The sequence below is a fragment of the Clinocottus analis genome, unplaced genomic scaffold, assembly GCF_023055335.1.
Source record: "Clinocottus analis isolate CAN_PGR_092001 unplaced genomic scaffold, fCliAna1.0.p SCAF_7, whole genome shotgun sequence".
Lineage (NCBI taxonomy): Eukaryota > Metazoa > Chordata > Actinopteri > Perciformes > Cottidae > Clinocottus > Clinocottus analis.
This window is the reverse complement of record NW_027176229.1, coordinates 8,293,150-8,437,328: the sequence shown is the minus strand read 5'-3', so window position 1 is coordinate 8,437,328 and position 144,179 is coordinate 8,293,150. Positions and strand designations below refer to the sequence as shown.

General features: G+C 42.4%; 1 protein-coding gene across 2 annotated transcripts; it reads left to right on the top strand.

Annotated features, from left to right (window-relative positions):
• The first annotated feature begins 58,650 nt into the window (after positions 1-58,650).
• Positions 58,651-142,950, top strand: sema4c (sema domain, immunoglobulin domain (Ig), transmembrane domain (TM) and short cytoplasmic domain, (semaphorin) 4C). 2 transcript variants are annotated; one of them, XM_068566273.1, is made up of 17 exons: positions 58,651-59,188; positions 86,619-86,743; positions 101,984-102,192; positions 116,227-116,381; positions 120,634-120,696; positions 122,738-122,836; positions 123,270-123,366; positions 124,432-124,551; positions 126,975-127,126; positions 129,156-129,331; positions 131,197-131,341; positions 131,893-132,106; positions 134,669-134,784; positions 136,654-136,811; positions 137,444-137,535; positions 137,769-140,312; positions 141,833-142,950. In XM_068566273.1, exons 3-16 carry the CDS (start codon positions 102,069-102,071, stop codon positions 138,662-138,664), a joined length of 2,607 nt encoding a protein of 868 aa, XP_068422374.1. In that variant the 5' UTR covers positions 58,651-59,188; positions 86,619-86,743; positions 101,984-102,068; the 3' UTR covers positions 138,665-140,312; positions 141,833-142,950. The 2 variants fall into 2 exon arrangements, with proteins under 2 accessions (XP_068422374.1, XP_068422375.1); XM_068566274.1 differs by lacking the exon at positions 86,619-86,743.
• The last annotated feature ends 1,229 nt before the right edge of the window (positions 142,951-144,179 follow it).

The window sequence follows — 144,179 nt, the reverse complement described above, 5'->3', positions numbered from 1 at the left end:
AGCCTTCTAGTCCACCTCCACTGTTGACTTTTCAATGTGTGTATTTATGTGAGGTTGAAGCGTCAGACAGATAATTCACTACTAAAGGGGAGCAATTTTTAGCTTATGCTTCTGTTTAGATTCCAGGTTAAATGAGGATTACACTGCGGTTATAAGAAGAAAGAAACTAATCTGTAACACTGACGGTGTTTACAGCAGACATGAGTTTACTCTGTTTTGCTTTTTTACTCTGATTTATGAAAGTTTCACTTGCATTTCTGATAAAAAAAACCTCCTATTTTATTCTGAAATTCCCCAAAGCGGAGACATAAAGCACTTGCTTTACAAATGTGCATGCTCTGGTCATATGCATGTGTGTCTGTGTTTGCATGTAAGTGTCTCGTGTATATCTCTTTATGACATGCATGTTCTGAAAGCTTCTCATATGAACTATGTAGCTGCAAGAAGTTCCATCTTGGTGCAAACTTGCAGGCTGTTTACGATCCAGACTGACGAGATATCTCCCATGCATTGCCCAGATTTCCAACATGAAGGCAGTCTATGTAAAATATTTACTTGCTGCCAGGAAGTAAACAAGTGCCCCTTGCTTGTTGGGACCAATCAAAAGTTTGGGCAAAGGACATGAAAGGCTGAGACAGCATGTGGCGTGTGGGGGTGGGTGGGATGTCAGTCTGTATGTTTGCATGCGTATATGAGTAGATGTGTATGCTCATTTTTTTTCTTGTGTGAATGTTTCGGCAGAAAATCGCCGTATCTCCTCTCCGAGTATTAAAGGGGTATCAGAAGAGCCACGCATGGCACCCGGCAGATCCCAGGAGCCACGGGGCTCTGCTGCTGCGTTTGTTTCTGTGCAATGAAGAAAACATGCCAATGTCAAGTAGAATTGCGACTCTGCAAGTACAAACATGAAAACATGCCCTTGTTGAATGTTTAATTCCCGGCCTTGGTTTGAAAAAAAAAAGTGCATGCTTATATCACCCTTGAATGAGAAGCCCCACAAAGAAAATCATTGTGTTTAAGATATAGGTTGTTGTTTATTTAATTTGCTTGCGTCGCTATTTATGTTACCAGGGGAACACTCAGTTAAATGGGTTACAGTTTTATCCTGTGGGTTTGGTTAGTGTGTTATCACTGGAGTGCTAGTCTTATCTCAGCATCTCCGGCCTGATTAGCATATTCCATCATGTTAAACAAATAGAAGACAATGAAGGCCTCGGGGACGAGGGGCAAACATGTGCGTAGCATACAAAGAGATCAATCTGCTTCAGTGGCACACGAGGGCCTGTTGTTGGAGTCCCTCATTGGCTATGCATTAGAGATAGATGGAGTTCCTCTGTTGTCAGACTGACTTTAACATCCACAGTGTACTCACTAATACTGTGTTAGCGGTGGTGTGTCGGAGGATTGCGGCGCTCCTTCACTTCTTAATAGAAAAAGTAATTTTGCTGTTTGTGATTCAGAAGAAAATCCAAATTGCCAACAGAAAATAAAAGAATTGAAAAAAAATATTTGAAATATTCCTTGCGTGGAGGACCCTTTAATGTGTGTTAGTCTTTGATTATCTACATGCGGAGATGCTCCCCCCTCACTCCCCCCCCCACCCCCACCCCCCCCCCGCCCATCTCCACATACAAGCTCTCTGAGAGAAGCTTGCATCTCTCTTTGGCGACCGGATGCCCTTTGTACATACGTGCATGAGCCAGGGATAATTGGCTGACAGCCATGCCTGCTGATGCGGCAGGCAGTTATTATCCTCCTCGATCTGAAGAGCAGAGTTGTATATCCCGATGCTAATTTTAGGGCTCATCTGCTCAGTCTGTATCAAAAAACATGTTCTTAATAAATAAGAAGCTCCTTATCACGCTGCCTATTAAAAACTGCAATCGCCACTGTGGGAGCTCACGTGGCATTGGCAATAGTCAAAGGGTGCGGTGGATGTAATGCATGCTAAGTGAACATGGTTTCTTTCCCTGCCTTGCTACTTTACTCCATGGATCTCGAGATCATTGTTGCTCTGTGTTTTTCTTCTTATCTTCTCCTTAGAGTGATAAAACAGGTCACGCATTGTGTTGTTTGTTTCCATGGAGACGTAATAAATTACAATAGATGCCGAAATAGCAATTACAAATAGTTTTAATCTTCTGCATCACCTGCATCACCCTCTCGAGCACATAGGTGTCTACAGAAGATGGAATCGCACCATCTCTTTATTGTGACTAAACAGTCTTATGCAGCATTGTTAACCTCACCAAATAAGGTGCAACCATGGTTAGTTTGAAGGAAATGCACGGGACAATACTAAATCAGAAACATTGAATTGAATTATTAAAGAAAATGTTCTTGCGTGCCCACACGGCAAAGCGAGGGTTAAAAAAAGGCTGTCTTCAACCTCACACAAAGGTGTTTTCAGTTATTCTGACTGATCAGACCTTGAAGGTGGGCAAAGCTTTGGTCTAAATGTCTAAGGTCACAGATCTTCATCTGCCAATAAGAATGATAAAGGTGTAAATTGTCCCATCTGAATGCTCAAAGAGACAAACTCATGGGAATACTGCCCTGACTCTGCACTTCTACTCAGCTGTGCGGAGCTGCTGGCTCAACGCCAATCGCCACAGTCACGGACTCACGGACCTCGAGGGACACTCCCGTAAAGTCCCGTGAAGGGCTGCCCTCTGTCAAATCATCCAGTGTTCGAGGGCTCTCTCTAAGCCATTCTGAGCCCTTCATGAACCCTTTCTGAAAGACCGCATTTCTGCAGCCCAAGTGAATTACCCACAATTCATAGCCATGCCAGTGGAAGCGTGCAGCGACGTAAAAAGGTTGACAAAGAGAATGCACATGGGTGTTTAGCATGGTAAATGATATTTACTCAGAAACAATAAGGATTAAAGATGGAATATAAAAACACACCAGAGGAATGGAAGCAGAGACAGATCTATTCATCGGACATTTCTTTTTGTTATTGAAGCTGTTGAACAAAAACGACTAAATAGATTATTCAAAGTGACCTCTCATCTTGTGTTGAAAGAGTCTGCGAGACGTTCAAAAGTAAAAAATATGAAATAAATGTCCACACATATGGTGAAGTTCTGTCCCATTCGTATTTACACCATTTCAAGCTCTGGCAGTCTCTCACACTCAACAATTTACCAGGCGATGTCAGTGAGTCCCGAATGATTCATGGTTTAAGGCTGTAAGGAGGACATTGATAGAGCTTTGATGGCACTTATAGTTAGGCCGGCGCTGACCTTTTATTCAGGAAGCTTTTTTTTACAAGGGGAGAGTCAGACAACTCTCCCCTTGCAATTCACGAGGGCAACTCACACCGTGATTTCGTCACAGAGATCCCCCGTCCATGAATTTCCAGAAGTGCTGCTGTAGGCTTAGACTGCTCGCTCTCTCTCTCTCTCTCTCTCTCTCTCTCTCTCTCTCTCTCTCTCAGGAGCGCAGCACCTGATATAAATGAGGCATCAGGGAGAAAAAGGAGGAGGAGGAAAGACACACTCACCCTAACTTTTACTTCTATACATTTTTTTTATTGTGGTTTTGTTATTTTACTTCAGTAAAGAATAAACAATAATCACAAAGTATTTCACACAAAGGAAATACAAATTATGTCTGCTGTGGATTTCGGAGCTGTGCGTGACAGTCCACTTACGTTTTGCTGACTTATGTGTCTTTGCAGAAGCACAATTCAGCCTGCACTCCCGTCCTCTCTCCAGGGAACCGGATGCAGGTTGTAATGCACCGCCTAGTGTGTGAGGAAAGGGAAGATTACACAAATGATACTCTCCTTTTCTCTCTCTTTCTCTTGTTTTCTAAACGTCTGAGTAAACAGGGAAATAATTTAAGGTGTAGAGTTTTCCTAAACACGTTTATAAATAATTAAAATATGCATACTCACATTCAGAACAAGACATGCACGAAGGTGCAGCTCATACACTTGCCTGCTCTTATGTGCACACAAACACCGGCGATAATCCATGGAAACATTAAAACACCACTGCCCTTGTGAGGCTTACAAAACCAAGTATTGAATGGAGGAAAGCCTGGAAGAACAATTGATGTCCTTCAGTGCATTTTTTTTTTGTGTGTGTTGTTATAATCCTGTGTGCTTCGTCCGTTGCACATTTTTACTTTGCACCCTGCGAGCATACAAGAAAACCACAAAGAAAATGTAACAATAATAATACATGCATGCCCATATTGTAGCACAGACCCTCTGCAGTTGGCACGGGCACGCCCAGTTTGAATGCAACACAAACACACAGTTGCTGCAGTTGGAGATGCCAGGGATGGTTGGCGGGGCAGAACTTGTCCTGACCCGGTGTTTCCACTGGTTGCATCATTGCATGTCTTTGTTCCTCGATCAGAAACCCAGAAACATGCAAACATACACAAAGCCTGCCAGACTGATGCCTCTGTAGCACGAAGAAGACAGTGAACAAAACAATCTTCCTAATGACGCTCTCGGGTGCTTTTTAAATGTTCCATAATTGCTGTCATTTGTACACACTTTGTCCGTTGGTGCCTTTATTTCCACTCTTTGAATTCAGGAAAGCCTGTTTTTTCATTCGTGGCACATCATCAAGATATAATTCATATTCATATTGTCATGCAGAGATCTGAGCAAATTGGAGCAAAAGATGGAAGTTTGTTTGAGTAATAAATAACAGTGATATAAACATTTCCTATTTCACAGAGGAAGAGACATGGAGGAATATCACATTTAAATGCTGTACTCCACGGGCAAGAGCAAAAGAAAATAAGGAGCAAAAGAGAAGCAAACAGAAAGAGAGGAGGATGGAGAAAGAAAAGACGAGGAAGATCTAAAGCAGGAGAGAATACAAACTAGATACAAACAGTACTGATGAAGGGTAGGGGTTGATTTCTAGGGCTGTGCTTCCCTTGCAGTTGAGACGGGGTGGAGACAAATAGACACGGAGGCGTTTGAAGTCATGACAGGCTTTTCTTCGCTGAGCTCCCCTATCTGATGACAGAGAGGAGGGAGGGGTGGGGGAGGGGTGGAGGTGTTTAGATGGGCAGGCATACTGGCGAACAAGAGAGTAACAAGATTGTACATATTAAATGGGGAAAATGAGAAATTGAGGGGGAGAGAAGGAGAGCGGAGGAAAAACAAGGTGGTAACAAAGAGTGACTGGAAAGAAAAAGAGAAAGGGAGATGAGGCGAGAAGATGAGGATTTCTCTGAAAGAAATTACAGAGTGAACAATCTGGCGGTGAGGAGCGAGAGACGGAGACAGCTATTCATACTCCAGAATGCATTTAGCACCCCTCTGCCTCAACCTGATTGAATTTTAAATTCCGTCACAAAGCATGTTTTATTAGCATGCCAATATGTATAAGAGCATTATACTTGCTGCCTGCCTGCAGAGATTTTAGCTTAGCACTTTATGGAATAACATTTAGCGCGATTGCCAAGCAATCATGGGTAGGAGCTTCAGGGCTGTTGCAAATAGTTACAATTAAACATATTAATAGGGCTCAGATTACACTACTATATCCACATAATCACATTGCTTACAGTGCTTATCTGGTGTGATGGCTTTCTGTGAAGCTGTTCTCCACCTCAGCTGTTATTATCCAGGCTCGCACGAGGAGCTAATCTTTTGTCATTACACTATCACACAATATCTGTTGCTGCCGCTAAAGTCAATAAAAACCAATTAAGCATCCTTTAGAGAGAGGCTTTTTCTTCTATATGCTTTCACTGTGTGTGTTTGTGTGTATGAGGTGCAGACGGTTTCCGCAGTCTCTCTCCAGTAGAGATATGAGATGAGTGGCAGCGGGAAGCGTTGAGGGAAAGTGAAGAGCTGTAGAGGAAACTGATTTCTCCTTCACTTCAACGTTGAAGAGTTGAGGCATATCTCATGGTCGACACAACACATCAAGCCCCTTTTATAAAACTACTGTAACAATCGTAAGGTACAACGTGATTAATACCATTAAATCAATATATTGTCATTATTTTAATACAATATAATAATGCAATATTACTGTTGATCAATTGAATTATTTCCTATGCTGTGCAATATATACTTGGCTATGGAATAATACACATATACTATACAATACTATGCTATAATATATGTTAACTTTCTTTAGGGTGTTCTACACTGTATACTGTTCTATACTGTGCCATATTCTATGACTTGTTTTACGATTCACTATCATAAACATATTATAAGCATAAACATATTATACTGTGCTCTTTGCTATCCTGCTCTATTTTACACTGATTCACTCTCCTGCATACTATACTGTTGTATGCTATACTGTTGTATGCTATACTGTTGTATGCTATACTGTTGTATGCTATACTGTTGTATGCTATACTGTTGTATGTTATACTGTTGTATGCTATACTGTTGTATGCTATACTGTTGTATGCTATACTGTTGTATGCTATACTGTTGTATGCTATACTGTTGTATGTTATACTGTTGTATGCTATACTGCGCTCCATAATGCACTGTACTGCACTAAGTGGTGTGCTTTGCATTGCTGAACTGTGTTTTATATTCTCCTAAGTGCTGCACTGTGTTTACATACTCCACACTAGATTGTCCTCTACTCAGCCACAGCGTGCACTGCTACACTGTGATACGTACGTCTGTTTTGTGTTATATGTGCTTTACACTGTGCTTAACCGGTATTAAACTATGATCCTGACATTTTGTGTTCGGATGACTGTACTGTTCTGCATAGCATAGCGTATTAGACGAATGTGTCATGATTCTGCAGCAGCGCCTCAGTATGACTGTCTCTGGCTTCAGTGCTGCTGTCTCTTTGTCTGTCTGGAGGCAAGTCACACAATCTATTCATTAGCCCCCTTCCTGCTGCCTGATAGGCCAATTGTTTCTCACTGATGCACTGTGGGAGGGATCCACACCAGGGGCAGGCTGTTTTTGATACACCAGGGACAAGCAGATAGCAGACATGTTGAGAACAGCATCCCCGCAGTTTTTTATAAAGAGGCAAATCTGTCAGATAAAAAAGTACAAGTCCGTGTAGGGCTTTGAAGGCCAAAGGCAGTCAGCTCCAAAGTTATTAGGCTGGTGCTGACAGTAGCAACAAGCTAATGGGCTCATCTGTGAGCCATATTGACAGCACAGCGCGCTTCCCTTTTGTGCCAGACTAGTCAAAGGCAGCATTGTGCTTTATTAGAGGTGAGATCTGACAGTTTGAGAACTGTAGTCTTACAATCCCATGTTTCCCTATTCATCTAAAGACCAGGCAAAAAAAGTAAACTTTGGCGTTCACAGAATTATTTTGCACCGTTACGTTGTTGTGAAAGAGCTTTTTTTCCGCCTCAGATCAGAATTGTACATGTTGTTGGGATGGATCTTTGGTTTGCCTTTCAAAAGAAAAAACAGACACAGGATCTGGCTGGTTTGCAATTTTAAACAACACTCTATAATTGTCAAACTGTCTCTGAAGCAACTTGGCGAGACTGACATTTGTGATACAACTATGCCAAACAAACTCACATTACTTTTGTTGTGGGAAACAAACTCATGCCGGCAACCATGTTTTATTATTATTTAGGAGTTAAATGGTTATGTACTGTACTGGTTGTGCCCTCGGGCCACAGAAAACATTATTTTCCTGCTTTCAGACTTTGTTTAGTTTAATTATTTAACAACAGTATTTTTTGCTACGGCTTTAAAACCTCAAAGGTTAGCGACTACCAGACGGCTTCCGACTGCTTTAACGACCAGCACATGACGGAGGTCCTGACATTTGGGGGAACAAAACTAAATTTCACTTATCAAATTAAAAAAAAGCGCACCAAATTTCATTAGGCGCTCCTTGAATACTGGTGTTGTTTTTGTACCAGTTATGGATTTAGCAAACCAACAGGGATCATCAGGATTACGTGACAAGACGGCTCAAATCATTAATAATCTTCTGAGTCTTATTTGAAGATGACAGAAAAAAAAAGAAATTATGAATCATGGTCACGAGCTGCAACTGTTTTCCTCCGTGTGCCCAAGGTCGCATTACCAATTATTGTTTGCAAAGCGGTGGGTGTGATCTCTGCGGGGAAGACCAGCCGCTGTCATCTCCTGTGCTCTTCCATTAACTGCGTCAATCACTTGTCCACTGTTGGCTCGTGGAGTTTTTCTTCCCTGCTAATGCAAATATGATGCTGGCTCGGAGTTTTGTCTGGTGCTTAAAGATGCCGTCAATCAACTGGAAGTCCAAGGTTGTGAAAAACAAAAGTGCTCAAATCTTTAGTAAGTTTTCTGTTGTTCTCCTGTCAGATGGAATTGATTATTTATAAATTCAGATTCAAAATGAGCAAATTTTACTCTCGCAAATCTAATGTGTGGGAATTTTCATTTGTTTTCAATTTGCAATTACGGTGTTTCTTTGTAATTGGCAGAGGCTGTTTATTGATGTTTCCGCCATAATGAAACAAAAATCCCGAGTCCTCTTTGAAACAGGACCGACTAAAGACCAGGACTGATCCTGATGACTGTAACCTCATGACAGGCTGCGATCTATGATCCGTCTGATGCTAGCTGTTGTGTAACTGCCTGCACTATTTGGACATGAGGTTGATGAGAGAAGAGAATAAAGGAAAACACAGACGTCTGTAAAACTGAGCTGAAATGGGGTAAAGGGCCCTGTAGAGGGAACTGCAGAGTAAGGCGATTATTCCTCACGGGATTATTACTATGATTTACTGCTTTCACATCTTTTATTTAATTGTTTTTTTTTTATTTAACTCTTATTTAGCCAGGATAATCCCATTGATATTTTTGAATCTTATTTACAAAGCATGTCCTTAAAATGGCGGTTTAAACGATTCACACAACTGCCACATAAAAACACAGATTAATAGGCGAGGGACAATTAACATAAGAACATAAAAGCATTTGTATAAAAGAGACGACAACAAACCAGCAAACTCCATCAACCACTAGTCATTCCATGCCAGGAGAAGAACATACAGTGCTCCTTAATCCTGCTTATAAAATAATATAGTTTACAATGTTTTTGGAGCTTACACAAAGATAATTGTGCCAAATGTTTGAAAGCACCAACAAACAATTTGTTTTAATGGAATAACGTACAAAATTTGTCCGCATGATCGGAGAGTGTAGCTACTGAACAAAAATAAGGAGACAGTTTGTGTAATATGACCGTATGAAGACAAATGTACCAATGTTCCCTTCTACAAGTGAATAAGAAAAACAAACAACTTTCCATTAAAAACTGCACTAATGTGTGCGGATAGCGGTCTTCCTTGGCCTTGATAAGCGCATCACTTTGGTTTTGTCAACGTTAAAGTCTCAAGTGACAGCTTCTTGTGAACATTACAAGCAGAATCCAGCTCCTCAGTCACACAAGTAGTAAGTTCATCCATAGTTAATTTAGAATTATTATTTAGCGTCGTCATTACAATCTTCTTCATGGTGTGTTAATAGTGTAGCCAAGCATGTAATCAGCCTTTTACTTTCCGTCTGTGACGAGTTAGTTCCAGCTTTTGTAGCTGTTGAATTAATCTTAGTCTTTAACTTGAATGACTGCAGGACTCCTGAATCCAAGCGAGCTGCAAACAGCAGCCCTACTGAAGAGTCTTTGAGGCAATAGATCTGTACCTCGTCCTCACGAGACGTTCTGGCTGCTCGAGTCCTCAGAGCTCCCTGTGGACGCTGCCAAGAGACCAAAGAAAGTCTTTATGGTCTGTGTAAACTCAAGTCGGTACAAATCACACGAGCATTTATGCCTGCAGAATTTCAGGGAATTAGCTACCATTTCCATCAATAAAACGTCAGTGGATTAGTGGTCAATGTGTTTTATTGACAAATATTTAAGGCTAATCGAAATGCACTCACAGGGAAACCATACCTACTCAGTTTAATGACTCACTTCGATTTCTTTCTCTGTTTCTCACTTTCACTGGTATTTCTTTTTTTTTCCTCTCATTTCAGGCAGCCAGATGCACTCCTATACAGAGTAATGTAACCACTTCATTTTACATGGGACTCATTTCCGTCCGCCCTCTGGCAGAAGACGAACAGCTCAGTGACGGTATAAAGACGTGAAGTTGGTGTACAATTTGCTCAATGTGGCGAGTACATTCAACTTCCTGTTGACTCACATGCGGGAGGGAAGAGAAGAGGGTCCTGCACTCTAGAAGTGCGGGAAAAGATGTTGGGATGACTCAAAGGTTGATCACTCGATACATTCATACTTCCGTTGGCATTGACGTTGCTCTTGGTCAGCTTTTTACTCTGATTAAACTTCTTTTATTTGACCTTTTTCAGCAAAGCCAGAAAAATGTTTACAAGAGAAAAACAATAAACTGTTTTTCTTCTTCTTCTCCTTCCTCCTTGCTAAACAACAAGCCTGTTCTTGTTGGACCAGCAGAGATCAGATGCCAGAAAAATATTATTTTTTTCTGAACGCTGTGGAAGTTACGGCTCTTGTGTCCCATTTCCCCCATGTGAACTGAATGCACCACGAGACAGCAGAGGGAGTCGAAAGGCGAGTCTTTGCTTCTTCCTCCTTTCCTGGGCGTGGCAGCAGCAACACCTCAGGGCTCTTTTCCCCTTCCCTTTGACTTCCTGCTCCCGCCCCCGCCTCCCCTCCCCGCTCTGCTCCGTCCCCCTCCTCCCTGGCCCTCCCTGGATTTTGCTGCTTGATCGCCCTTACACGAGCTGCAACTCCCAACTTTTTTTTTTGTATAGATGGGGGGGTGTCGTGATGAATTTACAAGGCAGCCATACAGACAGTGGGCAGGGTAGAGACACACTTATATACATAGAGAATTACTGTGTGAGAGAGAGAAGGGGGGAGAGCAAGCGCCTGTGAAGTTAATTAGAACATCCTGCGTCTCTCTCTTTCTCTCTCTCTCTCTCTCTTTCGCTCTCTCTCTCCCTCTAACCTCCCCTCCCCCCATCCCACTCCTCTCTCCCCTCTCCTCTATCTCTGAGAGGCTTTGATGTGGCTTAGAGCCTGGAAACTTAATGAAAAATGTATAATAGCCTTTCCTTTCAATGTCTCTACCCGCTTTTCTTTCCTATCCCTCCCCCTACTCTCTCCAGCGACGTAGGGTCCTGCCTCCATGACACAGTGCTTTTTATGCTACATGGGGCACATTTCTTCAAGCTATTGAGAGTAGCTGTTAAGCTTAGACTAGGTCCATGCATACTAAGGTTGTTTTGTTGAAGTCTCTGGCCACAGTTCCACGAAACACATGGCTGCGATCATGTGTTTCGTCTTGGTGACTTGAAGCTCAGTGTCTACAATAATAATGTTTTTCTCCCAAACGTTTATGTAGTAAAAGTTACTGGAAGGAACTGGCTACGAAAAAGTCTCAGTTTGATGCTGATGCCTGCAACCGGAAACTACCAGCCCCAATGTGGACAGACGCAGAACCGGCCTCACGCTAACAGTAAAGGTCTGCTTATAAGACTGTGTATCGTGTTGTCAGACCCTGTCTGAAGCCTAAAGACTTTACAGCACTGCAATGTTGACCGACTTACTGTTTCAAGATTGCAAACTTGTATGACAGAATATAAAATGGGATTAACTACAGTACTGTAGACTGGCAAATGGCACTTTTTTTGTCACAGAGGCTCTATGTTTCCACCTCCTCTCTCAGTTTGAATCTCCTGTTTTGACCCTCCCGATTCCCCCTTGTTCCCTCCCTTCCCTTCTTCCCTCGGCGGTCCATTTCTGCCAGTCAGCACATCCCCAGGCGGGGAGGGGGTGTTTGATCCAAGACTCTTCAACTCTCCCTCTCTCCTTTCTCTCTTCCGCTCTCAGTCTGTTTCCTTTCAGCTGTTCGCTCTCTGTCGATTCGCCTCTCTCACACTGAAACGGTCTCCATTACTTACCGTCAAGTCCAAGTTCAAAGATGACATGACTTTTTCTGACTTTACTAAGGCCTGTAAACTCGACACAGTGGAGTCGCGGCCGTGGGAAAATGAAAAGGAATAAAACAAGTTCTGGTGTCATGTCTCAAATGTAATCCATCACCAGCAATCAGCATCATGTGGCTATTAACATGCTTGGACCACGCTGGGCATCAAACGGGCTGTGATGAGTAATCATCCGTCCTCGAGTTTTTCGCTTCTCACGTTTCACTGGATGGTTGATTTATTTTTCCTTCACCTGCTCATCCTCCCCCATTTGCGGTTGAAGCTTCCCCACTGTACCCGTCACCTCTCATTCAAATCAGCATATCTCATAGTGTCTCGTCATTTCATTCCAGCTTGTTCATAAAGATGAGACTCAGCCTCTCTTCACCGCTGCTTCATTATATTTTCGAACGTATTTCCAGCTTCTAGGTACATGTCATGATAAGCAATCGCCAAACGCATTTCATAAGCACCTTCCCCCCCCCCTATGTCCCACTCTCTCTCACTCCCCCTCCTTTTCTCCCAGGTCGGGTGAGCTATATTTGTTAGCAGATTTGTTTTCAGATTCATCTCCCCTCTTTGGGGCTTGTCTCGGTTTGTTAACGACCGCTTCATCTCGCTGCCTCTCGCAAAGAAGTGGAGAGAACATTCCGTTTCCAGATATTTCCCTTAGCTTCAAACAGCAACCTGAGCTCCCTTAATCCCCATCCCCATATGAAAACTGCACAACTCTCTCTTTCTTTCAATACAGGTAGCAGCAAATAGTAGCATTTGTGCAGAATCAGTCTAACTTGTTAGCTAATGGATGTGACTTATGGAACATTACCTCACCGACACAGACAGCTTAATTTGTATGGGTGGAAAGAACATCTTTTTCTCTCATTCGCTTTTTTATTCCCCTCTCACATCCCCGCTTGCTTCTCAATGGAGCCTTCCGTGCTCTCTCCGTCTTTTTCCTCCTCTCCTGGGACCTTTCCTCCATCATACTTAACTCCTCTTCAAAGCCTTCCACTCTCGTTCATCCCCCCTGCCTTGCGTCTCTCTCTCATCACTATTTTGGTTTTATGAGTTGAATGTCCTCTGTCTCCTTTATGCACCCATCCTCCATTTCAAAAGTAAAGTCAAACCCCCCCCCCGCTCCATCCCCCACCCACTGTCCTCGTTGGGTTGAGCAGAAGGTCGTTGTCATCAGCAGTCCATGAGGGCACAATGGCAGGAATTGTGCTGCTGCTCTGACAGAGTGCAATGTGCTGTTGTGGAGGAAGCGGGAGAGCACAGAGAGGTAGTGCTGGGCTGACAGAAGCGAGCTCCCCAGCAGACACACAGTTAGGATCTTTCCACTCATGTTGTGCCGCTGAATGCGGTGCCTCTGTGTCGTCTGCCAGTGGAACGATGTGTCTCATGCCTCCATGTCTCAGTTCATTGGCACTTAAAGATAGGAAAGTATAACTTCAAAATCTCAGAAAAATGTTGTGCGTTCACATTACGTGGCTGGTTTGACGTTTCCATTGCGTTCCAAGCACAACGAGGTAAAAACAGCTTCACAAGCACTCATCTTTCAATCTGTGAATTTCTCGTTGAGCCTATTTTTTTTTTTACTACTGTCCAATAGCGATGATGAGATGTATCTGTAATGTGTGTTTCTGTCATTGCTTTCCTCACAGATTTAAATCTAATGTTGGATGGATTGCGAGTGTGATTTGTACAAAGATTCATAGTCTCCAGAGGATGAATCTAATTGACTTTCATAACACCCTGACTTTTTCTATTGCTGCATTTTTTTTTTGTAAAATGTGAAATGTCATTCATGTTAATTTAATTTGTCCGTACAAAAATACCTGCAAAACTATGCCATGATCCTCAGCTGTGTTTTCTGTTTCATGCTAATTAGTAGCTAATGTGCTAAACCTAGATGGTGCACATGTTAGCGTTCTCATGCCGTGCTTAGTGAATGCAGGCCCAGAGCAGCATGGCTGGATCTCTTATGCTGTGTCCACACCAAAAGTCAATTCTCATCTCACATTATTTGCACGTGTTTGACTGGGCTCACAAGTGTCTATTCGCCGTGGAGAACACTATTTCTGTATTTTACACACTGTGGAAGTCTTGGATACGTCGGGAAACTAAACGCCATCCTCTCGATACAGTGAATACAGCTCGGTGAATTAACAAAGCTGTAGTCACAACTGCTGACATGCAATGAGCCCGCGTGGTGATTCCTGTAAGCATTGCAGTGATAAGATAGGGCTGCAAGGCAGGCTAAATTACTATAGGAAGACAGTGAAAAAGGCTCGGTGAAATACACAAAGCTGTATTCAGTCTACTGTCGCAAGTCACACGTCGCTAAATTAGTCGGTCCTAATATGTACAGATTATGCTGTGATTTAATTGTAATTGATGGATTAAAGGATGCTGAAGTAACTGTGTAATGATGGAGATTCTTAAAAGGTTTGTCCACGAGCTGACAAATGCCTGCCCGAGTTCAAATATTTCAACTGGCACGAATTTGCTTCCATCCACATCTTTGCATGACGTTTGCACGTATGTAACTGAAAGGTTTGTGTCACAGTTGGTGTGAACACACCGCTGGTCATGTTGCGTGTTAAACTAAATATGTTTATGTGACGCTGATTTAATTATAAGCATTAAAGTTACAGAAAAATGGAAAATGGTTCAGTGACTTAAACAGCATCAAATGCAGGTAGCATGAAGGAGTAATTAAACAAATCATGGTAATCTTCATGCTGCACCTGTGGAGGAGCATGTGAATGCACAGAGCAGAGAGATGGAGTCCATCGTCAACACGTTATCCACAGACAGACGCACTGCTCACACTACTGGATGGCAGCTGCAGCCACAGGAGTCATGAGGTCCTTCGTTAAAAAGCTGGTCGTGGTCATCGAACGCTCCAAACCATTTCACGTCATTGCTGCTGATGTTTTTTTTTAATGTCAAAAGCAGTTTTCTACTATTGAAGTACAGAACAGGATGGGACACCTCCCGCTCTGATGATGTGGTGCACGCCCTTTCATAAGCTCAGAATGTTTAGGGACATTTGTTGTTTAAATTATTTTCCCCCAAAGAATCCCTCATTAATAAATTACTTCATCTCATGGTACCCAGAGAAGGGTGTGAGAGTTGTGTTTAAGAATTAGACATATTTGGAAGGTCAGCCTGCAACAATTGTGATTATATAATCACAAGTGTACATACATACAAGTGAATTTGGAGTAAAGTCCTCCTTTCAGGCATCACCTTGGTTCAGCTACAAACATTTCCACGACATTGAACTCGATGACACACAATGGTTGAGCTTTTCCTCCAGCAGCAGTGCACTGTGGAACAATTTTAAACCGATTCTCTTTTCACTATATCCTTTACATTAATTTTCATAAATTCAGACTTGGATTTATTTGTGACTTTGTCAGACACATTTTTGTTTATAGTGACATTCCCGCTATTCTATTCTATTTATCAGTTTACGTGGTATAGTCAGAAATACACATCTGAGACACCAAATATCTTCTGCCAGAGTAGCCTCCGAACGAAAGCGCTAACTTCAATATCAGACACACAGGTCACAGATGGTCACAGATGATAGGCTCTTTAACGCTTGTTATTGTTCTGGCTTTATCGCCACATCCCTCACCCTTTTCCCCACAGCATGTGTCAACAACATGGCAGTCTGGCTTCAATCAGCACGACGCATACTGACAGGCGACAGACTCAGGAAACCAAAAAGAACCCCAGCTTGCTCATCAAGCATTAGTTTAGACAACGAGACCGTCCCATTCCAGTGATGAAACATCAACAACAACAAATTAACTGTGTAAAAAAAAATGACATTATACATTTTAGAGAAGATCCTCAGAAACATTTTTAAATTGTGTGGCAATGTTTTCCAAACGTCACGGTGAACAGATGAGCAGCACACCAGATGCTGCCTGGAAATGAATGCAGTTATGTTACAATCACAATTAACTCCTGGCACCTGTGACAGGTGCTAGTGTTACCTGCTGTTTGAGTTCGACAATAGACACACGCTTTGTATTTCCTTTTTCTCTTCAAATACCCTAAAACGTGTGTGTGCGAGCGTCTGCCACATTGAAGCTGTTGTTTGTGCATAATGCGTGTCAGACAAAAACACAGAGCGCTGCAAAGAGGAGAGAATGTGTCTGATGGTGTATGCCGCTGCTTCCCTCGTCACATCGCTCATATAAGTGTGTACTTTCGAGTTCGCTGCTGACTTGGAATTTCTTTTTCATTCCAGTGTCAGTGCCTCGCAGACTGCGCTAACCTTTCGAAATGGCACCGGCTGTCCGTTTCCCTGGCAAGAACTCCAAAAGAATGGAGTGTGCCGCCAATAAGGTTGGCTTGGCTCCCCTCTGTCTGAATTACTCTGTTTTGGTCAATCACTCTGTCCCTGTTTACGCAGCACTCGATGTGCCGCGATTGATTCTGCACCGACTGCACACACAATTCAGTACAAGACGTTGGAAATTGTCAGCCATCGATTCTCGATTCTCCCACTCCCTCTCCCGACGGTAAAAATTTGTCTTCACATTCTCGCCATGGGGTTGCAGCTTAATTAGTTTTAAGATTTGTTCCAATTGGACACAAATGACAGCTAATGGTTCTTGTGGGACTTTGCACGCAGTCTGTCGTGCTATCGGAATGGCATGCAGCCCAGCTGTGAATGCAAGATGTCTTCGTTTTTACAATGAATTGATTAAGTTGCCAGAAGGCTCCAATTGAAGGAAACCTCTTATTTTATTCCCGACAAAACATTCAACAAGCTACGCCTCGGGCTGACTAAAACACACCCCATTTTACCTTTTGCAACACACATTTAAATTGTATTCATTTGGTGAAAGTGATTGCCTCATCTGGATATTGATGAAAATGCAACAGAACTTGAAATGCTATATTTGCCAAACTTGAGGACACATACTAAGGAAGCACATACATATTTAATAGTTTATTGGAATGGATGGTACTGGGAATATCTTATACTTTTGTACCATACTTTTTCAAATAACAGACCCTAATTTTTGCACCAGAATCCATGGCCGGCCGCCCAAACCCCTCGAGCCTGTCCTCAGACCAGACCTACAGTTGACCCCCTGCTGACAAAATGACAGATGGGATGTAGAGAGTTTGCGACCTCAACAAGCCTTGAAAACCAGGCCACAATCACTCTTTTTCCTCCTTTACAGTTATATTTCTGGAGGACGTATTGGCGAGAGAGGAAAGTGTGTCGGAAAGGTGACCGCAGCGCCGGGTGTTTGGCGAGAAAAAAGTGAATAAAAGAACCAATGGAAGCTCTCTTCCTTTCTTTGACCTTGACACCTCGATCCGTCTCCTTCTCTCTCCTGTTTATTCTCGTCTTCTGCGCTGGCCTCTTTTGTTGTCCTTCATCCTCAGTTGTTATGGTTTCTGTCATCAACTCTCTCCTCTCTCTCTCTCCCTCTCGATCTCTCTCACTTACCCCAGATATTTTTCCAGGCCCCTCGTCCCCGTGCTGGTCTTGTGAATCCTGCTCCTCCTTTCTCATTCCCTACTTTTCCTCGCTCATCTCCCTTCCAATGTCTCTCTCTCTCTGCCTTGCTTCATGTCTTTTTGGCACAGTCCCATTTCCCCAATTGGCTTAGTGGCAGTCTAATCATTCTCCGACACCCCTGCTGTCGTCTCCTCTATCGCTGCGCCTGCCGCCGCCCTAATCCTCTGATCAGTAAATACCCTTCTTCAGCACACACTGCTTCTCAGCAGCCCACTGCCTTCCCAGTGTACTCCTCCACCGAGCATACTGATGGTCCTTCCACTTCCTCCAGGCCAGCACAGCACACGATGACATTGAGGGCAGCACAAGTGAAAGATCTAACGAGAAAACTCCTCCGGCAGTCTGATGGACCGAAAACTTCCAGAATGTGTTTGGCTGTCCACGCGGGCATCACTTCATCAGTTTGGTGGTGAAATGTTTTCATTAAGCAATGGCTGCTGACAGGAATTATGTACTTCCACTAAAAAAGTGTGTTCTGCTTCTACTTCATTTTAAGGCGGTATCGAATGGTAATCTTGCTCTTCAACTTGTGGCTTTCAGGTCATTTAGTTTTATGTAACCAAAGTCTTGCCAAACACAACCTCCACACTGTAAAAATATGTCCACCCTAAAAACTTGAGAAATCCGTGAGTCAGCCGGGTCAGATGAATCCACTTGTTTCTAATGCAATTCAGTCAACTTCTTTTAAGAGTTTTCTTGTTGATCTTTGTGCCTTGTTTAAGAAAACTGAATGTTTTTTTAAATTCTTACTTTTTTTTCCCCAATATCTGCACATTGTCAGTTACAATATGGTTAAAGGGGCGGGGGGTGTTACATAACCATAGGTTTGAGGTTATCGTATAGTGTTCACTTGTCCAAACGAAGCCTTGCTCTTCTAGTATCTAAATTATAATATTAAAATTCTCATTCTCAGAAATGTATGTATCGTCGTATTAAGACAAGTAAACAGACAAACGTGAATATAATGAGTAAAACGGATTATTACTGTATCCTAAATGCATAGCTAGTGCCAACAGCTAACTGCTAGCATGCAACAGGACATTAAAAGCACATATTACTCCATAACCGTAGCCTCCGCATCCTGAGTGAAACACAACTCAAAGGGCTTCCAAATTACGACCAGGCATTGGTATGTAGTTGACATTATCAGGTAAGGGTTGAAAATTCCTTTGGTTTAGATGTCCAAACAGCTAAAGATCGAGCATTTTATTGAATCTTGGCGTTAGATTAATTGTGAGGAATGAAAGATTTGCCGGCAACATCCAGTACGCTCAAAGGTAGTATCAACATTATTATTACTACACTAATTACTATTAGGATGATAATTAGTGCAGAAATGAAAGAAAGTCACCTAGATTTTTAAATTTCATCAACGACAAGTTCAAGAGGCAGCTCCCTCTTGGTTCACATAATCCACTCAAGTAATCCTAGAACTCCTCTTTCTTACCCGCTAAGGAGCTAATCGCTAATCAGTGTGATCCTTGTTAACCTGTGGAGCTGCACCTGTAGCACTGTGCCTTCAGATCCTGATACAGACGGCCGCATAGCCAGCGGCAGCATTAAGCCTCCATTCAGAGGCAGCGTGATGGCGGCCAAGCTGAGGGGCAAAGGATTATAGTGTTCATCCTTATAATCGGGCATCAACCCCCAAGGATGTAATGCCAAAAGTCTAATCCATGTTTTATCAGCAGTGCTTTATATCTGGAAGTCTCTTCTTGTTAAGATTACATCAACGTGTGGTTACTGTAAATTGTATGAACGTTTTAATTAAGATTTTATGTCAGTTATGTATTGTAAAAATGTCATTGTAGAGGGTACAGCCCGGGGTGCTTCAAGGTATGCTGGGAAAGGATCCAACCAGCTCATAGTATGCTGAAGAGGTAGAGAAAATTAATGGGGGAATTCATTCATGAAATTGAAGGCTAAATTAATAAATAAATAAAGTTCTGTCTGCAATTATGTGCTTTATTGTGCGGGACAAACTCCCTGAAAACTTTGCTCCAAAGCTCAATGTTAAATTAAAGCTTAAAACGTCTGTTTGCCACAGCATTGTATTAATTTAAATGTGGGACAGTTATATCTTGCACAGCACTTTAGCTGCACTGTAATTCATATTCTCCTGTGCAATTTGCTTTTTTCATTTTTCATTGGTATTTTATTTGACATATCATATTCATTGCGATGTTTTTTACTTCATGACGCGTGAAATAGTTTGTAAGAAAATACTATTTCTGCACAGTAATTAAATGTATCTATCAAACTTAATTTCACATTTCAACAGAGAGTACAGTCCTATTGATATCTGGATGGTTTGAAACTCCTTGACATATGATTTTCATTCAGTTAAAAAAACTATAATGGTCCCAAATGTTAGACCCTGAAAAGACGGATGCTGGAGATGTTGTTCTGATTTATCTTTGGAAGTCGCTAGAGATTCTCTAGCGAGAGATGTTATGTTGGTGTACCATGAAGGAGATCGTCTACACTTTGCAGTTTGTTCTGCAGTCACAGGAGTTTGTGACTTCTTGCCTGTTCACAACCAGCTGTGTACACAAAGCAACCTGCAAACTGTTTGCGGAGGCGCGTGCCAAAAGAAAAAACGACATTTCTGGTTGGAAGTCGAATCAGAATTATAATCAGATTTTCATTGCCAGGTACGTTGAACATATGAGGAATTGGACTCAGTGAAAGGTGCATAACAATAAATACAGAATAAAACTATCAAAATAAAAACAAAAAACATATTCGATAATTATGGTAAATAACAAACCGATAACAGTACCAACACTTTTGGATACTTTTTCAAGACAAGGGTTGAATGAATCAAACTGCTGTGTCTTCCGCCCCATTGTCACTTTAATTGCATTATACACGTCTGCGTTTCAACAGGAATACAGGTGGAATATTCATTTTCATGAGCCATGAAAACAGCTTTGTTGAAGCATTGTTATTTTTTGTTGGAAAAAGGGCTTAACCACTACATTTTGAGAATGTAAACATAATCACTTATCAGGCTCTGGATGTCGGAAGAGGCGGGGTTGAAGTGCGGGGCCGAAGAGTTTATGTATTGCAGGTGTGTGGTTTGGTTTCGGTGAAACAGTTTGGCAGCAATCAGGGAACCAGAAGCTGGAACATCGACTGGAGGAGTCACAAAAACAGTTTTATTCCTACACTATTGTTTTCCTGATTATACTGTATGTGAACCACCCCTGACAATTTAACCATCCCTGGTACTGCTGCCATATTCAGCCTTTGATTTTTTATTCTGTTGCTTTCTTGTTACATATTAAATGTATCTCCGAGCATAAAAGTCCTTGAAGCTACATGCAACACTAGAATACTGAAAGCAACAACATACAAAAGGAAGACCTCATTAATTCTTTATCACCTAACATTTAAGTCTCAGGGTTATTTTATTTTAATTGAATTGTTTGTGTATTCTTGTTTGATCTCACTGGTCAGTGGTTCGCCTCGATGTTTCAACAAAGTTAGACATATAACGTAATAATGCATGAAACTGATTTAGAACAATGGTGAAACTGATTGTACATGTATGTACCTTCTCCTGTGTGTTAACTAATTCAGTTAAAGTCTCATATTTACTTTATTTAATCAGTGGTGTGTGTTTTCGACTTAGGCCTTCAGTGAGTGCCGTATAGTCCACATCACAGGCGGACTGGGGGAAAAAAGTGTCCCAGGAGTTCCTGGCACAGACCGACCCACGCAATAGGAGGCGCGTTCATACAGTCCATGTGTGGACAGAAGACACCCAGTCCGCCACACAGCACACCACGAGCATGGAGGGAGGTCACACGGGGTGTGTGGACCGACCCGCGGAGCCACTCCACCACTATGACGCTCCCGTCGAAGCCACTTTTACCACCGGCGGACTCCCCCGCCGAGCAACGCACAATTACGCAGCGCGGACGCCTCTCGGATGGAGGCGTCCCTACACGTTTTCTCCACACATGAAAATACAGGAAGCGCCAAGCATGTTATCCAAATCAACATTCAGTCACATTAAGTTATAACAAAACAATCCAACAAAACCGCAGCACTGAAACTCTGCGCAAACAAGACATCGCAGCGCAGCTGCGCACCTTGGAATGGGGAGAGGTGCAAAACCAGCAGCTCCAGTCCAGCAGCAACAACATCGCTGTGGCTTGTTTATGATTAAATACGACTGCAAATGAAAAAACAGTAACACAACCAGCATTTCACTCACCAGGCGCCATTAACCCTGAGTAACCCTCTGTGGGAAAAGGGCCATCAGTGAATCCAGTAAATCCTGAGATTCTAGGTTTGAGATTCTAGCTTCATAACAGTGCATGTTAATGGTCACGCGGGACCCTCCAGAAGGCTCTTCCATGTGTTTCAACCAGGCTGCTTTTACATAGATAAAGAGAGTTAAAATGTGATTGTATAAAAATGCTGTTAAATAGGTCCAAAGACGCTATAGCAGAAGCCTGAAGGAGCAGAAGACAGTTGTGACATGAGAGAAAAAGTTAATAGGGAAACATTATAATACATGTTGTGTCTCTGTGAAAAACAATGACATTATAAAATAGATATAACTTTGTGATTTTGTTTAGGCCAGCAGAGAACGTTTAGGAGTCTCTGAGGGCCCACCACTGAATTTAATAATAGTGATCATTTCTTTAATCTAATCCTGTCCACCAGTACTGTTGTTTTTCTAGTAATACCTATGATGCAGTAAAAAAAATGAGCTTGCCCCAAAAAACAAAGCAAAAAAACGTGTTTATAGTTCTTAGTAAAAATTTAAATATACCATCTTTCCTTAAAATATATATATATATATATATATATATATATATATATATATATATATATATATATATATATATATATATATATATATATATATCTACATAGATGTATATGCAAATTAATAATTTCTTCAGCTGTCTGCTCCGATTCAAGAAACATTTCAAAAGAAGAAATAATTGAAGCGGCAGAGGCCGATCTCGGCGTCCCCACTCGGGGGACTTTTAGTCCACTTTCGGCGGGTAGACCTGCAAAAATACTGGATCTGAAAATTCCCATAATGCAACTCAACCACATCACAATCTCCCAAAAACCCCAAACCAAGATAATCCTGATGACCTCACTGGGGTTATTTTGGCTTTGGAACAATTTTACAAAGATTATACAACATCTAAATTGTGTAAAATTGCTAAACTGCAATAATTGCTGACAGGGAATGAGTTATTCCTAAAAAGAAATCTGTCTAGTCCACTGCATCAGTTTGGGGGTGGTAATTACAGGGCAGCATCGAGTGATTATAGTGCACTTCATCCTGCTCCAGAACCAACCCTCACACTGCATACAAAATGTCCACCCTTGAAAGTCATTACATTTTTTTTGGAAATCAGGGAGTGAAATTGTTAGCATGGGGTCATCATCTCACTCGTTTCTGATGCAACTGTTACAAAAGTTTTCTCACTGATATGTTTTTCATTCAATCATTTGAAAATGCTGACAGAGCACTTAAATGGATATCACTACTGGCATACCAAGTTCCTATAAACACAGTCAGAGTTTCTAGTTTCTGCATGAAGTGGAGGAGAGCTGACAGACTGTGTGGTGCATCAGGATCCCTTGAGGGACAGACTCAGTATCAACTTACCCTCCCCAAATCCGAGTCTTGATGGCCAACGCTGAAATGCACAACTGACTTCTGATCAGTCATTCTCTGGGGGCCACTTATGACGATACTCCCCGTGCTTTTCCATCAAACTGACGGCCAGTGTTTGGGAAGTGGACCCAACGGACCTGCCTGCGAGTCCCAAGGAGGGCCTGGAACTCCTCGCGGAGTCCCCGTTACATTTGCGTATTTACTCCTCGTGTTATTCATAGAAGCATTCGTCATATGAGCACTCCATCAGTTAAGTGCATCTATCATTTGTCAGTGTGCGGCTGCCATGGCAGCAGTTGCGGGGGCGGCAGAGAGTTGAGCCATGCAGACGCTTCACTGGTTTCTTTTATATTAATCAGCTGTGTCAATGTGCACCTCTCCACACTCCTCCACTCACTTCCAGGGCAATGATTAATAGATCCATAAATGCAAAAAACACAATTCCATGTCTCATGATCAATGATATGTTATGAGAAGCTTTTTTTGCGCCATAGACTTTTTTTTTTACGTACATGCTGCTCGTGTTTAACAGATGGAATACATAAACAAAAGGTGTCTCTGTGGTACGTACTAAGTCTTGTTTTCTGACTAAACGATATCAAAAGATGTTTACTGCTGTTATTCAAGAGCTAGATGAGATTGATACCACTCAAATTTCTGTATAGGATGGAATAGCATTATTCTAGTATCTCTAATAAATGTCAAACATATTTATTTAACATTTGAGAACTTTAGCTTTTTTTTTCTGGAAAAAATAATGAAAACAAAGTCTAATAACTATATAACGAGGTGCAGGTGCTACATTATCGAAGTTATTGTAAAAGTTTGAGACTAGGAAGAAGAATAAGTCTGTCATGACTGCTGCTGAACCTCACACTTGTTTCATCACACATGGAGGCTAAACAGGCTATGCCAGCGGTAGGTCATGTGCTGCAGTGTGGACATCTGCCTCATAACGTTTGGTGTGTGTCAACCGCCTCTTTTACAATTTTGTCAACCGTATGACCCAAGGGAATGCCTTCAACAGACTTTCTGTCTGCTTACATATTTAAAGGTACACCAGATGAGATCATCTGCCCAAGACTCAAATGGAAATTTCAAATATATGTTGAACAATGCAAGAAATGTCTTCAGACACACACACACACACACACACACACACACACACACACACACACACACACAGACACACGCACGCACGCAATATTCAGCCTTTGAATGTTTGGTAAAATCCCCGGAGTGAAACCGTCAATCATCATTATGAGCAGTTTCCTCATGATGGATGGCAATGCCTTAGAAGTGGTTGTGTCTCTATGTGCTACAGGCAGGGCAGGGTCAATTTCACACACTGACTTGTCTGTGGAGGGTGACAACATGACTCTGCTTCTCGGCACAAGGGCCAAAAATAGGATGCTGGCATCGAAACCCCCAACAGTCATCACGGCGCTTATGGAGCTTTTTCCCCCTTTCTATGTTTCTATTTCTGTTTTGCATTTTCCAGTTATCTAAGCCTTTCTCTCTTCCTCGATTTCTCCCTCAAATTGAATCCAGTTCATTTGACTTCCGTAATCAGTTTAATTACGTTCATTTAGAAGAATCAATTTGGCGCGGGTTCAACAATAAAGTTGATGTTTCCAAATGCACACAAGCGAGGAGATAAAGACAATAATCCGAGCTGCGACAATACACAATATAGGAAGCTGTATTTGGAGGGGAAGAGATACATGAATGAAACAAAATATTAAATACAAAAGTGGCAGCTTCTGTTCCCCTCTAGGTCTCATAGGAGACACAGAGGTATTTCTCTCCAGTGATTTTACAATTTGGCATTTCATCTCGTGAATCCAGCCGCATTCTCATTATTTCTTTTCATTTCATTATTTGCTTTTTTCCTTTGTGTGTGTGTGTGTGTGTGTGTGTGTGTGTGTGTGTGTGTGTGTGTGTGTGTGTGTGTGTGTGTGTGTGTGTGTGTGTGTGTGTCTTTCTAAAGTTTTCTAGAGTGCACAAAGTACACTATTATATTAAACTCAGCTGTGGTTTTGTGTACCACCTTGATATATTTTATATTGACATTTACAATTTCTTAAAATAAAACAAATAGTCATTTTTAGATGCTGCCGCTGTGGTGTATTTTGAAAATAGACTCATTAAATGCAGACACATTCACAGATATACTACAGGAATCTTTTATCCATTTTTCAACATTTTTATTTCACGACCGTAAATGCGCTCTGAAAGTAGCCTGAGGGTTGATCTACATAGTTTTAGTTGAGGTGCAGGTGCTATAAATCTTGCCATCCTCTGAACAAAGAGCTTCTCGGCTAATCAGACACCTTGAGATTGATATGCATTAGGCTCCACGCTGAAAATAGATTAGGAGTTCATCCAAGGCAATTTACGTTGAGTCAGTGATTAAGTCGACACTTATTCTGGGGTTATATTCGACATAACAGTGGAGATCAATTACAAAGAATTGTAGGTTCCAGCATCATAAAAGAGTTCAGCGAGCAGCCATACTGCAAACATCTAGATTATTTGAGAGCAGATGTTGATCAAAACAGGCGGCTAAAGTGATGTTGAAAACCTGTGATCACCAAAATGTGCTCTGATTTATTGTTTAGCATCAGCTACCACCTGCAGCGATATCGAGTAGAAACTAATGTTAAGCCTGACTTGTTTCAGTGGAGAATGTCAATTCTGAGTGTTTTGTCAGAATTACATTACTTTTTTTTTTACCAATTTGCTGGCCTTTCATTACTTCTAACTCGCCAAATGCAGCAGCTTCAGTGGCCCTGTGTGTGTGAAGTAATGACGCTCTATGTGGCCTTAATTATGCCGGGAGTAGAGGAGGAGGTCAGGTTGCAAAGAGCGATAAAGTCTGCGTAAGGAGGAGGTCTGGGCGGAAGATGGATGGTAAACTACTGTTTAGGTAACGTAGCTTACTTATAACGAGCCTACCTGGCTACATAACAAAAGTACTTCTTCAAACCCAAACCCAAAGTTGTTTTGTTACCTAAACTTAACCAAGATGTTTCCTGTGAAAAAGAAGATGTCGTATTGCGGACATTGAAAAACTGACACTAGAGGGGTTCCTCTTGGAGTGAAGGGCAACAGACCAAGCTGCCATATTTGATGAGTTACGATTGAGAACATGTTCGGCTTGTAGCACACCGTGAAAACAGTGTCAATTATTGGCATGTGCGGATTCTTACGGACACATGGCGCTGCTGATTGGATGTGCTCCTACTGTGTGGAATTTACAAGCAAATTACACAGTAGGTGCAAATGGAAATCGGCATATGTCCGTGAAACAAATTATTTTATGTTGACCCCCATTTTCCAATGGCAAAAAAAAACAAAACACTTACAACCACTAATATCTGGCTTTTGTCTTCAGCAGGAAAGGTGACCATCGGCAGTCATTCACCGGAAAAATTCTGCAGTACTCACAAGTATTTATTGGTTCCATCTCCGATCAGCAGTGCTAGAAACATGACACCTGGGTGGACACGTTAATTTCATCCCCTGTTCTTGTGAGGTGCGACAACTCTGTTTTGGCCGATTTAAATAGTGTCAGTGAATCGCTCCCTGCCCCTGGGCCACTTTGCCTTGGGGGACCCTACCAGGGACCATTTCCCCACGTTGAGGTGAAGAGTAATCGAAGAGGAGTATTTTGTTCCAAATAAGTCAAGCTCGAGTTTGAAGTGAGACAGAATAAGTAACAGAACATTTTCACTGGCCTCGTCTCATTGCCTTTTTTTAGGGGGACATTGTTTGTCTATTACAGGTCAGGTTGTAATGCTTTTCATCCTCTTGTCCAGGCAGTAAGAAAAGTTATTTCATGTGAGTTGAACAGTTTCTGTGTCGATGAGTCCTTGACTTTTTGCCCAAATGACTGTATTTCCCACTCCCACTTCATGTCCAAATTCGCCGATGACACTCCAGTAGTGTGTTTAATCTCAAACAACGATGAATGTGCTTACAGGACAGAGGCGTTATCCATGGTGGTGGACTGGTGTCACGACTTAGAACGTTTCCAAAACCAGGGAATGAGTTATGAAACTGTTGGGATCACCTACTTTTTGTCATCACAAACCAAACATTTGAGTGATAATATCCTCCACCACTGCTATTCTCAAAAAAACACAAAAGATCTTTTTTTATTTTTAACGAGGGATGGTTTGGTGCAGTTTTATAGAGCAGCGGTGGAGCGCATCCTTACACAACAACAGTGTGGTATTGCAACATGTCAGCTGAGGACTGCATCCAGAACTATAAAAAAACTAAATTAAATTAAATTGATCCCCACCTCTTCACAAAAGAATTAAAACCTGAAATAAAGAGTCCAGAAAAGTGCACATCCCAAAGCTGTCCCCTTTTCTCGATGCTCCAAACATGGCGCTGTGAGCCACTAACAGAGGATAAACAACAGAGCAGGTGTTTTTAATGCACTTTATCTAGTGGGTCGTTTGATGTTGCTGTTAATTTCCCTAAAGGTGCTGGTGTTTTATCTATGGTGTTCTTATGTGTTGGATTTAATTTCACCCATTTGTTTGATGTTTTTATGATTATTTTATTGGTATGGATATTATCTATGTTTTTATTGCCTCCTCTTATTTATTATGTGCTTTATGATTGACTGGCTTTACTATTCACGTCTTTCTCTGTCTTTGTTTAAGTGAGGTCACTAAGACAAATTCTTATCAATCACGATGATGGCAAACTAAGATATTTGGCATGGTTTATTCATCGAGAAACCGTGAGTCAGCATTATCAGAGAAAGAGTTGACTGGAAATGTTCATGATAATAATGTTGCAGGAAGCTGTATGAGTGATGGTTTGAGGAATGATTTCATTTAGAGCAGCGCTTGTATCTCACAGCAGGAATCAAGCGTCTTCCTCTGATATTTGCACAGAGTGCACTGTAGACTTCACTGGGCTCTCACTTTGCAGCTGTTGTCGTGAGCCTTTCATGATTTCAAGTGCAGATAGCTGGAGAACGACCTAAACACCGATAGAGAAGAGGAAGAATCCTGAACAATTCAATGATTTAATAATAATGAATGGCTTATAGGCGTGGAGTCCAGAAAGCAGTCTGTTACTGACTAATGAGCAAGTGGTAACAGGTAAGCAGATCTGGTGAGCTGCAGCTAATTACAATTGTCTGGGAAAAGGCCCACTGATTTCACAAGAAAAGCACCAGCGCTCCAATTAATTAAAAAGATAGGGGAAGTACAATGACGCACTTAAGGTGAATGAATTCCAAGAAAAGAAAAAGAATGAACAGGCACTTGCTCGATAGCACGCCCCTGTGCTAATACAGCTATTACAGGTTACAATTGGTAAGTGCGAACAGCGCCTTTGTGTTAGTGGTCAAAATACAAATCTAAATGATGTCAATAATCTAAAAGAAACCAAATAGTTTTTAATGATTGTATATTAAACAATGCTAATTAAAAGCTGTCTGAAAGAACAAACACTGAGGGCTAAATGCAATAAAGAGTATAATAGACCTGAAATACTAACTAATAAAATGTTAAAAGGCATACTGTAGCTGAGCGGAGTCTGCAGGCAAAAAAGGTATAATCAAGATAAAGCAGTAACAATTTAGCAAGTAAGCCAAAATTGGCAAAGCGGCTCTTTCCTAAAGGGATATTTGAACATTTGTCAGAAGTTTAGTAATACATATATAGGCATTAGGCCAATCAATAACCTCCTGCCTGAAACACTCCCACAGTCAGTTTGGCAGCGAATATCTCAAGCTGGAAACCTCAAAGCCTGATGACCCCACCTTGGGGTGCACTTGCTCCATAAGCCTCGTGATGCGGAGGATTGCTGGAAGGGATAATTTGATCTGAGTTGTAGAACCAAAATAGCACAATAGTCACCTAAAGAAATTGAGTGGCCTTGCATGTGCAAAGACGCCCGGCAATGCCTGCGCTGCAATGCTGCACAGGGCACGTCGTGCCAAGAAAAGCATTGGGATTCATAATCACGTGTAGCAGAAGAACAAGACCATAGCTTCCCTGAAGTATATATTTCCTGTCTGCCAAATAATTGAATCAGTCGCATTGCGCAAGTGGGAGTGTGTATTTAACCGACCTGGTACAGTGAGAAAGGGTTTGAGGGAATTTCGAAAGTTTATTTTTTATTTTTCCCTTGTAAACTCTCTCACTCACTACGGTAAAGATATCAATAACAACACCCAACGGGATTCAAACAGTTTATTTTTGTTATGTTGTCTTTTGTAAAAAAAAATTAACAAGATACTTAAATTTTGTCACCATCAAAAAACATTTTCTTGGCCTTGATGATCGACTGGAGCAGGACATCCACTACATATTGCATCTCACCACTGCTGCACGCAGGCAAACACACATCTAATAATTCTCTGCTTTCTTTTACTTCCACTGATCCATGATAGTTTCCATGATCACTACTTTCACAACCACTAGTTCTATTTCGGGGCATTGTGTATGTGTAAACAACAGGATGTTAACTCCAGGAGATTGGAGGTAAATTATATGTGGACAAAGAAGTGTCGCTGTCACTTAGGCGAACATTGTATTGACTTACACTCATTCCCTGCAGACTTAACTGCACCCTAACCTTCTCCAGAGATATCACATTCCTTACCTCAGGAAAACTATTGCCAGTATTCTGAACCCGCAGCTGCTCAGCATGTGGTTATTATTTAGTGTGCATATAACATTCAAAAGGTATTTATGTATGAAAATACACTGAAATCTATAAGATGTATTTGTGCATGTAAATATTTCAAATGGTTAATGCATGGCTTGATAATTCAATCATTCAATGAGATTTCCAGTTTACACAAATGGTATATATTTCCGCAAGAAGATATGGGTTAATGATCAATATGACCTCATCAATTGGCCCGCAGTGAGAAAATCTATCACAAACACAAGGTCGTCCAATAACGGCAAATGAAATGCAATGTAGTGTTTGACCATGAGACAAATGAGCAGAGGAGAGCAACACCTGTATCCTCAGCAGGATTGTCACTGCAACAGGTGCAGCAGAAGCTGAACTCAATGAAAGGCTCAGATTAGTTTATGGAGTTTCTGAGGTCACCAACAAAGCTCCGCTAATTTAGTGATACATCAATTTTTCTATCAAATCGTCCCCACACATTTTGTTCTGTTAAAGATTTTATTTTGATGCAGCAAAATTAGACTTGTAAATGGGAAGGGGAAGTGATTTTGGATAAAACTATTATTCAAGGAAACAAGTCTGAAGGGATGAATAATAAGCAGCAAAAATTATAAAAGACGACAAAGGTTTATAGGAAATTGAACGTCTTTGTCCGCCGCTTTACAGCCGCTCGGTGAAGTTTCGACACCCTGAGTTTTGATCAGGCTTAACAGAAGTCTGATTAAAAAGAAAATATGTAACCATTGGATTCGGCTTCAGGCCCCGGCAACCTTCTGATGATAAGCAGGTCTAGCTAATGGATGGATGAATGGATGTATTTTAACATAACAGGAAGGGATTTCCAGGTTGTTGTTTATTTGTTATTCTCCTGAGTTGAAAGAAGACCATACAAAGTTAATTAGGAATTAAATAAATTGATATATTGTGCAGAGAAAGTCGAAGACATGTGTGAGGAGTATTTTGCAAATAGGTGTCAGTCACAACATAAACCATGCTTATCCACCACGGTCTGGATGGATGTGATGAGGAGTGGGATTCCTCTGAGCTCAGCGGAGGGACGCTTTGGACAGCTGGTTCTGATGAAGCTGGAGGGGAATGAGGTGGAGGTGGGTCGCATCAACTCTTACAATGAAATGAAAACTGACAGCAGTCGAGAAAATACTTGTTGTTAAAGCTTGACAGCTGAAATGATTGGCTCCCAAAGGTCATGGCAAAAGCTGTCTGGTTGGAGGGAATAGTGCGCTCTCAGGCCACTAATACAACTTTCTACAACGTGTGTCAAAGGTTGAGGAGCATTAGCTGTAACAAGTTAACAGATCCTCACATATGACATTGTTGGAGTGGCCCTTTAGTCAAAAGTTTAGTCAAAAGTTTAGCCAAATGCTTAATAGTTTGTCTCTGTGAGCACCTGCTTTTTTGTCCTCAGACAGGAGGTGAGTCTCTATGACGTCTCTGTGGGAATATATCTTCGTACTCACAACAGGGCTAATACAACTACACACACACACACACACACACACACACACACACACACACACACACACACATGCGCTCAATTGGAGCTGTGTAAATCCATGTCTCAGGGCTATAACTCATTTCACATCTGTATGTGACAGGTAATGGTTGGCTACTTATCTCCCCTTCCTCTCTCTCTTTCTCTCCCTCCCCCTTCATCTTCCTCATCACTCACACCGTTGCCTCCTCTCCGCTCTCCCACCTTCTCTCCCTCTATCCATCTGTTTTCCCCCTTCTCTATTTCTGTCTTTCCTCTTCCGCCCGGTGGATTGGTGTCTTTTCCTGTCTTCTATTTCTGTCCTGCTCCATGTCTCCCCTTTTCTCCCTCCTCTCCCTCTTCCTCCTCCTCCTCCTCCTCCCTTGTCTCTCTCCTCCTTCTCAGGGGTCCTGTTCTAATTCAGTACTCATACTCCAACCTAGTTTTCTGCTTTCTCTAATCCCCTTTACACTTTAACTGGTTGTTAGGACGTATTGTACTGATATAGTAGTAGAGACCTTCCACCACGTATCTAAAAATCTCTCATTTGGTCTCGTCCCCTATAACTTCTTGTCTACTCTTCCCATCTTTACTGCGCTCCTATTTCCTTCTCTTTCCCTCTCCCTGGCTCGTCCCTTTTCTCCTCTGATTTTCCTCCTCTCCTCTCTTGACATTACAAAGTCATGGCTGGCCGGAGGGGCGATTAAGAGAAGCTTTTGACAAGAAGTTTCAGAGAACCAGACACACTTTCTCAGCGAGGTATTAAGGAGATGGCTGCTTATCCGCCCTCAACACAGTAAACAACTGTGAGTCTCCTCTATTCTGCTCTGCTGCTGCTATCAGCTTGTCCGGCGTGACAGGGCTGCTTAACACACACACACACACACTAACACACACACACACTAACATCTGTCAGACATCGCATAACGCCTGTCAAGAAACGATTACATTTTAGTTAGTTCTTAGTTGTAAAAACTGTAGTCATAGTTTGGTTTACTTGCAAAACCATTTTCCACCTTTTTTGTAATCACACATAGGCACTGTTGAGCAAGGCATTTCTAACCTTTACCCTTTACGTTAGCTACAAAAGCGTATGTCGCTTTAGCAGAATCTTGTTCGGTTATGAATAATGGCCTTGGCTAATTCCACATCGTTCCTTTTGTGCAACCGTCAGACAGAGAATGAACTGAGGCTTCTGGCTGCATTGTGAACCCGATGCTTCATCACAGGGAGACGTCGTTGCACCAACGTGATCTTCTCACGCTTTCTTTTCTTGGTAACACAAACCACAAAATCCAATAAACGCTGCCACTTCTTGCATTGAGAAGGTGTGTCAAACAGCACCTGGTGTTGGATATCCCTTTTTGCATGTAATCCCAACTCCCCACTGAGATGAACATATTGACACCACTCTCGGTTAGCTTAGCATGGATTCTGGAAGCAGCGGGAAACAGCTAGCTTTCCTTTCTCCAAAGCTGAACAATCCACCGACCAGCATCTCTAAAGGTGCAAAATGATACATTGATAAACAATTGCTGCAGCTGATCGCACCATCAATTGTGCATCACTTTCAACACAATCTGCTCCATCTCACAGGTTGATTCACAAGCGATTGCCCAAACATTTAAAATATACATTTCTTTCTTGTGTTTTCACATTTATTTTTTTAGTAGGGGAGCTCCGTGAATTTATTATGACACAACTGTATCCTCCCACTGTATCCCAAATTAAATGATGTTCAGCCTTTGGTGGTGCATTGAGAATTACATGATTACATGATGTCTTTTCGTTCTATTAGTTCAGGTTTAGTGGCAAAAAAAATACATGCTATTCTTTTGTGAATCCACCTTCAATCTTCTTTGTTTTAACTATAAAGAGAATCCAAAATGGAAATCTTCCTTCCTGTAAACACTGAAAGGTTTTTTAGATATAGTTTTAAAATTTGGCAAAATCCAGGCTTGCTGTTTCTCCATATTTCCAGCAGGGAAGCATTCACAGTGCAGCAGTAGCATCAATCCTCTGTCAGTGTCTAATAATAATAAATAATATATACTTGTGTCCCATTCTGATTCCGACTTGTTTTTATTCTGCTATTTTTTTCTGAATTGTCTGAAAACACACACACACACACACACACACACACACACACACACACACACACACACACACACACACACACACAGATCAAAGGTGAAGAGACATAGCGGTTTGGCTCCTGGGCCCAGGAGGCGAGCAGGCACATCTCCAGCAACCAGTCCACACCAACATCTGTTTGTCTTCTTGATAAAAAAAAAAAGTTACATTAATACATAATTTACCACACAAACAAACACACACATTGTACATGATTTTGAGTGAGTAGTTTAATTTTGTGTTAACAGTGTTTTGTTTTAGGTTTAATTATCACACTTTGGAGGGAATGGATTCCCATTTCAGAAAATATTTGTGAATACTTTTTCAGGATAAAAATTTTTTTTTTAAATCTTTTTTGTGCTCTAATTAGCCAATTTACTTACAATAAATGTGAAATTGTCAGCATCATTTTCAACGCCCTGAGAAGTTTTATTACCCATAGACATTGATGAAGCAATACACATCTCTCACGCAACATGATGCATGTGCACATACACATGCATGTACACAGAGTTAGTTTCACACACAGGAGTACATGTCAGAGACGTTGGCTTTCCTTAAGGGCTGACAGCCTGCATTGCACTGGCGACACCTCAGAGCCAGGGACACACACACACACACACACACACACACACACACACACACACGCACACACTTGGCTGAGTAGGTAATTACAAAGGTGTATGCTTGTATGTATGTCTGTATACATATGCCTGACCTCTTCACAGCATCATACAGTCACATCTGACTCCACAGGCTTCGCATGCACATCATCCCCTCCCACTATCAGCAGCATCAGCAGCATATGTCCTGATGTGCAAACAGCAGCTGGCTGCCGTGGCAAACACAAGACAGTAACACCACTTACAGCCAGCCCTCAGAGCTGGCTAACCAGTACCCGCGGTGCTATCATTTAAATGTTGTCACCAGTCATTCATTGTCTAAGTTCTGCTTAAGCAATTGCGGCCTCTTGGCATGAAGGGCCCGTGGCGCTGTGTCCTGCCAGCGCTGCCTGTTAACTCAAATGTAACACGGTGTCCTCCGTCTCACCCCCCCACTGAGCTGGGACTCTGAGGCAGACACATAAGATGCAGCCGAATAGCTTCGAGAACTGGCAGGTCCTCAGTGGTTTTTAAGCCAGACAGAGAAATGGAGCTAGAGGAAGAATGAAAATGAAGAGAAAGAACTGTAAAAAACACACAAAAAAGAAGGAAGCGGACTGATTGAATAAGAAAGAGTCATGATAATGAGCAGTTCGCCCTTCCTGGAGTTTCCTTGGTGGATAGTTGCCACCTCCACGAGAATGGCCTGGCTGATTAGCCAGACAGACAAATGGGGGGAAGTTCATGCATCGCTACAACCAAAGATGAGGCTCTTAGAGGAGAACAAGCGACCGAGGGTATCTGAAAGAAAGATGATAATGTTCAAAGTCTAGTCAGAACCCTGTGGTGCACTCATTTCTTCCTTAATTAGATGGTAGTTTAAGCTAAAACATCCCCTCCCTAACTGAGGAAATGCCAAAGGAACAGATTGGGAAAGTGTTGATCTTAGATGTTTCGACTTGAATGTATGTGTGTGTTTGCTCTGCCTCATTTGTGAAACTTTGGATGAACAGAATACATTTGAACCTGTGCATATGCAAAAATCCAAACTTTTTCAGTGAATTCTTTGTGATCACAAACAGTTTGGGGGAAATTAAATCACTTTTTAGGAAAACTCAAAAGGCAACCTCTGGTGCTGAAAATTGAACTAAAATGGCTACTTGAGGTTGTCTCCGAAAGCGAGTTAGTCTCCTTCAAACTTGATGTTAAAATGCCCAACTTATTTTTTTATTTTCTCAAAGCCGAAAGTTATGCATAATTAAGGGATGAGTGGCATGTGCCTTCTCAGGTTGCTAGCTGCTTCTTGTTTCCTCAGCTGCGTCAACCGGGCACACCTTTTTGCTATTTTTTTTATTCAGAAGGCTGTGTCGTTATTGCCACTTTGAGCTTCAAAACAGCTCTTCATAAATCAAGAATGAATCCAAGGAGATAGCGTCCATATTGTATACAGTCCATATAGTATACAGTCCATATAAAAATACTTTGTGTGTACTGTGTGCTAACATTTTCTATTTTGCAGAAACCCAATGTACAGCTGAGGCTGATGGGAAGTTCACGGTCATTATGTTTCATTCACTGAGAGCGATAGATGGCCATGCTAATCTTGTGGCAATCCATGCAATAGTCGCAGAGATATTTTTGCGATAGACCAACTGACCAACATTGCCTTAAAGCAGCAATACTATCATGGATAATTTCAATACATAATTGTAACTCGCGAGACATTATTGCTCATGGCATAACTTAAACCAGAATTGTTAGCACATTAGATTGACTGGAATGTTGATGATTACAACATCCTGACCTTAATGTCTGAATGAATACAAAGGGGCTCTGCTGAATATGCAAATGATACAATTGGCTATCCAGTGCACACATCGATTCAAGCTGTTCATCTGCCTCTCTCCTGTCACACGTAGTCACTTTCTGCGTCTTCAGCAGACGAGATAGCTACTCAATCTAAAAAAAACACACGTTTTGAAGAAGCATTCAAGGCGGATTGAAATCAGATGTTTTAACCATCTCCAGAGGTGGAGTGTGTAGTTGTGAAGACCATAAACTGTTGTCTTGCGCTAATACAATTTCTTATTTTTGTAATTGTCAGCTGACATGAGCTAAATCCCTGTTGTTGTGAGTAAACTGCTAAATTCTTCTTCTTCTAGGTTATAAAAAAGAGCTTCAGGTGCATTATCATCTCCATGTATGATCTGATTGTATCCCAGGAAAACCAAGACATTTTGCAATCAGATTTGGCCAACAAAGACGCGTCATGAAGTGTAGATGAATCTCATCTGGATTCTATCAAGATACAAGACACTTGAAATGACAAGTGGAAATGGGGACTCTGAGTCATTTCTGTGTTTGGACATTTTGTGAAAAACATCCTGTGAAATTCCCAGGAGGGTTGGGGCTGCTGGAAACTTTGTTTGGTGTCCATTTGGCTATGGATCTATGTTTAAAGTGGCTTAATTGCTTGTCTTGTTCATCAAGCTGTAACTGACACGATGTACCTTCATAGTCATATGTTTTGGTTGTCAATGCTGGTCATATGGCTCACTCTGTGAGGTGAAGCTAAGTATGTGTAGTGTGTGTGTGTGTGTGTGTGTGTGTGTGTGTGTGTGTGTGTGTGTGTGTGTGTGTGTGTGTGTGTGTGTGTGTGTGTGTGTGTGTGAATACTTGCCTGTATATGTATCATTCTGAGACTCCTCCGCTGTGGTAATGATGGTGGGAATCTGGCTTTGAAAGCAGCTTGTTGGTAATAGAGGGCCATTCATAGTTCAGATATCCTTCCCAGCAGCCCCCTTGGGACCAAAGAGAGGAGATTGAGAAGAAGAAGAAGAAGAAGAAGAAGAAGAAGAAGAAGAAGAAGAAGAAGAAGAAGAAGAAGAAGAAGAAGAAGAAAGGGGGAGGCGGAAGTCTTAACAATCTGCACAGAGATTGGTTTGACCTCAGCATCCACCCCCTCACCACTCTGCTTAAAGCCTGACTGGACAGAACAGATGTTGGAGGTGGAGTCAAGTGAGGGGGAGGGGGTAGAATGACAGCTGTACATTGTCTGTCCAAGCCAGCCATTGTCTGGAATGGAAAAGAGGAGGAGGGGGAAAAGAGAGAGGGAATTGTTGATTACTGGTGATTGAAACTGCATTTTGTGCAGCGCTTTGGCAGAAATGCCAATAATGTGATTGAGCTAATGGCAGAATGAAGAGAGAGAGCAGAGAGGAAAATAAAGTGAAGGCGATGTGGAAAAACTGACTACTATCTTGACACAACACTGCACAACACTGCACAAAAATATTGGAGATGGAGGCAATTGGAAAAAATATCAGAAAACGTGCATTCTATTGCCCATTAATAATGTAAGGTCAAATGATGGAAGTTGTTTTTATTTGTTTTATTAAAATAGTTTTAGAGACATTTCTCCAAGCCAGGATTAAATGCTGTTGATGTCAGAAGGTTAACACAGTTATGCTGAGTGGTTATTCAGTACATGGACAAATTATAGGAGTTGAAATCTGATTAAAATACCAATTTTTGCAAATTCATAATATAAAGTAAACATGGTCTACACCTATTCATATGACAATGTATACTGTTATTTGCATTGTTTCATTTGTGTGATTTATTTCTATTTATTTGCTTTTAATTCAAAGTGAAAATGCTTAGAAACATGCAACGATTGGCCAGTAAATTCAGGTTTATAAGCATCTATTCTTCCGGCTGTCCTCCGTAGAAGTAGATTAATACCAGTGTTCAAAACTGATGAGAGGGAAGAAAGAAGGCAGGATTAACAGAGTAAGAGAGACAGAGACAGATGGGCAAGCGAGAGCAAGCATACTGGATGGTGGACAGCCAAGGCTGACAACTTGATATAGGACGCAGAAAAAAAATGCTAGGTCAGACAAGAAACCCCAAAGGCAAAAGAGAAAATGCATGACATTCACATCACATCAGCAATATCAGTTTACCAAAAAACCCAAAGCAAGGCATAGGGAGAGATGGGGCAACAAAGTGGATGAGGAGACAGAGACAGAGTGGTAATATTGCTACTGATGCTGGGAGAAACTATAGTGGAGAAACATCTTTTCCAAATGGCCTGTTGCTGCAGCCAAGGGAGGGGAAAAAGCCAGCAGAGGCCTGGAGAGATCTAAAATGACACAACCAGGCTTCACCCGAGGGGGAAAAGTGACGCGAGTTGTTCCAAAATCAGCTGTGCAGACACCAGTTCTTACCAATCCTGACCAACAGCACCCCATTAAAACATTACAGCCCGTTTAAGAGGGCGAAGGCTTAGTCAGTACATGTCTTGACGGAGTTTACAAAATGAAACTGAGAATTTTGAGTTATCATGGTCAGGTCATTTCTTTCGTGAAGTTTTATTTTTTTTGACACACATATATATATATATATATATATATATATATATATATATATATATATATATATATATATATATATATATATATATATATATTAAACAAACATAACCAATGCAACAATCTCTTGTTGAAACAGTTCATTTGTCATTGCCTTCCAAAAAGTCACATTGGATCTAAGGAGACCGTTTCGACAGTGGCGGAGAAATGTGTGTATGGAACAAAAGATAATTCCATTCATGCTATCTGGAGGTGTTGAATGCCGTCTTTAACTAACATTTCTTGTTTTCTCTCAATAAAATAATTGGAAAATAACTGCTGTGCTTTCTATCAATCTCTTTTGTGTGAGTAAATAAATCACCATGTCGATTAGGTTGCACGATTCAAATTTGCAGGACAGAACAACATGGGGCCACTGTTTCAAAGTCAAAGAATACATCTTCTAATCAAAGCACACACACACTCTCTCTCTCTCTCTCTCTCTCTCTCTCTCTCTCTCTCTCTCTCTCTCTCTCTCTCTCTCATTGACTGTCTCTTTCTGTCATTTTCCATTTGTCTGTGAATTGCTTAAAATGGGCTAAAACAAAAAAATGTGTTCTGTCCATCAAACTCTGTGTACACTCTTGAGTACAGACAGCGGCTCCTTAGACTCCGACATGCAATGCACAGTAAGCAAATCGATCAATTCATAAGTGTTTTGAAGATCAGTCGACAATAGGTAAGACCTTTTAGATTCAACTATGAAAATTCTTAATCAGGGATACTTCAAAAGTGCCATTTACAAAATGATTCTGTCATCTCTATGCAGGTTTAGACACATTTAATGATCAAGTTAAAATCAGGTTAAGATCATAATCATGGCTGAAAGAACCTAGTTGTCTGTCTGGTAGGAGATGGGAAGCCATCTGCAGTCTTGGGGGCAAGCTTTTCCTAAAAGCTGATAGTGACCGTCTCTATTTCTTATCATGTATTATGTTTACCCAATAATATCTTGTCAGTCATTGCTCAGCTGTATCTAAAGAAATCTCTCCAGTCAGCTATCAGCAGTGTTGGGTGCAGATAAAATGGAGGGACTTCGCCACAGCCTTCGTCAACTCACTGCTCACATTTTATTGCTCCCTTTATTGAACCATTGTGCCTCTGTGACACAAACAAAATAAATCCAGAGAGAGAGAAAGCAATTTTCTAGATTTATGCTCCTCTGCCCTTTTTTGTCTCTCACGCGCTTGTCTGCTAGCCAAATGCGGTCCGACGCTGCCGGGTCATAAGAGACGGGTGTTCAGTTCTGCCTCAGGTCTAATGCAGGGCAACGATAGCGCATAGACGACATTAAATATTTACAACTACATCTTCTCCTCCTCTCCAGTCGTCTGCGCTGAGCAAACAGCTCACTAGCAAACATATACTTCAGACACACACACACACAGACACACACACACACACACACACACAAGAAAGGTCAACTGGTAATATATACCATCACTCACTTTTAAAGGTGAAGATTTTTTTGCACTCACAATAACATGAAACAATACATAATTAGGACTCATTGTTTTCAGTTTCTATTTAAAAGAAATCCAAGAGGGTCCCTTTTGCAACAGGGATGTCAGAAAGTATGGGCGAGTGGAGAAATGAAATCTGGGTGAAAAACAATCTGTTCCTTTGAAAGGCACAGTGAGATCTGTTGGGGGGAGATTTGCTTTCTTGGTGCAAGTTAGATGGAAGAATGATAGCCAAGTACTTTCATATGTGTCCATTAAATATTGAACATATTGAAATATGTTAGCTTAAAATGTGCCTCTCGCTTTCAACAAAAAATAACCAGGAGGCTCATTTATACTTTTTCTGAAATCTGTGTTTCTTTGCGTTGTTTTGGAGGCACATATTTAGAACACGAAATATAAAAAGTCCTTATAGCATGCAGCTATTACATTATGAGGCTGCAATATGTAGCTCGGCTAGCGTGTTTTTTGACGTCCTTGTGTATTACAGTTAGTCAGCCATAAAAGTGTTGGAACTAGTCCACTTCAACTGAGAGAGGTTTCTGATGGCTTATGTCGTCTAAAGTGGTCTGCAGACAAGGAGGAAGTACATTTTTAACAAGTAAAAAAAAAGCTGTGAGCGTCTCCCAACATTTTTACCACAGAAACTGACCAGACTGAATCATCAACCGAGAATAACAGCTGTTGAATAAATGTCCTGATGAGGAGCTCAAAAAGACAAAATGCTCACTAGAAGAGAAAGTAATTTGGACCACATCTCAATATATCAATTCCCAACATCAGACATATCACCTAATTGATGAATGTTTCTGTTCCTGCAGCTATAACAGCACCTTCTCAGGAATGTCATTAAGAGAAATTGTAAAATAGAAATGATGAACATGCATCGTAAACCACCAAAAACAATTCAGGATTATGTTTACACTTTAAAATGCAGATAATAGACAATATTCCTGATGTCCATTTAGCAGAATGCAAGACGTGGACTGGTTTTAACTTTTGTCAGTGAACATCTAGGATCTGAAATCTGGATGTTGGCAAGAATACTGATCTCCTATGCATCACTGACAATGAATAGTGACTTTGCTTTTTAAATAAAGCAGTTTGAACAACATTCCTGGTGGTTGAGGAGTGATGTCATTGAAGGCCTATGCCTAAAATGTACCATTCTTCACCGATACCTAATCTCACTCCAAACTTAACTGAAAAGTTACACATGAGTACACTCATATTAGGAGAGCCGAACGGGTTAAACAAGTGAAATCTGGAAAGGAGCTATTCACTTAAACACACTCACACACACACACACACACACACACACACACACACACACACACACACACACACACACACACATACACGCGCACACACAAACACACCTACACACACAAACTCTAGCCCAAAGCTACATCCCCGCCCCTGTATGTGGTGATCTCGGGGTGCCATTGTGCACGGCCACTCAAGCAGGAAATTCACTGACAATGAATAAAATGGGATGTAATTATTTTCAAGCAGTCACTTGTTGAGCAAGACTGAATGAACTCAGAAACACATGTTGCTGTCGGACTCCATTATTAGTGCACGGACGTGCGTTTTACAGTAGCCGGACAGAGGTTAATGCTTTGCAATCAAATCGTACGGCATTGTGTGAACGGGCGGGTTTCCATTGGTTGGGAGATCGTGGGTGGCTGAGTGAGTTTGGGGAGGACGTTTGGGGAGGAGGGTGATTGGAGCGAGATGAAAAATAAGCCTCTGGCTATCATCACAGGAAATGGCCTGAGACATCCACTTCCCTGTCTCTGCCACCCACCCTCCTCTTGCTGTCTATCTCTCACACTGTTGCTATCTCTCTTGTCCATTCGACCTCTTTCTCTTCCTCTGCCTCTTGAGATTTATTTTTCTCTCCATCTCCTCCTCAAGCCTTCTTCCCCTTTTCTAAGACAACCCTCTCATTCACTTTCCATCTCTGTTTCTCTACACTTCTCTCTGCAGCTATTATCTGTTTTTACTGCGCTTTCCGCACCATGTGGCTCCATCTGACTCTAGACCTTTGATTTTTCTGCTTTCTCCTTCCCCATGCATGCATCTGTTTAAAGCGTTCTCTCCTTGTATCTCGTCCTCACTCTTTTTTTAATCCCCCTTTCCATTCATTCTTTCAGTCTCTATCTCTCCACTGCTGCTTCCTTTTTTTCTCGCTTTGCTCCCTCCGGTGTAGCAGAACAGGTGGAGGACAAGCAGATAAGTCTCAGTCTGACAATTTCTCACCGGCAGCCATCATTTGCCCTCTGATCCTGTGTTAGCAGAAACACACCGTTACTGGTATCTGTGCGTGTGTGTATGTACGTGGATCAAACCATATCTATGTAAATATGTGGCTGTATAACAGCAGGGAGAGATATATCCTCTGCCTCAACCATCACACCAAAAGGAGCAATTCCAGTCGTTTTCATCCAGTCCATTCTTGGTTATTTGCATCCCCTTTTCTCAGCTGTTCTCATTCCTCCATATTTTTCTCTCTCTTGGCTCAGTGTCATTCATCTCAAAGCTGAGCTCATAATACACACACACACACACACACATTTTTTGTCGCAGAGACACAGACACACACATCGCACTCTCCTCTTTCTTATTGCAGAGGCTGGATGAGCAGGACCCGAGTCAGATCGTTTAACACATCACCGGCTCCCTGGGGTGCCTGTTTGAGCTCGCTCCCTCCAGAGCCGACGATCGGGGTTCCAATAGCTGCCGTGCATTTAATAGATCGTTGCAGTTGCCGAAGGCCCCCGATTACCTCCAGATGTGACAAATGCTCACGGTGCACAAAGCATGGTGAGGATATTCACAGATTTAGGCTGCGGTAGATGTGCAGGGACATGCCAACATGCAGATGGCCTGTAAACACATGCAAAGTCATGGAGAGATGATGCTAATGTTGGGAATTATTACAGCATGGTAAAGGCGGAGCCAGTCAATTCTTTAACCACAAGATAAATCCATGTATATATACCTGATAAAATATACTTCTCATCGAAAATATATTCAAATACAACAATGGAAGGCAAGTTGAGGTACCTTAGGGTGATGCTACAAGAAAAGCATTGGTTGTTGTTGTTTTAGAAACTAATTCCTTCAGCCCACTGTGAAGAGACTAACAAGAGCTGCTGGTGCATGAGTAAACACATTTACTCATGCACGTTGGATGGCATGGAGGTCAAGGAGCAAAATGAATCTCAGAGCTTTTGTCTCAGTAAATCATCTATTGAGCGTTTGATGGGTATTTATTTGTGATTAAGAAAGCAACCACAGTTACACAATCAGAACACTACTTCTGCGCTGTCTCGTGCCAAACTTTATTTTTAATCTGATTAAACAAAGAGAAATGCTTTCTCTTTGCCTCAAAGTAATCCTAAATCAATACTACAGTACTTCACTTAGTAAGGAGAACACAAGTTGAAGCAGTGGCGCTGTGTGTGTTTGGCCGATCAGCAACGGTAATCCCTGCCAACTCTGATTCACCAAAGTTCCTGTCCTCTCAGAAAGTGCTACCTCCTCACCAGGGTGTTTCGGGAGCGTTTCCATGGAACATAATTGAGACCCTGATTACTGTGGTTGAAATGCATGTGCATTCAGCATGTGGCAACCTGCGGAAGCAAATCAATAGTTTGATTAATAGATTGTGTGTATTTTAGATATTTTTTTGGTGATTTCTTTTCGTCTCTTTACCAAAAGACAAAGATTTGTGAGAATTTGTGTTTTTTGGAAGGATTGTATTCAGTAAAACATAATAAAAACAATGCAATAAAATACATTAAAACTGACATAACCTGTCAGAGAATAGGAGGCAGCTTTTTATATAGAACATCTCACTAAAGAAAGTCTGGTAATCTAAAGGGTATTTTTAAATTGCACTGTATGTCATAATATGTTAATGTTGTCCAGGATCTGTATTAGTTATTTCTATACAGTTATTATAAATTACAATTAAGATGACTGACACACACAAACTGCGCTCTCTATTATAGAATATATAATAAGTCTCTAATATATCCATGCCTGCCCATGCAAGGACAGCGTATGGCAGTTAATACACACAAGTCGGTGCAGACCGACCTTGTTACAGTAACGAGTCACATTGCTCACCACACTCCAGTCAGCAGTGCGTTCACATGCTCCTCGGTACAACAACAAGGCCTCTATGCGGCTGCGTCCGTTGGGAGAAGGGGTTCAAAATGTATCCAAAGGGCTCCGGCTGAGACAACAGAGGCCCGTGTTCTCCTGCTGCTGCTGGCCTGCTGCAGGGGAGCACAGGGGCTGCTGATGGAGAGGAGTTTCACATTTCAAAAGGTTTGTTCCCCCCTTCTTCTACCTAACTGAATCAGGGCAAATGCAAACACAACACAGGGGTGTGTGTGTGTGCGCGCGCGTGTGTGTGTGTGTGTGTGTGTGTGTGTTTATTATACCATTTTGAGCAGAATTTGAACCATTCACAAAGCACCCACTGTGTTTGTGTTGTTCATATCTCGACCGCATGCTCTGTTCTCATCACCACCTGATCCCAGCAGAGTCTGTATGACAGCACAGAGAGCTCTGTGTGTCTGAACACGTGTGCTTGTGTGTACAGACAGAATGAAAATGTGTACATGAGAGTGGAAAAGAGTCATATGGAGCGTGTTATGTCACACAGTCCCGATTCGTCCCATATGCGCCGTGTTATCCAGCTCTCTGCTCACTGAGCTTCAAGAGAAGCCTGCTTTCTAAAACACCAGCACAATGTGCGTCCGTCACGTGGTGAAACCGAGGCTGTTCAGGGGATACCACCAAAGGGAGTGACAGAGAGGCTTTTAAAGTTCTGAACCAGGAAGTGTCTTGATGAAAGCCACAGGGTCTTGGGCGAAGTTACTCTACCCCTCCTTCTCCTCCATTTTACTTTCCCTGCCAGCTTAAACACATCCATCCTGGCCTGACCACACACCTCTCTCCCACATCTCTACAGCTGGAGCCGTCTGTCAGCATACCTACGTACCTACACCTTAATATGGAAATTGTATTTTCTGGAACATTCAGATGATCAGATGTAGGAGAAAGCCGCCCACCAACTGAAGGTATAAAACTCGGGAGTGCCTTGCCACCTACTAACTATATCTTACTTTTAAAGTTATGCATGCATCCTATGAAAGTGGGACAGGTCTGGCTTTAAAGAGGGCCATTCTACCTTCAAGTGCTCCTCATAAGCCCTTCCTTCCAGTCATAAATATGACTAACGGCGTAACAGCAGTCAAGAAGAAAACGACACAACTCTGAGCTTTTGAAACCTAGCAGATAGCATGCGGCACAAATAAAATTGATAATGTGATAAAAAAATCGGAAAAAAAACAGTGGGAACATGGCTCTGAAAGAGATAAAAAGACAAGAAACAGGTACATCATATTTACTGGGTGTTAGAACACAGGTTTCCTGCTTTCTTACTACCAAATGTCACACCTCTGCAGTTCAGACTACCACATGTAATGTTCTTCATACTTGCCTTAACTTGAAATTGCAATATTTCCACCGGCATATGAAGGCAGCATAATTACTGAAGCTATGCTAGCCAGGGCCCCAGCCCCCATTCACCCACTGCCTACCCCTCTCAGGGTCTTATTTGGAGGGTTGTTGGAGAGCTGGTTGTGTTTTCTTTGTGTGGCCAGACCTCGCTATCACATTACTGCACACATGCTGATGCAGCAACTCTCGCAGCCCCCTTCATCCCAACGCCGCCCAGCCCTTTTTTTTCTTTTACCAAGCAACCCAACAATGGAGTGAAACAAATTACTATTTAAATTCAAGTAATGCCACATTACAGTTTCCAATCACAGAAATAAGTCGTTACTTTTGTTATCGCCACTTTCAAAGATAAGATTAAAGTTGAATGATCCAGGAAATACATCCCACCCACCCAGTCGTCCTGATTAATTTTCATAGAATTAGTCATCGTCCCATCGCACGTTGGCTGAGCTCAGATGAGAAATGGCAGAAAAGTTGGCTTTGCCTGGAGGAAATATTCTCTCAACTTTGATTTTATCAAGGAACAAGGAGAGGAAGGGAAATTAAGTTCAGTCCCAATTTTAGAGGATGAGAGGATGCAACTGACAATTTTACAGCTATAACGGGTAATATAGTGGAGAATAAATATTTTTCCAAAGGGGTAGTAACAAACCAATTAATATCTTACTTTTCAAAAGGAGACCAAGACACCGTGAGTTACATTAACTGGCCTATTAATCCTACTCTGTATTGGCAGTTGGCTCTTTCACAGTCAATGGCACAAAATAACTCTTCTGACCCTCTTGTCAGTGTTCAGGGAAACCAAACACAAACCAATATTCTTGCAATGGGCTCCCTCAATACAATTAGGGACTTTATAAAAAGGATTGGTTTTGATAATGTCAGTTGGTCTAAGAGCTTCGCAAACCTCGGCTGTGTCCGACAATCTCTGAAACTTTCCGAAACTGACAATCCAACATTGACTTCCACTTCACGCTGAGAGTAGCCAGCTGTGCAAAGGTGAGAAAGGGGCCAGTGTTATCTCAAGCTCTTTTTTGTTTGTTTGTTATACCCATGTATAATATCTCTATACCACTCGCTTATCACTTAGTGATTGAGTTTGTATTTTTGTGCTTCCAGTTCCTGTATCTCAAAGTCAATGCTTTTATTTAAACGTTTTTTGGTTAGATACCTTAAAAGTATATGATTATTATCAGCTTAATATATTTTTTCATGTTTTCTTCTACAACATAAAATACATAAATTAAGAATTTTGAGCGTTTAAGTGTCTTTAAAAAGGTGCTGAAATGAAGCTTCAATGCGACCTATGGGGAAGTTTGTTTATGACCTAACATTAGCTTCTTTCTTCTGGTGGTCGTATTTACGCTTCACAAATCGTAAAAGGGATTATCCTTATTGAAAATTATCTTGGAAAACAAACAAACCAGTATCATGCAAGTTTTCGGGCCGGCCGATAAAAACACTTCTTCCCTCCAGCACTTTATTGTAACTGTCTGTGAGAGCATAGCTGAAACAATGTTGGCTCTGTGACAAGCAGTTTCCCTACATTCTACACACTTTTCCACCCTCTGTCTTTTCAGACAGGGAAGAGCTCTTTAACTGTATAAACACATCTGAACTTGACCTTTTCACAAGATAAAGATGATAGTGGACAGGACGGGAAAGCCACCAGGTGTAGTTGGGAACGAGATCGACAGTGGTTCCCTCTGTTCCACCAGACTGAAGCAAAAGAAAATGGATCAGTCAGGGTGTTTATTTTTCCTCCCAGCAGAAAAGGCTTTCATTGATGGTTTTGGATATGCTGCCCTTTTGGAGACACAGAGTGGTTTTGACCTGGCCTTTCTTTAGCTTTCCCTCTCTTTCCTCCCCCTCTCTCTCAACCAGGAGCTGGAGGGGAGCTTGTAAAGCCAGCAGCCATACGTTGTGTTATAAAAATAATCCAGGTTTTATTGGGATTGCCATGGGATGGTGGCAGAGGAGGGAATGAGGGTTAAGTGGAGCTCAGTTCATCTTACTAGAAAGAACTACCCTGTTATATACTGTACTGGCTGCTCCACACACTCAGGCACAGAGGAGCACCGGAAATAACAGTGGTGGTTTTCTTGAAGATAGAGCACAAAGGTAGGATTGTTAACGTGTATGTGCATTTCCGTGTGCATGACAAGAGGCAGTATGTGTGAATCAGCATGTGGGGATATTAACAACATGCTGGTATTTAAACTGCTTCTCTTACAATGGGTCTTAAGTCTCCAGCCAGTGCCTACAGTCTGTCTGCTAATGGTACCAGTTCACTCGCTTACCCAGCAAGATGGAGACACTCCAATGGCTCTACGGAGTGCCAGGAAATGCTAAATATCACTTAACAATCCCATGAAGCCCCATGGAAATCCCTGTAAACATCCCCCTTTTACATGTGCAGGAGTGTCTGATAGAGATTTCCGAGAACGTGACAAACCCGATTTGCAACAGTGGAGCAAACATGTCCGGTTGAACTCTGGTAACATCTCATTCAAGGTGGTTTTGGCGAAAGGTCATTAAATAAATGTGTTTGAGCAAGTTGAAACTCTATCCAGGGCATTTTTAGGGCGATGCAATCACAGCTGCGCGCTGCAGGCCCACATGCGGCTCTCAGCTTGAAGGACAAAGGGCTCTAGAAAAAATTGATAGATTAGAAAAGGGCACGGCCAGTCATTTGTCTTTTGTTTTCTCTATCAGAAGCCCTCAGTGTTGCTCTGTTCCCCGGGACAACATTATAAAGCATGAAAGATTGCCTAGCTTATGGGCATTTATGGCAAGTGTGAGTATTTCGACATTTTTTCACGGCTGAGCAAGTTGCCCTTTAGGATCGCAAAGATGCCTCAGAAAAACATTCCTCCGCCCAGGCTCCGGAGAATGCGAGATGTGGCATAAGGCAGAGGACTTTAGCAGCCAGAGAAACGCTCAGAGTCTGTCCGGTTGTCCAGACGTCTGTGGTCACAGCAGTGGAAAATGCCCCCGCTGGGATGGGTTAGGGTGTGGGAGGTAGATGGTGCCTTGAGAATTCAAACACTGTCAGCTCTTCATATCTGTCTCCTCTCTAACAAGATGAACCTGTAAAATTAGCCTGCTGAAATGGGTGGTTGTCAGGGTGGCAGAGGAGCGCCGTGACAGGGATATTTGTCAAAAATTGGATTATGGCAGATGGCTTTCTGAAACCTCAAACCAGTGTGATTCGATTTTCACTGTTGAACACTGATTGAAGAATGATTGCATTAGATGACAGCGGGGGAGGGAAAATACACCCCAAAACAAGCTTGATTTGAGCAATGTGGCAGGATGGTAATCCTCTCCGCCCTGTCGCTGACCAAACTACCGTCTTCAGTGATCAAGAATGTATCTCAGTGGCATCTGAATGATGTGTACGTGCTTCAGCAATATGCTAGTTGTTACGTTTAGGTGTGGAGCAAGCAGGGTTTAAAGTGTAATTTGGCAGGTTGGGAACCCCAACAGTCAATCCAAATAGAAAGTGTTTTATAACACCCCAGTTAGGGTGGCCAGAAGGGGGATCCAGGCTTTATATGGGCATTAGCACCCTCCTTGACCCGAGGCCTGCCATTAATCTCACCCTTTATAGACCCCTGCATATTTTTCTCATGCTTTATGTCAATTTTAGTTGTATTCTAGTCACCCTATTCTGCATAGACAGCTGTTTAAATCACACGTTGGTGATATTCTGACTAAGTTTTCACTTATCCAGTAAAATATCTCAACATCTACTAGATGGATGGGCCCAAACAAATGAACATATGTTCACCGTACCCAGGCCATGTGTTGATTACTTTGGGGATCCCCTGACCACCACCATCAGCGTTACATTTGTAGTTTTGAATGTTTCAAATTGTCTCAACAACAGATGGATGGATTGCCATTAAAGGAGTTGCTGACTACCATAGTCAAAAGAGCATCAGCCTCAGTTGTCCTTGTGTTTAGTGCTAATCTGTGATTGTTGCATGCTAACATGCTAAACTAAGTGAACTTGGTATACATTATCCTGTAAATATGAGTTTTAACGTTGTGTATATATAGTATAAATGTATTGCATTAGTATACCATTTTTGCAGTTACTATACTAAACAGTCAACACTTTTATGGCTGTTTAATATCAACAGCAAAGTTGTACAAAACATGTGGTCTTATGTCAACCAAACTGCAACTTCAGAATGTCAACGCAAAGTTTGTTTCACAAATAGAGGTTTTAGTATTTTTTGTTTCCTGAGTGTTTACAAAGCTCTTTAACGTCCACACTTTGCTTACATTTTTTGCAACTGTGAGTGTCTTCTCTATTTCTTTTGTGTATTGCATTGAGGGAGAAAAGTGTCCAACAGCACACTCAATCACACAAGTTATTTTTTCTTAATCTGAATACTGACTATTTTGCTGCTTGGATTTAGTATTCAGTATTCTTGTTGTCTGATCATGCATTCAAAGGATAAAAAATGCACAGTCAACACATTCTCCGTGCTGGAGTTGGTACAGCTGGCTTTCTCCTAGCAAACAAGTGGATGTGATGATGTGCATTCATGGCCAACCTCTAACATGCCTGAGGCAGAAAATGTCCTTTCAATAAAAAGGGCTCCATTTTGTTGAACCAAGGATTTCTTCTTTTTATTCAGATGCTGGCCAAATTTTGGCATCCCAAATGAGAGTATCAACATGTGGGCATCACCAGTGCATTTTACTATGTATCCTCCTGCAAAAAAAACAGAACTGTGTGGGAGTTAAGCTGTCCATGTATAATTTCCCCCATGTTTGCCAATGTGTTTGCATATGCATAGCTGCCGAAGAAGACTCAACAGGCAGAGTTTGCAAAGAAAGTGATGGAGTTGAGGGGAAGTGAGGGCACTTGCTGTTTATTATATTAAGCTAGCCAGGGGCCAGGGGCACCGCAGAAGATGGAGAGGAGAGATACAAGGGTTCCTGGGGTCCCATGAGCCCCAACCCTGCATCCCTCAGCAGTTTTTCCTACTGCGCTGACAGGCCTCATGCTCTCACTTGGGGACTGGAGTAACCCCGCTTTTTACAGTTTCAGGATTTAATAACCTCCTGAAGCCATTCCCCTTCATATAATGCAGTAAAATTAGCATGCTGTTATCGTATCAAGAAAAAAAGAACAGTGGCGAGTCAATCTATGCAGATATCAAAATTAAGTAGCAGAGATCCAGCACTGATTTATAGGCCGGGAGACTTTGTGAAATTAGGTGAAAGAAACGTAGGGCTTATCCAGAGGTTTATCTCTGTCATCCAGCTGATCTATCACCCCGACTTTTTAGAAAATTAAGCTTTCTAGTGTGTAAAAAAGTGCACACTCGACACACCAGAACACACTCTTCTAAACTGAATTGCCACGCTTTGATGAAAGCACATCCTATTCTTTTCTTTCTAATCAGAATCCCAAATTTCAACTGCAGGTCAGATAAAAAAAGGTGAGGAATGTTTATAAAGCCGTAATGAAAAGCAATTTTTAAACTATTCAATTTTTTATCTCCCTAAAACTGCTGTGATTAAAACCTTGCTTGTCGCTTCATATCATCCTTTAATGAATATACAAGTTGGATGAAATGATGTTAGGTTGAGCTGTAATTTCCTTCCTCCATCAGGAGGAGGAGGGAGCTCCTCATCATACGGGGCAGGCTTTAATACACTCGTCTCAATAGATATTAACCACCAGGCGATTGCAGAGGCAGTGAAACATTTGGGCCATTCATTTCAGATGAAGACAGGAGATTTCTCCACTTCGCTCCACAAATGTTTACCCATGAAATTGCAATGAGATGAAATGTGACAGATCAGCAGCGTCTGAAAGCGGTTTTCTGTCAAAAAGCTAACGTTGCGAAAAGACCTTTAGATTGATTATGACAACTCTGGTTCTTCGCGGTTTAGAATCAAACTGCCACGGCCGAGTGTTAAAACCGTTCATTACTTTTCATTTCCATCTCTTTACGATCCCGCTTAAGATTTAGTATCCTAATTCTGTTATAAAGCCGATCTTGCCTGCTTTAATTTAACTGATATCTGTCAAGTTGTATACATATCTATTCCAGAAAGCGTAAATATTGTTGATAATGATTTAAATTTGGACACCACAGGCATCTTTAGCAAGTGACTATAGAATTGTGCGACACATTTTGCATCCAGCTGTGATGGTAATAAAGCCGTGAATTTCTCTGTGCTATGAGGTAAGTGAGTTAGTCTCTCTGAAAAACAATTTCCCAGCTCTAACTGTTCCCCAGGATAAATCTCAGCCAAAGTAAACCTGAAGTCTCATTGTGATGGAAAAGTCCAAACAGAGCAAATCGAGAAGAACGATACAAAAAAAAAAAAAACAGGGGCTCGCAGGAGGTGACCTGTGCTCTGCCTCATAATGAGACTTTACCCGACCTTTCTCACCACCTCGCTTTCTACATTTGCCAAACGTGAAATAATGTTCCCGCGACTGCCTGCCACTCAGACAACCTTATACCATCGCTTCTGAGCAGGCGAGGTGGAAGTGAAGCGAAACAATGATTCTGAGTCCACCAGTTAGGGATATATGAAAGTTGTTTTGTTTTTTTTTGTCCTGCCTTGAAGCTGAAGCTCTTTAGGGTTTAGTCCCCATCAATACTAGCGAAATCTCTTTCTCTGTTGTTGCCGGGGAAGATTGACCTGAATTGTGAATCACTGGAGTTAAGCCCTGCTACGTTTACTACACGAAGAGCTGGATTTTCCAAGCCCGCCCGCCTCATACCGACCGTCCTGGAAGCTAACAGTGTGGATTAAGCTGCACTCTGCTTTGGGTTGATTTCAGCTTGCACACTGGAGATGTTTTTATTTTGGAATCAGTCCTGCTGCCAAATTAAACTGCTGCCACAGGAACATTGAAGTGTCACAGCGGCAGAGGAACAGATCCATAGGTAGGTAACAAAGAAAACTTTTTTCAAAAACAAGACTACTGTACGCCATGCTTTGGTTTTTGGATTCACAAGGGACGCAGACAGCGGTTAGACATCCTCCTTAAGTGTCAATTATGTTTTCCACACGGAGGGTTGCACAGACATGAGCTTACGTGGAATCGTGAGGAGGAAACTTTGAGATCGTTGATGTTCACTTCTGTCACCAGCAGCTGATCAAAGTATTACTTTGTAATACGCATGTTTCAGCGGACTCATTAGAAACTTATTTGTGACGCGTCAAAAACAAAAAGCGATCTGGGAGAAAATGTTTTCATTAAAACATAATTGATTACATTTTTAGACGTTCGGGCTGGAATAGAAGTGAAGAATGCAAAAAATAAAATGAAACGCAGTAACAACTAAATCGCTATCATAAATAGTGACTATAAAATGCGTGGAGAAAAAATAAGTGAGGAGGTTATAAAGTGTCAATAAAAAGTTTAATTCAAAAATTGGAGTTGAGTGAATGAAATTGGGTTTTGGGTTAAGTGTCTGGCCGCTCCAGATAGCAACTCGAATGCACTTATTTCGCTTGTGGCAGCAGCAGCAAAGTGTGTAAGTGTGTGTGTCTGATGAAGGTAGAGAGTGGTGCAAAAGGTTGCACTTTGCAGTGTGATTGATTTATAGTCCAGTCATGGTTTTAGTCTGAGAAAAAGTTGGGATTGACGAGACCGACAGCTCCAGGACAATAGATCAACAATAGTGCTACTTCAGTGTCTAGAGGTGGAGCAGCCTGGAGCGTTTCAGCATTTCAACACAATAGGGATTTTCTGATCTGTGGAAGCAATGTATAGCCTGTGTTTACATAATAACTCATATGTGCATCGGCATGTGATTGTGGCGATTTACATCGTCATAAAGTAAGAGAGGTGTGTTTACACTCCCAACTCGGTCAATTTGGCAGCTTGGTCACTAGCCCCATGCTTAGCTATGACTCTCAAGGTGTCCTCTCAACTGTCTGCTTTCTATATACATACACAGGAAAGTAACATTTCATAAGTTCAACTTTTGGTTTTTCTTTTGGTTTTTAATTAACATTGGTTTCCTGGGTGAGAGTCTTTGGTTTTGGGACCCGCCCATCCAGCAAGACCTGCCTCCATGGCAATTTATTTTGTTCCAGCTAAAATGATGTGGAAACGATGAGAAGGAATGAGGGAAAGACGATCCCTTGTGCTAGAAACGATCATGTCCGACACACAGCCCTGACGCACACGCCGGTCTGTTGGTGAAGCAGAGAATGGAGCCTGATATGTCCATATAGCGTTAACTTACCGCAGTCCAAGGTACACGGACGAATCCTGTGATGATCTCAAAATAATCCATTGAAGCTCTTCTGAAGCAAAATGCAAAATATTAATCTCCCCTACACCCCCCAAAAAAACTGCCACTGGAATGCTGTAATTACTCGCATATCCTTGTTATTGTTTATCAGATGCTCTGAAAAACAGAGTAAACGAGAGCTCCGATCTGCTGACTTGCTATCAGCCGCTATCTTTCTTTGCCGCTCTGTCAGCCATTAGCCTATAATTTATGCTTTCACACTCTCAAGGCCTCATGCTCAAAGCAGCGGCATTGCTTTCAGTGTTTTGACGGCTGTACATTCACTGATGAACCGAAACGCTGACAAATTGAGTGTTCCTTCACATACACTGCAGGTGTTCGAACAAAAAAGAAGGGAATAAAAAAGCTCCCATTGGATTGGAGGTGCAAATTAAACCGGAGTGCAGTTTTCTAGGAAATTATAAATTGTTAAAGGTTTGAGAGGGGAAAAAAAAGCCAGAGTGACTCTAAATGTGCTCGTACGATAGACTGTTCAAACGGACATTTCTGACCATCTTACTAAAAACTGAAGCCAAATAGTTATTATAATGGTGACGTATGATCAAAAAACAGAAGAGTTGCTTCTTGGATAAAGAGTCAAAGTGTGGAATGAAGACGGCAATAATGTCCAATCAGCAGCATGGATTTCTAAAGTCAGACCCGGTGGCTTTCACAGGCCTGGGGGGGTTTCAAATGTAAGCCTTTAGGAGAACAAGTAAAAACACCATGAAAAGTTGTTCAATGTACTGAAACTCTTATTTATTCCACACCGACTGCTGAATAGGCAGCGCAGCACATCAATAACAAATTGAACTGGAGGTCGGCCACAGAACTTCACACATGACTACTTCTTCACATAATACTTCTGAAGTTTATTTTATCCAGCCTCGGGTGAGAATAATCTCTGAAAATTAATTTTCATCAGTGTTTCATTTTGAAGTGCTATATGACCCGCATACACAAAGAGAAGGGCAAGGTCTGTTTGGGATTCCTTGTTTACAAAAGCTTTATTTTTATTTGAATTCCTCGAAGGCCATATATTCGCCATATTAAACACAACTTTCTAGTGGGAAACCCACATTTTCTCAACAGCGTCTCTTGATGTGGCCCGAGGCCGTGCTACTTCTCCTTTTCATCACTGAGCTGTTTTTAACGCACTGCGGAATGAGAGTCCGACTCCAAATTAGTGTCCTAAATCCAAACTCATTAACTCTCAAACCACACAAATCTGTGCCAGAGCGTCTACTGCCTGATGTGTGCGTGAGATTATGAGCATTATAATTCAGCCTTGTTTATTTGCTAATCTGTCTGTGTGAGGATTTGGACCGCTATATTTACAGCGTTTCCATCCGGCAGCATGTGTATTCAGATGGCGCAGACAGTTTATCAGGTGTGAGACGCGCGCTTGCAGACGGCAGTAAACAGGAGCTAAAGTGCTGATTGCATTCCTGCAGGGAAAGTAATGACGACGGAGACAAAGTAGAAGATGTTTTGCTGTCGTCTTTCGGTGATGGCTGATGTCAGTCGTAGTTTATTGATTTGTGCAAAAGGTTAAAAGGCCCCATACTGTCAGGAGCTACATCAATACTGACACGGAGACCAAAATAAGTACTTTCTGTGCTAATCCATATAGATTGTCATTCTAATATTTGCCTTCTAATCTGCACACTTAATCTTTGGAATATGACCCCATGTTGCGTTGTGTTATTTCATGTGTTTGTCTTCTCTGCTCAGGATTATTAATTTCATGTCAGATCAACAAACACTGTTGTTGTTCCCTCGTTCTATGGTTTATATTTCACCAGCCTAAAATTATCTTTTCATTATTGATGGCAACCTAAATTGAGCAGTTTATGAGTTTGCAATGAAATGTACCACTGTGGGCCTGAAAGGACACCTCCCAGCATGCACATGGGCAAAACAACAATAGACAATTGTCTCATTGTTCCTGCATTGTTACTTGTATTATTTTGATTTTACAGTGTGTTCCAGCTTCCACAATACCAATAGTGTTATAGTCATTTACTAAAGGGGCATTCCACTGATTTCACTCATTTAGTTGAGCTCCCAGTCACATGCAGCAGTACTCGGCCTGTGATAACAGTTGCGTAATGTCTTCGGTGGCTCGAGGGGGATTTGAAAGACTGAAAGAATTACATGACATCATCAGGGTTATCTCTGTTTGAGCCTTGAGAACACACTTTAAACAGAAATACTTATAAATTCACCTGCAAAGGGGTTTTTATAAAAAAAACAAGACCTTTAATCCATAACCAGCCTCACACTTTTCCTTATCTACTCGTCTCCTCTCCAACCCCGGACTGCAGTTGAGATTTGATTGCCTCTGCAAGATGAGAAGTCTTTTAACTTGTCTTTTATGATGAATTAGATTCCCTTGATGTGAATGAAGTGTGTCCGTCAGCTCATTGAGCCATAGTTTAATGTCGTTAATTATTTTCCCTAAACAATAGAATATGCTTTTTTGAAGGGACAAGACCATATGACAGACCAACCAAAACTCATGTGAAGTTGTATAAATAGCACAACAATTCCCAATCTTTTCATGTGTCAGCACATATTTTAGGCTTCTCGCAACTTTTCACGTGTCAGTTATACGTCTTTCATCTCAGAGTTGATGAAAACTTTTTTTTTACTCTTTCTGTGGTCCTCAGTCAAGACAATGAAGTTAAAATTGCTCTTGATTAACAAGCCAAAGCTTCAAAACACAGTGGTGTAAAAAAAAAAGCCTTCACTCTTGCGATGACCTATAAAGACTCTTAAGACATAACATAAAAATACTTTGATACTTCAGCCGATGGATGTGAAAACAGCCTTCTAGTGTCAAACTATGCACGATGAAGCTGAATCATCCAAGTGAAAAAACAATACGCAAAACACATTTTTGAGTGGAGGGGGAGGGACTAAGGCAAGGCAAGTTTATTTAAATAGCACATTTCAGCTAGAAGGCAATTTAAAGAGCCTTACATAAAACATCAAAAGACAAAGTGCAAAAGAAACATGCTATAAAACACGCATTTAAATACAATTTAAAAACTGTAGTTTAAGAGCAAAGAGAATAATAAATAAAAACAAGCTGAAATGGAATAAGGCAGGTATAAAATACAAAGAGTGAAAGTAACAGTGCAGTGTACAAAATGATTTAATGAAAGCCAGCAGCAAACAGAAAAGTGTTCAGCTTTGATTTAAAAGAAGTTAGAGTTGCGGCAGACCTGCAGTATTCCCTGCGTTTGTTCCAGATATCTGGTGCATCAAAGGAGAACGCTGCCCCTCCATGTTTAGTTTTCATGTGGGAACAGAAAGTAGACCTGTGCCAGACGATCTGAGAGGTCCGTATGGTTCATAATGTAGCAGAAGATCAGATTTCTAATTTGACCTGGAACCGTCCTGTGATATGAAATAAATGATTTGACAGAGAGGAAGTCAGCGTAAAGACCTCAGAACTGTGATTTGATCCACTCTGTCGGTCTTGGTGAGGACAACGAACAGTTCTGAATAAGCTGCAGAGGTCTAATTGATTTTGTAGAGAGATCTGGAAAGACACCATTACCATTATCGTGTCACCTGAAGACAAATGTATGGATATGTTTTTTTCAAATCCAGCTGAGACATGAATCCTTTAATCATTAAAATATTCTGAAGGTGATAGTACGCTGACGTTGTAATTGTCTTGTGGCTCTTAAAATTCACATCAAAGACCGTGACTACACGGATAAGATTTCTGACTTGGTCTGTCAGTTTTAAATACAGCTTGAACCCTGACTTTTAATCGTTCCTTCTTGGCTCCAGAAACAATTACCTCTGTTTTGTCTGTATTTAATTGAAGAACATTCTGGCTCATCAATTGTTGATTTGACCAATGCATTTACACAGAGCTCCTGGTGATATGGTTATGTAAATGAGTGTGTCATTTGCGTAATTATGGTAACTTACTTTGTTGTTTTGAGACAGTGGAAGCAAATGTTAAAACAGAAGAGGGCCAAGAATGGAGCCTTGGTGATCTCCGTATGCAATCTATGCCTACTCAGATGTGTAATTAGTGTAAATCAGTCCCTGTCCTTTGGGATTCAAACCAGTTTAGTACTGCGCCAGAAAGTCACACACAGTTTTCCAGTCGTTATTGTGGTCAATCGCGTCAAAATCAGCACTGAGATCTAACGAAATCCAACATTCTGCCACGTCTGTGTTTAAGTGGATGTCAGTGAAGACCTTAAGAGCGGTCTCAGTGCTGTGGTGTGCTGGAAAACCTAATCAATTCATCATTTAGTGTTTAGGGAAAGAAATATAAATAATGGAGTTCAATCGGTAATGGAGTATATCAGCAGTGTGTTACTGCTGGGTGTTGTTATTTTTCCTCTTACATCATTGTCTTTTCCTTAGCTCAATAATAATATTGTTGTATCGATGCTGTCTTGATTTATCGGGGGAACATTTTCTCTGCCATAAAAAAAGATGAGTAACAAACATGTTTCGAGCCGGTGCCTTGCTCACTGCTTCTTCTGCGGGCAGGAAGTTCGCAGGAACCCCAATCTAACAATGGCCTCTTTGACGGCCAGGCCACCCTGCTCCCCAGCCCCGTTAAAAAGGACCTTGAAGTGTCTCAGGTCAGGCAACACTTTGCCAAGAACAGACCTTCACTTTCCACACAATGAAACTGTCTTAATCAAGCAGTGTAATGGCTGCTAGGGGGGCCCCTCGTCTGCGCCGGGGCCCTTGTTGCGAAAGGCTAATGGGCGGAGACCTGTGTGTGTGCCTTTTTTGAAATCCTCCCAGGTTCCTGCTGTGCTGCGTACTGCAGAAGTAGGCTGGGGGGCTCACACACACACACACGTTGCAGCGCCACACACACACACATACACACGCACACGCACACGTACACGCGCACACACTATTTCCAGTGGAGATTGGCACAGAGACGCAGCGCCACGACCACGCCGGCATGTCTGTTCAGTGCGGACTACTGCTGAAACTTCTGCGCAGAGAGGCGGACGGACTCATCTAGCTCGTCCCAGATAGTGGATTAAATTCACGCTTTCTTTTATTTCTTCCCCCTTTTTTTCTCTCTCTTTCTCCTCCTCCTCCGCCTCTGGTTTCGTGTTACAAAGCCTTGGGAGGGAGTTGCGTGGAGAGCCTGCTCCTCTGTGTAGGAGCTGAATGACAGGATCATATGGCTCGATTCGCTTTATAGTGCAACCATTTGAAAAGAAAGACAGGAAACGAGGAGAGAGCAACTGCGGGCGAATTCATCTGAAATTTGGTGAGGATGAGGAATAATTCGTAACTCCCAATTCAGAAACAAATCCGAGATAACGGAAAAGAAGAGAGAGAGAGAGCGAGAGAGAGAGGGGGGGTGGACGGGATACCGGATCGGTCGTCAGAGAAAGACGGAGAGGAAAAGCGCAGGACGCATTCATTTAATCATCACCACCAACACCGTAATCACAAGGTAAGTTTCTAGCCCTTTTTTTGGTCGTAATGGTGGTTGCAGTTGCTGTTAAAGGCTGAAAGTAGGCGAGACGGAGGAAACAGAGACAGAAACATCCTGATCCGGAGTCTCCCGATCTCCAACTGTTGCCATGAAGCCTCCTTTTCTTGGAAATAGGACGCCGTCAGATACAACGCGACGTCTCCACAGGTCATGTCGGTGTTGTACGTTGTGCTTTTGGGGCTCGATGTGGTGCAACTTTATCTCCCGTTTCGCGTAAACACAGCGCACTGCGGCCAGGAGAGGTTGGAAGAGAGTCAACTCCGGGGTTTATCTCCAGCTCCACAATCACAGCCCCGCAATAAACTATAACGCACTCACATCGCACTTCTCATCTGTAGTGTGTGTGTGTGTGTGTGTGTGTGCGCGCTAACATGTCATGTATGCAGCACTTCAAGCGGGGGAGCCCTTCATATGTAATGATTTGCATGTCCATGTGTGGAGTGTTTGTGGTGAGGAACTTTTAGGAGCCTTTATGAGCTTGTCAGTGTCTTTCATCTTCGATGGCATCAATGCAATATTCCCATCCAGACTTACTTTGAGACCTGTGTTGGCTGCCGGAAGACAGAAGTTTTAGTCCATAAATACTAAGAATTCTTTGCTCACAAAGATGCATGATTGTAGACAGCCTCTTGCTGAGAACATGAATACACATTTTAATAGTTCATTTTTGTAGTATATAACAACCCCGGCTTACTTCCAATGCCATTTCTTGCCTGGATTTCCCCCTTACTCAGCTGACACTCCAAGAAATAAAGCGCTTATGGTGACAATATTTCACTAACTTGAGATATTATGTTGAAGAGCTTTTTCCCACATCCCCCCTCTTCCCTGATTTCTTAATGAAGTAAGTATTAGCTTCAGTTGAGTGATTATTGTAATTACTAAGGAGGAGGAGGAAGGGGAGGAGGAGGATGAGGAGGTGGGCAGGCGTCCACACTGGACCCGTGAGCATGGGTTTGTGTAAAAAGGTGTGGTGGTTTAGGAGGAGGAGTGGGGGGTCTTTCTTTTCCTTGTCTTTATTTTTTACAAGCTGGATGGTGCCACTGCCAGTTACCTCTCAGACTGTACAGGGGGAGTGTGGCCCTAAAAGTAAAGACAGTAAGGGTTGTGGGAGAAGTTAATGGAGTCATGTTATTGCCTTGTGGGATGGCAGATGGCTTTATGCGAGTGTTTGAGGATCTTGCTTCCATAATTGTGCTATTTTCTCATCAAAGTTTGTCGTATTTCTTTCTTATGAGGTGCGTTATATCGGCAGATAGTTTGGTGTGTTTGTGTATGTCGCCGTGTCATGAAGATCAGCATTAATGGGAGTAATATAACTGGTAGAATTCAGCGCACGAGGCGCACATGGACATTTGCAGTATAGAGGGATGTAGAGAGAATAATCCTACCGAAATTCATTTCACTTACCTTTTTGATTTGTAAAATCAAATTCACAAACCTTTAAGAATGGACATAATAATCCTTCAAATAAATACGCTGAGAAAATTACACAACACTGGTAGTCTAGTTTGGTTGTTGAAACATTCCTCCGGACATCTGCATTATTCCCAGGCAGGAAAAAAAGCCATGAAAATCCAGTTTTATCCAGGGCAGTTGCAACAAAGACACACACACACACACACACACACACACACACACACGCACACACACACATATCACGCAGCCCTCTGGCCCCAGATGTTAATGCCTCCATTGAGAGAGCCACAGGACTCCTGCCGACTCGATCGCTTCATTGTCGGACGGACAATGGACTCCACATCCTGACAGCCAGCCTCCTTCCCATCTTCCCTCGCACACTTCTCATGCGCCTCACACACACACACATACACACACACACACACACACACACACACACACAATTAAACAGCACACGGTCAGGAAGACAAAGGACCACATGCATCCTACATACATGGTAACAGGAATGCTTTTACAGCTGGATTCAGGCGTACACGTGTGCACATCCACATCTCGTATCTTTTAAATGTTCTGTTGTGGCATCTTAGTACAAGTTAGATAATTCTGTTATCTACAGCATGTGAGCGTGTGTTTGTGTGTCCTCTTCTGGGTGTTGTGTTGGACATGTGTTCCTGCTGCCGTTCACTTGCCCCCGGGCTGCAACAAACGACTACTTTCATAAAAGACTAATCTGCCTGTTGTTTTCTCCAGCGAGCGATGATTTGTCTTTTAAATGTCCAAAGACAAAGACAAATGCCCATCAAAGTTTCCAAGCGCCCAAGATGACGTGAGGCATTTAGTTTTGTCAGAATCGCAGTCTTAAGCCTAAAGATGTTCATTTCATTATCACATACAACAAAGAAAAGCTGCACATCCTTACATTTGAGAAGCTGGAGAACACATTGTTGAGTCAGGATGAATCAGTTTTAAAATAGTTGCTGATTATTCAATTCATCAACCAATCCCTTCAGCTCAGCGTCACTGTCTTTGTCAGTCTACGTGTTTGCACCTCTTTGTGCATTCGTGCGCAAATGTGACATAAACCCTGTTTATGACACCAAAGGGCCAACATTGCATCACAGTCGTTACACCGTGGATGCGCCAGATGTCTGCTGTCTGCTGTGTGTGCTTGTGTTTGTGTGTGTGTTTAATTGCCATCCCGGTGTCACATGCATCGCATCAGTGCAACGGATACTGTAGCTCACATGGTGTGCAGCTGAATGCACATTAAACCCCTGTGATAACGCGGTGATTTCTGATAATTCACAACAACACAAAAGCTTTGCATGCAGGAACACACACGCAGACCATGGGGGCTGTGTTCATGCATGGTGTTGGAGGAGCCTGCGCATCTGAATTTGCAAACCATCACGTATTTCTGATGGTGAGAGAGGCATCTTTTTTCTTCACATCCTCGGCTGAGCAACAGTTGATGTGCCAGCTTCCCACAGTGAGCTTTTTTCCCTTCAAAATATTCTTTTCATTCTACCAACGATTTAATTCCTTTTCTATCTGCCCTCCTCTCCTTTCCAAACTCTCTTTCAGGAGCAGATTTGCTTTTGTTTTTGCTGTTTCAAACTGCCCTGTGTTTCCTGCTGAGTTGAAGGGAGGTCACATCTCCGGCCATGCCCTCTCTGTTTTGATACTTCACAGTGTGTGTGTGTGTGTGTGTGTGTGTGCGTGGGTGTATGTGTGTGCGTGTGCGTGGGTGTGTGTGTGTTTAAATGTGTGTTTGTGTTGAACAGAGATATGGTTCATGGCAGGCCAGATGCAAGGTCTGGAGAGCAGAAGCAGATGGGTCGTGTGTGTGTGTGTGTGTGTGTGTGTGTGTGTGTGTGTGTGTGTGTGTGTGTGTGTGTGTGTGTGTGTGTGCGTGTGCTGGAGGGGAACAAGCGGGAGGCGGGGTTGTGCTGGACAGGCTGATGTTTAGAGAAGAAGGAAGAAGTTTGTTTACAAGACCATCATGGTAAATGGGCTTTGGCAGGGAAGAGGGTCAAAGGGATGTCTTCATGCTTTCTCTGCGAATGTGCATGCATTATTATTATTGACATTAATGAATTAAGGAGCTATAGAGACATGGTAATATATATGTATATGGGTGTGTGTGTGTCTGTGTGTGTGTGTGTGTGTGTGTGTGTGTGTGTGTGTGTGAGGGAGAGAGAGAAGGTGTGATATGAGCACAGCTGTGGACAAAACAATGTCACTGTGACACAAGAATGTAAAAGTCTGGTTCCCTCGATCACATTCACACCCGAACATGAAGGATTTTTACATATTGGCATATTGATCATATTGTGTTCTGTAATTATTTACCATTATCAACTTGTATGCTTAGTTTCAGTGGTTTTTGTTCAAATGAAGACCAAAAACCGTGAATCTTGTTGCATCCTCCAAGTAGGATGTGTCCTTGTGTCCTTCGTCCCCAGCATCTGGTGTTTTGTGCCCTTATGTTAGGAGGGGGGGGGGGGGGGGGCTTTAAAGAGAAAGTTGCTAAAATGGAGCGTTTACAAGAGGGGGATTACAAGAATATTCAGACATACAATATAAGTAAAATAATGTGTAATGTTCATACTACTCACATGTGCAAACAGTATGTGCGACATGTTAATCGTCTTGATGCAGTTATCATACAAACACACTAGTATATTGTAATAAGGAAATGATGCACTGTACACATCAAAGGTTATCTTTTAAAAGGATTTGAAATGCCACCGCTAATCACACTTTACACAGAGAAAGTACAGTGTTGTTTAGACATTTAATTCTTCATGGAGCTGTCTCAACACCACATGCAATTCATTTGATTTGTTGTTTTTTTTGCAGCTGTAGCACCTCGTCTTGTGGGTCAACACATTCAAAAGGAAAAAAAATAGTGTGCATAATAGATTTAACATTTCAAGACTTAACATTTTAAGTGCAAATACATTAGGTGCTAAAAACCTGCTCAGAATCTGCAGATTGAACTTCTGACAGCGCATTGTTTTTGTATCAGATTGTTTTTTTGTTGTATTTCCCGGGCATTTCCTTATGCAGTAAGAACTTTCCCAATTAGCTTTTATATTTCTCTGATGCACCACATGTATTGTCCAAGTGTTGATGTTTGCTCATGTTTCTTTATCTATCGTGCCTTCAGCTCTTCCAGCTCCTCTTGGCTCATTTGTTTACGAGAATCTTTCCAACGTCTCAAAGTTGATGCAGCTACGTATAATTTATTGATGCTAAAATGCTCCAGAAGGCACTACTAATAGAGAACACAAACAAGCCGAAGTATGCACGTCCACACACACACACACACACACACACACACACACACACACACACACACACACACACACACACACACACACATCAAACTGCACAACCTCCAGCCCCTCTCAGTGGCTTTAAAGCCTGTTGAGAAGTTTCCATCAGACATTGAAAATGGATCCAGAGGGTTTTGGCAGCGGCTGTGATTGCCGTTGTTCCGAGACGAGAAGCGTTTTGCTCCTCTGCCACTTAGCCCTTCCCTCTGAGCTCTGTGTATCTCTCACCCTCTGCCTCTCTCGCCCACTCATACACACTTTTTCCCCCCCTTTTTCTTCTCTCTCACTCGTTTCGGCTCAATTCGAGTAGCATAATGAGGTCATTTTTGCATTGCCAAAGTGTAAGCATTACCACTTATATAGCTCAACTTCAATTGAACAGACAAGTCCATATTCAGCCCATTGTGAATGAAAACTATGCTTGGATGGAGAAAAGTAGTATAATCCTTTTGGTGACACAATAGTCATGTCAGTATCCTGAATGCCTCGGAAGCAGCCTCTATGGATCGTTCTCTCAAAATCAATTCTGTTAAATTAAATGAAGTCGTATTGGCATTATCATCAAAAAATTAACAATTTTGCAAGAAAGAAAAGCTGTATTTCAGGAATAATGGAACACAAGGCAGTTATAAATATGTACCACTCTCTATTAATGATACAGCCCCCCTTTGGGGCAATCAATAAATAAATAAGCCCCGAGGGAGGGAAAGTGTTTCCAGTAAAGTCAGGCTGGTGGAAAATCCAATATGGTGCATATACTGACGTTCCTGGAGGCGAGTCTGTCGAGCAAGTACAGCTGGATGCACCAAATGTGTTCACTTTTGCAATTCAGGAAATTGTGTTTATCAAAGCTTTCCATTCTGATCTTTAATGTTTCAAATATAAAACTCAGAATGGAACTGTTTTTAATCATACAAACAATATGGCGGCTAGTGGGGGACATTCAATGTGGTTGCAGCTTGCCGGGAGAGACTGGACGCAGATCTTGAGGGAAAATTACAAATTCTGCTTCAGTGAAGGCATGACCGGACCTACTCTGCCTCTGATTTGCTCGTACTCATTACCTTCCTCGACTGGATTGGTTAATTTAAGGCATGAGGATTGAGATTGGTTAGGGTTAAGGCTCAGGCTAAAACTATCAGAGTAAGCCAATCACAGGCCGAGAAGGGCAGGCCCTGCATTCGCCATGTGGGATCTGTAATGCTGCACTTTGACACCTTGCCGTTACTTCCACTGCTCATTTTAGTCGTGACGACAACATTTCACCTCAGGGACTTTTCTTCAGGTGGTTTAGTTTATATGGAAGACCGAGGCATTGCAATACCAGTTGTACACATTGAAATGGACCCAGCTCTGGCCAGCCCGCTACGTTGTTTTGAATCCATTCTGCTCCTATTCTAAATCTATCGTCAGAATGCATCAGCCAAATCGAATCACCGTTGATGATGACATGACATAAAGGTCTTTTCGCTCTATCTGCCTTTATTTGCCTCTGGAGGTCTTGAGAGGAGCTTGTTGGATGCTCCGGGTGGCTTGTGTCCTCTGCATTATTTATGAGTGGTTGAATGTGGCAGAGGAGAGTCCTGACCTGCTTGTTTGTTACCAGCTGACCACTGTTGGCCATCTGCTGTCCGCCAGTGTCTCTCTCTCTCTCTCTCTCTCTCTCTCTCTGTCTCTCGGACTGTGCATCTCTGTGTTGATCTGCTTTTATCAATAAATGGGTTTCCATCCAAGTCTTTATGTAAACTAGTACATGTAAAAATTAGGGCGATTAAATGGATTGTTTTGCCTACTTGTAATTGAGCTGGGTTTAGTGAAAACAATGTAAGAGAAATTGATTTCACTGAATATAAACATATAGCAGGTTTAACTGTTAGCAACTGTGAAGGTGCATATCGTCTGAGGAAACATTTTGCCAAGCTAAGCGAACCCAAACTCGCCTCGTGGCTCCACATTCACATGTAACACTCAGCTGTATGAGGAGAGTGGTATCAGTCTTCTTGTCTAACGCTCTGCACAAAGGAAGTTCAGCATATTTCCCAGAATGTTGAACTATTCCTTTAATGAGTTGCCACGACGGCTTTTCATCTGTATAGCAGAGTCCATCCATTTAGAGTATCTTTGGCCATGCGATGTGTTTTGATCTTTTAACTGAGTAAAAGGCAGACTCGGGGAGAGAAGTCATCATTTGATCATAGAAATCATATTTAATACTTTTCCGGTAATTTCCTCTCCAGATAGCAGCTGCACTCATCGTTTCTGTTTCATCCTGCCCATGTTGGCCGTGGTTGAAATTGTAAAGCTGGATATGAATCGAGATGTTAATATGCTCGGCCAAAAACCCTTTGTCAGCGCGCCAACTGTGTTTCGGGGGCACTGTGTAAGGTGTTTAGAATGTTTTCTGAGGCCCCCGATGCGCTTCTTCGTCGGTTACTTGTTGTTTTGTTTGTCCCGACTCAGCAGATGTTTTCTGGCTCAGTTGTGTACACTCTGTTTTGTGTACAGAGGACCGCTGGAATTGTTCTCTTTTTTTGTTATTCTGGTTTTGGTGACACGTCAAAGCTGTTTGGGCCCAGTTTGAATGCAGAGGTTCCTATTGTTTACTGTCAGTGGCAACAGTGTGTGTGTGTGTGTGTGTGTGTGTGTGTGTGTGTGTGTGTGTGTGTGTGTGTGTGTGTGTGTGTGTGTGCGTGCGTGTGTGAGTGTGCTTTGCATTGAGTACATGCACATTTAGCTCTTCCTTCTTGCTGTTTTCATGCAATGTTTACCGTGTGTATGCAAATGAGAACGAATACCCAACAAAAGATAACAGTAAAAAATAGCAGCTCATGGACGGGATATCTGCAAGTGTGTGTGTGTGTATTGCAGATGCAGCGGGCTTTGGCGGCTATGTAGGCCCCTCCCCTCCTCTTCCCCTTGCTAACCAGAGCATGGTAGTTTGTTTTTATGACAGCCTTTTTTTTGGCATTGTTCTGGTCCGATAGAGCTCACCCTCCCTACCGTGGGACTGGCCGTTAGTGGGCAGGAAGTGCCGGGAGAGCCCAGCTTGAGCCTACACACACACACACACACACACACACGCACACACACACACGCACACACACACACACACACACACACACACACACACACACACTGTATTGCAGACTCCAACACGTCCAGCCCCTCCTAAGCTATCGCCCCACACTCACACATAAAGTTTTGAAAGGACAATAAAAAGTTGCCCTGCGGCTTGCAGGCTGGTAAGCTGCAGCTTATCCAGGAAGGAGCTGTGGCCTGGCTAATGGCTCTCTCCAGGGTAGGCACTCCAGAGGGGCCCGAGCAGGCTTATCGGAAGCAGGAGGGCCCCTACATGGCCGCTCTTTTAGAGCTCAGCTGAGCTCGCGTTTGGGAGTAGCTTAGCTACTTAGCTTTTGGGAGACTGAGAGCTACTCTTGCCTGTGTCCCGCTGTGTGTCGAATGTCATCGTGGCCTGTTGGAACTCAAAGTTACTCGTTAGCTTTCCTAAATGAAAATGTAAATGTTTACCCAGTGCAGCACCTCTAATTGGAAATTGAAAGTTAACATAGCGTTGCACTTCCTAATGGAAACTCAGCCCATCAAGACCTTTGTTTAGGACCAAGAAAGTATTTCTTTCGAACACCGTGATCCTTTTGGCAAGTGTGAAGAGGATGCCAGACAATGTGTGAAATACGCTTCCATTGGAGATGTCTCAGTGAAGGCTCAGATGATTTTGTAGAAAACGATTGAAATGAGGAGGAGTGAGACGCCTTGTTCCCTAACCAATCAGATTTTGGCTCATGGATCCTTTATGACAAATGCTTTCTCTAAACTTATGAGTCACTGCTCCTTTTCTCCATATACAGTGTTTATAGTTTCATAAGCAGCTGCTAACTGCTGCAACTTGTCTCTTTTGCTGTTGCTTCCTATAAAAGACTTTATTTTTTGCCTGGAATGAAAAGTGAACAGGCGGCACAGAATCATGCCTGAACATCCCAAACCTGCTGTTTGTTTATGTTGACGATGCTACCTGCCCACCTACTCGTCTGCTTTGCATATAGGATGCCCACGATAGACGTGACGAGGCCCTGCAGACAACAAGAACACCACATCCAGTAAACACTCTCGTGAAGGGGAAGATCACACTTTGATCCTGATATGGACAGCGTCTTTATACCCAGTGGTGCTATGGTGTTACTAAAATGATGGCTTCACAGTACAAACCACTGCTAGCTGCCTTCACAGTGGGAGCTGCCCAGTACAACCACAGGCTTCTGCTGGTCGCCGCTGAGCAGATCCAATGGGGCAGTTTGGGGTGAGCCCTGAAGTACCCAATTGCTGTTTGGTGGTCTGTTTAAACAAATGTACTATATTATTTTGCAATGAATATTTGGATATGAAGAACATTGTTGGACTTTTACGATTTGAATTGTACACTCCTGTGGCATTGCACATTAGTCTAAAATCCTTTCTTTAAAAATATTACTTCTTCATGCAACTCAATACTGGCAGTCTGTGAAAGTTCGACATGGTCTCGGCCTTCCACAACATGTATGGTTGATGGTTAAAAAGTGTTTAATTGCTCAAAGGTTCTTCAACAACGTTGAGAGTCAAAATATAGTTTGGCTTTGCAGTCGGTTTTCTGATATATAAATAAATACCCATCAAACACTCAACAGATGATGCACAGCTAACGTGCATCAATAAATACCATGCAGAGGTAAATGGGTTGTTTGTTTTCAACGTGTTTTTTTAGATAAGGCTGCTAAATGTCTTTACCTCTGCGACCACCTGCCACCAGCGTTGGTCTCCAGCTCTAGACCACTATGTACATGCAAAAACACTGGGTTGAAGGAACCTTTTAGTTCTTTGATATGTAGTTCAGGCACTGTAATTCTTCAGAAGAAATGTGGCTGGTGACAGACAGAGCCTGTGTTTGCCCCCTCACCCGCCCTTATCCCACTCCAGACTCACCTTTGACCCCCGGCTGGCTGCACTCCCCCCCTCTCATGCTGCTCTTTTCCAGGCCACTGCTCTCCACAGGATGTCTGGCTGTCTGAAGAGAGGGATGGAAAGAGAAAAAAAAGACATAATTGCTCAATGGACGAGGCCACAATAATATGACAGAAAGATGGGCATTGGGAAGGACTGGCAAGAGGGGGAAAATAAAGAAAGACATACGGGTTGCCAGGTTTGGTCCACACCGAGAGAGAGAAAGAGAGACACAGGTTGGAAAGCACAAAAAAAAAGCCAGCCTGCCCGGACAACAGACCTGAGAAACCAAGATAAGAGTCGACCAGCAGTCAACAATTACTCCATCAATTTCCAACATGCCTTTCAACTTCTTCTCTCCCGCTCTCTTTCAATCTTGCTCACTCTTATTCACTTTTCTCCCCTTTAGTCTCCACTGCTGTGCACTCGCTGTATTTTTGTAATAGACCTCTTCACATGCAGCCTGTTACACTCACACCCTTTCACATGTACTGTATAACGCTCTGACACGTTCAGGCTTTCCAAGCATAAATTAGGTTGTGTAAATGTAATCTTGTAAAAAGAAAATGGCAGGAAACTTAATTAAATCCAGCTGTTGGATGAGAACATTTTTACAGAATTATAACCTGATTTGTATTTTTATTTTACTGTGGTATTAAATTTGGTATCAAGAATCATGGAATCTCTCAGTTCATGGTATTACATTTCTGTAATCAGGATGTCCACACCCTTGACACTGTTCACTGTCCAAGACTATTGTTGTTTGCTACTTTTACATAAGCGTCTTAAAACACAAAAGGACCTGAATACTTCTTGTTTTACTCCTCAAGCTTTCAAACATACACACACACACACACACACACACACACACACACACACACACACACACACACACACACACACACACACACTCACAGGCTTTCAAACACACTCATAGTGTTCAATAATGCAGACAAACAGCAGACAAATATGGAAGGCCACTTGCATTTTCTCACTCTTACCTGTACTCACACATTCACACAGTGAGAGCTGAATCTCTTTCATCAGCACACACACACGCACACATTTGCAGTGCACTCACACTGTCTCAATCTTCTCTCTCACGCTGGTGGCATATGGAACAGTTTATCTTGCAGAATTTTTCTTTTTTTTCCCCGTACCTATTAGGCAAAGTCTTTTTTTTAGGAACACCAATGAGCAAAGAAAGACAAACTCTTTATTATGATTTTTTTCGCCCGAGGTAAGACCAGCCACGGAAAACAGACTCGCTCACACGCACACGCACACACACGCACGCACACAACCACACACACAAACTAAATGTAAGCCCCGCTCTGCTTCTATACGTCCAAAAAAATCAATAACAGGTCTCTCTTTTTTTTTTAAAGACTGAAAACTAATAGAAGGAGACAGTAGGGGAGTGAGAGAGTGATGCTCATGAACCCCACCAACACACATACACGCTCACTCTCTTTCCATCATGCTCACTTTATCGGCTGATTGTGCTTTTTTCTTCTATTCAGTCCATCAGAAAATAGACGGATGGATAGATATATAGGTAGATATCTATCATCACTATATTTAAATATATATATATATATTGATAGATACATGGGAGAAACAGTAGACTAGATAGATATTGATAGATAGATATATTATATATAATATATACTGCATACAGATGGATAGATAGATAGATAGATAGATAGATAGGTAGATAGATAGATAGATAGATAGATAGACAGATAGATAGATAGATAGATAGATAGATAGATAGATAGATAGATAGATAGATAGATAGATAGATAGATAGATAGATAGATAGATAGATAGATAGATAAATAGATAGATAGATAGATAGATAGATAGATAGATAGATAGATAGATAGAAATGGGAGAAGCAGTACAGTAAAGTAGGAAAGGCAAGTGTGAGTCGTGTCAAATTGAGGCCACTGAGTTAAATCGCCTCCCCTTTTTAAAATTCATTGACCATCCATCCTCCGTCTCTCCATCCCTCCATTCCTCCATCCCTCCTGTCCGCTCATATCTCTGCGGCTGAAAAGCTCTGCTTTGTGTACCAGGATTAAATTCCTCAAATTTGTCTTTCACTCCCTGTGGGAGAGGAGCACGCTTTTTAATTAATTGATTTTGAAATTAAGTTAGCTGCTCTATGTGTGTTCAGTGCGTGTGTCTGTGTGTTGAGCAGGATGTGTGTGTGTGTGTGTGTGTGTGTGTGTGTGTGGCAGAGTGTTTCTTTCTCTCTGTCCCTCTCCAACACTTAGTCAAACAACTAGCCCCACCCCTCCACTACGGAGTGTTTTCCAGTATTCATTTATCTGTGCCTTTTGAGCTTATCTGTATTCTGAGAAGCTGCCAAAATGTAAAATGAATTACTTGTGGGGGGGTTTATGTTCTGGTCTTTTTCAATGTATTTACTCTTTTGTTTTTGAACAGATAGTGAGCTTTACACCTTTAGACAGAGCCAGGCCACATGTTTCTTAACGCTAAGACGATCGGCTCGCTGTCGGTTGTTTCATCTTACTCTCAGCAAGTAAGCAAATAAGTGCACTTATCCGAAATGTCAAACTATGTACATTTAATAAATGTGTGAAAGTGGCAAGAGACAACGCGCATGTGTGTATGCCAAAAAAAAAAAGACTTCTGGACACAGTACCAAAGGGAAAGTGCCTTGATAATAAGTCAGTGCACAATGTTACAGTTGGCTGACACTGATAAAAACAACAATATGTTATTGGCAGCCGTTTAAAAACTCCTCATGTTCACACGCACGCCACCATTGTCACGGCATGGTCACTGGACGTGGGCACACAGCGGCACGGAGAATAAAGTCACAACAACACACGCACGCGACATGTATCAGTGTGGAAGTCTTTCAGCGTGACTGAAGAAGATATACAACTCGGAATTTATTACAAACGCAACAAAATGTTTATTTAAATTGTTACTCTGCAACACATCAGCACCATAATGACACACTGTGGAATTTTTGTTGAACGTGCAACAGCCACAGTTACTGCTGCGGGGTCACTGGCGTTGAACAGATTCAGACTTGACAAACAGTGCTGAGCTGCTGTGATAAATGGTAATCAGAGCCAACATTAAAAAAAAAAAAGCTCCCCGCAAAATAATGATATGCTTCTATAGCTCTTCAGCAAACTACTTCACCTGTTGGACCCCTTTGTCTTTTTCCCAACCAATACCTGCTGAACATTGTAGTGTTTACTCCAGCTGGTAAAGTTAATATTGTTATTTTAAAGTCTACATGTTAAGTCCTTAAACCCCCCAAGTGTAAAAGCCTTACAACTGAAAACTATACTGACTAAATAGGTAACGTGTTAGCTAAAAGCTAACACGTTACCTAGTTCCTGCCTTCACATCCCAACACATTTATTTTGTGTGACGCCCAAAGTGTCAAACTATCAGGTGTATTTAGCACAAGTTTTTAAACTGTTGTAAATGTACAAAGTGGAGCAGAAAAACACAATAGCAGCTGCATTAATCGCTTCACCTCTGGCCCAGTTTGACAAATACAAACATCTGTAATATAAAATCATAGGCGGGCAAGTCTAATGTGAGGGATGTGCCCGTTAACTTTGAGACAGGTCTGTGAGTTTTCACACTCCGTCATAAGATCAGTGTGAGGGTGTGAGCTGTGTGTGTTCATGTGTGGGCTCTCTCTTCGGCGGCGGCTTTGTTCAACAGAGCTGCTGTGTTGCTGAACGTCTCTCTGAAAAGCGTCCTCTCTGGAGCTGCGTTTGCCAGCGGAGCGTGCTGCCTCAGCGCTCGTACCGTCAGGGTTGTGTTGCTCATCAGCGGGCGGCGTTGTAGCCTCTGCGTCACAGTGCTGGTGCTGGATGTGCTGCATGTCGTCAGGCCTCGTCGTCTGTCGCAGTGTGTGTTTCTTTGTCTGTGCTCAGGCGCGTGTGTGTGTCTATCTGTTTCTTTGTGTCTGTGCCAATGCCTCATGTCGGAGACGGTGTGGCTGTTTCTTTGTGTCTGCATCTTTGTGTACGTGTGGTAACCTGTGTGCATCTTTACGTCTTTGTGTCTGAACGTGTGTGTGTGTGTGTGTGTGTGTGTGTGTGTGTGTGCCTTTGTCTAAGTGCTTTGGGTCTCTTTTTCCTTTCATCTTATTAATTATGTATAAATATATATCTGCTTATTGTGTGTGTCTGCATTTGTGTTTGTGTTTGTGTGTGTGTGTGTGTGCGTGTGTGTGTGTGCGTTACCACAGCTGTATGACAGACAGAGATCCTGCTAGACTTTATTTACAACATTTACTAGAAACTCTGCTGGGTTTGTCTAAGCTGGGAAATTAAGATGTGTGCGCGCACAAACACAGACACACACTGACGGGACTGACTCACAAAGGCACCACAGGTTTGGGGAAAAAGAGGGTGTGTGTGTGTGGGTAGGGGCGAGCTTTGCTAAAATCAACAAACACATGCGCTGTAGCATTCTGACACATTCATACACACTGCGTTCTCAAATTTTCTTGTTCTGTCATACATACTGCGTCACACCTCCCACACGAAAACACAATGTTAAATCATCCTAAACACACACACACACACACACACATATGCACACACAGACACACACACACAATACTTTAAATTAGTATTAAAACATAAAATGTTTGCAGCTGTGATCTATACCTCAGATACCTTATGCACACACATGCACACACCACACACACACACCCTCACACACACACACACACACACACACACGGACACACACACACACACGGACACACACACAATCACCTGAGAAAGCACACCAGGCTGTTGTTACTAAACTATGAAGACATCATTGTCTATCTCTGTCAGTGTGTGTGTGTGTGTGTGTGTGTGTGTGTGTGTGTGTGTGTGTGTGTGTGTGTGTGTGTGTGTGTGTGCGCGTAGTGGCAGCAGTTGGAGTGGGTTTATCGAATTATTGGTTCTAGCAAAGGCGACGTGGGATTGGATTCCTCGTCCCTCATTTAAATGAAGGGATTGCAGAGTCAACACTACTCAGACAAGAGGGAGAGAGAGATTCAGGGAGAAACCCACCTGAAAAAGTTAAAGGAATCATTCAACATTTTGGTTATAAAAAAGGAATCAAATGACATGAATAGACATCATTCTCCCTCGCTCGGCTGAAGTAATTAAACCAACATGATACAACATGTTAATTCTGTGTTGTGAGTATTTTTCAGAGCCAGATGTGTTGTTTTCTTCTGCTTTCAGACTTTATGCTGAACTCAGCTAAACACATCCCAGCTCCAGCCTGGACCAATATTTTCAAATTTCCTGTCTCATGAAAGGAAGCATATAAGCGTGCTTTCCAACTATTTAACTATTTCTTTGTCGAAGTGGTAGTTCTTCCTTTTGCTTCCCATCTTTATGATAAGCTAACCGTCTCTTGACTTTTCATATTCAGTGTACGGACATGAAAGTGGCGTCAATCTTTTCATAACTCTTTGAAATGAAAGCGAAAAAGTGAATTCCCCAAAATGTCGTCTTATCCTTCAAATAAAAGTAACTGAATTGAGACAAAGAGACAATGTCAGGCAGCTAAATAGACAGAGGGAAGAGAAGGGGGAGGTGGGGGGGCAAAGAGAGAGAGAAAATGCCAGACAGACTGAAGAGAAAGAAGGAGGCAGAAATAAATGAACGAATGGAGTAAACTCATATAGAGCAAGTGGGAGCCGGAGAAGTGTCTGAAATGATGAAAGAGAATCAAAAAAAGTGAGATAGAGTGATGCAGACAGGAATAGGAAAGCAGCGAATACGGCAGATAAAACAGACAGGGCAGGGAGAGAGAGTGTGATCGTTGTCGTCTGCCGCTCTCTGACTTCTGCTCGTTGACCACAGGCCTCCTTTTGCACTTCATTTATTGTCAGACTTCATTTGATTTCTTTGAACCGCTGTCATTTTCCCCCCTCCCTGTTTGCCACCCAGGCACCCTGCCGCTTTTGTTTTTCCATTGCAGCAACAAAATGGCCTAGTTCTTTCCTCTAACCTTGACTTAAAGGGCCAGGGAGCGCACTTTTTCTCTTTCTAGAGTGTTTGTGCTGTTGAGTATTTATTTGTATCTTCTTTTTTTTAATATAGATTTTCCATTACTGTAGAAGTGCTGTGGTCAGCTTTACTTTTGGATCTGTTTGGATCTGTTTACCTCCTTGACTTTTATTTTCATCATCTGTGAATTCTGGAACTTGTTTCCCTGAAGCGTCTCCGTATTTGTCCTAATTTTTAGATAATTCAATAAGTAAAATAACTAGCTGTCTCTGGACCTTTCACACATCCAGCGCGCTGCTCGTCTGTGTAAACCGTCAGCCCACCACTGGGTTTGGTTATGGGCAGATGTGGCTTCAATTTGACTGACTGAAGACATTTTTTCCATCTCAAAATGAGTGCTGAGCTTTTGATTCGAGGGCTGACAGCGTGTGTCGGCTACCAGTGAGCTTCACATTCATTTGGAGGCAGGTTTGTTTATGCTGATGTTATTCAAAATGGTCTGCAATTAGTGACAGTTGATGGAAAGTTGAAAAAGCTCCCCAGCGACAAAGCTGCATGTGATGACAGTTTGTATGAATAAATTGTGCGTTCTAAAAGCAGATCTTTAGGTTTTGGTGAGAATCCAGCTGATTTTATTGAGTCTCCGTCTGTGATTGTGATGTAGATTAAATAATGATTTTTTTAAATGATTTTTCTCTGCAGCCGGCGTGATACTTGCCATAAGGAGCTTCTAACTCACCTTAAAGAATTATCTTTGTATGTTTTTTATTGGATGTTGCATGTGTAGAGCTAGCGTCAGAGAGTAAGAAAAAAAAAAGAAAGTTTTGAATCCATTTTGTTCTTCAGCTATTGTTCCATGTTTTAATCCTGAATATCCAGCTCAGGGGTGTCAAACTCATTTTAGTAAAGGGGCCACATGCTGCCTATTTGGATCTCAAGTGGGCCGGATCAGTAAAATCACAGCATAATAACGACAATATTTCTCTATGTTTAAATCATAGGTGAAGGTTTTTGGGTGATGAACCTTATTTTAAGGTCTTCCAACAATTAACTAGAAACATAAAGACCAAAAATTCAGACATCAGCGCACTGTTTATCTACATGGGCTCTGCTCTCCAGATTCCCTCGCTTTTTGACACGTTTGTGACGCCACTTTCATGACGTGATCCATTTTTAACAACTTCCAAGACACTAATATCAGTGCTCACATTAGTTGTGACTGTGGATCAATGGTTTGCATGTCTGTCTTACAAGCAATGGATCAAAAAAGAAAAAGTTATGGTTTTAAATCGATTTTTTTTCTGCCAGACTGGACCCCCTGGCGGGCCAGATCCGGCCCGCGGGCCGTATGTTTGACACCCATGATCTAGCTGAAGTGCTGGCAATCTCAAGCCTTTCCCCACTGCTACTTGAAAGAGCGAATGAATCCTCACAACATTACAGGGCGAGCATTCTACCCATATCGAACGGCCGGCAACTGCATTTAACGGGCAACATTACACTTTAACACGGTTTCTCACTGTCCATTACCACCATTGATTCCAGTAAAGCTCACACTGGAATTGGATAAGATGTAAGTGAGCCGGTTGGAGTGGAGAGCTTCACCTCGTCTCCTCCGGTCCTGACAGTTTAAAGCACATTGAGCGATTGGCTCCCGGCCCGCTGTGATCTCATGACGACGTGATATAATCCTCGTCGGTCGTGGTGTCTGGGCTGCCAGTTGTTTACCGTTTACTGAGCCGCACAACGCGGAGATGAACATAAATTCCTGGTGTCTCATCACTTTCATTTTGGAACGATCATTGACTCGACATCTGTATCTACATAAGAAAGCGAGCGTTTGGTGCAATAGCAAATGTAGTCTCCCTCAAGAGCCTGAGGACACTTCAGTTCTTCTTTTTGGGAGAGGGGAGTGTCACAAGATGTGACCCACGCTGTAAAAATAGTGTTTTGAGACGTCCACCGGCTTCAGAGGTCTAAACGTTGTATTTTTAACAACGCCGTGTGCTCAGACCCGGCTGGCCACGTTTGTGTTAGTGCCCTCACTCTCGGTGTCATCGCCCCAGAGAAGCACAAATACCGTAAAACTGCTTCGTAGGGGTGGAAAAAGAGATCGCTTTTCAACCGAACGTTAATGCAGCCGAACCAGAGCCAATTGTGTAAATCAACCAGCTGTTCTGCATTTACTGAGCAAGAGGATCCTCTGATGCTGAAGTGTGTCACATGTTCTGCTCCTGAGCTCCCTTGAAGAAATGTCACGGTTTATAATCCAGCCTAACACCAAATGTACATCACGTAATAAATATCTTATTGTGATTATACAACAGGGAACCATACTGTGTGTCATTCATACGAGTGATTAAACATACACTCAGTTCATAAAGTTTGTATGTGTTTGTTTTACTTGCGCTTTGCTTCAGCAAACACTCTGAGTTATGTAATTCATTCCAGAAGAATCCTCTCGAACACACTGCATCCTGGGATGTTCTGCGTCTTGTGTTTGGCAGCAGCACCAGCAGTTTGTTTGGAATAACTAGAAGAAGAGGCATCTTGTTTAGCGCGATAGTGACAGCCGCAGTGGCTTGAAAAGGAAAAGACTGCCACCTACAGAAGCTTGTGCTTCACTTTAATATCAAAGCTAAAAATATGTATCCATATATATATACATCATGTCGGCTAATGATTTCACTGAAGCAGAATCCGTCTTCGGCTTTTTCACTGCATGGGCAAACACAGCCCCTTCCTTCATTTAAATGAGGAAAGGCTTTGGCAGCACTGGGGTCTGGAGGCAGAGCAGCTCCTGCTGAAGAAACGGACCAACCCGGCTGCACCAGACTGTCGAGGTGAAGACGGAGCTGGACCTGAAGGCAACACTCTTGACTTACAGCTTCCACCCAGACTTGTGCTCCTGAGGTGTGTGTAGATCCAGAAAGTTTAAGCTTGTTTATTATACATCTGCTGAAATTAGTTTTCATTAGCACACGTAAGGGACAGACTTAGCCCACGGCAAATGATGGATCAGATCAGAAAGAAGTAGAGGACGCTGTTAGCTAGAAGGGCTACCTTGCTTTGTCTGCTGCTGCTGCTCTTTCGTCGGCTTTGATGCAGATTTGAGCTCCTTTTCCTCCGACTCCCTCACACACTGAACACACACCTGTCCTCCACCCTTAAACATGCCCTGTAGAGAACCATCCCTCTGCTCCTGTCAGTGGGAACAAATGAGCCGCGGCATGCTTCTTAGTGTGTCGGTGTGCGTCTCCTCTGGCCTTCCTCTCTTTGGCTTTTCCCCAAAAAACAGAGACTCACACACATACACACACACACACACACACATACATACACACACCTGTTCTGCGCTGTTACCCTCTGACAGATCACTGACATGCCGTGTCTAGGCCAACTTACACATTCTGTGTGTGTGTGTGTGTGTGTGTGTGTGTGTGTGTGTGTGTGTGGTTACAGACAGACCCCCCCCATCCTCCTCCTCTACCACCACCATCAGTCTGGCGATTGCCATTTCTCAAGGAGCTAAGGGAGGAAGGGAGGGTGGGGTAAGGATAAAGGGAGGGTGAGGGCCTTGATGTGAGTGTGTTTGTTGTCAGAGGGCTTATTAATAAAGATGACCCGTGTGCTCCTTTTTCTCCTTTATTTATGTGTCTCCACTCTTTGTGGCTCCTTCATCGAGCATCAAATTATTAGTATTTTGAGAAGAATAACTACAATCTTATGTATTCATATATCCTGTCTTCTCTTATTCTCTTTTATCATCTTGTGACAACAGTCTGAGGTTGTTGCACTCAGCTGCACAGGCTCATAACGCGTCTTTGCGTGCACGCAGGCTCATCTGTGTGTCTGTGTGTGCACGTGTCTGTGTGTGTGTGTGTGGGTGTAACAGGGATAATCCGTCTTGATATAACTCCTTTGTGTCTCAGCGTACGTGGATGTGATTATGTGCTTCATTATGTCGGGCTAAACAGGTTGAGTCCACTGTGTGTGTGTGTAGACGTCGGTTACCTACTGTGTGTGTGTGTGTTACAGAACAGATGTCCTCACAAGGATAGGTAGATGAATAATTCTCTTCAAAGTGCAGGGTGTTTCTGCCTGTCATCGCTCCGAGTATGATTTGGTTAAAGGGTCAGTTGACTTGTAGTTTCTCTCCGTCCATATATTTGCTTTCTGTTGCTGTGGTGGCAGGATGCTGTGTGCAAGATTCAAACAGCTTCTTCAGCATTTTCCCTAGATACTCAAGATGTAAAGCAGTTTTCCTGTAAGAGCATTTTGGAACTTGAGGAAAATGAAGCCCCAAAATACCTGCATGGCTCATGACTGTATCACTACAGGTAAGGGAGATCATATGCACTTGTTCTTTGGGTGAACTGATGCTTTAAAGATTAGGATGAGCAAAGTTGGGCAAGCATGATATACTGTATACAGAGTCAGGTTAGGTTGGTGCAGACGTGGTCAGTAGTGGAAGGTGATATTATTTGTTTGGCTGTCGAGCTCCCCTTTGTATTGGTCCCCAAAGGCCGGAGCCGCCGCCTTAGCGGGACAGCCAGCCCTGCGATGGGCCCCCAGGGGTCCTGGCAGTTACCATGGAGGGGGAGGGTGGCCCTCATTTCTGCCCTCTCTCTGCCTCACCGCGATGAACACAGAGGCCATTAGGGATAAGGCCCTCCTGTAGCCTGGGAGAGCCACGTAATGAGATAATGCATGGAGCTCCCGCTGTTACTGTCAGACACACACACACACGCACACGCACACGCACACGCACACGCACACACATACACATACACATGCTCGCGCAAGGACAAATGTGAGTTTTCACACATGCGCATTTTGAGCTTCACAAACACGTACACGGCCCAATGGAAATATGCATGTGATGGATGAACACACACACTAAGAGGAGTAGATACATGAATTGATCCATGCTCACATATATTAACCTTCCTCTCCGTCAATAATCCTCCACCCATGTAGGGTTCCCTGGCTATTTGCTATTTCAGCTGCGGCTCCGAACCTCAGCCAGTTACATTTTGTTGGACAGACGGCAGCAGCAGTGAGAGGAAAGCTAATGAAACAGGATATCCCGGCCTCTGGTTATTCCACAGGAGAAGAAGAAGAAAAAATACTCTGGCTTTGACCTTGATTGAGTCTATAATATCGCAGAGTATGCAGAGAGCTGTATGTTTACCCGGTTTACTTATTCAGCACCGGCAGCCACCATTGTTCTTCAGGGCCCGAGCGAGACCTGAAATACTGCGTCCTCCCCCGCAATGGTTCAGGGTCTTCTTTAAGGAAACACTGAGTCAGAAGAGGTCGGTCGTCTTTGTAAAGAGTTCATTCACATGAGTCACGACCAGTGCTGTGAAATTACAAAGAAGAGAAATACTTTTTCAAGTGTACTTTTAATGGATGCTTCTTTTTTCTCATGCATTTAAGAAAAGAAAAACATTTCTCCAACAGGCCAGAAAGCCATGGAACTAAGCCGTTGCAGGAATGGGTATAGGCAACCTGCAACCAAAGAAGCAAAGAATGTGTATTATAGGCTTTTATTATCGGTAGAGATATGGCATCAACTGAGAAATAGAGAGAGAGAGATAGAGAAAGAGAGAGAGAGAGAGAGAGAGAGAGAGAGAGAGAGAGAGGGGGGGGGAGAGAGAGAGAGAGAGAGAGAGAGAGAGAGAGAGAGAGAGAGACCGGCAATAGCAGACAGTCACTAAAAGGGCTCGTTTTGCCACTGACTCAGATTTTAATATAACTTTTACAACAACAACTTTTACCCACAGAGAGTGTTATTGAGACTAACCGAGTCTTGCTCATATTGAAATCTTGCGACCTCGTCCACATTGTTAAAATTCACTAACTATTCAGCATTGACGTCGGAAATATTTGAGATAAGCCGACGCTTTGATTGCTCGTCCTCCATTAGAAGCTCCTCTCTCCAACTCTCATCTTTCCAGTGTTGTCGTCTGCAACACTGCAACCTGTATTTCTAGATTTCAGAACTAGACTGAAAATACTGTTTGAGGTCGAGATAAAAGTATGAATAGTATGTCAATAACTTTACTTTATTTATTTATTTGCGGTTCATGGTCAGTGTCCAGTATTCATTCTCTTTGTAGCTTTATTTTAGTATCCACAAGAGAAAGAAAGCTCTTCAGCTGCTGAATGCTCCATTGTGTTCTCAATAGCTTGTTGCTATCTGTGTGTGTGTGTGTGTGTGTGTGTGTGTGTGTGTGTGGGTGTGTGTGTGTGTGTGTGTGCGCGTGCTGTTTGGTGCTAGGCAGGTAAAGTTTCATGTGTTTAGCAGAGCTTAAAATAGCTGCCTGATGAAAACAGAGGAGGCGAGACCTGGAATGGTGAACCAACACAGAAAAGTGGACAGCGGCCCTTTTTCAGCATTCACATTATTATCTGACATTTCACAAGATGGTAAAGTTGACTTGTGTTTTGACACCCAGAAAGAGTATGCTGGGAGAAAAGCAGAAATCCGGAGTGAAAGTGGTCCAGGGAAAAGCCCGGCGTGGAGCGCTTTCATTAGCAGGTCGGATTTGTCCGGCTTTACTCCTTTATGGGACAGATATTGGGATAAATCTCCTCACCACTCTGGGCCTCGTTGTGAAAAGGCCACAGCCCAAGCCAGTGCTTTACAATCACATCCTCCCTCTTATGTAAACAGATGTCTCATACACACACACACACACACACACACACACACACACGCACGCATGCATGCACACGGAGCACTCACCCCAGCACCTCATTTTGCAGGGCTTTCCTCTTCTCATGCGCATACACCCCAAAGCTCAAGAATACTACTAATTCAGTTGAATGAACTCTCTGCCCTCATGTCGGGATTTCATCCCTTTTCAACTTTCAGAACAGATCAAGTGTTGTGAGTGTGTGATAGAAGCCGTTGTGGGATGTATTGACTAATGTTTCCTCGGTTTAGCTCACACAGCGAGTGCTGCTCGGTGTTTCGTGTCCGTGGAGGCTCCTGTGTGTTCTGGCACAGTGAGAATAATTATCACGGCTCCTCAGATCAAGCCCGATATGTTTCGCCAAAAGCATCCGAAGCGGTCAAGCACAGGAAATGAATGGATGATAGTGGAAAGGTCCCACTTCACTGAAAGACAACAAAAAAAAAAATCCCAATCACTTTATGTGTCGACATCAACAAAGGCAGAGTTTGGTTGTTGTTGTTTTTTTCTCTTCTTGTCACGCTGCAGAAACAATAGGACTTCGAACCCTCTCGTTCACGTTTGCCAAAAACTCGGTGGATGCGTTCTGACCGACTGCAGCGCCAGAGGCTTTGATAGCATCTGGGCTGTGGGATGCAGCTGCAAAGTTCAGGAACTGGCAAGGGGGGCTTTTTCCTCTGGTACTGATAATGTTAGAGCAGTCATGAAGTATAAATAGTGAAAATTTGTGGGCGCAAAACCATTTGCCGTTTATTTTTCTGACAGAAAGATATTAGAAGCTTTAAAGGAGAATAGGCAACTCTTTATTTAAATAAATTATTCCCAGTTTTAGTCTGAAGTCCAATCCTTCAAAGGCTATTTGGCAAACTCAAAAGTAATTCTTATTAATGGTTTACAACTAATCTATAGGTTGAGTAAATTCTTAACTTATAAAAGTGGTATCAAATTCATCATTGATCTAACGTCAGCCATCTTCAATAATAATCGTCTAAACCCCATATCTTTCAAAGCACATAAAAGGAATGGTAGCACAGAGCAGAAGCAGTATTTCACACACAGGGCAGAGCACGGAGAAGACAAATGGTGGACCGCCAGATGAATATCAGTCATTTCATACAGCACATTGAATAATCGATCTCTCAGTGAAATATGGATGGACGTCCCTCATGAGGGATCTCAGTGGCAATTGACTCTGTCGTGCCTCGGCGCTGATAATGACCCCAGTAAATGGCGACCACCTCTAATTTTAGCTCGTAAATCACAACCAGTGGGTAACAGGCCGCACTTAGTGGGGTCACAGTTTACGACCGAATCACTCGGAACGACAACGACTGTAAAGTCAGGCTTTGCAGCTTTAAAGGGGTGCGAGTGGTGGAGGTGGTGCTGGAGTAAGAAGGGGGGTGCAGTTGATGTTCATTGCCCAGATTTCACTGTGACCTTGGCCAGATGTCCACCAAGATGGTGTGTGTGTGTGTGCGGGTGTATGTATCTGTGTGTCGTCAGCCACGCTTTCAGAGAGTGCTCGGCGCTAATAGGGACTGGCAGGCATTTTGTTGGGCTTTATTGCCACATGCCTCTTCCAATCCAGCCGCTGATTAGAGCTGCCATTACTGGCACTCGCACGCACACACGCACGCACACCCGTGCACTCTTACGAAGCAAACCCACACACCTTGGCACAGGCTCAAAGCTCGGGCCTTTGTATGCCATTAGCATCCCGTCGCGTTGTCGTGCGCAGCGATCAAACGGAGCATCGAGTTGTGCCTCTTGTCGAGGCAGATTCGAGGAAGTGACGGGTACATCGTCACTCCACTTTTATTCTGCTCATCAGGGTGCTGTCAGCTTAGACAATGTCAAATTTGGTGCAAAGCAATTATAGGTCCGGGCTGTCACAATTGGGCCTGATGGAGAAGGCGCCTCCACATCAACACACAATCAGGCACACTCTGCCATGCTCACACATGGCGTGGGTATACGACACATCCACCCACCCACACACGTACACACAGACACACACTCACACACACACATGTATGCATTTACAAAAAGCACGCAGGCGATTAGCTTAGAAAGTACAGGTTTAAACTGTTAGTCACTGCTGATTCATAAGCGGCTGGCTGGCTTCCACACAGCTCCTCACTGTGCTGCCTGTCAAGCACACAGGCAGCCAGCAGCTGGAGGTGTGCGTGTGTTCGTGTGTCCCTGTGTGTGTGAAAGTGTGTGTGTGTGTGTGTGTGCAGGTGTTCACGAAATCCTGCTACTCCCCCCTCCACAACACCCACTCTTCCTCCTTTTTCAGCCTTGTGTGTGTTTGGGTTTTTGATATATGTAAGTATATGTGTGTGGCAGTGGTTTGTGTGTTAATGTGCTAGCGTGTGTGTGTGTGTGTGTGCGTGTGCGTGTGTGTTTGTCTGTTTGTGTGTGTATGTCTGTGTTTGTGTGGAGCCTTGCAGGCTTTTGGCTGCTGTGTTCCCCTGGATGAAACCAATGGAAAGCTGAGGTCTGGATGACTTACTTATTTAGGAAAAATCCACCAGAGATGGCCAGTGTGCTGCTGTGTTGTCACATAGTCGTGTGTGTATGGGATGGTGGGGGGGCACAGCCAGTGGTCTCAGTAGCAGCAGTATATTTCCTTTCGGGGAGATTTTTTTTTCCAGCAGCCTTTAAAGTTTTTTTGCCGCTGTTAAAGCTTCAGCAGACACACTGCCGGTGCGGTCCCAGGTGGAGATGCTGAAGGGTTAAACACTCCACCAGAAGCAGTTAACACACACACACATATACACACAAATACACAATTATATGGTGGGTGACTCATAGTCGTGAGGTTTCTTATTAAGTCTAAATTCACTTTCCAGCGCATTTAATTAAACTAACTCAATTTTTGAAGGACCTGACATCAAATTGATTCTTACGTAACATCCTTTTTTTTTATTTTATTGTAACCATCAAAAGAGGATTCATCCCGTCTTTGGTTGCTCGCTTCAGAAACGCATGAAAAGCAGGCCAATTGAAGGTTTCACATTGTCACTGCCCAGTGATGAAGGATTAATTGATTTCTTACGGGGTGAGAAAATCCTTCTACTTCTTTGGATAAATAGGCCATTTGAAACATGAAGCGCTGTTTGAGTTGAGTTTGGAGCTACTCAGATTTTATTTTGCTTTCATATAACAAGGGCATCATGCTATTCACTTAAATTTGCCAGAAGTCTAAAATGAGAGACCTTTTTCAAAGATTTCTGATTTCTATAACAGGGTTTTATGGGGTTTCCCGCGTTCAATCAATAAAGTCTGACGGACGTCACGGCTTTTGCAGTCGATATATAGTGCAGGGCAGTGTGCTCACAGTGTAGCAGGTTTTCCAGTGTCTAGTTTATTGACAGCAGGGAATGAACTATGATGTGTCCGAGGTTTTTTGTTGGCTTTGTATGCGCCCTCTGTGTAACAGGCCCATAAGTTACAGACAGTATCTGCTTGGTTCTCGGCGCTCTTATCTTGATTAGTGAGCCATTGACGTTGACATGAATCTAAGCGTCTACACACACACACACGAACACACACGGCCAATCCAATCCAATGGGTGTGAGCAGCTTTAAGGGTTCAGGTGTGTGTGTGGCTTTGTATGCCAGAATGTGTGTTTCAGGTCCGTATTAGGACCCAAAACAGCAATTATAAGGCAAGCCAAGGCAATGGCTGCATCATATTTAACTTTGGTGAGCTTTGGCACGTGGGTTCATGCCATTTGTCATTGAACGGCAACATAGATTTTTTTCAAGGGAAAGGAAGCTTTTGTAGCTTGTTGGCTGTTGTTGTGTTGCATCATCCCCTTTTATACAACCTTCCCATTACATAACGTTCCCCGCAGTTGTGAGACAAGAGTTAATTGTACAAGATGTTCTAGATAGTGTGAATGGCCACTTAAACCACTTGCAGAGGAATTCGAGAACGCACTAATGTTAAATGGTAAATAGACCTGTACGTGCATAGCACTTTTCTAGTCTTTCAACCACTCAAAGCACTTCACCACAACATCATTCATCCATTCACACCGATGGCTGTGGTTGAGGTGCCACCTGTCCATCAAGAATAACTAACATTTATACACCGTATGCACAGTTTTGTTGTATCCTTTATTAATCCCACAGTGAGGGAATTATTCACAGCTAAGTGGGGGTTCAGTGTGATGCTTGAGGACACTTTGATAAGCTGGAGATCAGGAAAGCTACCTTGTGGTTTTAGGACAATCACTCTCCCCATGAGCTACATGCAGCCGCCCTTAATTTAGGGTTAAGTGTCAAAGGACACATCGACATGGGCAACCTGAGCCGGGGATCGAACCTCCGATCCTCTGATTGAAGGACTCACACTGAGCCGCAGTCGCCCAGCGCGTCCTGTTGCGTCACCGGCAAGAATGAAACAGGAAAATACGTCCGAGCTCCCTTTGTTCCTCTGTTTTCTGGCAAAGCTCTGTCAATGACTTTTGAACATTATGAAAAGGCCAATAGTTACAAGAATGTCAGACATCTTGTGTGATTTGGTGTACATAATGGCATCTAGTGGAGCACGTATTAACATTTTAAACCTTTAATAAAACTAAACAAAAATGTAAATGTTATCTTAAAACCACAGCTCCCATAGAAATGTACCACTTCATTACTTTGGTTCTCCATCATGTCCCTGTCTGGCTGGCCAGCTTCAGTAGTTCACCAGCTGTCTGTGTGCATGGAAGCAGCACAGTTTGTATGTGTGGATACTTATGAGTGTGTACAGACTGGCGGCCAGGTCTTCTCTGAGAGAGACATTAAAATGATGAAAGCAGCCTTTGCCAATCTCACGTGGACGTATTTGCACACGCACACAAACATCCACCCCCGACACTCATTACCCTTCTCTTGTTCTTCTCCTTTAGCCCGATGTGACCTTCATCTGAGTCAAGTGTCTCGATTCAACATTCACAAAGACGAGAGAGGAGAAAAAACACCAAACATCTGAAAGGGAGATCAAGAAGACGCGTGAGGGAGGACAAGAAAACAAGTAAGGAAGAAAAATCTGAAGAAAGTCTGGAGAAGAAAAACTGTGGTATCTTTTCTGCCTCCTCTGAAAACCTTCCTCAGCAAACAGCAGCACTGTTACTGTGAATGAAAAATGAAAATAGGAAGGAAAAAGCAAAACCATGCTGGAGGAGGGGTGATCGTTTTCAAAACAGGATGAGGAAATTACAGGCATTTTCAGGTACTCCTGGAAAGAAATTAGACTGGAGCGAGACAAAGGGAAAGCAGTGGAGAGCTTGCTTGAGCCGGGAGATAAGAAGAAAGCTAACAAAAAAGTTGAATTTGAGTAGGATATTGGATTTCAGATTTCAGGGCATTTTCCTTCAGAAAGATGCTGAAGGTTATGAGGTTTGAGAATGTGTGTGTGGCACGCTCACACCTTTTCCTCTTCCTCTTGTGAGTGTATGGGAGGCAGCCATATTTTGCCAAAGGGTAAAAGTTGAAAAACAAGGAAGAAAGGATCGAGGAAGAAAAGGGAAACATGTGAATTTCTGCTCTGCCGGTAGCAAAGTGAACATGACCGAATGTGCACAGGATTTAAAGTTTAGTTTACTGAAAATACATCTTATGATTTGCGTTTCGATAGTTTTAGTTTCAATGCATCTAAATATATGATCTAATTTACACTTCATCTCTATATTTATATCTCGATTAAACTTTAAAAAAAGATTTTTAACACTAGATATCAAAAGTTTACATTTTCATGCGAGGTTGAAATGTGTGCGTAAGTGTTGAGAAGAATCCGTGCTGCACGATGGAGGACAACAGAGGAGAACAACAGGCTGTAGACAAACTGTCAGCTGGCGCTTTCACCTGGCCTTCACCTTCTGCTGCTCCTTTTACTTCTAAACACAGGCCCTAGTGGGACGCTGATATCACCACGATGGTAATATCATACATCACCATGCTCCATGTATGTGAGAGAGACTGGTGTGCCATTCAGTGTGTGGCCATCTTCTGGACCATCAGTTGTCTGTTTGAGCAAGCAAGTACTATTGGACTCAAGTCATTATTTGTATCTCAACTTCCACAAACAGAATACAGAGAGGGATGCACATAAGCACACAACGACAACAACGGACAATTCATGCTCACACACATACTGCAAACACACAGAGGCTTGAAAAAAAACAGCCTTTGGCAATATTTCTCTGTTCCTCAGTCCTCATTTTGTCTTTAAGTGTTTGTGTGTGAGCGTGTGTGTGTGTGTGTGTGTGTGTGCGTGTGTGTGTGTGTGTGTCTCTTTCACACACTGTCACAATATCCCTCGTTCTCTCTAATAATTCTGGTAGTGTCTCTTTCTCTCTCTCGCTCTCTATCTCTGTGTGTTTATCTCTGTGAGGATATTGGTGGACGATCGTGAATAGTTTTTCCCTGACAGGGTGCTACCATGGTCATCCAAGAGCTTTGGGAGAAGAGAAGGGTGAGGAAGGACAAATAAAGGAGGACATTACAGTCAAAGGAGAGAGATGGAGAGAGCGATAGAGGGAGGAAGAGGGATGTGGAGGTTATGCACATCGAGGCTGGGTGACAGGTGTCAGGTATCACTGATAAATGTACTGCACACGTCATATAACAAGACATACAGCTGCAGCAAGAGACGGGCCTTTGTTCCTTATCTTGATTGTTTTTTTGTATATTGTATTATATTTTAGTGACAGACCTCCCTGTCTCCCTGCAGTTATGTTTTACATTAAAACACGTACTTGCAGTGCCTCAAAGGGCAGACAGTACTTCTTATCTTTCCTTGTAGGATTTAAATGTTCTCGAGGAAGTGTTTGTGTTAGTTTTAACCATCAACAACATCTGTCTACATTTATGTTTGTACCTGGTAAAATAAGTTGTTCAATACCATTGTTAATGAATACAATGTAGATAGGTTGGTACTATACTTCTAATAATTACTTATTATAAATGCACGTTTGAGAGCTTTGTTGTTTCTGCCATGTGAGATGCTCCACACTTCTTGCAATGTTTCACATTAAAAGTATTCCAGCAGCTCAAACGGTGAATGTGAAGCATGATATGCAGGAAATGTTGAGTTTCACCGATAGTGGCTTCACTATAAACCAAACGGTCAAAAACAGCAAAGTAGAAGGGACTGGAGTAATTCAACAGGGGACGAATAAGAACAGCATTTCCATGAAAAAAAATAATTAAAAAAACATTACATCGTCGTGATTGTTGTTGCTGTGTTAATGTGCCGTATGCTAAAAGGTTTTAGGCTTGCTAATCACATCAGTCACTATTTGAGTAACGGCTCCCCCTTTGAGATTTACAGTATATTAACTTTGTTGCAGTAAACACGCGAGAGGCCTCTGCTACCAATTGTAAGCATATTGACACGGCCCAAGTGTCCTCACGCTCACAGGTTCCCCTCCGTCAGGTTTGATGAGGTGGACAAGCGTGCGCCTGCCGCGTCTCGCATTCCTCCATCCTCCCTCCCCGCAGCAGCAGCCCTTGTCTCTCGATCGATCCCGGCTTATCTTCCCGTAAACCTGGACCTCTTTTCTCTCCTGCGCGCCTCCCCGCCTCCTATATACCCTCCTCCCCTTCCTCCTCATTGCTTATCGATCAGACCGAGTGTTCAACAAAGTAGAGAGCAGGCCGTGGTTAATGTAGAGCCGGGCCAGAGGAGCGCTGTTTGCAGTCTCTGTATCGTCTTTCTCTTCTAATGCTCCCAATCAGGCTCTAATAGACCCTGGGTTAGTGCAACGGGGACCACCGCTCTCTTCTCACTCCTCTCACCGTTCACTGCACCACTCTTCTCTTCAACAAATATCTGTCTACACTGTACTGTATGTCTGCCAGGTGCATTTTCAGCTGATGAGTGTTGATTTCCCTAACTGTATAGCTGTCGTTGGCAGTTTTCTTTTTGTTTCATACATTTATTCATCCAAAGAAGGATTTCCTTCTGCTGAGTATGCACACGCTTCTTTAGCAATGTCCTGCTTTGCATTTTTTCTACAGTAAATGCACATTCCTTCCTGGGAGCTGCCCAGTAGAACCACAGTCTGCTAATTTTGGCCACTGGGAACTGCCCAGCACCAGAAGCACAGCTCTTTCATTGTGTCCGGTGTTCTCGCAGTCACTGAGCACATTGAATCTAGCTCGGTTAAGTGCTTTGCTCAAGGGCACCTACTTTATTAGTAGCTGTTGAGTCAGGTAAAAGTGTCTCTTGCTATTTTCCTTTGCAGCTTTTGCTCGCCTTCTAGGGATTTGAATGGCTTATGAATGAAAAGTGAAATAGCAAAGTAAAAGAATAAAAGTGCAAGTGTATAATCGCTGTGGGAGTTGAGGGGGGGAGGGATGAGTAGTCACCAAATGCCTCCAAAAGCTAAAAGCTAATGTTCTCCCCTCAATATTCAGTGTTAAACCAACTGCAAAACACACTGGATGCTCACTGAACGGCTCCCGCTTCATGTTGGTTCCTCGTGTCGACCAGCAGCAGTGAACACTGTGCTTGTGGCTCGTGAGCACGTCCCAAAGTTGTTGGCTATTCTGTATGCTCCACAGCGTGTACAGTTGATCACTATGGCAGGTGTGCTACAACATCCCTGCTGTACATGGTAACTATAAACCACTGTGTTCCACTGCTCACATCTGGTCGCTTATGTTTCAGTGTAACAGGCGGGTGGATGGCCTCAGTTTCATTTACTCACTTGGCTTTGGAAAGTTGGTTTGTCTCAACAGTTCTGCTGTGAGCCATTAGTGCTTCACTTAAATGCAATGAAGGCTGTTCATTAACAACCTTAGTGGTGTGGCACTCTGCAGCTCAGTGTGCCGGATAACTAACAGGGTGACCTGTAGGCAACACAAAAAAGACAAAAAACAAGCTGTAAAACAAAGATAAGTGCATACAAAAACAGTTGTATGTCCCTAAATAAGAAACTTTGCTATGGAAGCCTCATCTAGCCAAGTCTTTTTCTCTATCGGCTGTCATTCTATGTATCTCTCTGTCTGGGTAACGCTCCCTGCTGGCGTGCTACTGAGGTGTGTGGGTGGTTTCTATAGGAGTCCAGCTAGGTGTAACCTTTCTGCCCCGTGGCACCTCACTGGGCTCCAGGGCTGTGAGCTCAGCGTGAACCCCTGAACTCTTCTCGAAAGAAAAGCACAAAGAAGTGACCTGAAGAGAGGGGATGAGGACATAGAGAGTGGGAGGAAAAGAGAAAGAGTGCTACCGCACGGACAATAAGACTCCTTAGGAGCATAGTAGGCGGTCTCCCCAAGCCAGAATACACTTGTTTCAGAGACTGGCAGTCAGAGAGTGAAACCAGAGCGAGCGGGAGATAGTGTGTGCGTGGGAGTGTGTGTGTCACAATGTTTTGCATTCACACCCCCAGCGGTTGTTTTTCAGAAATGAGACAGTACGTCTGGTGCCCACAGGCGTCAATATGACCATTTCTATTATTCAGAGCTGATTACAGCGCTAAATTGTGCAGCAGTGAATGCTTTTTAATGAGCTTTGAAAGACAACAGAAAAAGTTTGTCAGGTTTTTTGTTTGTCTGAACGTGGCCGGCGGGGGAAAAGGGCATATTTGCTGGAGTGATTTGATTAGTGCGTTGGTGTGCGAGGAGCAGGTGGCAACAGATGTGAGTGGTGAGACTGAAGATGTGTAGCCAATGTGTGGGTGTGTGCATATGATATGATATATTACTGTATATAGTCCATCTATCTGTGCAGCAATTATATTCAGTATTTCAATATGCAGCAAAAAACGAGTTAATCTGTGTGTGTGCGTGTGTGTGTGTGTGTGTGTGTGTGTTGCCTAGAGCAAGGCTGATCGACTACATGGTGATCATTGAGTAGCACACACAAACACACACACACACTTATATATGTTTACTGATGAAAGGTCCTAGCGCTATCCCAGCATCCTCCAAGCGGGCGGGTTTCACCATTTCTCACTGCCCTCATATGCGCACATCAGACACAACATACGGTGCGCTGACAGCACAAGGTCGACCAGATAGAAAAAGGGAGAGGGAGGCCTTGATAGAGACACTGAGAGAGAGAAAAACACAGACTGTGTGTCTGCTCAGACGTAACCTGGTTAATGTGGCTTCTCTGAGGTAATCTTATTTTATACATCTCAAGTAAACGAAAAACATGGTTTCCACAATCAGGTTAAAGGATTACGAGTAATCTGGTTAATGTAGCTAGATGGTAAATGTATTACTAATGTGTGGGCGATGTTATAAAATATAAAATATGATATCATTCCCCTTAAAATCAATCAATATATGGTCTTTTGAAAATAACAAAACACCACTCCCAATGGCTTTACATATTCATCATTTAACTTTCCAAAGACTTCTCGAAATGCACACAAATCACTCCTCCTATTTGCTTCAATTCGATCCACCACACAGCACTTTTAAAGCCAGTTTGCCGGTCGCTCCCGTTATTTCCTTCCCAAAGGGGTGAAGAACATCAGGATCAAATGCAGCGAGTTGAGTTTTCACATCATTATTATTGCTCTAATACCTTTAGGCCAAATTCATCAAGGCCACGTTGCTTCCTAAATGACCATTTGATGGGTGGGCCAGCAAACGCCACAAAGAACATCAAGGGTCTGTTTTAATCTAATATTCTCTGGTCCAGTTATTCACAACAGAGCCTTTGAATTTGAGTTCGTACCCAGTGCCAAAAACGTTATCTTCACACCGGAGTCTCCTCTGCTTCATGTGTGCAGAGCCTGAACGGGGGCAATGTCTTAAGGTATTGGAGCTATAATCCTCACTCGTCCCTGACTCTGGCTGCTTAACGTAGAGATAGGGTTTATTGCAATGGGAAGATCTTTATATAGCAGCGGCGCTAATCATTGAGCAGCGGCACTGCGGCGCTCTATGCAGGAGATTCACTGGAGCTATAGAAGTGCAGCTGACAGGCACATCGTAGAGACACTTTAATCGTTCGCGATGTAAGATTTTCATATTGCACACCCCTAACTGTCTACATTTTTTTTGGCAATTTTTCTGTTTTTCCGTCTTTGTTTCCCAGGTTCAGGAGGATAACATCACCTGACGAGAATTTATCAAGATATTTGTGTCAAGATAACATGATGATATTAAATATATTATATTGATATTAATATATATATATATATATATATATATATATATATATATATATATATATATATATATATATATATATATATATATATATATTCTTACTGATTAGCAGCAGAGAAGGATACAGAGTGGAATTAGCTGATGTGGTGCTTGGCTGGGATTAAAACCATGAGCCTCTTGAGAACAGAGTTGAAAACCAATGATAAGAAGCATTTGGGAACAAAAACTCTCAACTCAAACTTGTGGATTTCTTTAGATTTATTTATTTTTTTTCACCTTGAGGTAGAAAATGATGGCTGCAAAGGAAGTTAATAAATCCAGCCAGATACCTCTCAAATATTGAGGAGTTAGCTATCTGGTTAGCCCCCCAAAAAAGTGTTATTACGTACCACAGCGTCCCGACTGCTTTGGGTCCAGTGTGACAGGGGTCTGCCACAATGGAGGGTCACCTTCTCGGTGGTGCGAATGATATGCATACTGGATGTTGATGGTATTTGCACACCAAGCAGATGTAAGGCAGCATTAGCATTATTTTGAATAATGTTCACCTGATGAATGTAAGTCTAATATTTACACTTGTTTTTTGCTCTATCTTGGTCTCCACCACCTCCTGAGAGCTGTATCTGTCTCTTACGGTGCTCAATGCTCCACTGTGTTCACCAGCTAGTGGCCACCTTTGTCTGCCTGCTGGTTTGTGCTGGTTAGCTGGTGTAGAGTAAGATCTTTTCATAGCTTTTTCATTGTAAACAGCTGCCTGCTGTGACTGGCAAAGAGGTTAATGAGAGAGCGCTGACACTGAAACAAAACATTAAAGTTACGACCGTAAGGAACAAAGAATGACCTGAAAGACTACACTAAAGCTGAAGGACACTGCAGAGTCTGTGATAATATTCTGTGAATTCATCTGGGAAAATAGGCCCTTTTCAAATTTCATGTAGCCGTTTGGGCCATAAAGTTAAATATTCATTGGTGCAGCTTGAATATCTAATTAAAAGTTTTCCAAAGTTTTCAAAAAATGTTTGTGTTATCATGTTATTCTGACCATTAATAAATACAAACTACATCAGGCTCAATAACTCTACTCACGGATTCTGCATCAAAAATGGTCATATCAGTAATATTTTGGCTATCAACTATAATTTAATTTCTGTACTGAAAGTTCAATACCTAAAATTAAATTTCTCCACGCAATGTCCACTCCCCAAATGATTGGATTACGGTCTGACTCCATCAGGCGTGCGTTCACCGCCACAGACCAAAGGCACAGATGGTCCTGCCGTCGGATTAGCTGGACATCAGTCTCTCTGGTTTCATCTCGACTGCACCTCCTCTTCTATCACTTCCTCGGGTCTGAGCAGGTGTTTGGCCCGCAGTTAGAGTCCAAACCAGATCCATTTCATCTGTAATCAGCTGGAGCCCCTGGCACTGATGGAAGAGATCAGAGCGCCGATCAAAGAATTATAAGCCGACCACGCCTGACCAGCCAACCGTGCCATGACACGGACAAGGCGAGGTGGGGGGGAGGAGGGGTGGGTGGATGTGGGCGAGCGAGCCAGAGCTACAGTCAGGATGAAAGGAGAGAAGATGGAGATTTGAAGGGCTGCAGAATCTCCCAGGGGAGGGACATGAAAGAGCGAGGTTCTTGGGGGAGTCGACAGCGAGAGAAGCAAAGATGTTGCACTTCACACTCTCATGGGAGGGCTTCTTTTTCTCTTTTTTTTTGTGTGACATTTCCATCAAGTGGAAATGGGTTGTTTAAAGTCAAACGCAGTGCTTCGTTCCACTTCAGTTTGAGGTAATTAGGATAGGAGGTGAATTTAAATCACCATGTGAAAGGAAAAGTCAATGACATTAACGTCATGCAGTTGAATTGCGAGGTGCCCCGCTGCTGGTTAGCAAATCATTAATTGTGCTCAAATATGGGAAACCATGTGCTCAGGTGCATGACATTCGATGGGTGGCTCACATAATAATGATAGCCGTTTTAAGGGGGTATTCCAAACCCTTTTTTTAAAAGATGTTCACATTGTGTTGGATGTTTCAGAAGGAAGCTGCTGCTTGCTTGGTCACGTACTCTTTCAAATCCGCTCTCACACACACTCACACAATGCAGCATGCAGCTGATCAAGCAGTCTTTCATCTGTGACGGCACATCACCCTCTCACACAGCCATAAACACACAGCTCTTCAAATGAGTTGGTCAACAGAATGACGTGACACCCATTTCTTCGCACCTATATTCTCAGATATGTGAGTTAATACATCACTTACATACAGGCTCACTTATGCTTGCTATTGCTTCAACCCGTGTCTTCAAACACACTCCACCTGCTTTAAATTTCCACCTGTGTCTTTGTACAAAGACTCTCAGATGCTGAGTACGGAGTGGGTGTGTGTTTCACTGTCAATGAAGTGTCCCTGTCTGCTCCATTAACTCTACACTCTGAAAAAAAAGCTCTGTGATCTTCATCTTTCTTGTCACTATATGGGGAAACGCTCCTTAGCGTAATGTGAAACTTTTTTACAGCCCTGTTGCACACATGGCTCTGCAAGACTGTGTGAATAAGTAGGAAGGGATATCATACAAAAAGTTGAAGACCTTGTTGACTCCTCCACTTCATATCCCACTAGTCATACATTTATCAGGGAACGCTGTAACATAATTCTTTCTCAACGGCTTCATAGCCATTTTGCTCTGGACTTGAACCTGGAGCCTTGAAATCACCACATTGATATATTGCATAACTAGAAGCATTGTGTATCTTACATTCATATTTCAGGCGTTATTTAGCTAGAGCTGCAGAGCGACCTGAAGCATATGAGCTCAGTTTCAAATCCTCAAAACAGTTTTTGAGGGCTGATCTCTGATCAAAACGTTTCAGCTGGATACAATTATATAAATTTGTGACATTATTATATAATACATCTGCTTCCAAGGCTGTCTGGTGGGTTCACAGACTCTCAGGTAACATTTTGAACCAACAGAATATTAGCTGAACTCAGGTTACAAAATTAGCATTTGGCATTGACTCTTTCTGTGTGAACAGATATCATGTTTTTGCACAACTAATCTCGAGTGCTCTCCAAAAGAAGTAAAGTTCAAAAAGCTGAACCCCATTTTTATTCGGAAGGGACATCTTCTGCATGTTTGATTCCTCCCTTGTCAAAGGTTGTAAAAACACCAGCCCGCTATACAAGTTATATTTGTCTATTGTTTAGCCACAAAGGTCTTTAAAATCAAGTCAAAAACACCTGTTCAGCCCTGCTAACTCTGCTCACATCTGCATGCTAACATCTGCATGCTAACATCTGCATGCTAACATTTGCATGCCAGCATCCTCACTGACCATCTGATTCTAAGAGGTCGAGTTTAGCAGGTTCACCTTGTCAACATGCTAACATGTGCTAATTCGCACTAAACCACAACTGCAGTTGACATTGATTGGAATGTCATTAGTTTTTCAGATATTGGATCGTAAATGAAGAGAAAACTTTGACATGACGTGATGATGGCGATAGATTAAAAGTCAGGGGATTGCCAAAATAGTTTTGTAAAATTAATTAAATATTAAACAGATGTGTTGGCTTCATTGTTGTAGAGCTGTCATACCTCAGCACACACTACAGCTTCAGCCTGCAAAAAAAAACCCTCATTAATGTTATTTGATTTTTAAAATCAATGAATAATTGTGGTTAAAGATCGTGATCTCAATGTTGACCAGAATTTTAACATTTCCTTGTGAGAATGACATAATTTGTTCATGACAATCTATTCTATACTTGATGAGACGTAATTACTGCTATTCATTTTACACTATTCTCCATTTTAAAAACTAAATAATAGTTAAAACTGAGTTTCATTTTCCCAGTATGCTCTTTGCAATATTTCAGAGGCTTACATCTCTATACAGAGAGGGTTTTTTTTTAACTATTCAACTGAATGAATATTAAAAAACGGCTATTGGCAGCTTCAGAAATTCATACAAGTCCAACCATTCATGCACCAGTGCTGCTCCAACATCCCACTATAATGATTTCATGGTGAGGGCAGCGCGGCATAAAAGTCCTGGAGCCGCTTTCATCCCGCCGTCCACAAGGTGTGAAATCGTTTGATCCAGTTTGTTCTGTTTAGGTGAAACAACTTTGGTGTGTGTGAGAGTTTGTATTTGTGTGTTTTATAATGCTCCCCGAGCAATAAAAGGTGGAGGGAAAGGGGAGGGCGGGGTTGCAGGAAGGAAGGAAGGAAGAGAGCTGCCGGTAGCTGCTGTGTTTGTTTTGCAAGGAAGCGAGAGAGGAGATGATGGGTGGGATCAGTCCTTTAGTCATTCGTCCGTCCGTATGAGTGAGTGGTTAAGTGTGTGTGTGTGTGTGTGTGTGTGTGTGTGTGTGTGTGTGTGTGTGTGTGTGTGTGTGTGTGTCGGGGCAGTTACGGGTTAATGGACATTATGTCTGTTCCAGTGTGACAGTCGGAGTGGATACGCCCTGGAGGTCAAAGGTTTAGGTTAAAAGTCAAACAATGCCTAGAAGGACTAGCAATCAGCTGGGACTGCACCAGAGGTCACACTGTGTGTGTGTGTGTGTGTGTGTGTGTGTGTGTGTGTGTGTGTGTGTGTGTGTGTGTGTGTGTGTGTGTGTGTGTGTGTGTGTGTGTGTGTGTGTGTGTGCGTGTGTGTGAAAAATATGTAAGGAAGTGGAGAAAAAGGCTGCCAGGAAAGGAGTGGTGGGGAGCATAAAGGGCAGAAATAGGACAACAGAAAACAGACGATGATGAAAAAAGGATGTAGGCTTTGACTATGCTCTTGTATTCTTTTCTCTCTTCCGACATCCGCTCGCTTCGAAGAAACCGACCCTGGTTAGCTTCTCCCTACAGGGACTCATCGTACCTCTCACACCCACACATGTCCGCTACACAATGACACAAATCCACAAGCACAGCCAGAACACACACAGGAGCTCAATCAGAACATGTGGCCTATTTCTCTGTGCGGTTTAATGAGCTCTCCATTGTGGAGTGCTGACTGATATTATTAGGCTGCCTTGTCTCAGCTCATTAGCTAAACCAGGCTCAACAACAACACCAGCAGCTAAAAGATGATTTGATGCCACCTGCAGAGATGTGTGACGCCACAGGACCTAAAGGAGAGAGAGAGAGAGCAAGTGAGGCTGAATTCTGCTTCCTACGACACAACCAGGAATCATAAGTCAGTTTCATAGAAAGAAAAAGAAGAATCCGTCCCGTCTTCCCTTGCCGTTTGTAAAATTCCCCGCAGGTGTGGCTTGCAGATTCATTGTGCAATTTTAGCGGCACATCGGTGACAAGTGAAGAGAAGTAGTGAATAGAAAACTATTCGGCAATCACCTGTTCTCAGTTGACTGTTATTGCTCTATGCAGAATGGCACCGTGTGGACTTCCTCTGCTACATGCGATTATAGTAGCTAAATGAATCACACTCAACTGAAGAATATGCCTTTTTTTGTTTTTTAATGGTTTGAACAGTTTTTCTAAAGCACAACTTTGAAATGCATGGCTTTTACTTGAAACTAAGTACTTTATTATTTCAATGCATTATTGCTACTTTTACTTTAAAGTAAATGATATTACATAATCTGTACACTTCTTCCATCATTGCTTATGGACCACACTGGTCGTAGGTATGAGTTGGTTTTTGTTAAATACAACAGACTCACTTCAGTTGACATTTATTATGCAAAATCTGTTGTTTTACGCCAATGGCTTTGAGCTGTTCTTTATTCATTATCTAAACATTAGCTATTTCTCCAGCCCAATAATGTTGTTTTTCTGTTGTCAGACCCACACATTAAAGCTAGGGGGACAAATACATTTCACATTCTCTTTCGTTTTTATATTTGTTGAAATAAGATTCCAACTGCCATCAAAAAAATGAAATACATTTAAAAAAGTTCATTTTCCAAAAATAAGGAAAACAAATCTGGCAATTTATTTAGAGGTGATCCTTGCTGTACTGAACTATACATGTATCCATCTATCTGATGCTGAAACCTGCACCGAAGGTATCTATGAAGGCTTCAACTGGCTTTACACTTCAAGTGAGCAAGCAGAGGTGACCTTTCTCTCAAGCCTCTTTTTACGGTTTTGGTCAAAGAGAGTTTCCCCAGCATTTGAAAAGGGAACATTTTAATTTGTCCTAGCCTATCAATGATCTTTCACAAGGTTTCTATTAACCATTGTTTCTTGGATTTGAACACCAGCATTTAGTTTAAGGCTTTGGCAATACTCATGGTGATGGTTATGCAGAGAAGAGGAAAAAGAGGGACCAAGAATTAAAGAAAAGCAGGAGAGGCGGCACACAGAGGAAGAGGAAATGACACCGATGTCTACATGGGAGATTTTAAGTGTTTTCTCTGTCTATGCTCTTCTTCGTCTTCCTCTTCTTCTTCCTCTGGAGTGTTTACACGCTGTCTCTTCACTTAATCCGGCCTACAGGATGCCCACTTCACTTGGTTACTTCTCAGATAAAGAATGTATGTTGAGGGATAAAAAAAACAAAAACTAAAAAAAACTGTAAGCTCCCTTTACTGGGTTTTTATTTTTTATTTCTCCGTTACTCTTCCCTCCAATTCCATCATTCTTTCAACCCGTCATCCCTTTCTCCATTCCTCACTCCCTCCCTTCCCACCTTTCAATCTCAATCTCAATCTCAGCTCACTCGAGCGTTGGCCGGCAAGGCCTCCAGCATCGATCCAATAAAGCTGCTCGTCGGCATTGCAAGGCTTCAAGTGCTTTCACCCTAAGCAAGCATTTAAGCACGCTCTTTTAACAGCACTGTGATCTGATCTGAGGGTAGAGGGAGGCTGGGAGGTGGTTTTTTTTCTTCTTTCAGCGTCTTCATATTCTCCTATCAAAAGGGTAATCAATAACAGTCACATTGGTTGGACTTGGGCACACAATCACACACACACACACACACACACACACACACACACACACACACACACACACACACACACACACACACACACACACACACACACATCTTCAAAATCTCAATTACCTCTCCTGCCAATCCACTAAATAGGCCAAGTGTTTGGTTTTTCTTTTTCTTTTTTTTTTGCCAGCACTGGAATTTAGTATTCACTTGTGGGAATAAGTGAGGGAGACGTCAGAGACATGAAATGTGCTACAAGTACAGAGGTATTTTTTGTTTTTGTGCCGGGTTAAAGTAAATACAGTTTGACATTTTGTGCCTGTTTAAAAGTCAATGGATTCCCATCTCCAATGAGCGCGCATCTTTAAATGTGCCATTGTATTGTGTGTGTGTGTGTTTAAGTGTGTGGACTTGTTTTTCAATTATTATGAGGCAATAGCATGCAAACATTAGGCGCGATCCATCATGCTCCATTTCTGCAGTGGTTGGGTAAAGTTCAGTAATTGGTTCGGTGTTATGGTCAGAATAATTAGACTTGGTTTGGATTGTGGTCAGTGAGTTGGAGATGCGGTGGTTTTACGATAGGTCAACCTTACATTTTAATTAAACCCACACAACTGTAAATAAAACATAAAATAATCATTTAAATGATCGAGCTATGCGAATAATTTTAGTTGCAGGTGCTGCGTCTTTAACATATACACATCTGATATGTATACTGTCGTTTGAATATAATAGAAACAAATCAATTAGGATACTTGCAGCATTAAAAAATTACAATTAAATGTAAAACTGTCATTATTGTTATAACAGTGTCCAATGCAGGTACAAGCAGATTGGAACTACTTTCTACCAAGAAAATAAATTCATTTGAAAACTGTTGACGTAATGTTTTGTTGATTATGCCTCAAACAAAGTGCTTATCACATAATGAAACCATGAAGCCCGATTTCCAATGGCTCAGTCGTACGACGCTGCTTCAGAGGATTTTTGGAACCTATTCAAAAACAGACAAATATCAAGTATTAAAACAATTCAGCAGGACTAGACATCACTAAAGAAGAAGATTCTTTTCATTTCAGCTTTAGATTGTTTATAAATGGAGCTTACGCGAGTAGTTATTAAAGAACAGTTATAGACATTTCTTTCTGAGTCTCTTACTTGTCATCATTGATCAAGGGTGTTTGTCAGCACAGGTGGCTGCAGGATATCTACTGATGGCACCAGTCCAACGCAATTAAAAGCTATGTTTCAAATACTGCTAATGAAAACTAATGAATCTATCTAACGCTGTTCATGGTTAATTTTACAATAGTTTGACAAGTGACATGTTTCATCTTGAATTAACACATTCATGCCACTAATTGATGTCCCAGAGGCCTTATGAAATAATTATATGACATACAATAAAGGTTTAAGGGCTGCCAGGTCCTCTCAAGCGTATGTAAAAAAAAAAAAAAAAAGAACCTAAGAGTGTGTTATTTTATGCGTGTAAGTACTATTTTAATGTGAAATCCCTCTGTTCACCCTGTGCATCAGTCTCACCTGCAACACCGTAACAAGTCCATCATCCGGTGTGTTAGAGGACTGTAATGCCACTCGGTAGAAGCACTCTTGACATGTTCATTAGGTATAAACCAATTCATTTACAACACGGTGCTATTGGATTGTCCTTGCCTCGACATTCATTTCCCAACACGTTGGCGTTTGATGCATTGCCAGCGCCAATTAACTTTGATAACTCAGCCCCAGTTTAATATACTGCTGCTGAATTGGCTTGACAAGAGCGCAGTGATAAGCTATTTCGGAGCTTTTTGAGTGGCGATAGCTGGATTATCGCTCAGAGTGAGGGAGGGCCAAAGAAAACTTTCCTGCATAACCCCCGGGCCAAAAGTCATTAAAATGTTTTGTTTGTTTTTGTTGGCAGACACACACACACACACACACTCACACACCTAAATGCACTGATTACACTTATGTCCTTATTGGCTTTAATGATTTGCATTATTCTGGATTTTGATGGCCACAGGAAATTTGATAGTACATGTTTTCAAAGGGAACACATTTATCTTTCAGTGCAGCTTGAATGTGTGAACTGTATTCTGTGTGGCTTTTTTGAAAAACGTGCAAGTTGTAAATACTGTTCTGACAAAATAGTTTCTGATAAACAACCAAGCCAATAAAGGAAGTGAATTGCTGCATCCTGCTGATGTGTTGGTTTTTCTTTCTCCCGGCAGGCTGCCAGGAGCTTGGCTGCTCTCTCGAGTCCCTCGAATCAACTGATTTATCCAGCGATCTATCACACAACGCCAGTTCCAAGGAATGGCAGCTGATATGGGAGCTATGGGCGGGACAAAGGTCTTGTTCCTGGTGGTTCTGGTTGGATGGGAGAAGACGCTGGGTCTCAACTGGAACCCAATCCCACGCAAGACTGTCCGATACCAGGGTGAGTGAGCAGTGCATTACAAGCTGATGGAGGAGTCAGACCTCAGGGGGCCATTGAAACGTTTAGGTGAAAGGCAGACTTGAAGAATACATTAAGCTAGCAGCTCCTTAATGCCTTGATGTGTTCCTGCGTTTACGATGTATTTATTCATATGCTAAATATTTGTCCCAAAAATGTTTTAGCGTTGTTTTTTTTCCTATCATATAAAACCTCACACACACACACACACACATCTTAGAATATTGCTTTGCTACTTACAAGCTAAACATCCAATGTGGTTTCTATGACAGGCAAAGTTTTAAAATAATGAAATCATTTTGTTAACACATTTGGCACATATTTCAGAGATTAAACAATTAACGCAGTGAAGGGAAGCTTGTGATTCCAGCAGCTTGGTTAATTAGTGACTACACAGGGCTGGATGGTGCACTGTTGTACGAACACCAGCCAACCGGGAAGACGGTCTCGCTTGTCGGACTCTCAGCTTTCTGTTCTCTCTTCACCGATGGGGCCATTGCTGGGCTTACTAACTCTCTGTTACAAGGTTGTAGGCTTGTTTGCTCACAGGACACTAAGTTCACATGGTGTATTTAATGTACTGTATGTGCCACTGACTTCTGTCTCCTTTCAGTCTGATAAACTGTCTCAAGCTATTCCTCCTTTTTTTAGGGCAATTTGTAGTCAGACGGAAGGGATGTAAATAAAAGGACTCGGTAAAACACAGAAACATAGCTTTCCTCTCCGGCTCTCTCAAAGTTCAGCGCTATCAAGACGTATAGCTATTGGTGAACATCCCCATGTCAAAGCTCACCAAAGTCTGACACAAAACATGAATGCATATTTACTTTCTTTGCCTCGACTAAATCCACTGAAGCCAGACCTTAAGACGGATTTACTGACAGCTGTTGGAGGAATCCTCTCAGTTGGAGCTGGAACGATTTATCTGGTCAGACATCCGATACAAAACCAGTAATTGCAAAAATGTATTCCATTACAACTACCAGGGAGGATTTTCCGTTTAATCAGAGGTGGATGCTTTCAGATTTTGCGAAGAGGACGACATTGACCCCCATAAAACAATACTGAGTCTAATCCTAGCGCTCAACTGCATTTGCACTCTTTATCTCGGCCCTCCTCTGCAGCCAGGCCCGACTGTCTTCTCTGAACAATACCAATTGTTGCAAGCTGAGAAAGTCTCATCTTTTTTTTTAATCCCTCAAAGGGGAAGTACTGCATTCTATCGCCTGGGGATTATGGAAATGTTCTAAAGAGAGAGAAAAAATATAGGGGGGGAAAAGCTACATTTTCTCACCTCCGTGTACCTATTCCACCTTTCATCCCATGACTATCTCTTTTTCCCTTCTCTTCCTCCTTTTTCTGTTTGCGTTTTATCCCTCCCCTCCCCCCTTTTTGCTTTGTATGCTGCGGCTCATCGTATGAACTCGTAATGCTCTTATGGCGTTTTCACAAAGAGCTCAGATTTCAGCCGCTCTTGAGGAGAATGGTGCTTGGTAGCGGTGGGGTGTGGAGATATTTCAAATGCAGCTTTCTCATGCTGCTATCACGCACCCCCTCCTTTTTTTCCACACAGACATCCTCCTTCCTCTTATCCCGGCATACAGTCATCGCTGGTGTTGTGTTGGGATGTGAGGACACAGAATGAGGGGGGAAACAATCAATAGGATGTCAATACATTCTGGGGAAAGGCTCCAGTGAGACAGAGCAAAGCCAACGCTGGCAGAGCGGCCCTGCTGCACTTTGGCCAGAACACACTTGTGGCAAAGACACGCTAGACGGGGCAAATGGGGACAGCTGCACACACGTATGTGGAAGGAGAAGAAATATGCATTACCAAAAAGTATCTAATATTCAGAATTTTTCTGGTGGCAAAATGGGGAATAAATCTGACTGTAGAGACAAGATAGCTTTCCTTCACTGCTAGAGCAGCTTCACCTTCACCGTTTTCTTTTATTTTGTCATTAATGTCTTCGAAACAAGAGTCTTGTCATGAAACACTTCTATCGTACTTGATTCGAGTAAGACACTTGAGTGCTGAATGATTCTTGACACAAATTGATTTGCATTGGAAACGAGTGGGATTATCTTACCCGTTGACAGATTTCTCCACTTGGTTAAAGAAAAATGAGATTTTCAGGCTCAATACTGGGTAAAATGACTTATATGGATGGGTTCTTGCCACGGTGCTGAGGAGGAGATAGGGGAGAGACGAAATGGAAAAACAAAGCTGAAGAAAGAGGGAGGGAAGGAAGGATTGGAGAAATGAGAAGAGAGAGGGGATATCATGGAAGGAAGAGCGTCCGACAGGTGGAGAGACATAGAGAAAGACGGGGAGAGAGAGGCCACTCACTAACTGCCTTAAAAGGACAGAAAGTAGCTTTAGTGGAACGACAGAGAAAGGACAACACACACACACACACACACACATACACACACACACACACACACACACACACACACACACACACAGCCATTCCCTGCACAGACAGACAGTTTCAATATTAACGTGTGTGTGTGAGAGAGAGAGAGAGAGAGAGAGAGAGAGAGAGAGAGAGAGAGAGAGAGAGATGATGTTTGTATGCAGTGTGAGTTTGCAAGACAGAGACAAAAATATGTATCTATAGAGTGAGAGAGCACAAGAGAGAGAGAGAGAGAGAGTGAGAGAGAGACTGTGTGTGTGTGTGTGTGTGTGTGTGTGTGTAGCTGTATGTCTGTCAGTCTAATCCCTCTTTGTTTATATGTGTGTGTGAGTGTGTGTACTGCTTAGGCTGGCAGTCTGAGGGATTTGGAGCGCCAGGCCGTACAGGATTGTGTGTGTGTGTGTGTGTGTGTGTGTGTGTGTGTGTGTGTGTGTGTGTGTGTGTGTGTGTGTGCGCACGCACATGCGTGTGCGTGTGTTGGCTGGGTTTTGGTGGGGCAGAGATGGTTGAAGAGATAATATTTGTGTCACCCCCCCCCCCCCCCTTCCCCCTAACACCAGCACCCCTGCCCAGCAATTACATGAGGCTTATACAAGGTTGCAGAAGAAGAAACACATTCATCTTCTCTCTGGATGTAGACATCAACGTGTATATTCTTTTATTCTTTTAAAAGTCACATTTTGACATTTCGGTTGTTATTCTTCGCCGCCCACAAGTCACATTCATTGAGGGGGGAAAGAAAGACAGTTGGCTCCTAATGAGACATTTTATGTACACAAATTGTGTATGACCCTCGTGGAGCTGCTAATGAGCGCTATAAATTTGCATACTTTTCCTCTCTAATTACTGACATTCATATATCTCGATATCTTTTCCAATTCATGTTCAGTTTGTCTAAGTTTCTCTGTAATACATTTTTTGCGAGAGGTCTTTTCATCCATACTTTTTACTTAATGTTAGAGGCTGATATTAACCCACTGCTGGTCACAAATCCCAGGAAAAGAGTTGAGACTTGAACGCTCTCCTCGCTGCTTCTGCAGTCAGACAACACCAATTCTTCCTCGTTGACAGTCAGAGAAGACATTTCATACAAAAAAATCCAATCAATTGAAAACTTATCCGTTAATCTCTCCACTGTTCCAACAATTAGCAACTCGAATTTGAGTTGGAAAGAAAGACTGAAGTAAGTAACCACTGTAAGATTTTCACCGGCAGTTCACTAACCTGGTTTCAAGTCGAGCTTGTTACATTGTCACACCAGAAAAAAAACAGAAAAGCATGTTCCTACCTACCGAAATTGGAAAAGGAGCTTATCACCTATCACCTATCCTTTAGTTAAAGGTTATTCTCAGACTTGTGTTTTTTCATCCTGTCTCCAGGCTGACCTGCTCTGACCTTCTCCCTCCTGTTTCCTGCTTAATTGGTCACAGCTGATCGTTATGTTGTTTTAAGCTGTTTTCACACACTTAGCCTTTTGCCATTGACCACAAAAGCTTCAGCTGATAGCGCCGTCTTCTCCCACTCCTCTCTGTCTTTTTCTCTCTCCTTCGCTCTTTCTGGCTCTCTCCTGTCGGGTTCAGAGACTCTCGCCCACAACCACACAAACGCTCCTCAACCCAGCCCAAGGACAGAGGGCCAGGAAGCTAAAACGATGACAAAATGCAGCAGCTGTGGTTAAACAAAGAAAGAGGAAAGAATGAGAGCGAAAAAGAGAAAGGGGGAGGTGAAGAGAAAAGGAGAACTAGAGCCCTGAGAAACTTGATATGTTGTTTGAAAAGCTTTGATGCAGCATATGCATCTTAAAAGAAAAGCTCAGGCAATGCTCTCGTCTTGGTTTGGAAAAAGAAAGATAGAATGAGAGTTGGCGGGAGAGAAATAACAGAGCAGAAAGAGAGTGGAAAAGGGCCGGGCGTCTGACCTCCAGAAACCTCTCTCTCTCTCTGGCTCAACCTTTCTTTTTTCCCTTTCTTTCTTTCTGTGCAGTATCTCTCTAAACCCTCCAATTACAATAATGAGTGGCTGAGAGAGAGGCAGAGAGAGGCTGTCCGTGACTGGAAGGATAAATGGGGGAGAGGAAGGGAGGGATGGAAGACGGAGATTCATCGCCGCGTTTTATCTGCTATGAGTGTCGCTCATCCCCTGACCCTGTGCTGATTGGTCAGTGAAGATTAACAGCTGGGACCAGATGTCAGGAGCTGGAGCACCCTCTGTTGTCACACTGACTTTGGGAAACCTGATGTGTGAGCACGTGGGCATGTGGATTAACATGAAAATGCCACTCGAAGGCTGCTCTTATCCAAAGCACCTTGTAACATTATAATACAAATCACTGCCGCTCATAATCCCTCTCCGTAAATCAATGTGATAACACCTGATATTTGTTGCTCACATGCTAAACAGCCTTTTACCAACACATGCAAACCTTCAACTTGACAAAATTGTCAGCTAAAAAGAAAATAAACCAACTTGGTTGGGTTCCTGGTTTGAGTTAACGCTTGTTTGATACGTTGTTTAGTCGGCCATGTTACAAACGCAACGGTAGCGCTATGAAGCTACCTCGTTACCTCAGCACAGTAATGTGACATGACTTGAAATAAGCCAACTTATTTACTGCACATTTGCTGTGTAATGTATTCAGTGCTACTACAGAAGACAAGAAAATTATCAGCAGTAATTGTTGAAGTAAAAAAAAAAAGTAAAAATGTAACATTTTTGCTGGTTTTGGCATTTTCAATGTGAGGATTTTCAGTTTTTATTGATTTATGAATCGAATATGTCAACAAGCAATTTGAAGAGTTTGTTGATAATCTTTTTTTGCTATTTTCTAGACTAAATTATTTGATCCATTCATTCAGTTCTTAAATTGAAATGAAACGAAACGGTGCCAGGTCTCAAAACAACAGCCTCGAGGGAAGGTTAACCAGTTCATGCAGCACGGGGAGAGCAATCATGTACAAGGATTATGAATTTGAGGCACAAGCAGGAATCTACTGTACCGAGCGGCTTTCTGAATGAACAAGATCACATGTTGTGACTCACATACATGCACATGTTTGCCTCCTCCACTGATTGTTTAACAAGACATTTATATTTTGTCCTGTACACACAATAACTACACCATGAGTACTTTTCATTCAAAATAAAGGAGCGGCACTCAGCTTGACAGAAATCTCCTGCTTGAGGTTGTAGCTCCGGTGGGAGAACGAGGTTTCGCCCTAAATCAAAAGGTTTTTAGGGTTGGTGGTTGGAGCCCTCGCAGTCTGGAGGGTCTCCAGTTTTGAGGACCTGAGGGGCAGAAATTCACAGTTCCTCTGAATCAACAAATGTAAATTGTTCAGTGAGTCAAATTCTCAATAGCAGCGCTATGCTGCACCCGCTGAGCTCCACAGGCCTATTTCTCTCTGTGTGTGTGTGTGTGTGTCATCACCACAACATTGTACAAAAAGGCCTAAGTCTCCCCAGCTGGTGCCCACTGCTGTACCAGTCATACATGCTGCACCATGACGCTGGAGTGGAAAAACCTCACTTGTGGCATCAACCAGCTCTTGATGATTTGTTCAGCTTGTTGTGGGCTGCAATAGCGACCCCCCACCGAGCTAGGCTGTTTCAACCCCTCCCCTCCACCGCCGCTTTCATCTTCCAACTTCCAACCACCTCCCCCACCCCTCGCTGAAAACCATCTCCCAACTGGGCTCACTTGTTCCGTTCTAGTGTTAATCCACTTCTACCACTTCCTCTCCTCCCACTCTCCCATCCCTTCATTTTGCTCTTCCAATTTGGCTGAATTCAATCGCTCTACATTGGCATGACTGTTTATGAAAACGCTGTTCTGGAAGTACAAATATTTCATAGTCGACAAACAACGGCTTACACATTGTAAGCCATGCGCAGACAAGTAATTATTTGGCTTACACTTTTATCAGTGTACTTACTATTATTCTTCATGGCATTTTGATTCAGTCACAAGCGACTGAAGTACAGGAGTTCCTTGTGTTGAATAACACCCATCTATCCCATTTATTCCTATTTTACAATGGCAGATCATCCATAATAACCTAAATTCAAACCACAGTTGACAAAAAGGTATTCTTGCCGATCTAGCTACTACCGGCATGTATATCTTTCCCTTTCTTGTGTCTCTCAATATCCATGCTCTCATTCTGTCGTACACCTGACTCTCCTGTGAACTTGTCATCTGCTCAGCAGACAAAGCTTGTGCATCCACGTGGGAGTGTGTGTGCCTTTGTGTGCACAGTGTTGTTTTTTCCCTTCAAAGAGGGTACCTGCTCAGATGAGGATCTGACGAAGCGCTCGGTGTGTGTGCACACGCTCGGGTTTATCTGCATGTTTGTGTGGGCGCTGCACAACGTCTCTCCCTCCTCGGTCTGTCTGCCTGTCTCTGCCTCTCGCTCTGTGTTTGTCGCCGCTTCAAAGTTCTCCCTAAAATAGGCCTTTAATCATAGTTTGGTGAGTGCGTGGCTCGGCGGTTACGAGCTATAAGCAGAGGCTGGCTGTATTTATAGGAAGCAGGGAGCGGGAGGCTGGAGCTCTGCTGGAAGGCTGATGGAGGCAGATTACAGAGGCGAGGCCCGGAGCGAGACCTTTTCAGCCGGCCCTCGTCCTCCTCAACCCCACATCGGAGTCCTGCTCGGTCTGGCTCGTTTGGCCTCGTAGGATTTGGGCTGAGCCGGATGGTGAAGCTGTGACCCAGAGACCCGACTGTTAAGGTCACCACAAAGTTGCCATGTTAACACAAGTTGTAGCCCGTTTCGTCACAAACTAGCACAGCTTGATTAGCTTCAGGAGGCCTCGACTTTTTGTTTGCTATGTTGTGTCGTCCTCTCGATAATGTTTTGTCTGCTGTTGCATTATTGTTGCATGATACTGCACCAGCTGAAACTGTGTGACTGTGTGATTCTCCTTTGTGGTGCATTCAAGGACACTCGAGCACAAGCTTCACACTCTGTCATGACCCGAGCAGGAAGATGTTATTCCAAATAGCTACAGAAGTACAAGTGCAATGTCGAGGTACTTTTTTTTTAAGTGCTTACATTATATATTGCCCTACATTACCCTCCAACACCACAACTTCTCAGAGGGAAATATTATAGCTTTTACTCCACTAAATTTACCTTTGCCTCGAAGATTAAGATTATACAATGGTGAGTTTATAGGCATTATACAAGGCACTGAGTGAATAAGCTATACAACAGCATATAAAGGTGTAAGCTTTTCCTCAACAAGCTAGAAAATTAACACACTGCCCACACACATCATCTTTGCATCACTAATAATAGTTTAATAATATAATACATAATGATATCCAGCTTAAAGGGGATTTTCTTTCTGCATTATGAGCCGTTTTACATTTGATACTTACTGTAAATTTTGCTTTAAATACTGAAGTACTTTTATGAAAGCAAACCTTTAAATCGAGAATTTTTGCAAATGGTCTCGTTTCTTTACTTTAAGAAATAGTTTGATATGTGAGCTTTAGAGGAGCTGGTCGGTGGACGTTACCTGTAGACGTAGTCGGGCTGTTTCCCTCTGCTTCCTGTCTTTTAGTTAACTGGCCGCTGGTGGAGGTCAAGCTTCACTTGTCTTTGGCAGAAAAGGTTCACTGTGATGGTTTATCTTTCTCAAGCATGTTTCAGGCCTCTTCGAGTAGAAAGGAAATGAACGAAATAGAACTTCTGTCCAAAAAGAAGGAAATCGATCCAAAAGCGTACAGTATGTTTTGTCAAATGGTCTGAAGAAGTAAACCCTAGAGTTATACAGAGCATATAGCTGACTCACATGGCAAAAACCTTTAGTGTGATACAGCCGTGTATTTGCTCCTAACGTAGACCTATAAATCGCAGTAAACACGTCTTTGGTTTTTTTAAATCCCCAAGATCACTTTATTTAAATGTGCATAGTGTTTTCAACAATATATAATCCACTCAGAGAGAAATGCTCGTATATATTTTTTAATCACAGTCTCAAACACAGCCAGCGAAGAGGTCCTTGTAGAGAACTGATTTCTGATCAGTTCTGTTTCGAGTGGTACCCACCTCGGTCAGGCCCTCTGAGTCAACAATCATCTGTGCTCTTCCTTTCTATTTACCCTTTTGTTTGTATTTCTCCTCATCTGGTGGACTCATTATGCCTCTCCTCGTCTCTGCCCTCCATTTCTTATTCATGCTCTTTTATTTATATTCTCTCTTTTCTTCTGCGCCCTACAAACTGTTGTCTAGAAGCATCAAAGGCCTTGTAATTTAACCCAAACCGCTCTTACACACACACACACACTCACACACACACAAACACACACAAGGTCCTTGAAAAGACAGTCAATGCTTAAAAGAGTTTTTAAATGTCTTACATCCCTTAAATACAGACCTGATTACTTCTAGAATACGGTGAAGGACAGTGTCGTGTGCCGCATTGCTAAATATATTCAATACAAAGTGAACTGTATAATACGCATCCTTAATGCTCTGAAATACCTTGATTCAAATGATTTTTTTTTTTTCATGTCATTATTGCCTCTTATTTTTGCCATTTTTTCCTTGCGTTGACTTCTCCACAGCTGGTGAAACATCAAATAGAATTTCTCTTAAACCTACAGATGGTGTTTTCATGAATTCAAGCTCACACGCTGTCTTTCGAAAATACATATGCACTTGTTCCCTCGCACATGAATAGGGATGAAACACAGGTGTGGACAGCCTTGTGTCTGTTGCAGAGACACCCACACCCACTCAGGTTACAACACACACACACACACACACACACACACACAGCAGGTAGCCTCAGGGCTGCCACAGCGTGGCAGCAGATGGGAAGTGCTTCTGCCCGTATTGCCTCTTAATGACAGAGCCGCTGATCACTTCAAACAAGCTACTCGGAGCAAAACTTTCCCTCCGTTGGTGGAGAGATGTTCAAGTCACTGAGCAGGTACCCTGGAGAACTATCCAGAACTCTGCATGCGAGTGTGTGTGTGTGTGTGTTTGTGCAAAGGCAATGTGTCTTTTAGCTCACCCATTAACTTTGTGTACTCTGTGTGTTCAAACGTGCACTGATTTGTGTGTGAGTGTGTTTGTGTGCGTGTGTGCGTGCGTGCGTGCGTGCGTGCGTGTGTGTGTGTGTGTGTGTGTGTGTGTGTGTGTGTGTGTGTGTGCGTGTGCGTGTGTGTGTATCAGTGAAAGTGTGTCTGGAGTTTTCTTGCCCGGCTGTGTGGAACACAGCAGATGTGCTCAGTTCTCCCCTGAGGATGCCGCCTCTCTCTCTTCACTCTCTCTCATCAAGCGCCCTCATCCGTACATACCCTCCAATGTTTATACACCGCTGCTCTTCACATAATAAGCTGACTTCAGTACTTATCCCTCCTTCCTTCCTTTGATTAGTTATTCCCTCCTTTCCTCCATATCTCTCCATCCACCCTCCTGTGCATCTCACCACAGGCCACCTCTCTGGTTTCTTTCACCATATCTTGAACAGATCAGAATCAGAAACCGTTTATTTACGAGCAATGTTTACACAAACAAGATTTTTTTGGGGCGGAAGGAGCATAACTTTCGACATAAGACGAGACAATCAACAGTCAACGACAACAACAGTGCAATAGATATTAAATTAAGTCTAATATCAAGTGCTCAAACAAACAGATAACAGTAATGTAGTGTTAAGTCTACTGTGGATTTATGTATGTTGGCTGGGAGTTGGTAACACACATCCACACACACACACACATATACACACAGCCACATGCACGCACACACACACACACACACCTCACACATACACACACACACACAAGCAGGATTTAAGTGGATGGGTTTAATTGTGGCACGATAGTCAAAATGCTTTTGAGAGCAATTATGGGGTTAACAGCTCAACATTTGAACATTTTGAATCTTTTCATATGAAAATAGTCCCATATAAAGTAGAACATTTCCCAGTGTATAATCAGCTTTTTGCAAAAGTGGGATCTCAGTTCTCCAAGGGGCCACTTTTAAAACTTCTTTCAGAAAGACACTTTTTGTTATTATATGACAGATGTGCAGAGGCGAATCAGACTGCTGTTGGCCACAGATGACAAGCTGTGCAGTTAGACTCAACGTGCTCAACGTTAAAGGAGCCGTCTTTAACATTCAGAGCGTTAATATAGCAGTAAACAACTATTATATATGTATTAGATATGGAGGAGTGAATGTGTACCTGAGCAGAGAATGAAGTCGCTCAGCCTGTGTGTTGCTATCCGAGCTTCTCTTTGCTGTTGACATAGTGCATGCTTTCAGTGCATGTTAGTGCACGTGAGTGTGCTCCACTGGTTAGCTTCTCGGAGCTGTTCTCATATGGCCGTTACAGCTGATAATGCGGTCAGATTTTGTACTATCGCCGTAGTTTGCATTGTTAGCCGTTAGCACCGTTAGCTATGAGCCTTTGGCTCGTTGTCGACATGTTGAGAGCCATTGAGAGGCAATCAAAAGGCTCCCAATCTTGGATCTTGCTCCTTGAAATTAGAAAGAAAAGCTAAAATAATAGACTAAAAAGAAAAGAAAATAGGAGAAAATGACATACTTTGAAAAGCTTTGCAAATTGTCACAGGATAGATCTGTGGATGCAAAAGCCCAGATTTTATTTTCTCTTCATTCTGGCGCCACCTTTCATTGATGAGTTGACAGCAATGTTGGTTTACTATGAAAATTCCCTTCTTGTGAAGCAGGTACGGAGAGAGATTACACTGTATTTTTCAAGCAAATAAAACAAAATCTTCCAAAAAAGTTGAATGACTTTGGTTGAGGTTTTCAGTAACAGGGCTCTCTCTCTCTCTCTCTCTCTCTCTCTCTCTCTCTCTCTCTCTCTCTCTCTCTCTCTCTCTCTCTCTCAAACACACACAGTCACTCACACACACACACACACACACACACAGCTCCTTCATCCAGTACATCTTGCAGCATGTATAAAAGTCTGTTTAGTCCCAACTAGGCCACAGCATCACATGAGCGGTTAGTCACACCATAAATCACACCAGTTCTTGCCGTTCCCTCCCTGGATTTCAGCTGCTATTTTCAGTCGGGAAAACAGCGAAAGAAGTGAAAATATTCATGCTGTCAAAAACAAAAAAAGGAATATTCTCATTCAATTTATGAGATCGCATTACGTGCAACGCAGGCTGTCGGCGCCTCGCGTTGTGCACACGTTCTATCAGCCCAGATAAAGTGAGGGAGAGGAGACAAGGTGACACTACAAGCAACAAGAGTGTGGATAATGAAAACTAAACACCATCCTTTCTCTCTTTCCTTCTGTCTTGCATCTGCTCTGCACCACTAGTTTGTCAGCTTACTAGTCAGGGGATTTGAATGGCGTGTATGTGTGTGTGTGTGTGTGTGTGTGTGTGTGTGTGTGTGTGTGTGTGTGTGTGTGTGTGTGTATGTGTGAGTGTGTGTGTGTGTGTCTGCAGAGATGGGGACCGCGACGAGAGCTTTCTGTGATTTTCTCATAACCTTTTTGAGATTGTTTGTGTCGGTCTGCGAGTGCGGAAATCAGAAGCAATCCAAAAATGTGGGCACTCTATAAACAAATCAGACAGCTCTGAGACAAATCACACCAAGTCAGTTATTGGATGTCAAAGGATCAATAATGTGGTTTACAAGGAGGCTAATACTCCGTTAATACTCTTGAGTGATCAGAGTAAAAGGCCTCATTTAGGCTTTTATTAAAATGTGATTTGCATCAAGACGTGCGACACAGATAATGAACAATCTAATCAAACCTGCAGATTTACTCCCATTATCAATGTTCTTGTGCTCTGCTTTCTGTCCACGTTGGAGCTCTTTTTCCCTTTGGCAATAAAGTCTGACTCTGAATCCCCGTATTGTTGTGTAGGTATCTGTAGCCTTGATGAAGTGTCGGAGTCCTTTAACAATCTTCACTATAAAAGCTGTGTCCAGGCAAATGCAATTTAGGTTGTTTTACTAAAAAAACTAGATTAGCCGATTTTCTCAATTTAAAAATTGCTATTCTTAACGGAATGGTTATTGATTTATGATTTATTAAGTGCGTGAAAGCAAACCTCTTGGCGGCTGGCTCGATATCAAACTGACTTTTAACGCTCACATTAAAGCAACGCTTGATTGAAGCTGTTGACGTTTAGTTTCTGTTATCGATAAGAAAAAGCAGATTTAGATTTTGTAGATTGTGCAGACTTGCAACCACTTCTATCAGCGTGAGATCATGGTTTCATCAATATGGCGCCTCTTTAAAAGCTCCAGCCGCGGCTCTCACTCGGCTGTTAGATTCATAACTTTAACAACACACGTCACTGCACTCTTCATCAAAACAGAGGCTGGAAGGGCAAGTGCAATATTGCTTCTTGTTTATTTGCACAGCTTCTCTAAATAGAAGAGCTTCTTATCTCTCCTCTGACTGCAGATCTGGAACTTATCAGACTCGCCTTGAAGACTGGCTTCTGCTTCAGGTCCTTAAAGTAAATACAGAGCTTGGGAAGCTTTCAGTGCAGTGTTCCATCCTGCAGAACTCATTTACAACAGATCTTAAAGTGAGATACTCTGGCTAGTTTCAGCAAACTCAATTATGAGTTATAACCGTGAGAGCTTTTAGTAAGGAAAATAGTTTTTTTTTATATCATCAGTTGCATTGATGTTGATTGCCAGCCAGACAGTGACGCTGGGACTTTTTTCACCTTGTGAGTCTGAATATGTGATCCTGCGGACACCTCTTGTAAACTACCTCAGAGGCAGCTTTTAGTGCTGCGATGTTTAAATTCCTGCAAAATGCAGTCACGATATATTCGATGTGTTGATGAGAACAAAACTGAGTCTGTGCTATGTTCAAAGATGGGTGTGTCCAAAGCAAGGGTCCCTGAAGTGTCCAAGTTGCCTCCCCACTCCTGAATTAATTGATATTTTTGGGCACTTACGGGCAGTACAAAAATCTGTAAACATTGTCATATAACTTGAACATCCAACAGACACACACAACAGACACATTAGTATTCCCGTTGAGTTGTGTATCTGGTTACCTGGTAAATAAGGCCTCAATTCACCTTCCTCTAGGCTGTTTTTTTCTTCCCACTCCTGAAGGAAATATCAGGATCTTTAGCATCTTTGTGACTTTATGACACATCTTTAAGATAAAAACACAAACATATGTTTTAATAAATGTTGATTAAAGCAGTTGCGAGGGGTGAATTAAGGTAGAAACCATGTCGTGGACTGCATAAAATTGAACAGGTGGAAGCTGAGCTGGTGGAGGTTTGAGAGCAGATTTGGCCACAGGGTTGAATTGAGCAGGAGCTCTCGCGTGTTGTGAACCTGAATGATGTGCATGAAAATCAAAGATGTGGGTGAAGAGCCCCATGTACCGGACGAGCAGAGCGGATGACATTGAGCTACAGGTGGTGGAGTAGGCGAGGCTCGACGGTGTAAATACGACGAGACGTCAACCAATTCCAACAAGGGATGCGTGAAATGTTCTTCTCAGGTTTTATTCTGTCGTCTGTCAACAGATCGGTTGAAAGGAATTACGAGCAGCTTTGCAGCTGTGTACTATCAGCAATGTAACCATGCCCCTCTGTGTCTTTCTCCAGATGTTTTGGACAGCATGGCCAGGTTCAGCATTCAGGGCGTGTTCAACTACAGCATGCTGACTCTGTCTGACCACGAGCGGGTTTTGTACGTGGGAGCGCGGGAGGCGTTGTTCGCCCTGGACCCCAACGACATTAGCAAACAGCTCCGGCCTCAGGTAACACACACACACAACACATTGAGAGCTGTTTTGTCAAGGAAGGGCTGGTTTTTAAGACAAGTAATTGTATCCACACAATACAGCCCGACTAACTGCCGCTGCACACGCCCACACAGTCTGAAAGGCTTTTGTAGAAATATGAGAAATTAAATGATAACTCATCAGATTTAATATAACAACGCCTCATGATGGACAGTTCAGGAACAAAAAGCATCGTCTCCTCCACGCAGCCTGGTTACTGCGCTGCAGAGATAAACACACATTTCAAATACTTAATTTAAATACGCCAAATTCAATTATGATACCATCTGTGATATAATTATTATTGAAAAGGTTCAGCTTGAATATGCAGGAAAGAGGGAAAAAACATAGAGCATAATCTCTTCTTTGCTGTCTATTAACTTAGACTGACCCTATTTTATCCTTTTTTGGCTCATTTTCAGACTCAAGAATATTTCAGAACACAAAAAAAAAATGTCTCGTGGACAATCAAAGAACTCTGCAGTAATGGTACCACGTTAAAGTCGACTGAGTCGTACTCGTTGTTGGGTTCTTTATTGGTCTGGCCTGTACGGTACTTCATTTATTGAATGTTCAGGCCTTGTACAAGCTAATAATGTACAGGCTGACAAGCTGCTATATGCCTTCTCAAAACAAATGTAAGTGTCCTGCTTAAAGAGTCAAACCTTTAATAACATGTATTTATCGCCGCTGTTAGCTACGGGTCAACTTTTCTGTTTTTTTTGTTTCATGAAAAACACATAGATAGCACCAAATATATAGCATTTTGCTCAGAAAATCATGAATATGGAACCCGGAAACTGACAAAATACATGTAACATGTTGTCATCGCTTGAATACGTGAATTAACAACAAAGTTTGATAAATGAAACTGGAACGTAAGAACAAATCTATGTATTTACGCAAGATGATAACGGTTACATGTCAAAAATAAAGTTCTGAACTCAGTTCTGTATTTGTTCTGTTGTGGTCCTTAAGAGAAGAGACGTGCACTTGAAGAGGAAGATTAAGGACTCAGCAATTTTAAGCATCCATCATCATTATGTGCAGTATCTCTACTTAATTAACTAATACCCGTGAACTGAATTTTGTCAGTTTAAGGCGCCAAACATAAAATCTTCCAACTAAATCAAACCAGGAAAACCCCATAAACTTATAATATAAAGAATGATTCTTAATCAGCAAAGGGATTTTTACGTGATCAAGTTTTATATATTTTGGACTTATTTCAGATGTTTTTTGACAAGTTATTACTTTATTTGGAAGTTATTTATGTTATCTGTTGCTAAAAGCCTCCAACATCAATAGTGTGAGTACGCTGCCAAATATTAAGATGGGCGGCTATTGGCTCCAATATTTCATTACTGTCGTATCTAAGTTGAATGTGTGGGAGTGAACAGGCACTCTCACACACACACACACACACACACACACACACACACACACGTTCACAGGCGTTGGCCCTGTTTCTCAAAGTTTACGATTCACTTATTCAATCATGTTTTTATTGTCCTTGTTTTAATTTGCGTATCTTGTTTTTCTGTGAAGCACTCTGGCACAAACATGTTTGTTTAAAGCACTCTATAAATACCCTTGACTTGACCTGATACACACACACACGTACCACACACAGAGACACACACTTACACACGCAGAGATGCTACGGCCTCAGAGACTCAATCTGGTTTTGCTTTGCTCCCTCAAGAATTGGTCCATATTGCAATCAGTACATTTGCAGCAGTCCAATGAAGGTGTGTAGCAGGCGGCCTGCAGCGGTCTGGAAATTGTTATCTGATTTAGTGCCGTAATGAGCAGTTATTAGGTGCACATGCACACACACTGTCGCACGCAACACAGGCTGTGTCTGAGTGAGGGTGATGAGTCTTACAGTAATGATAAGACCACCTGTTGTCAGCCCCCTAGTGTGCTCTGTAGGATGGAGCCAACACAGAAAATGACAGCGTGAAGACGAGATATATATACATATATATATATATATATATATATATATATATATATATATATATATATATATATATATATATATATATATATATATATAAATATATATATAAAATAGTCTGTCCCCTCCGCCACCATCTGCCCATCAATCCCTCACCTCTCCTCCCGCTTCCTTCCTTTAACTGCTACTCTATTATTTCTTCGCTGCCGTCTCACTCGCTCGCTGTCGTCATTCCATTCATGCTCGTCTTTCTTTCATCAATATTTTCAAAGGATGTATTTTTTCCCCGGTGTTTGAGACTGTCTGAAATGCTCCCTCCTATATTTAGGTATGTTCTTTCCCATGTTAGTTATATAAGTTATGTTCCTTCTCTTTTTCATTATTTCATTCATTTATTGTGTTAAGTAATTTTCCAGAATGGTGCCGCAGACACCATTGATACAATTTAGACTAGACTTGCTACATTAATGCAAGTTTCACCGTCAGCCTTTTGAAAAGAATTTGAACAAGAATCCAGGCTCACATCTTCAGCTGTTTTCGCTCTCCACATTTCTTTTTAGGACCATCTCAATCAGCCCTGGAGCCATTGTTACTTTTTAGATTCATTAGCTAATGGCCCAAGCATGGATCGCATCACTTGGCTAACACTGTATGAGATAAAACATCTGAGATTAGCTGCTTAGATTCTGAAAGCAAGCGGCCATGTAATAGCACGGAGGTCCTTCTCTAAGTAAAGGTTAATGCTTCACTTTCATCGGTTGAGACCCTTCCACTGACAGTGGAAGATACTTATGAACCATCCATTAGCTATACTTACTTCCTACAATTATTTGTCACACAAAGACTGTCTCTTAATGAGAAAAGAGCTTATTATTCATGCCACACAGTATTGTGAAGAGGACATTTACTTGGGCAGACGTGTTTTTGTAGGTCGTCAGGAATGAGCACAGAGAGCTTCTGCTGCTTCTCTGCTGTTTTTTGTAAAATACCGGATCTGTATAGGGAAAATTAAAAGTTGAGTTTCTTCATTAGATAATAAAGTCGAAAGTGACTAGTAATGAGAATCCTTTGGGAACAAATTAGAAGTAACTGCTGGTGTTGCTATGCATTTCATCTCGCCTCTCCTAAAATAACTCGAGTGCATTATTTAATACCACAGATCCTAAAGGTGATATTTGAAAGCCATGGATCCTAATGATTTATTATATTATCATAACATGTAAAAGTCAGTATTTTAAGTCTAGTTTGGGATGCTCAGTCTGTCTACCAGCACAGTATACAGCAACAACTCCTTGTTTGATTGTTGTTGGTTTAAATCCACTCAAGTCAATCTGAGTTTAATATTGAATTTGCTGCAGCTCTCTGCCTGTAATGACCAGTGTAATTATTTCTAATGATGTGGAAACCTCTTAGTAAACACAGTCTGGACCTCTGACCATGGAGCAAAGTTCAGTCATGTGTCACATAGCCATTAAAAAAAAGCAGCTACTGTTAAAAACACGAAATAGCAACAACAACACCAAAAAGTCAGCGGTTATGGAAAGTATGACCATGTGAAAGTGTGAAAGCATGTGCACATCTTTTTTATTTGCTTCCCCACTCATGAACATGATTCAGAAGAATTGTACTTTTGGAGGATAAAAGCTTGTCACAGAAGTAATGATACACACAGCCTGCCTGCCAGTCTTTGATCCTTTAAACATTGGTAAAATCATTACGGGATTTTGCTGCACTGAGGACCTCACAGTTTCCTTCCTGCACTAACTCAGAGGCTCCGCTGCCGGGGACTGAACCTCGGTCTCTGAGTGATGCTCGTTTACTGCACCAGCTCAGTCTGTGGGCTATTTTAACTATTTTACCTGACTTAACTGTGTCTTCAGTTCAAGGTGAACTTCAGAAAACACTTTCAACCTGTTTTGTGGATTGAAAAGTAAGCGCCTGCTGTCATTGGGGCCCATTATTTGAAAAATGTATGCTTTTCAGGACCAAAAAACAATAATCTTTTTTCTGTGAGCAGCAAGTGGTCAAAGATGCAGTAAAAAGATTGAGTTGAGCAAAAACAGCTGTTTGTTGCCAGAATATCTCTCTTAGAATGACATGAGGTGATGTCATTACCACACATTTTTATTTAGTATGTTGTATGACAACAAATGAACACGATATATACACATCGGTACTTGCAGGATGTATTACTCATGGCCCAAAAGGCAGACAGCATCCTGAAGACAACATGTCGCCCACATCGTCGCTCTCTCTTTTCTCCAGATCGACTGGCCGGCTCCGCAAGACAAGAAGAGGGAGTGCGTCGCCAAGGGGAAGAACAACCAGGTAAGCTGGATTTTAGTTGACAGCCTGTCAGAGTTGTCGGGGTCGCCTGCCTTGCTCGAGGGCACAGTCAGCGGCAGTCGTTTTTGAAGACAGTATTTTATGAGAACACTTCACTTTGCTAAATTACATTCTGTCAAGTGAGTCTGGGACTTTGAACTACAAACCTTCCCATCATTACATTAGCACGCAGGGAATGTGCGGTTCTGCTCCAAAGAGAGTTTACAATCAAAGAAACAACTGATGCTGGGGCTTCATATTCAACAGAAAGCCATGGGAGCGCTATCCATCTCCTCTTTAAACTCTCAGCAGGAAACTATTCCTTTAACTGTATTATTATAATATTGTCCCACGGTCAGAGACGCATTCTTAAAGCAGATATATTTAAAAACGTAAGAAAAAAAAAATCATAACGGTCTTCCACTTCTTTTACCATCTGCATATTTAATATTCTTCTTAATGTTTAATTTTGTTTTATTACTGTTCTACTGTTTATTTATATTACTTGATCTTTATTTACTGTGAGCAAAGCTGCAATCCTGTAATTTCCCCACTGAGGGACTAAAAAAGGATTACCGTACCTTATCTTATCTTATTCCAAATATGATGATATTTAATAGAGAAGTAACTCTTTGTAATTAGCATTAACTCACACGTTGTCCGAGCACCAGCCTCTCGTTCGTAAACACAGTGAACAGATAGTGAACTGCTTTGCACTCGAGTCTCAGCAGAAGCTTCCCTCTGCTAACACTGCATAATGTACATTTGCGTTTAATATTTTATAGAAACACACAGTGCTTTTGGAAATGAAGCTAAAACTTCTCTCATCGCTCAACAATAACCTTTGATGTAGTTTTAAACAGGAGAGAAAATAGTTCACTGAAGTGCTCTAGTTAACTAAAACTGACTCCAAGGAAAAACATGTCGAGAGATGAAGAGCGTTAAAAGCACTTTTTGTTTTCAAATAGTTATCAAACGTATGTGTCTTCAAAATTCACCTTTTGAAAATGAATGTATCTTTTATTATATTTATCTTTTTTGGATGTGTTTCAAAAAATACATCAAGACCATGAAGATAGTGCAGAACATGTGTACTATAATACTAACTCTACACAGCTACTTTAGTCTGGTGACTTAAATAGCTGTTAATTCTTACATATGGCTATATGTACACACACACACACACACACACACACACACACAAATGACAGGAATTGACTTACTAAATGCAAGAATAACCTTATGGTGTTTCCACTGACCGTTATACTTAAGTCTTTTATCTCATCTCGTAGTTATGTGCCACGTCTGTCAGACACATCTCCTCCTAATTATTCTCACTGATTGCAGGAGCTGTTGAAATTAATTTTAAAAAATCATATTGCTCCAATTACAGCCTTGAGATACAGATATTGTGTTGCTGCTGTGAAAGCAACATCAAGTGGATGCACTGAATTATTCATTCCTCTCGCATCATGAGTGAGCATCTGTTTCCAATTCCCTTCAAAGAGCTTTATTGTTCATCACAGCGCAGACATCGAAGGGCACTACCCATAAAGCACTGCATATATTTCACTGATAATTACACACATATCTTTTGACTTGAAACATGTCATTTTTTCCTTCATTTTTTAAGGTTACGTATATATTGTGGAAACATCATATATTGAGCGATGTCCTCAGTGGGACACTAGTATAACGTGGTATAGCGTTGATTGGCTGACTTCATACACGTAAGAAATGAAAGTGAAATGTTGCTCCAAAAGATCCTCTCAATTGCTGAGTAGCCAACTGATTTCATACATTTTGAATAAAAGGATATAATCAGCAAACATGATCTAGTCTCAAGGTTATTGAGGTATTTCAAGTAAATAAGGATTTAAAAGAAGTCACGCTGAAGCATTAGACTACAGCTAAATCTCAGAGGTGTGTGTGAGCATACCAAGATGGTATAATGGTGGAATAGACTTCACCTTAACGGAGGACAAAAGCTTCACCTTCCCAGCCAGCAACAGCATTCTAACAATCCCTCCTCTCGCCCTCACAGACCGAGTGCTTCAACTACATCCGTTTCCTGCAGAGCTACAACCACACGCATCTCTACACCTGCGGCACCTACGCCTTCCAGCCCAAATGCACCTACGTGGTAACTATGCGTTTGTGTGCGTGTGTGTGTGTGTGTGTGTGTGTGTGTGTGTGTGTTCCCCTTGACAGAGTTATTGTCAGCAAATTTTGACAGGTGTCAACTTGAGATCTCACCTCAGGCAAATTCCACTGTGTGATAAAATTTTAAAAATAAAATGCAATGGAAAACAGTATCCCATGCTGGGTTAGTGTGTGTGTGTGTGTGTGTGTGTGTGTGTGTGTGTGTGTGTGTGTGTGTGTGTGTGTGTGTGTGTGTGTGTGTGTGTGTGTGTGTGTGTGTGCGTGTGCATATATGTGACACTGATGCGATAGGACAACATGACCAGGAGTGGAGCCATGGTTCTCGGAAAGGACAGACAGAGCTTGCAGCTGTGTCATGTGGGTCATACTACACATTGACCACAAAACACCTGTGTTCCTGTGTGTGCTTGCAGAACGCCGACTATTTTACCCTCAACACTGCAGCCCTGGAAGATGGGAAGGGCAAATGCCCGTATGACCCTGCCAAAGGGCACACTGGTCTGATAGTGGGTGAGTTGCATGTAAATGAACGCATGTTTTCATCTCCTCCGTATTCAAGAAAAAAATATGCAACACATAGTGACAATGGACGTGGCGTTTTACCTGAGTCATCCAGACGAGCAAGCAAGCTTTGAATATCAGTTTTGAACTCTCAACATCATCAGAATGTCTGGTTGTAGCATGTTTTCAACAGCCTCCGTCATATCAAGCAACCACGGCCCAGAGTCACACGTTATCACTGTCACTTGTTTATTTGAAACGCTGGTGGTGTCCAAGGCTGTTAAACGCATTAACTACCACTTTAAAACTCTTTCAAGTCAAAACTCCTCATTTATGTCATGGTATTTGACATTCTGCACTCAACCACAGATAGCCTAGGGGTTAGCATCAAGTGTCTTAGATTTACATGCAAATATCCAGACACTTAATGTTAGGCCACTTGCTAATTTATTCTTCACTAATTCTCACTAATACCAGGATATGGAAAGTCAATTTCTTCAGGTTGTATTTGTTATTTTTGGCAGTTTATGCATAGCTGGACAGGCTTTTGCACTCCAACTATCTAACTGCGTGCGCTCACTTTCCTATGACGACACTAAATGTAAAAAGGTCGAAGAGAAAACGCTGCTTTAAGTGTTTCTGAACGAGCGTAGCGATCATTAAAGGATCATGTTAAAACAGAGATGCATAAGTAGTCCTTTGTTGCAAATGGAGTCATATCAATCAATGACAAACCGTCAGTCCGCTCCGCTTATTCCATCTCAGCAGTCTGTGCAGTGAACGGCTCCACCATGATTTTACAGCTCTAACAGGGGCATAAAATGTCCATCAAATCTCCACAACCTACTTCTGCAGCATCTGTTTTGTGGTGAAGTGATTGCACTCAGAGTCCAGGAGTCCAATTTAACTTTGCGTACTGCAGTCACATCAGTGTGAGAAGCTTTTCTGAACTTAAAGGCACCCATTGTCTATTCTTCTTTGTGCCTCCCCGCTAAACCAATGTCCTTCTCTCAGACCTTTACAATTGTGGCCGAAAAATAGAATTAACCTAGAGCTTGCATTTTGTTGTTGCAGATAAGGAGCTGTACTCGGCAACGCTCAACAACTTCCTGGGTACAGAGCCAGTCATTTTGAGGAACCTGGGCCAACAGCATTACAGCATGAAGAGTGAATACCTGCCTGCTTGGCTCAATGGTGAGTAAAGAAAAGGACATTGGAAAGACACAGAGAAAGAAGCATTAATCTGCCAACTGAAACAGCGAACGGGAGGGAAGTGAAGGGGAGGGAACGGATAGAAAGATGATGAAATTCATTGTTTGCAACTACATTTTCTACTCACAATTCTTAGTAGTTTTTCAAACAATGGGTCCTTGACTTCACACATTAGTAAACACCAGCAGACTATTCATTTCTAGCTGACAACCAATACCATTGTTGGCTAAAATGACGGCCGTTATTTGCACATTTTTTCAGCTTTTGAAAACTTTGCACTTATTGGCTACATACATGATGTAATGCTAAAAGACGGATGCTAAAAGCTGCATGTCCCACGTCGGTGTCGTCTCTAGCTAATGGTGCCTGTAAAAGACAAAGGAGGAGCTTTGCTTCGCTATTGAATATTAGCTCATTTACTGTAATTTTAAAGTACCTTAATTCATGAAGAGAATTAATTGAAATGTAATTTCGTCCTGAGGTTAGGTTAGGATTATTTTATTTGTACCCTGGGATAGACTTGGTTTGTATTAGAAAGCGAGGGATCCATCTCGACACACACTACAAACAACACATGATGTGCGTCATCAGTGCGTCGTTATAATTATAATTTGTTCCCCTGAATGATGGCTGCTGGAACAAACCTGTTTGGATGCGTCTGTGAAAACAATAAGCAACACAGAGGTTAAATCCAAACAAAATGTTTGATTTAGTCTTAGAAAAGACTGAAGGAGAACGATGAATTTGGCAAGGAAAGCGCTATCTCGGGTAATGCGTAGCTAACGATATGCTACCAATACATGTTAGCTGCAGAGTGTGTACCACCGAATGGTAGTGTGAGTACTACTAGCTCACGTCTAATTTTTGTTAGTTAGTTGGCAGACCTGCTCACGTTTTTAGCCTTTCTTCATTAGACTTTTACTCTGAATGTGTGTTTTGGTTTTGGAAAGGCAATAAAAGAAGACACAATGTTCCAAACCAGTGCAGAAACTACGCCGTCATAGTGCTGGATTTATATACACAAGAGCAGACTTGTATTCTACAATTATGTTGAGAAGCAAATTTATGGAATAATATCTATTCCATAATTACTATTAAATTAAACTTGAGTATGCTGCACCAGTTTAAGTTTTCCAAGACATTGCGAAACTGACACATTAAATATGTATTCAAATAAAATTAATCGCATTAGAGATAGCGTTGGCTTTTTTTTTAACAAAGTTTCATTAAAAGAAAAGTCTGAGCGAGAAACATGCAAAAGAACAAGAGGGGGGGGAATAAATGAGTTGCAGGAAATGAAGCGCAGGCCTTGGCTACAGCAAAGGATCGTTATCTTTTAGGGGATAGGAGGTGGAGAAAAGCGTGAGCTACTTGAGAAGAAATGAAGGGGAGAAAAGAGGATGAAGTCACAGCAGGGAAAATGGCTGATGAAAGAACAGACATTGGGATTGGCGATGAAACGATAGAGGGATAGGTGAGGGGAATGGAAAAGTAAGGGGAGGGAGGAGGAACATACAGATGAGGCTGAGGTTCGGATCGATGTGTCTGTTTGTTATTCATGCTGATACTGAGCTTTTATTAAAACTAGACCAATGAAGGTAGCTCCACCTTAATTTAAGCAGTTTCTAACAAGCCTGAGAGCATTTAGTTGGCCTGGGTTTTAGTGAAGAGTTGTAGTGTCCAAAGATGGCGTGAAATACTGCTTCAGAAAGAACCGTCCATGTGGAGGAAACGAACCCTTGAAAATAGAAGAAAAAAAAATCCTAAAACGGCTGAATTTCGTTGAATGTCCTCATTCACCCTTTTTTTAAAGCATGTCAATCAAAATCTAATGAAAGCTGGAGTTTGAACGCTTTTAAATCGAGAATTTAAAAAAAAAATAGAGGCAGGTTCCCAAAAATGTAAATGTTTCTTAAATTGACTCTGTCACGTCATTGTCACTTAGCTTTTAGTTTGTTTTAACTTGTCTTGTTCTGTGTTTTCTGTCTGTAACCATGTGTTTTTCATGCTGCTGCCTGTCTTGGCCAAGTCTCCCTTGAAAAAGAGATTTTTAATCTGAATGGGACTCTCCTGGTTAAATACAGATTTAAATAAAAATAAAAATAGAGAGAGAATCTGAGAAAGACAGGAATGATGGAAGGGAGTGAGAAACACAAAATTGGCCGCTAATAGAGAGACAGAGAGCGAGAAATGACTGGAGGAGAGATGAGGCGAAGGAGAGAGTGTTGATAGAAAACTGACCGAGAGGTGAGAAGAAGCGCTGGGGAATAAGACTGAGGTGTTGAGCTTGTGTGTCTATATGTGTGTGATTCAGTTTAAATACACCTCCAGGCTTAGACTATTTGTTCCGTTTCGATGTGTGTCTTTACTGTTGTGTGTGTGTGTGTGTGTGTGTGTGTGTGCAGAGCCGGACTTTGTGGGCTCAGCCCTGGTGAGGGAGAGCAGCGGCAGTAAAGAAGGGGACGACGACAAGATCTACTTCTTCTTCAGTGAGCGAGCGTTGGAGCTGGACTGTGACACCGAGCTCACTGTGGCCAGAGTGGCCCGAGTCTGCAAGGTAATAAATACACCAGCTGATCACACTGCTGCCTGTGTCTGCGGAAAAACTTAATTCAAACAGAAACCAGTCTGCAAGTGACTATTTAGGAACGCACAGGGACTTTTATAAGGCCAAAACTAGTTGTGTCTGTGAAACAGTTTCATGCATGCTTGACTTGAAATCAGCTGTTTCATGTTTTCTCCAGCTGTTTTGGCAGCTGTTTCTGAGAATTTAATACTACGAGACAGCACTTGCTAACGGTTCTGGACTAACAGACTTCAACAGGAGATGTCCATATAAGGAGGTAACAGCTCCAGTGTACATTAAGTAAATACATATAGCCATAAATCTAATGAATCACACTTAGAATTGCGTGACGTTACTTACAAAGCTAAGTTAACATAATGCCGTTGTTTTTATTTCGGTTTTAGATGGATTTTAATGCAATTTGAACACAAACTGCCTAAACTAAGAGCACACAACTTTCTATACAGCTAACACGCAAGTTCTCAAAAGGGTTCAAAAGATAAGCATTCACGTTTTAGCATGTCTGAACTTCCATATGCCCGTACGCATCCATCTCATCATCAGTCTAGTTTCTGTACACTTTCTGCATCAGATGTGACCTGATACATGTAATAAGAAACATTTTCTTTAACCTTTTATATTATTACCAGAATAAAGCCCTTAGAAAATGCTCCACCGAGAAAATTACTGTCCTGCTCTTTTAATTCGTCTCACCCTGAATTTCAACTAAACAACCATTTACCAACAATGTGTTACTTGAAGACGATTACATTGACATGGAGCTATTTGGTAATGAATGCTTTCATTTGCTTAATGAATGGTCTCATTAGGATAACTGATTAGGTCTGATATAGCACAGTGATTATGGCCAGACATCAGACGTGCTTCTCGCTGCGAGGGAGTCACTCGCTGTGACTTAAGACAGCAGCCGCTTTTATTCTCGTGTGGCTCCCGTGACCTTTTAGTCAACGCGGCACAGGTTTACTGTCAAATTACAGTTACACATGCATACATATATATCATCTCAGTAACCTTTAAACTGAGCAAAATAGATTGTTAACCGTCTGAGGAGATGTGTCTAATCAAGTGTACAATATAAGCGCTGTTTTATGCTAAGTGCCCTTTCATGTTGGCACTGTGATGAACAATAAAGCTTTTTGAATGGAATTAGAAACAGATGCTCACACATGATGCATACTAGAGCAATGAACAATTTAGCCGCTCTTGCTGATATTGCTGACAGCGTCTGTATATTTCTGATGTTTCATGAGCATTTGCATTTTTTTTTTATTCCTTTTTTACAGCTTCTGCAGTCTCTGAGAATGATAGGAATGAGACATATGTGGCAGACATGGCTATTTTCCGTCCACAGTAGACTATATAAAGGGGCAGCTCATCAATGCGCAATGGTTATTGTGTAATTGAATATTATTATTATTATTGCTATCCTGCATTTACTGGTACCCGGGAACATCCCAGGGTCTATAGGCTCCTTAAGAGGTTTTTTCCAGCATGCCAACAGTTCGATCAGCTCATTCTCCAGGAACAGGTTCATCATGATGTAGCTACAGTGAAGGGTGGATACACAAAATTCTTGGTTTGGTACCTTCCTCAGTTTTAATGTCACAGTACGTTGCATTTTCCGCACAGCAGGAAAAACAGAAATAACACTTTAAATGTTATAATTTATACAAACGATGGCTAATGGGCCCTAATTTGTATTGTAACAGTTGAGGCATTCAAATACTAGAACATTTTTAACAAGAAAAATACATTACAATTGTGTTGATAACTATTGATATTATTATTATGTTTTTCTAAGGGGGCTCTAGTCAAGACAGCAGCAACAGGACTGTGACATGTTGATCATTTCAGTACTGCAGCTGGTGCTCCTTAATAATGGACTGAATAAAATCCACATGTAAAGGCACATTGTGGGCGTCCTTTACTAATAAAAAAATCCTTTACATACATTTGATCCATATCCGCTATTGATCAGACCTAACGTGTCCTCTCTCAGGGGGATCTGGGTGGTACCAGAACGCTGCAGAAGAAGTGGACCACCTTCCAGAAAGCCCGGCTGGAGTGCTCCCTCCCCGAGCGCCACGTGTCCTTCAACAACCTGCGGGCCGTCTTCACGCTGCCAGGCCAGGACTGGAGGGGGACCACCTTCTACGGCATTTTTCACGCGCAGTGGTGAGTCAGAGCGGCCGCTGTCAGAGACATTTGATAGAGACTTTACCTCAATTTAAGTGTCATCTTTGGATAAATGGCAGTTAATTACTACACGTGCCATCTGCTGTCTGGGCGAGACTCTGCATCACTTTGCCGTCATATCAGTTACTCTGCTTCTTATTATAATTCCAGGTCAGTCTGGCATGATACTTCTAATTATCTTCTTTATGTGATTAGGTATTTACTATGTAATTGGACTTTTAATATAATAGGCCTTCAACTGACAGTAATGGGAGTTATTTTGAGTGGATACAACTCAAGTGAGCTTGAACATGTTTTAGCGATGTAATGTCACATAGACTTAATGTTGTTTCAGATGATAGAGAACACATTTAATTAGGTCATGTTCTAGAAAAATTCCATCCTGAATTTCAACAGACGAGAGATTGAGTCATTGGTTGAATCTAATTATTTACATCCCTTCTCATACCTTCCAATTGCAGTAGTTTGACCTTTTGTTTTGTCTTGGGAGCAGAAATGCATCATACCCCTGGTTATCTTAGGAACAGTAAATGACATCTGTGTGAGACTGAGCAGGGAAAGCACACTCTGTTGATGTCCACTGTCCTTGGCTTTTGGTTTATAGCTTGATACTAAGTAGTTCAAGGTCAAATACATTTTTCCAATTTGTTTCTTCTAAAAAGAAAACTTCAACACGAGTGTTAATCAAACAGCACTATGGCGATTGATGTTGACAATAGTAACTGTGGTGTTATTAGTGGAGTAAAGACTGGCATTTGTTGGACCGCTACTTAACCGTAATGTGTTAATGAGTTAGTTATCAACAAGAGGTTCTCTTTGGGAGGAAAGTTGGAGACTTTCTCTGTCTCTGGGTAATACCCTTTGATGTCATTCTTTTGTGTTCCTCAAACAGATATCATATCGCAAAGAGAACCAGCTTTGAACCTCGAGCTTTGTTTCCTCATTCGGAGTTCCTACTGTAGCTGAAAAAACGCCTAATCCTTTTTCTCTGGGACTGGCTGGTGATTCCTTAAAGTCCCCTGGCATTAAGATAATTGGACATTATATAAATGATGACTCAAGAGTTCAAGCCATAATCTGAGCGCATAGGCCAGCTTTTTAACGTACTAAGACATCAGAGCTGTCCTTTGGTTTAGATGTTCATCTTTTAAAAGCCGTGGCCCTGTTGCACATTAACAGTACTGTTCCAGATGGAATAGCAGGACCTACAGCGCTAGTGGCCATTTTATAACTATAAGCCGTTTTTGTCAGCATGTCAGGAACTCTGTTTCAGAGCTAAATAGAAAAAGTGTCATTCCAGCTGATGAGGATGGAAATGAAATATATTTGTGACATGAGGAGTGCAAGTATGGCTTAATGTGCCTTGGTCATGCGTCAATACCCAATTTCAGTCCCACTTTGGGTTTAAAATTGAGTTGGAAAAAAAATAAGCTCCTAGACCCCTTTCCTTACCATTAAATTAAACACATTTACCTGAGTTGTGGCACCAACTGATTGATTTCAGTGTCCTGTCAAGTCAATGTATTATTACATGTGCATCAATTTGTACATCACTTTGCAGTGCCACAGGAAAGTGGTGATGTGTCAACATATCTTATCATTTCAGCTCACAATAAGTGATAGTATATAGCAATTTATATATCTACACAATATACAATATTGCTGCTGGGTGTTATGTTTTTCCATATTCCGTTCTATACTGCTTGTACTGTTTGTCTGACTCAACTTGTGCTGCATCCAAAAGCTGTTTGCCACACGTTTCTCACAAGTGTGTGACAGGTAATCCGTCTCTCAGTTTGTACCGCCACACACCGCTAATTCCGCGCCTTGTCGGCATGTTTCAGGGGTGACGTGGACGTGTCGGCGGTCTGCCAGTACCAGATCAGTGATGTGAAGAAGGTGTTTGAAGGATCCTACAAAGAGTACAGGGAGGCGTCTCAAAGGTGGGGGCGCTACACCGGTGCTGTGCCTGTTCCACGACCTGGATCGGTAAGAAACTGGGAGCCCGATACGAGCATGTATGATATGTGATGTTTGGTGAAGCCATTCAGATAACTTTAGGAAGCAAGAGTATTATTCTAAAATATAGAGGGGTTTTGCACCATTTTTTTCTGTTAACTACTGCACCACAAAAGGAGACATGAGTGGGCAGAGGAGGGATAGTGAAAGAGGGAGGGAAGTATAAATGGGTGGTGTGGGGTACGGTAGCAATGCAAGTGGAAAAGAGCAAAAGCTGGCACGACACGAAGAGCTAAGGAGGTAATGATCCAGGACGAAAGGAAAGGAGGCAGAGGAAGGGATGTGATGGAAGGCGGATTTGAAAGGGAAAGTGAAATAAAGATGGAGAAGAGGAGAGAACGAGAAAGAGGGAGGGAGTCATCTCAAAGCCAGCAAGCCATGCCAACCTGTGCCAGCTGCAGCTAAGAAGTTCTCTCACCTCTTTCTCTTTGGCCCTCTCACTCTTCCCTTCGTCCTTTCCTCCATTCCTTTCCTCCCTTCATTTCCCTCCCCCGTCTCTCTGTCCTCTGTCTGTGCCGCAGTGTATAACTAACTCAGACAGGGAGACCGGCTACAACAGCTCTCTGCAGCTGCCTGACGCCACGCTCAACTTTGCCAAGAAGCACCCGCTGACGGAGGACAAAGCTCTAGCTCGCCCCCTGCTGCTCACCAAAGGTGTCAACTTCACAAGGCTGGCGGTGGATCGGGTTAGCGCCCTGGACCAGCGGGCATACAACATGCTGTTCATCGGCACAGGTACAAATTCCATTAGGGAAGACCAGGATGTGTGATAATAAGGGTATGCTATGTGACTATTTCCGCATTCAAATATCTAAAAAAACAACTTAACGAGGCAAATGTTTGCTCAAACCTAGAGAAATCTGTACATTTACTCAAAGTAACGGTGCGTTTCATTTGTTCGGCTGTCTGTGGCGTCACGTTCCCAGGTGACACGTCAGAGAGTGAGGGAGGAAGTTGGCGAGCCACACACAAGTCAGCGTAACATAAGCGAGAGTTATTTCGGGTAGATTCTCATTGACATTGGTGGTTGTTTCACAAGCAACACGAAGCCACAATGCTTCACAACGTAAGCAAAGTCCGTCTTTCTTTTTGGTTTCAATTGAGAGGAGCAGAAATTACATCATGTGCGTTTTACGATTTAGGATATTTTTACCTGGTTATAATTTTAGTACTTAAAGTTCCTTCTGAGAGTTATGCTTTTTCTAAACATACATATCAAGTTTTTGGGACAAAATAACAATAGCCTCTTCAAATAAAATGCAGGCCAAGAGAACACGAGCATTTTTGTTGCGTAGTTCCTGTATTGGATTGCATAATATAGTATATGGTGTTCCTGTTACGTGTGTGTGTGTGTGTGTGTGTGTGTTAGGGGAAGTTGCACACAGTATTTGTTGAAGAGATGAAAGCTTACAGGCCATGGCAGCAGACAGGGACAGGTACTGGCATGAGGTACGGTGGCACAAAACAACAAGCCATCTGGCCAGACTTCACCTGGGTTTCAATTAAGGACTCGATTTGCATGCTGAGACCCATATTAATGCATCAAAGGAAACATCAACGTATGCGCGACTTAATTAATATCTCCAGTCGTAGCCATCAGGCCCATATGCAGGTGTCCCGTTTTGGCAGGGATCTGAAATCCGCCGGCCTCCCGGAGCCCTAATCCTTAACAACGCAGATCCAACTGTGGATTCCAGGGGATGTGAATTTGAATGCAGCCCATCTCACGAATGGAGAGAGACTCAACTACTTACCATTCAGATCACTACAGCAACAGAGCGACTGTGGAAACTGACAGTGCGACAACAGCGGACACGGGGCTTCTCTGCTGGCAAGCAGGGAGGCCAACCCGGACACACACAAACCAACGCACACGTGGGCGCTAACACATCACACGCACGTGGGTAGCACACTCAAACGCACAGAGATGCGCGCACACTCTCGCTTCCTCAGCCAAGTGCAGTCATCCCCGCTTGTCGTGCTTCACAGCACAAACTCAACAGGGCCCTTGGCAGACTTGCGCTCATAGTGCCAATTGGGCTGCAGGCTTGATTAGCTATTAGCTGCAGCGGAGCGACAGCTGATGTGAAAAGAGAGAAAGAGGGAGCACTTGTCGAGACTGTTTTTTTTTTCTTCGAAAAACAGACGAGAGGATTGAGGGATTAGCCGACACTGGTCCCTGACGCCGCGAGAGGCAAGAGTGATGATATGCAGCTTGCTGTGTGTGTGTGTGTGTGTGTGTGTGTGTGTGTGTGTGTGTTTCCCTCAAACCTCCCGCCGGCTACCAAGTTAGCTTTTCATATTATCTGTGACAGTCTCTTAATCGAGAGAGCCACATAAAAAAGTACATGTCAGCACGTAACACCATTCCATCCATGGATGCACACACACACATACACACACACACACACATCAAGGTCACCCCACCAGCTGTGCCTGAAACGCTTTTCATCACAGGGGATCTCAACTTGTTCACAATGCCGTACATGAAAGGAGGAGCACAGGATCTCCTCCTCCTCCTCCTCCGGCGTCAGCTCCCCAAACACCACATAATAAAGTCGGCAAAAGTCTCTGAGGATATTACCTTAACCCAAGGGCTTAAAAGGCCAGGAACAGCGTCTCAACTCTTTAAAATTCTCTTTTAGACCGTTTTCTTGCTGAGCCGGACTCACTTCTGGCAGCAGAAGTTGTTTTCTTTTTCATTTTTTCTTCCTCAGTTGCAACTTGTTTTCTTGCAAAGTTCCTGTAGAGAGTCTTTGTCTTTTATAGACTTTTACATCAACCTTTTTACATCGATATTCAAATAAATTGTTGGGACATCAAAGAAGTGTGCTAGTGGATTATAACATCTCCCCATTGATATTTTAATGAACTTCTATGCAATCACAGGTGCTTGTTTGTGGATATCATTAATATTTAAGTCAAATACTGTGCAGTCACAGCAGGTGTTTGTTTGCAGATTCTTAATATTTAAATGCATTGGTATGCAGTCACAGCTGTACAGGCAAATTCATTAATTCAGACTTTCATTATTCAAAGGAACTGGTGTGCAGTCGCAGCTGCGTGCATCTAAATATGTCTTAATATCATATCAATGATATTCAAATGGGCTGTTCTACGGTGAAAGGTGTATGTCTTTCGGGTGGTCTAATTTGTGTCGGGACGCGGTGGTTTTATTCATGCCGTGAAAAATGTGCCCTGATCAGATAAATAATATCTAGCTTCAAATGAAAGTTGAATTGAACAGTGCTAAAGTGAGCTGACTCCTCCTTCCTCTTCCTCCCCTGTGTCCTGCAGCGGAGGGCTGGCTGCAAAGGGTGGTGATCCTGGGCTCCGAGGCCCACGTGATCGAGGAGATCCAGCTGTTTGAGACAGCGCAGCCAGTGGACAGCCTGACCATCTCCCACTCCAAGGTAAGGGCAAAGGAAAGGCATGTCTCCCCGTTATTTCACTGAATTTTTCAAGGGGAATTGCCTCAATTTTACACATTCAGACTTTTACACTATTCATATGGAACAAACAACAGTTGCGTAATGTGTCCTTGTGGCTCTGAAAGAGCTTTGTCAAGTCTGAGAAAGTATCCCCCCGAGGATGTCACCTGGGTGAGCTTGAATTATGCATGTTTTAATGCAAAGGCTCCGTTCAAAACTGAAGGCATTGTGTTTTAAAACGTGGGTGTTTACCTCACAGGAAAACGTCTAACAAAAAGATGCATGTAGTGTTTTTGGAGCTTGACCCAAACCAGAAATAAAGCGTCAGGATAGCTCAACCTCTATTTTGTAAACTGTCACCATCTCCCCAGGGTGGAATATGTGTATAGCCACACTCAATGGTGTCATCATCATTTGCTTTCATAATTTCTCTACTATCGCTATCTGATTGAGTTAAAATGCCCCCAAAAATCTATTAAAAAGATTGCAGTCACAGAGAGGGCTGAGACGTGATACTCATTTGACCGTCAGGGGGCCATTCACAGTGTTGCAGTTGGTTTTACACATAAAATGCAAAAAAAAAAAAAAGCTTGAGAGAGAAATCCGAATCCGGCATACTTTCTCACCTCCGCACAGCAAACCAATCACAGCAAACCAATCACAGCAAACCAATCACAGCGTAACGTGGGCTTGATTGGCACATGTTTCTTTCGGAATTTTTTTTAAAAAATTGCCCAATCTAGCCCTTCAATTCTGATGGCAGCAAATTGTGGGGGAAGGGGTCTACATCACTGCAGGATCCCTTTTAAGATTAAGTGTATTCATCTCTGTCAGGATACTTTTTCTTCAAAACATGTTAACAGACCAGATTTAATTAAACAAATTAAGAGGGATAGAAGAAAGCATCTCTTATTTTTTGCTTCTTTTTGTAATCGTTTGAGCTTTCATCTGCTCGTACACGATATAATGAAGCATATCCATGTGCACGTTATCGTCATAGCCTCCTCGATGCATTGTTCTCTGTCTTTAGGATAGATAAGAACCCTTAATGGTCTCCCGGGGGAAAAGGGGGGCGGGGGGGGACGGTTACTTAAGTTTGTTGGTTCTGTACGTCCCCTGATTATACCCCTCGAAAGTATAGTTCCATTCGCTTGCTCTGCTGTTGCATCACTTTTTTATTGCTATTAAATGATAACAGTCTGACTCTATCTTCTACCGTCCTGTTAATACCTGTTTTTGCCAGACACTTACAATCATAGATCCATTGACAGGCAGTCAGTCTGGGGCCGCTGGCCTGCTGCCACTCAGCAGATGTTTTTATTAACACTTACCTTTTTCAAATCAAGTGTCGCCTCATGAATGCAAAACCCTCTTCTCAATAACAGTAATTACAACCCTTTACCTCAGTGGGGATCTGAACCTCTGCTCCTGTTGTTTGCTCAATGTCCCTGTCCTGTCAACCGAGTGTGTGTGTTGACACCGGCCGTGTCCCTGTGGTTCTACAATGATATGTCTGCCAATCGATGCAGTTTTGACGGGGCGTTTCACTGCCCTAAAGCCCACTGGTTATCTCATTAACGCTGGCTTAGAGGCGACCAGACTTTTTATAACAGCTTTCACAAAAAGAGTGCAATGCTGATAGGATTGGAAGAGGGTCAGGCGGGTGAATGTTATTATAATTGAGAGTGATTATCCCATTATCTCCCATAACGTCTAACTGAGTCTCTCTCTCTCTCTCGCTCTGTTTATCTTTATCCTTGTTTTACATCTCTCTCTGGTTTATGTCTCTGGGTGATGGCTGGATCTGTTCTTTGTCTTCCTCTTCTTCTTCCTCTCTCTCTCTGTCTGTAGAAGTACTTGTACATCGGCTCTCGTTCGGAGGTTCTCCAGCTGCCCTTGGCCAACTGCAGCCGCTATCAGTCTCAGCCAGACTGTCTGCTCGCCCGGGACCCCTACTGCGCCTGGGACAGCGAGGGTCGGGCCTGCGTCCGTATCGACCTCCACCGCGGGTGAGACGAGTAGCTATGTGCACCCATGCATTCATACTATAAACTGAACATACATAATACGAAAGGCTTGTTATTGATATTTATAAGCAGCCTTCCAGTTGCAAAAAAAACTGCCCTTGAGACAGTATTTACATAATATGTGCCCCGTAACTGGAGAGTGAAGTCATACTAAACCAAGTCTATTAGCTAGATATAAGCAGCTCTTAACAGAAGAGGGAAGCATTTTTTACTGCAGCTTTTGCGAACTTTCCCCCTGAAGCTCTTGCGTAACATCCTCCTACATGTCCCTTGTGGCAAAACTACATTATCCAGCTGTGATCAGAGCTGGATAAAATTCACCATGTTGTAATAAAAGGCGTGTCTACTGTATTTATGTGCAGCTATTTTGTACCTAAAATATCTTCCAAGTCTTTATTTTTGATGTGTTTTTCTAAAGATTCTGGTTATTTTGAGTTGATGTAATAATAATACTTGGTAGATAGATAGATGGATAGAAAACTTTATTAATCCCCAGTAAGGAAACTGATTTGTCACCCAAGACACCAACAGACTCATACAGACAACAACAGACGTGGTGTGATGGTGTGACCATTATTAATCTTCCGCTCTTATTTCTGCTCTTTCCCCTCCAGGTCCACCTCCTCCCTGTCACAGGACCTAATGCTGGAAAGGTTCAGCCGGGGAAAACCCAAGTTTGATAAGCCCGTTTCCATCCCCAGCCCTGGTGAGTAAGGGGCCGCGCCTCAGTAGTGGCCCCTTGTGGGGTTTGACTGTCAGTGCAGTAGCAAGTAAAGGGAATGGACTTTGACTAAGTGAATACATTTGACTGAATAAATTAAATCAAACATAAGAGAGCTGGCTAGTGTATTATATGAATTGGAAATATAATGGCTGACACCTGGCCACCTCTTATTTCTCGTCTTTCCTGCACCCCCTCCTCGAACCCTCTCTCTGCAGAGCACTCCCGTCTGAGGAACGTTACAGTGGTAGTGGGGTCCGACATGGTGCTGCCCTGCCAGCTGGTCTCCAACCTGGCTCAGCCCTGCTGGGTCCTCAACGAACGTGAGCTCCATCTGAGTGACCCCGAGGCTGGAGGGCCACGCTTCGACCGGACTCTCAAGGCCCTCGTCGTCCCCAAAGCGAGCCAGATGCAAGCGGGCCGCTACATCTGCTACTCTGAGGAGCAAGGGGTCAAGTTTCAGACGGAGCGTTACCAGGTGGCCGTTGTAGCCAGCGCTCCGGTCTTCATGGAGGCTCGTGCTCCAGACAGCAGCATGGGCCTCTTCTGGGTGTTGGTCATCACCCTTGGAGCGGCATGCCTGCTGCTCCTTGTCGCGGCTCTTTACTTGCGCAGGAGGCTGAAGCTGGCACTGGGAAAGGGAGCGGATATGAAGCCTCTCGAAAGCACCCTGGTCTACCCCATCACCCTGCCCAAGGAGCCACCCACCTTTGTGCCCAGCAAGATGCCCACTGACGAGGACCGCTTCTGGGAGACAGGCGCCAACTACTACTACTCAGACGGCTCGCTGAAGATCGTTCCCGGTCACGCCCTGGGGCCCAGCAGCGTCAGCAGCACGGCGTCACCCAGCACTATTCCCGGCCAGCCCATCCACTCCCCCAGCCGTCTCAGCCTCACCAATATTCGAGGCTCGGGTAGCAATGGCTACATCCGCCTCAACCTGAGCACAGCAGGGGAGGAGAGGGCTAGCGGGGCTGGCGCTGGGGGCGGCGGGCTGGGAGGCCTGGGCGTCAGCGGGAACGACTACTCCAGCCCATTCAAGGAAGAGCTGAGACGCACTCTGCAGCAGAGGAGCGTGCTGCCCGACGCGAACCCAGAGGAGTCGTCCGTCTAGGCCTGTCCTCCTTCGTCTTCGTTTCCCGAGTTGGAAAAACAAAACAACCAACCTACCTCCCTCCTTTCGAGGATGCCTGCTCTCTCTCACTCTCTCTCTTTTAGTGACACGCTGTCAATTCCCCATGCTCTCTCTCTCTCGCTCTGCCAATGCCTGTTTGGCTCACTGTTGACATTTATAGCACACAGCATGTTAAATATAAACACTCATACACTGTGTTCGCCAACATGCACTCCTATAATTATTATGTTCTGGGGAACATGCAGTCATGGTTGTGGCTTTTTCTGCTTCCACTGTGCAAATGCCACTTGTGTAAATTTTGTATTTAAAAAGGCTGAAGGCAGAGGAGAACACCTCAACATTGAAATCAAACAAATGGCGTTACATGTTTTCTGAAGGGCAAATTTTCTTTTCTGTTGAGTGGACCAAGAGGGTTTTAGCCCCTGTGCTGAAACCAGTTGACGAATGGCAAGTGCAACTGACTGGAAATATTGAACTGATGCGCTGTCCTTCTGTTTCTTTGAGACTTTTTCAGCTTACTGCACTTAAAAACTGGAAGCGCGTCTTTCCTTTTTGTATTTGTGAGCCAAGAGTGCGAGAGCGGTATAAAAAGTCTAATTAATCTCGAAGCAAGACGACAATCATGTCCCCGCAGCAGGAGCTCTGCGAGGAAACAGAGAGGAGACGAGAGAGAGCAAGAGACAAAGAGAGAGGAAATTAAATGGAAAATTAAGTGAATTGGAGTGAAAGATGCAAGGGGGGTTTCAAATGAAGGACAATCTCTTTAGACTTTCTCTGCTCAATTGACCCCCATCCCCAACGCCCCCAATGTTGTATTTAGCCCTGGAGAAAGTCCTTGATCCCTTCCACTTTCATTTGTTGTGATGGTTGGTTTGAATTAAGACATTTCTTGTTGTTCTTTTTCCAAGTCTAACTGACTACAGCAGTGTTCAAACGGTTATCAAGTGACTAATGGCTCCACTCTGTGAGTGACGATGTGAGGGCTTACATTCCCCGCTCAGGCCTGCTCGGTGACCTTCAAACGCACCTTCAAGTCCAATATACTATAAGTGCACTCCAAACGACGTTCGTCAGAGTCAAAGTGTGTAACAGATATGCATTTTGGCTGAGCCCTTTTGGACATTTGTTCATCACTGTAGAAAGAAATGGCTATTTGCATTCAGCTCTTAGCGGCGGAACAATAACTGCACACTTAATTCCAAATTGAAGCTGACATGAAGACATTAGGCAAGGAGAATGTAGTTGAACCGTCACTGTTGCGACCGCTGTGGATGTCTCAATAAGTGCTTTATATTGTATGTGTATGGTGAGGGTGGGAACTTGCACTGCCAGGAAGGAAGCAACCCCTCCTACACACACCGACACACTCGCAGTCCTCTGAATGACAACCATCTTGGATGACAGTGTGTCTGTGACGCACTGTTAAAACCCATGAACCCCTCCACCCGCACCCCTTTTACCGATGCCCAGAGACTGACCCGGGGCTACTGTGGACTTATACAGAAGAAGAGCACTGTAAAACACACACACACACAGTGTTGATGGACGAATGGACAGACAGACTGATTGCTGCCATGCCGACAAACTGCTGGCTCCAGACGGGAGACAACCGTGAACCAGTGAAGAGGTATTGTTCCACTTAATTAAATTCATGCAAACGATTTCCAATTCAGCTTTTTGTCTGCTCAGTGTAGTGTTTCCAGTGATTTAGTCAATGTATCTGTCTGTCCCTTTGCTTAACTTATCACTGAAAGGAATAGGCAACATTTTGATTCCCTGTTGAGAATTAGATCAGAAGGTCGATACCACTCTTCCATCTGTCCGTGAGACCATGAGACGGTTAGCTAAACTGGCATAAAAAACAAAAAAAAAGCAGGGGAAAACCTTTGCTCTTTCCAAAGATTTCAAAAAGGCTCATTCATAACCACATCTTGTTTGTTTACTGAACTGAAGTGTGTAACAAAGTTCCTAACCTCACAAAGTCACTGCTTCTGGCCAAGAACTTGTCTGGCATGTAACCCCCAAACTGCTATTTGTTGTTTTACACTGAACAAAAGAGTTATAATGTGTTCATTACTGAGCTTTAGGAATGAAGCCAGGCTGGCTAGAGTCCCCTAGATGTCAGTGCGAGGCTGCATCTGATGTCAATCAAACTGCGCACACAGGGGTCAAGTGCAGGTTAACCTTTCACCGCGTTTTTCGACAGGGAAAATTGCGAAAGAGACTTTAGCTTCCTTTTATGCCCGCTGCATTGAACCTGTAACCTGCACAGTCATTTGTATGCTACTGAATCAACCAGAGGAGATATCACCAGCTAAGAATAGACATGTTTCATTTTTAAGTCAGATAGATATTATATAAAAACGTTAGGCTATCTCTCAGCATTGTTATCGTTTTCAACATTGTCCAACACAAACAGTCTCTGTCCCACATTTGGTTTATAGGGACCTCTGTAACAGTTTCATGCAGTATCCCATTGCTGATGTTAGTTTTCATTAAGTCCTGAGTTTAGTAGCAAGTACAGCCCCACAGACCTGCTAACATGGAGACTCCTACACTTGTTACATCATAGGTTCTGCACTATTTGACCAGTCTCCTTTTAATCAAAAGCTATCCTTTTGCAAACTTTTAGTAAAGTCTTGAAGCGACAGGTGCATCAGAAACTTTCATAACAAGTGATAAGAAAAGGACCTGCACTGCCTGAAGGCTGCAACTATAAGATTTCATAAAGGAGAAAAATGTTTCAATCTGACAAGGATCAAATAAGATGACCTTAGGACGAACTTTGTCAGCCTGAAATATCTGTTTAATAACTATATGTTCTGCTTGCAAGATTCAGACAGTATATTGGCCCATTTCATTCCAATATTCTACTCATAACTGGAAGATAACCAAATATTTTATAAGTTGCTGCAAATTATCATCCACCCTCATATATTGTTTTCTAGTCACCCACTCAGGAAGATATAAGGAGGTGTTAGTATGAATTATCAGAATAAATTATCCAATGCACCAAATGCCCAGAATCTGATTTGTTACACTGTGATGAAAGAAAATAACCTTCTTTCTTATCCAATTTCAAAGAAACTTTCAAATACAGCCAACACCGCACATAATGTTGTCCTCTTTCTTTGCTTTGTCCATTAGGGGTGGTTTTTGTTTTTGGGACGTGTCTGCCGGGACCAGAGGAGCACAGCAAGAAGGACGGGGATGACAAAAATACCTTGATTCGCCCCCACTGTGTACAGAGCGCTGAGAGAGATGTAGAATATCAAAAATGATCCCAAGGTTGAAGAGGTACCCAGCCATCAGCACTCCATGTTAACATTGCATGATCCTCTGCGAGTGGACTGCACATCTTTGATATGATCATCCTTGTACAAGTGCATCATTTTGATCGACCATTTTTGGACTTTTACAGACACTAATATTGTGGAACAACAATGCTCTCTTTGGAATTAAAAAAAATGTATATGTCTGATTTTATGGTTCAAGGGTTGTACAGGAATTCATGGCTGCATTTTAACATGTTTACTTTTTCTGTGCCTCTTCACCTTTTGGAAAAGCCAAAGTAGACTGTAGTTGCTTTTGGTCTTGTTGAAATACTTCAATTCATTTTATTTGATTCTAGATCGATATTTAAGTCTCAACAGTCCGTCCACTTTGCTACACTGAGCTGATGTCTGCAACTTCTCTGCATATTGTGGCTGCAGCGAAATTATTCCTCAAGCAAAATGTCTTGAGGCTGATGGACTTCCTGTTTTCTTCCTGTTTATGGCAGTCGTAATCTGCTGGACCCAATTCTGTATCCCCTCACTTTATGAGAGGCTGAGTAATGTACCAAAACTTTACCCATTATTTAATTTGTCAGCTCCTAAAAACCAAATAAGTATCTGTTCATTCAAAGCAGATCAGTGATAGAATGTGCCCAATTTATATTATTACATCCCCTCAATCATTTAGCTAAAACATGTTAGCTCTTTACACTGGTACTCTGTTATGTCTTATAAAATATTTCCCTTTGACAATTAGGCATTTTATTTAACATAACATGTTGCAAAGAACTAAAAGATAAAGGAATACAGGTCTCAAGCTTGAAAAAAATGCATGTGTAATGTACTTGATGTGCATTTGTTCAGTTCTTACACGTTTGTTTGCTCATAATATTTTCTCTCACACATGGCTTTAAGTTCTACTGTTTCTCACATTATTATTTGTATTATTCTATTATCAACCTGATTTTATTTTTGCCCCATTTTTGCTTGTCGATTATTGATCTTTTATGTTTGTTTTAAAAATATGTTAAGTAACTTATTTCACTTGTACAAACGTGTTGATATTTATTGTCATTGTACATATGTCCTTATTTTTTATATGTGTATATATACACAAATAAAAATAGAGATATACTCGAGGTGTGGGATTTTGTTTGTAAAGAGGAAGAGTTTTTTAGAGTCTGAGAAAATGACAATTATGATGTCATAGTGATGCCATCAGAGTTATATTGGCCTGAGCTTGGAGACAATGATTAAAGGATCATTATTGTCATCATGCAACACAGCGATGCACATTTGTAACACATAAAAAACAGTAGTAAATTCCTGTGCAGCAGCAATACAAACAAGATAAGCAGATAATATGGCTGACATCTTCACATTAAAAATGCAACATGAGGAAAACGATTCCATCAACTTTGACTGTGATCATGCATTTGCATCATGATGTAAACACAATGTCCACCTACTCTCATCCCATCGGGGTCCTGCTTTCTGTCCTGCTTTCCGCCCGTCAAGTGCAGCTTCACAGGATGGACGATGGAGCCAGGTCTCTGTGAAGATGTGGGCTCAACAGTCACTGACCTCCCGCTGTCAGGTTCGCCAGAAGTCTTATTTCATCCATCTTATTTTTCTGCATTAGGACAGCCAGCAGTTGGCTGGGTAGTGCAGTAGCCTGAGGTCCTAGCTGGGTTCGCTTAACTTCCATCTCGGCGATCTTATAATAGGAGGTTCTAAAAAATACTGGGGGTGGACAGTTGGTCCAACAAAAATAAGCTATTGGAATGCATTTTGGGGACTTCTGGGTCCCCAAAATGTATTTAAGAGCAACACTGAATCACTAATGTACTCCTTCAACATACACAACATGTAGGTAAATACGAGACAGTGTTTAAATATTTCCCAAAAAATATTCCCAACCAAGATATTTTGGTTGGGACCAAAAATATGTAAACCACAAATTCATTATGAAGAGGAAAATAAACACACAATGTACAAACTGGAGTGAGACTGATCTTTAGTCATAGTCATAATAACTGACAATTGGTGGACTGCAGAGGACACAAGAGAGCAGAGAAGTGAAATAAATTGCTGTAAATGGGTTCTGGGTGTTTCTGCCACTCACAGCGGTGGTAGTAAAAATGCAACAAAGAACAGATAACGAGCCTTAAGATCTACAATTACACACAAATCCTATGTCTTATATGAAAGAATATTGT

Excerpts from the sequence above, each read along its gene's own strand:
- sema4c (XM_068566274.1), top strand. The coding sequence starts at position 102,069 with ATGGCAGCTGATATGGGAGCTATGGGCGGGACAAAGGTCTTGTTCCTG. Across the intron at positions 116,382-120,633 it reads GCAAACAGCTCCGGCCTCAG|ATCGACTGGCCGGCTCCGCA; the intron begins GTAACACACACA and ends TCTTTTCTCCAG. Across the intron at positions 124,552-126,974 it reads CCTGCCTGCTTGGCTCAATG|AGCCGGACTTTGTGGGCTCA; the intron begins GTGAGTAAAGAA and ends GTGTGTGTGCAG.